Raw genomic sequence first — 144,179 nt, 5'->3', positions numbered from 1 at the left:
ATAAAATTAAATACACTGGCTTGTGGGCTAAGGAAGCTTCTGATGCTCTCTTCACCCACCTCTGAGAAGTATCCCAGGGGTTCTAACCAGTGTCCAGGATCCAGGGATATTTTTGAGTCATGTTTTCTAAGGTGCGGGGCATTGGAAATGGAGCTTAAATAAGACTTCTGTCTTAAGGATTTTTTTTTTTTTTCTGGAGGAAGAAGGAAGATGTTCTTGCTGCTTCATTTCAGTCTCTCTTTTTTCTTCACTCTCACTCTTTCCCATCTGCCTGGGTAGGGCAGAGGGCAGAGCTGAGGTCACCTGAGGTCCAGGGCTGGCTGCCCAGAGTGGCTCTGCCCTGGGCACTGATACACACTCAGGCTTTCCTTTTCTTGGTCTTTATTCCTGGCTGTCATTAGATTGGTCTTGCCTTACCATCAAGTGCTGAGATGAGCAAGGCCTGAGACTCTGGTGGTGCCTAGATAGGAGGGTCGTATATACTGTGTGACTGAACTTATTTCTAGACTTTGGGCCACTTTACCTGGCATAACCTTGCCTGATGTTGAAGTGCAATGGCACTGGAGGCCAAAGCCCAAGTTCCTATAGAGGTTGCCCTTGGCTCAACACTGTCTTCTGTGCATATGCGCCCTCCAGAGCTCTTCGGGTTAGGGACAAGTGAAGAAAGGGATGGAAGGGGTCCGATCATTTGGGAAAGTCATCTGTTTTTCTGTTCGCTACAATATATCACATTATTAAGAGTAGGATTTCAAGTAGAGAATGCACACTGTCCTTCCTGGTTTGATTTTATAAGAGAAGCTTTTAAAAAATAATAACAAGCTGTAAATTTAAAGTTCGAAGGCTGGGGTTTGGTATTTAGCCTCTGCTTTCTTGGAATTGTGTGTGTATGATAATATATATCTTATAGGAGAGTTAGGACTAAATGATCTACCATATATAAATTACACAAATGGGGCCACTGCTTGATAAATTGTGAAAATTCAAACACATTTTACAACATTAAAAACTGTTGATGATTGTTCCTGAGCATTTTCAAATACTGACTTGCTAAATGTGTGCCTTTGTTACATTTTCAAATGAGGGATTAAAATATTATATTTATCAACATGCAGTTTGCTTGGGAACTAGCAATTACTTCTTATATATCTGATTAAATATGTATGATTATGATACACGGCTATTGTAAACTATAACCTTTTCATTGAATAAGTCTCATTTAGTTTATTACAAACGTTGCTAGTTACATATATTTTACCTACAAGTATTTAAAACACTTCATGAAAAATATTTTACACATTTTATGCTTTTATTCTGCAAATATATATCAGTGATTTTGACCCAGGTTTTCTCTATTATTCCAGTTGAGGGAACTTTTGTAAAACAAAATCAGCTTGGCATGTAGTCAATATACATATCCTTTTATAAACAATTTGGAATTTAATGGGCTCTCGTAGTACTCCAGTGACAATATCACAGGCAAAATTAGCTATTTCGTCATGGCTTTTGGATGGTAAATGCCAGCTTTTTAAGTGTGCTCTATACAAAGGCAGTTGTAGTACTCATGTACTGTGATACAGTAAACCTCTGGATTTTTTTTTTTTTTTTTTTTTTAGTAAGTAGTCAATTAGTCTGTTTAATCCCTGTCAAACGGAGAAGCACAGGCCTGGTTTCTTGAGCTTGGAGAAAGCAGATCAGGGTCGCGAGCAGCGCCCTGCCTTCCTTGGAGGAGGTTGCACCAAAGGCCCACATGCTCCTCTTGGTGTAGGGGTGTTAACGGCAAATATGAGGCTGCCTCCATAAGCCCCTATTCTTGTTAAGCAGGGACTTCCAGAGGTGATCAGGTGATTCTAAGGAAGCATGAAGTTGCTGTGTCTTAGGAGAGGCCCTTTGCGGCATTTTCGAAAGGGTCCGTTTTCGGAACTCAGAGTCGAGGGCTGCTCCCGAGTGCCTCACGGAACCACGGGGAGGCCAAGGGCCCATGCAGCTCAGGCGCTTTTTTCCCTTGGCTCCCACTTCTAGGTTCAGGTTTAAGGTGTCTGAAAATGTATGGATTTCAGAGTGAAAATTGATATTTATGGCAAAGCCTCATTTTGCATTTTTGCAGCCCTGTTAGCAAGGGTCAAGTGGTCCAGGTGGCCTGTCGTCACAGAGCCTGATCCTTCATAAAACTAACATTTATTTGAACATACCATGAACCATGCTAAACACACTACATAGATGATCTCATTTAATCTTCAAAACACACTGAAGGGCTAGGTACTATTAATGTTTATTCCAATTTCACATATGAGAAAACTAAGCCTGAGATAGATTCAGTATAAATGCGTAAGATATCCTGATTTCTCGAGAAATACCTACTAATCTTTAAAAAATATCTATTCTGCTCTGTATAGAGATTTGTATTAACCATAGAAGAACAACATAGCAATTCTGCCATCTGTTGGTTGTGTGAGCATTTTGAAGAAACAGCTCTTGTGAGTAAGGTACTTGAAATCATTGATGTCTTTGACTCCAAAAATATATATATAAGCCTAATCTGTCAGGAACAGGAGGGGGTCTGTCCTATTTTAAAGGTCTTTTGAGAGAGACACTATAACTTTTGCTATACTTGTGCAATCCTAAATTAGACAACAAGTGGGAACATCTTAGTATTTAAGTTCCATTCTCTTTTGATCCCTATTGATAATATTAGCACCTAATCATATCCTGCTATTACAAGCCTAGTCATTATATACTTGACGATATGTGTGAATTAACACCTGTGATTTATTTCTAAAATTAGGTTAACCTCTAATTATTTAATAGTTCCTTTTAAGGAGATGGGATGAGGGAGCTTCCCTGAAATTTGTATATTTGTGACATGTTTCCTGAAACATGTCACAATGCCTAAGGGCTTCCATGCCTGTCAATGTGCTTAATAAAATTGAAATCCAAACTCCTTTACAAATTAACCTGCCTTTTTTAAAAAAGCTCTTCTCAATATTCAGTGAGCAAAACATAACATAAACAATAATAAATTCACATAGAGGATTCATTTTAGCTCTTGAGTACCATATATACTTGTCATACTTCTGTTAATGCGTTCTAGTATCTTGAAAACTTTTGAAATAACACATGTTACCAGATCATGGGTTTTTTTCCCCTTTAAGTTAGAAAGCCTTATTTTATTCCCCACTGTGCTTTTATTTTCCATCTTGTTTCAGGATGATTTGAGCAAAATATGCAATCTCATACTCCCATTATTACCGTATATGTATGTATCTCATCTTGTTTTCAATTGGCTGTTGCATAAAACTAATTTTGAATCATAGCCTAGTCTTCTGAGGTGTGAGAACCTTATCCAGTGTTACATACTCATCCCACCCACCCTGCAAGCCTCACACTTACGGTCGGGGGCCCATTATGTCCCCGCTCCATTGACACAGACTGATGATGACTGATTTCTAGCCAGCTGGGTCCTCATCCAGATGATTTCTAAAAATCTGATTTTTTTCAAAAACTGTGTATTAAGAGTTGTTTCCACATTTCAGATACTTTGCTGAGAAGTACAGAATGCCAACAAATTGCAGCCAAGTACTCTTACTTCTTGCCTTTTCAATTTCACATCTGAGTCTGTGTTAACATCACATATGCTTAAACTTACACTTGTGTTTTGAAAAATTTCTGCTTTACTGCACATTATCTTTTTCAATTGTTTCCTGCTATCTCAAGTATCTTAGCAACATCTGTGAGCCTAATTAAGGCCATCGTTTCCACTTACTGCAGCATTTAAAGCATCTCACTTGGTTGCTTGCTGAGTTTTTCCAGGCCACCTCCTTTTTTTTTTTTTTTTTTTTTTTTTAGGAATATTACAGGAATCTAGAAGCTAAGGATTTATTAGTCCTCAAGGAAGCTTCCTGTGCCAAGCACATTTCCAAGTGGCTATGACAGTCCTGAGGAGCTTCTATCTGCTGCTGATGTTTTATCAGCGATTGTTTTTAAACTGCCCAGAGAAGGCAGAGCATTTTGTAGGGATGGTTCAGACTATGTATCTCCTGATGGGAAAAACCACCAAGACCATGTACCAGCATGAACCCTGTGAACTTTACTGGTAACCATAGATTTAATTTTTTTAAACTTTATAGAAATATATTTAATATTTTTGTATAATATGTAAATAGTAAAACGCACAGATCTTGTGTAAACTTGATGAATTATATACCCACACCCATGTAGTCACCACCTAGATCGAAAGGCAGATTATTCCAGAAGGTTTCTTTGTCTCCTTCATGCCTCTTCCCAATTAATACCCCACTCTGGGCAACCATAAATCTGACTTCTATCACCATAGAATAGTCTTGTCTAACTTCATAATAAATGGAACCATACAGTGTGTGCACTTTTGTGTCCGGCCTCCTTCCTCATCAGTATTTCAGTGAGATCCATGTTCATATCTTTAGTAGAACTACATACTTTTTCTTTTTTTCTTATCCCCTTGTATCAATATTTCACAGTTTATTTATCCATGCTACTACTGATGGATATTTGGATTGTGTTTACAATTTTGGTCTATTGTCAATAAAACTACTTTGAGGTTTTCACAAGAGCACTTAGTGATGTACAAATTCTGCTATTTTGACAATTCTTTATATGATGATAAATGTAGAGTGGACAACTAAGTCAAGAAGCTTAGGATGCTTTTTGTGAGACTTTCAAACAGAATCTATCCATCCAGTGTGAGATCAACTATAAGAACACAGGGGATGAAAGAAAAAAATTTGACAAATTCTATCAACTTCATTGAATATTTGTGGATAAAATGATGCTGTCCAGAAAGCAAAAATACAATCTATTAAATGGGATAAAATATCTGCAAATCATTTGTGTGATAAGGGATTAATAGCCAGAATATATTAAGAACACCTAAATGTCAGATGGGCACTAGATTTATAGAGTTGATCACTTGGTAAGTTATATAAATGTCTAATTATTGTATTGTATACCTGAAATATAATATTATATGTCAACTGTAAATGAAAAATTAAAAAATTAAAAGAGCACCTAAAATTCAACAACAGCAAAGTAAAGAACTCACTTCAAAAAATGAGCAAAAGACTTGAACAGACTTTTCTCCAAAAAAGATATACAAAGGATGAATAGATCCATGATAAGATGCTCAATATTATTAGTCATTAGGGAGAGAAGAATCAAAAGCACAATGAGATACTACTTCAAACCTAGGAAGACTATAGTTTTATAAAAAAGAAAAGAAAAAAATAGAAGATAAATGTTGTCGACTGTGGGGAGAAATTGGAGGCATCGCTGGTGGGGAGGTCACGTGTTGCAGCTGCCGGGGCAAACACATGGGCAGTTCCTCAAAGGGGTCACCATGGAACTACCATATACCCTAGCAATTTTACTTCTAGGTATATACCCCAAATAAATGAAAGCAGGGACTTGAACAGATATTGACACACTAATGTTCACTACAGTATGGTTGACAATAGCCAAAAGGTGGAAACAAGCCAAGTGTCCATCAAAAAATGAATGAATAAACAGAATGTAATATATACATACAATAGAATATTATTCAGCCATAAAAAGGAATCAAATTTTGATATACACTACAACATGGATGAACCATGAAAGCATTATGTTTAATGAAATATGCCAGACACAGAAGGACATTTACTTTCTGATTCTAGTTATGAGCTACCTAGAACAGGAAAATGCATAGAGACAGAAAGTATAACAGAGGTTACCAGGGGCTATGGGTAGGCTAAAAGCGAAAGTTGTTTAGTGGGTAGAGATTTATGTGGGAAGGTTATGATTAGAAACTTCTGGTTATAGACAATGCTAATGATTATACAACATTGTGGATAAATTTAATACAGTACCACTAAACTGTACACTTACAATGGTGGAAATAATAAATATTATGTATATTTTACTACAATCAACTGTAGATGTAAAACTGTAGTCTTTGGTATTCGCTCATTGACACTTACTGAATACTTGCGGAAAGCCAAGTCCTGTGTTAACAAATTGCTGTGGTAACAAATTACCACAAATTTAGCAGCTTAGAGCAACACCAATGTATTATCTTACAGTTCTGTAGGTTAGAATTCAAAATGAGTCTCAGTGGATAAAAATCAAGGTATGGCAGGGCTACGTTCCTTCTGAAGGATTTAGGGGAGAACCTGCTACCTTGCCTTTTCCAGCTTTGGAGGGCTGCCCACATTCCTCCGCTCATGGCCACTTTCCATCTTGAAAAAAACAATTGCAACCCTTCAACCCTCCCTCCCTTGTTACCAGCTTCTCTAACTCTGTCTTGCCTTCATTCATTATGGAGGCCACTGTGATTACATTTGGCCCGCCTGCATGATCCAGGGTAATCTCCCCATCTCTACAGCCAACCAGCAACCCTAGTTCCATCTGCAACTTTAATTCCCTCTTTCCATGTAGCCTGTCATAGCCATAGATTCTAGGGATTAGAACACCGTCATCTTTAGGGGTCATTACCCTGCTTACTACACGTATTGTCCTGACTTTATAGATTAGCAGGGGAGCTACAATCCCAAAATTAGTCATGAATGGTGCTGCTGAAATCTTTGTGTTTGGGGTGAGAAAGTTTATTCCAGCTCAGAGAATCAAAAACTCTTTTTCAGAAGTTATACAGAAACCAGTCAAGAAATGCATACAAAGTTGCCCTGTAGTTCAGGGACTTTAATGTTCTCGGTGCTTTGTGGCATGTGTGAGCTGCATTCCACGTGTAGAATCGTAAGAGAGCAGCTGATCAGTTCATGCCAGCGGCACGATTCCAGTGGGTCAGCAGAGGGACGGGAAAGCTATGTTGCTACGGCTTGACAAGCAAGCCTGCGGGGAGAGTATGTCCCACTGTGATGCACAGGGGAGCCTTGTGCACCTGCTAGCAACCTGGAGACCCAGAGGAATGGGATTTCTGGCATTCATGTCAAGTAAGACCTAGGAACGGCAGCCTGGCCCTGAGAGTCACTTGCACGTAGTGTTGCTGCAATTTGGTTTGCTTTTCAGGGCTTGCATTTGTACTGCATTATCCAAGGAGTGACCTCGCCAGCATTTTCATATAAATGGTGGCTAATAAAAAACAGCTAGAACCACTCACTGTATCTTCTGTAAGGTTTAAAAATGATATTGTACCTTTAAATGCACCAAAAATGTCATTTAATTCCACAGGGGATCGGCTGGAAACACTGCTCTCTGGGTACAGGAGTGATGCGTTCTGTGCCTCCCACGCCTGGAATCGGGCAACAAATCTACTGAGCGCCCAGGACATTCAGTGGTGGCCACTACCGTATCCCTTTCCAACCAGTGAGATTTGGTTTTGCCCTCCACGTTTATTATTGAAAACATTAACCCACTGGAGGCATACTATGTGCTCAATAAACGTTGAATAAATGCATTACCTAGGAATAAACAAATGACTTCCAGTACCTGAAATTCTTTTTTCAAGTATATTTTATTGATTCTGATATTACACTTGCCCCATTTTTTTCTCCCCTTTATTCCCTTCCACCCTGCATTTCCCCCCCCCCCCACTAACATCCCTCCCCCTTAGTTCATGTCCATGGGTCGTACATATAAGTTCTTTGGCTTCTCCATTTCCTGTACTATTCTTAACCTTCCCCTGCCTATTTTGTACCTACTATTTATGCTTCTTATTCCCTGTACCTTTTCCCCCATTCTCCCCCTTCCCCTCCCAGCTAATAACCCTCCATGTGATCTCCATTTTAGTGATTCTCTTCCTATTCTAGTTGTTTGTTTAGTTTGTTTTTGTTTTTAGGTTCAGTTGTTGATAGTTGTGTGTTTGTTGTCATTTTACTGTTCATAGTTTTGATCTTCTTTTTCTTAGATAAAGTCCTTTTACATTTCATATAATAAGGGCTTGGTGATGATGAACTCCTTTAATTTGACCTTATCTGGGAAACACTTTATCTACCCTTCCATTCTAAATGACAGCCTTCCTGGATAGAGAAACCTTGGATGTAGGTCCTTGTCTTTCATGACTTTGAATATTTCTTGCCAGCCCCTTCTTGCCTGCAAGGTTTCTTTTGAGAAATCAGCTGTTGGCTTATGGGAAGCCCTTTGTAGGTAACTGTCTCCTTTTCTCCTGCTGCTTTTCAGATTGTCTCCTTTTCTTTAATCTTGGGTAATGTAATTATGATGCGCCTTGGTGTGTGCTTCCTTGGGTCCACCTTCTTTGGGACTGTCTGAGCTTCCTGGACTTCCTGGAAGTCTATTTCCTTGGCCAGATTGGGGAAGTTTTCCTTCATTATTTTTCAAACAAGTTTACAATTTCTTGTTTTTCCTATTCTTCTGGCACCCCTACAATTTGGATGTTGGAATGTTTAAAGTTGTCCTGAAGGCCCCTGAGCCTCTCCTCATTTTTTTGAATTCTTGTTTCTTCATTCTGTTCTGGTTAAATTTTTATTTCTTCCTTCTGCTCCGAATCGTTGACTTGAGTCTTGGTTCCCTGTATATTTTTCGTTATTTCACTTGGCACAGCCTTCACTTTTTCCTCTATTTTGTGACCATACTCAACCATTTCTGTGAGCATCCTGATTACCAGTGTTTTGAGCTCCGCATCTGATAGGTTGGCTTTCTCTTCATTGTTTAGCTGTATGTTTTCTGGAGTTTTGAACTGTTCTTTCATTTGGACCATATATCTTTGTCTCAGCACTTCTGTTATGTTCTAAGGGGCGGAGCCTTAGGTATTCACAAGGGTGGAGCAACTCAGGTTGCTGCATTTTGACACTATATGAGGGAGGGGTCAGAGAGGGAATTATGTTGCTTGCTCAGCTCTTGCCCCGCTTTCGGTCACTTCCCCTGCCACCCACAAGGAAATTGGGCCCTCCTGGTGCTGATTCTCTAGTGGGTGGGTTTGTGTACATTCTAGGACCTTGTGGATCTCTCCAATGAACTCTCCTGTGAGGCTGGGATTTTCTCCCACAGCCACAACCCCACAGGATTTTACAGCCAGAGGCTCTGAGGCTTTCTTTGCTCGCCCTGGAACCCTGGGTTGCACAACCTGTCTTGCTCCCCAGTTGTTCCTCCTGGTTTATTCACACTCAAGTGTGGGATTGCTTGATCCTCCAGCCACTGCCTTGCTACACGTCCTCTCTGCACCCCCTACCAGTCTGGATTAATGTTTCTTCTTTAACACCTTAGTTGTTGAACTTCCACACAGTTTGATTTTCTGGCAGTTCTGGTTGTTTTTTGTTTTTTAATTTGTTGTTGTCCTTCTTTTGGTTGTGCGAGGAGGCCAAGTATATCTACCCATGCCTCTATTTTGGCAGGAAGTCAAGAACCTGAAATTCTTAACACAGGTCTAGAACGTGGTTCTGAAGGATTGTATTGATCACTTGCATTTCCTTGCAATGCACCTCAGGTCTACACACATCCTTCCTGAGTCAATTTAACATGCTTGCTTTCCATTTATGTGAACTCTAACTAGAAAAAATATATTGAAATGTTGTCCTATAAAGTCAAGAAATATTTTCACTAGAATTTTTGCCTTAATTAAAGCAAAACCTTGTTGGAGCCATGCAAAGCTTGTGTCTTATCTCCAAGGACATATCTGCATCATCAGTACAGTTGGCTGCCCAGAGCCCAAGACATGTGCTCCTTTCTCTCCCCTATGCAGACATCAAAAAATATTAATTACCTCTTTCAGCTGTGTGGCTTAATGCATTTCGATGTTTACTCTGAGAGAATGTCCAGGAGAGTGGATCTCTAGGCACTGCTCAAAGATGCCACCTTAGACCCATGATCCCTTTATAAATAAAATGTATTCAGGGATATGTGAAGTCCTTTGGAAGTTAGGTGCTCCTATTTTTGTTTAGGTTTTGCATAACCTTTTCTGACTTCCTCCCTACTTCCCTACTTCCCTCCTTCCTTCCTTCTTTCCTTCCTTTTTATTTGTTAATTCCACAAATATTATTGAGAACCTAGAATCTGCAAGGGTCTGATTAAGAACTGAGGATTCAGCTGGGAACAAGAGTAAGTGGTCTTTGCTTTCATGGATACTATTCACAGGTGAGAGGTGAGGTAATAAACAAAGAAACAAATTAAGGAAATATTCTCTGAGTATAAGTATCAGAAAGACAGTAAACAGAAAGCTGCAATATGGGACTAACATGGGGAAGGCATGTTATTTCTTATGCACTGAAATATGTGTAATTGGGCAGCTGTCTGCTGGTGTAAATAACACTGAACTAGTCTTCTGGTGGCAGCTTCTAGAGAGAAAGCTTGGGTCAATCTTCCTGGTAAAACAGAGAAAAAACTTTAAATGCCAGGACACTTTTATCAGAGAGAAAGGGACATCCATTTTGTTTATCATAGTATGTCCAATGCCTAGCACTGGCATACAGAAAATGCTTCAAAAGTAGCAATTGATGGGAAAACCAATTGCCCTGCAAAGCATACATTTGAGGCCAGTACTTCTTCTCCTCCTCCTCTTCCTCCTCCTTCTCCTTCTTCCTTTTGTCTTAGACAGAAGAAAATCGAGCGATCTTGACTGATATCCAGATACCTATCCATATATGGCAGACTTTGATGACTTTGTTCAAGACCTCCTGGGAAGGCTGTTAGTAGTGAGTGACAACTGGTTCAGGGATGCAAGGAGGACTTTCTTCACAACCTCCACCTAGAGGTCAAGCCACATGAGGACACCTCTTAAAAGTACCAAGACATTCATGCTGGCTGATTGGATGTTTGGGAAAGAATTATCTCTTGCAGTCAAATAAATAGCTGTTTACTAGAAGGAAATGAACACATTTGGCCTACCCTGGGCAGGGTTCATTAGGAAAACACAGCAACTCATTATAGCATTTACCCTGTAATTCATTTAATTGTGCCCACACTGGTCTTTTAATAGATCACAACCTTCTCTTGCAACAGCTTTTAAAATCTGATTGGGGGAAAATAGGAAGATTTCACACAGACAGAAGAGAATGAGGCAATGGGAAAATGGAGGCAGATATTGAATTGATTCCAGCACAAGCCAAGGACTGCTGGCTGCCACCAGAAGCCGGCAGAGAAAAGGAGCAGGTTCTGTCCGAGAGCCTCATAGAAGAGTCAGGCCTGCTGACACCTCGGTTTCAGCCCAGGAACTAATATGATACTTCTGTTGTTGAATGCCAACAAAATAAAAAACAAAACAAAAACAAAACACAAAGTACAAACTTCCCTTAATTTATATGCATTTTCAGTCCCCCTAAATGTATAGTAAAGCCAAGTGCACCACTTGTACCAATAAACCCACCCACCAACCAACCAAAACAGGTTGTAGGTGCAAATAATTATAAACAGGTGTTTTACCTAAGTGAGAATCAGAGATGTGGGACAATTTCTTGTTGTGCATGACTGTCTTTTCTGTTGCAGGATGTCCACATCCTTGGCGTCTCACCCACTAAAAATGTGGCGTTCATTCATTGTGAGTGCAGTACTGAAAAATAAATGTTTCCACACATTTCCATAATCTCCCCTAGGAAGCACTACTGACCCCATTAAGAACTTCTGCCCTGGCTGTGCTGATAGCGGAGCCATAAGCCGCTGTGGCGACTTAGGTTTGGAGATGTGGCTAGTGTGGCTAAAAAACTAAACTTTTGATTTTGATTCACATATTCATTTTAAAACTGATGCTCCACTCAGTTACTGGAAACATTTTAAGTATGACTGGAAGAACTTGGGTACCTGAATCTACTTCATCAATGATAAATTTCATGAAATCTGAATGCAGGTCAAATATTTCTAGTAGAAAGTTTAGTGACCTAATTGAGATGCTTAAAGTGTAAAATACATATAGGAGTTTGAAGACTGAGTAGGCAAAATAGAATACAGAAAATCTTATGAATACCACTCTTATATTTGATTACATGTAGAAATGTTGGTTGGATCGGATTAAATGTTATTAAAGTGAAAAACATCTGATGGGAAGAAGAGACTAAACCTTGTATCAAAGACAGAAAATGCACATTTTCATAATAAGCATATGTGGTGGGGTTACAGGTTTTAGATCAGTGAAGACAGCACTTTCCCTCTTTTTATAAGGTTTCACACTTTTCCTTTACTATTGTCATCACCATGTCACCTGGGTGGCTTTGGGTCAGGCCGCCCACCACTCCTCCCCAGGGACTCTTTCTCGATTTTTTAAATCCTCGATGTTTAGCACATCTAATTGTTGCCCTGAGCATAACACTAAGAATAAAGAAGTCATTTTTAAAAGCATAGAATACAAGTTTTAATCTTATCTCCCAATACCTGTTTCCTGAATGTGTTTACCACCGGTAGTTATTCTTAGCATTTCCAAAGTAACATACAAGCTGCAATAGGATAATTGTACTTAATTCAAAAAATTCATTTTAATGTTATCCAAACACAGTGTACTGGAGACCACAGAGGCATGATGTTTTAGAAGAGTTCATATAAATGTATGAACCACAAAGATATCCTACAAGCTGGGGGCAGGTCAGACTTACTTATATAACTGCGACCACTGTGCTCTCTTTCTCAACCAAACTGGTTTGATCCCAGTGGCTTCCAAACCTTCTGTGAGGCCAGGTGCAGGAGGTGGACTAAAGAGCCCCTGGAGATCAATAACCTGCCGTGGAAGCCCCATAAGCTTCCCTTTCCCAGGATACAGCATTAAGGAAGCGACCTGAGCTTAGCTGAAACGATTAGTGCTGGGCCACTGCCAACAGAGACTATCATATTCCTAGCTTAATAAAAAAAAGAAAATGTAAGTTGATTCTAAATGAAATATAATCCTCTTTCCTTTTTATCCAAGTGATTTCAGTGAACAAAAGATAGGAGCTCTTCTGAGAGCAAATTAAATGAGTCCTTGGATTCATCGCAGTGGCTGTGAAGGCCGTAAGGAGGGTGCGGGAGGGGGAGCTAAGGACACTCCACCTCCCCAAAGGCTTGTCTCTGAGTGTGTAGAAAGGGGCGGAGGTGAGGGTGAATTAAAGCTCTACTCTACTCCTCAGGGGGGTGTTCATCCCCTGCAAAATTACTGCTGAGAGCAATGGGCAGTCACAGAAGGTTCTTGAGCAGAATGGCATGACTGAATTAGCATTTAGGAAGCTGAACTCATCAGGTCTCAATATTTGTTGAATAAATGAACAATTCATTACTAAGACCAAGACAGAGACACGAACTTGGCCACTTCTGAACAGGCATTTCAGTAAAGCTCTGTGAAAAAAGGATTAGAAAATGATATTGAATCAATACCATAAGTATAGCTTCAGGTTATTTATTGCTTTTTGTTTCCTTGTTCTGAAGTTAATGTGAAAAAAGTGTTGAACAGGTTTGACTTGTGGGATGTAATAAAACTCAATGTGCGATACTACTTTCTTGCCCTGGATAAATATGACTCACTCAGCTCTGGGATATGTGATCTGGGCTATGGTCATTTTAAGTCACAAGAACAGTCTAAGACACACATTGGTACACCCAACCCTGGAAAAAATGAAAACCCTGAATTTTATTGAAAGTCAGTTCTCCCTTTCTCAGGCCATACCACTGTGGGCTGTCGGCCCACATTTCTTTTTTATTTCTCTCTTCTTTTTAGGTAGGCTTACCCGTAGGGTTGGAACGGAGAAAGGGAAAGGGAAATGGGAACAGGAAAGGTTCTTACTTCTGCTCTTCCTACCCTAACTTGGCTGGGGCTGAGTTAGGCACTTGTTTAAAGATGATAGTCTCTTAAGGGCAATTTTGGGGGTCCCCCTGCTGAGACTTTGGAGACGTAGTGACCCCCCTTCAGCCGGGGCCTCCTCCGAGGCCCCGACCCACGTTGTTGCAGTCCCACTGCCCTTTCTAGTGATTCTCTCAGGGGACCCTAAACCAGGCTCAGGACAGCAGATCCTTGATCCTGTATGCTCTGCATCAGAAAAACACCTTTTGTCTTGCTCCTAGATGGGGAGCAGGGTGTGAAGTAATTTCCCAGACAAAGCAGCTACTTGCCTGGGCTCCACAGCTGCCAACACAGCCTAGTAGTTTCTCTCTTGCTCTGAATATTTTCTGGGGCAGAAGTTAGACCTCAGCTCACTGCACGTCCCAAACGCCAGGCAATAACATGTGGCTGTGTTGAAGACACCCCCAAAGCTTGAGGAGGGGTTCAGGCACCCTCTCATTCCTTATTTCTTTATGGGAAAGTAGGACTTGAAGGTGTAAGCACAGATTTCTCCAAAAAATATCCTCACCAGAATCTTTCCATCCTGCTTCTCGTTTTCCTAAAATCTTTTTTTACTCTTGAAGTGTAAAGGAAGTCTCCAGATAAATGTCCTCAAGTTGTGAAACCAAATCTCAGATTTTTTGATAAAAGGTTTTTTTTATTGGCTTTCTGTCCTATATACTTTGCTACCTCAGAGCTATAATACCAGTATCCCTGGAGAAACTGAGGTGAGAAGTGGTATATTTAATGCCAGGTTACAGTCATTCAATAAACTGTATGTAGGACATTCTATACAGTAGCTTCAGTTCTTCTCACTGAATTTTCTTCTCTTTTCCAATCCTGAAGTTAAAAGAACTTCCTCGGTACCCAGACAAACTGGTAAATGATACTACGGTCTTTATGGATTGTAATCGTTGCCTGACCAGCAGAAGCACTTGGTTGTGTAGAAGATTCTACAGTTTGGGGGTTACTCTTTAAGAAAAAGAATGCAAAATTAGGAATACAAAATTCGGTATGAAAGCAAATATTTACTACTATTGAAAAAAATTACAACAAATTGCAAATTTTTAAATGCTGACTAATACCACAAACATCAAAAATCCAGGAAAATTTCACAATGTTTTTATGAATGATTTGTCCTATCTAAATATACCTCTCTAATTTCTTTTGAATTTTGATGATTGACAATTCTGAAGAAGTATTTTTTGAAATTAAGGCATACACAGTAGTAATTAAAATGCATTTAACACGCCTCTACATTGCATCAAGCTACTTGATTATGTAATCACATTATTCTTATACTATATATTAATAAGTTGATTTGTTTATAAATGTGTACTGTGATTTTTGTCATTGGATTGTTCCCCTAGGTTGTGTTCCACTGATGGATAATCTTTCATCCCATTTTTGTCTAAATCTGCTGATTTTCTTCAGATGTTATGCGACCCAATATGTTGAAATTATAACAGTATACTCCTAAAGAAATATACATAGTGTGGAACTAGCGCTAGTTTGTGACCCAAACACAGAAATTCTGGTAATTCTATTTTGTGTGATTTGCCTTAAGAAAGAAAAACTAGCTCTGGCTGGTGGGGCTCAGTGGATTGAACGCTGGCCTACGAACCAAGGGGTCTTTTGTTCAATTCCCAGTCCCGGCACATGCTTGAGTTGCAGGCCAGGTCCCCAGCAGGGGGTGAACGAGAGACAACCACACATTGATGTTTCTCCCCATCTCTCATCCTCTCTAAAAATAAATAAATAAATAAAATCTTTTTTTAAAAAGGAAGAAAAACTATATTATGAATTTCTAATTGCATATATTGCTCATTGAGTTGCCAGGCAGAGCAGAACTTGTCTGTTTTGACAAGGCATCTATCAGAATCAAGTCCTGTGCTTATAATTTTACATATCTGAAGACTGACAGAGTTTTTGACAGACTACCTTCTGGCTTCACACCTTTGGAAACTTGTTTCTCCTTCAATACCCACATACTCTCAATGCCCAGTGCAATAGATCACGTTCATATGACCACTGGCATTGCCAAAACAGGCAGTGGGAATACTGCTAGAAGTCATTCCTGCACCAGAATAGCTAGCAATAACTTAACTAGATTTGAAAGTGACCACGTAAATACAACCTTCTTAAGCTAGACTCTATGCCATCTTCAAATCAACTTCCTCTTAGCCAATTCCCAAACAGCCCATGTTCTCACACTACCGTATAGAAGGGCAAGTGTAACACAGGGTAAGCAGAGAGGAAAGAGACAGAGGTCTTAACTGACTGTGGCTACCATATGTTGACAAGTTTTACAAAAGCATATGACCATGTGGTGACATTGCTTGGTCCCGAAACAGGGCCTTGTAAGGGACTTGTGCACGTGAGGAGCCTGGAATGTCATTAACTTCAAGGCAAATCAACCCTGTCAATGAGAGATGAGCTCTGTTTAGATGAGCCATCTGTACACAGCACATTTATATATATGGGGTTGGCACACGGGTGTGCTTATGAGCAAATGTAGGTTAGTATAATTTACCACCCGAGTTTAGAAGTTTGCTCACCTCCAACAAGAGTAGGAAACTGAATAGAATTTTCCTAAGTGTTAACTGTTATTCCTGAGCCTCAAGACCTGAGGGAAGTTACTAACCTCATTGCTGTGTTCAGGTACCTTAGAAAATGAAGGCGTTTTAGTAAACTAGAAGGAGGATACTTGGCCCTGGCCAGGTAGCTCCTTACACTAAGGTTGCAAGTTCAGTCCCTGGTCAGGGCACATACAAGAAGCAAACAATGAATGCGTAAATAAGTGGAACAACAACTCAATGTTTCTCTCTCTCACCATTTTTTTCTTTTATTTTTTATTTTTTGGATTTAATCTTTATTGTATTTTTTCCAATTCTATTTAGTCCCTTATAGTCCCCTCCCCCCAGCAATCACCACACTGTTGTCCATGTCCATGGGTCCTTTTTCCTTTTTGCTCAGTCCCTCCACCCCCTAACCTCCCATTCCCCCTGTCATCCTGCTTTTCATCTATGAGTCTCCCGAGTTTCCTTTTTAGTTCAGTTTGTTCATTAGATTCCAAGTATGAGTGAAATCCTATGGTATTTGCCTTTCTCTGACTGGCTTATTTCACTTAGCATAATGTTCCCTAGGTCCATCCATACTGTTACAAAGGGTAAAAATTTCTCCTTTTTTATAACAAGGAGGAGACTCATGAAAGAATCGTAAAGGGATGGGTTGTGCTCAGACACTGGGAAAATCAAAGGCGGCATGGTAAAATGCCTTAATTATCAATTTAAGGATTCTCTTTTGTACACTTGTATTCTATAAGGGAATAGTCACAGGAATAATTTCAGCCGGAGGTGACACAATACTCAACAAACAGTGACTTAAATAATAAAGATATACAATGAACCCTTAGGACAAAAAGTCCGAAGGTGGATGATTTGATAATGGTGCTATTTTGGGACTCGGAGTTTTTTCTCTGTGATTCTCATTGTCAAAAGATGATTGCCACGGCCCCGCGTATCACTTGTCCGCAGGCAGAGAACAGCGGGCAGTGAAAGAGTGTGTGTGCCTTTCTGCATTTAGCAAGGAGAGTAATATTTTCTAAACAATTTCCCATCCGAATTCCTCTTTTGGTCTCATTGGTCATACTAGGTGCATGGGTACCCTCGGTGCAAGGGGGAACTGGGAAAGTGGGTGCTGGCCAAGGGCGCTTGGGAGGAGCATGACAAAGCCAGTCATGCAACTGAAACTTTGGGGTTGCGTATCAGCAAAGCTGTTCTTTACTTATCAGTCATTAATAAACTAACATGTATTGAGTATATATTAATATAAACCATCATTTATTTAGCCAATACTCTGCCCTAGGAACTAGGGTAGGTGTGAATTACTATACATTATCTGCAATTCTCCCAGCCCTGCAAGATAGATATTATTATTATTTTCAGAGAGATTAAGTTTCCTTCCCATTAGAGAAATAAGTAGCTCTACTCTGACTTCTATTGTTAAAGCCTTTGCCTTTCTTGAACTTCAAATCAGTTAAATTATATAAAATGTTCTCTTTTGTCTCTGAATTATCTTGCTCAATATTGTCTGTGACTCATTCATGTTGTTAATGGTATCAGTAATTCTTTATTGTTGCTTTGCATTTTTCCATTGTTTGAAATACTGAGTTAAGTTTTTTGTTCAGTTTGGAGATATTATGAATAAAACTGCTACTTAACATTCTTCTACATGTCTTTTGTTGATTTACCTGCAGGAGTAGAATAGCATATTTAGCTTTAATAGATACTCCAAAATCCAAAAAAGATTTCCAAAGTGTTTGTACCAACTTACCCTCCCACCAACAATCGAGGAGAGAGCCATCTGCCAATGTTTGGTTTTGTTATACAGAAGGTGGTAAGAAGTAAGGAAAAGAAAGAGTGGGGCAAGACAGTGGGGATTATTGACACTGGGGGAAAGCGGAGCAGGTTTAAATTTTAAATACAGTGGTCAAGATTTAAGCTTCTTTTTCTCTATTTGAGCAGGCAATATTCTAGCTACGTCATGAAGAAGGTACAGGAATGAGCAGTGCAAGCAAACGAGGAAAATGGTCTAGGCAGAGGGACGAGCTAGTGCAAAGGCTGAAAAACCTTGCGTGATCAAGTCCAAGTAACCGGCCAATGTGGAAGAAGAGCAGGCAATGAGGTGGAAAGCAATAGAAAGTGATATGAGACAGGCTAGTAGAGCCAAAGCGTACAGGGCCATTTAGGACACGGGGAGGGCTTTTGCTTTTACTCTGAGTGAAACGAGGAGCCACAGAAGGTCTTTAAGCAGAAGAGGGACATAATCTGGCTTCCATTATAAAGAGATAATTCTGGTTGCTGGGTTGAGAATAGACTTTAGGGTGGGAGCAAGAAGGCCAGTGCGTACGCTATTGCAGGAGGTAACGGAGACTTGAACCACGATCGGGGCAGTGGGCTTGCCGAGCGTGGTTAAATTCTGGATAGTCATCATTATTACTGGCATCAGCAGATTTATTATTAGCCATTCTATGCTCATAAAAATAGCTGCCATTTTTGGCCTCCTACTATTTCGTACTTTGTGTTTTAATGTCCTCATAAACTAAAGCTCAGAGATGTTCAGCAACCTCCTAAAGGACACGCATCTCATTAGGGGAAAACCTATGGCTCAATTTTAGCTCTAGCAGGTGTCAAAATTAATGCTCCATCACTAGATCCTGTTTCCTTTTTGCCTAACCCCGTGCCATGTACATAATGGGAGAACAATATCTTTATTTGAATTAATGATATCACTTACTTGAACTTGCTAAGATTAAACTATGTGTTTGCTTCTGAGATTCTAAACATTTTATTGCTTTATTTTTATATTAACTTTCCTTTTTTGGTATACAGTTCTCTGAGTTTTAACGCATGCATAGGTTTGTGTAACCACTACCACAACCAGGATACAGAACATTGTCATCACCCTGTCCCCCTGCCCCAGCTTTGTTCTCTCATGTTGTACCTTTGTAGTAAACTTCCCCAAACCTTAATTCCTGGCAACCACTGATCTGATCTTTGTGAATGGGGAAGCTTGGAAGATTCTCAAACAGAGAACATAGACAATAAAACAATGAGTGTTCTCTCTCATGGCTGGTGGGGCTCAACAGGTTGGGTGTTTTCCCAAAAACCGAAAGGTCATGGGTTTAATTTCTAGTCGAGACTCTTGCCTGGGTTGTGAGTATGGTCCCCAGTCAGGGCGCGTGCAGGGGGCAACCAGTTGGTGTTTTTCTCTCACACCAATGTTTCTCTCTTTCTCTTTCTCCCTCCCTCTTGAGAATCAATAAAATAAAATTTTAAATTAAAGAGAAAAAAAACCAATGCATGTCTAGAGGACACATTTGGAGCAAGGTGCATAATGGATTAGACACAGAAGCTGGGGCAGAGGATCCAGGGAACAAACCACAGCAGCACAGCTAAGCTATGGGGTGACATGGTCAGCGCGAGGGTGGGAACAATGAAGAGATCTGTGTCTTCTGGGAGAGCCAGCCGAGCCTGCAGAGCCCTGGAGCCCTCGAAGCTTGTTAGCACCTCAGCCACGGCCACTAGAGGGCTTCCCCGCCTCGGCTGGAGCCCAGGCTGCCTCACACCCGGGGAGGGCAGTGCTGCTGTTTAAAATCCCATTCAGGCTGAAAATGCTAAGAACTGTATGATTTCACTCATATGTGGGATATAAAACTGAAAGTCATTGACACAGATAAGAGGATGGTGGTTACCAGAGAGAAGGGGGTGGAGGAGAGTAAAGGGTAAAGGGGATCAAATATGTGGTGATGGAAGCTGATTTGACTTTCTGTGGTTGGCCCACAATGCAGTATACAGACCATGCATCATAGACTTGTACACTTGAAACCTAGATGCTCTTATTAATCAGTGTCACTCCAATAAATTTAATTGAAAAATAAAAAAATACAATGTATGACTTAAAAAAATCCAAGTCAGGCTAGTGCCTGGAACGCTTCATGGGAGCTTCGGTTTAGAAGAGTTGATCTTCACTGGAAAGTTTCCCACTTTCTTGACAACAGCAAGAAACGTGGCCTAAGATATAAGGACGAATTACAGAGCAGGTACGCTGGCGGCCTGGGGAACAGGAGGGCAGGAGGAAGAAACAGCTGCCTACAAAATGCCAGCAGCAACCAGCAGCTGGCCCTGGCTCCAAGGGACTGAAGTTCCAGAGATTCCAAATGTCTTTCTCTGCTTGCGGTCGGTCATGCAATTGGACCAGCAGTTGTTTAAGTTTCTCTGCCAGTTCCAGGTCTGAATGGAAAGAGAAGTTACCCTAGGTGCCCTAGCCAGCCAAACCCCAACCTGACCTCTGGCTGGAGCAGGGTGTGTGTATGCACATAGGTGGTATGTGTGCCTGGGCGAGTACATGTGTGTGTACATGTGTGGATGAATGTGTGTGCGCGCATGAATTTGAACATTAAGTGAGCAAATACCTGCATACACATGTGGGTGCATATGTGTGCATATGTGCACATATGTGCATGCCTCTAAGAGTGTGGTGCATGTGAGCAGGCTTCCACGTGCTTGTGTGTGCCTGCTCTGCAGAGGGAATGTTAATGTTTGTTGCTTGGCTTCAACCCAAAATGGAAACAAATAATGAGGTGAACGGAAGTGAACTGGAGTCTCTGCTTCTATTACACTAATTAGCCCACATCAGTTGTGATGGAGAGGAGATACAATAGATACAAATGAGGAAAGGATGATAATCCCGGGGACCTGGGTTGTACAGGGAAACTGGGAAGCCACTCATGAGTCCTGTTGGGCAGAAAAGACCGTTTCAGAAGCCCAGGTGCCTGAATCAGGTGAGGTGAGTGAGTCACTCCTGCCCTTAGACAAAGACCTGTGCATCATCCCATCCAGGCCAGCATCTCTTTAGAGTCGTATCATACAAGACCACTTCACTCTTTGATGGGGCGACAGCTACCTACCTCACTCTCCCCAGGGCAGTTTTCTTGTTCTTTGTGTCAGGCTGGCCCCTGTCCATATTTCTCAGAGATGCGCTCAGAGCCCTCTTACTCACCAGCTGCTCAGACAGACCTGGCTTCCACCTGTGTCTGCACTGATTCATGTTGCTTTCTCCCCAGGCTATCCTTTTTCTGCCTGAAAATGGTTGGAAGCAAATGGTGAAGGCAGAAGCACAAACTATTTTCTGGCCTGGTGTGAAGGAGCTGCTCCTTCATCTCTAAACCTGTGTATAGATTTTGTATGAGTGGGAGGGAAAGATGGTAAAAGAAAGTGACTTTAGAGACCCCTGAGGCAGGCCTTCCCCACCAGTGATAGCAGGGGTCCCTGTCTGGGGGCTCCCCACAGGCCCAGCTCACATAGGCTCCAAAGATGCGGGTTCATTTGGGGAATGACTGTCCCTCAAATTGCCAAAGTCCATGACCTGGTCTCAGAAAACAAGGTCTCCCCTGACCTCTCACAGCCCCTTTTGAACATGCCTTGGAGGGCACCTTACCCTTTGAGCAGCATGGCTCTGAGAACTTTTTATGAATTTCTCCAAACATAGCAAGTGTTCCTCACATTGTATGCTTGAAAGTGTGTGTGTGTTGGGGTGGGGCGGGGGGAGTTTCATTCTATTCACATCCTAATGAATCTAGAGACTGACCGCTTCTTAGAAAACATTGTTCATTACACTTCTGGTTCATTGATAGTCCCTGTTCTTGTTTGTCCCTTCAGGACACAAGTGGCCCAGGCCTGGCTTTCTTTCTAATGCAGCTAATTCTTTTTTTCACCTTTAAAAGTTTTATTTTAAAAAGTGAGATATACTTGACATATAACATTATATTACAGTTGGCCTTTGAACAACACGGGTTTGAACTGTGCAGGTTCACTTACGTGTGGATTTTTAAAAATAAATACTGTGCATACATTTTCTCTTTATGATTTTCTTAACATTTCTTTTCCCTAGCTTGTGTTATTGGAAGAATGCTACATAAAAAATATGTGTTAAGCGACTATTTACGTTATTGGTGAGGCTTCCAGTAACAGTAGGTATTAGTGGACAAGTGTTTTAAAATTATATTTTATTGATGACACTATTACAGTTGTACCAATTTTTCCCTTTGCTCCCCTCTGCCAGGCACCCCCTACTTCATGGGCGATCACCACAGCATTGTTCATGTCCATGGGTCATGCATGTAAGTTCTTCGGCTACTCCATTTCCTATGCTGTACTTTACATCCCCACGGCTATTCTGTACCTACCAGTTTGTACTTCTTAATCCCCTCACCTCCTCACCCATTACCCCACACTGTCTTCCCACCTGGCAACCTTCAAAATGCTCTCCGTGTCCATCTGTCTCCTTTCCTCTTGTTTGCTTAGTTTGTTTTTAGATTAAGATGTTGATATGTGTATATTTATTGCCATTTTATTTTTCATAGTTTTGATCTTCTTTTTCTTAAATATGTCCCATTATAATTTCATATAATAATGGTTTGATGATGATGATGAACTCCTTTAGTTTTTTTGTCTGGGAAGCTCTTTACCTGTCTGCCCTTCGATTCTAAATGATAGCTTTGCTGGGTAGAGCAATCTTGGCTGTTGGTCCCTGTTTTTTATGACTTTGAATATTTCTTGCCAATCCCTTCTAGCCTGCAAAGTTTCTTTTGAGGAATCAGCTGACAGTCTTATGGGAACTCCCCTGTAGGTAACTATAGGGGGCTGCTTTGAGTGGTATCAGGAACTGTAGCCCTGAGCAAGCTGGGGCCTGGGAAAGGGCCCATAAGTCTTGGCCAGAACACCGGTAATGCCAGAGGCATTATCAAGACCTGATAATGACTCCAAGGACCCCCGGGGGAAATCAGACTTTGCAGTATCTTGCACTCCTTGAAGCATGCTTTGTTTCTCCCTCCAGCTCTGTTAATCTTATACCAGATAACCAGATCAAGGCTGGGAAAGAAATTTACAAAACTCCTGGATCTTGACTCAGAACCCACCTGGTGCCATAATGTTTGCTCAACTCTGACCCGAAGCATTTTGGTGTGTTTCTGTCATTGTCATCTTTAAACAATATCTATTCTCTGTAAACTGAAGCTGCTGATGTAGATAGACTACCTATACATTCCTGCTGCCTATCCCCCACCTGCAATCCTCTCAATAAAAGCCATTGAGCACAGGGGCTCAGGACATTCTGCACTAGAGGGAATCACCATCCCCTTTTCTTGACAGACAATTGGTGTCTGGAATGACTCATTATTTCATTCACAGTGAATCAGTGGACTCCGCAGGGTAGAGTCCCCTACAGGTAACTAACTCTTTTCCTCTTGCTGCTTTTAAGATACTCTCTTTATCTTTAAGCTTTGGCATTTTAATTATGATGTCCTTGGTGTGGGCCTCTTCGCATCCATCTTGTTTGGGGCTGTCTATGCTTCCTGGATTTGCATGTCTATTTCCTTCACCAAATTAGGGAAGTTTTCTTTCATTATTTTTCAAATAGATTTCCAATTTCTTGCTCTTTCTCTTCTTCTGGCACCTCTATGATGTGAATGTTGGAATGCTTTTAAGTTGTCCCAGAGGCTCCTTACGCTATCCTCATTTCTTTGAATTCTTTTTTATTCTTGTTGTTCTGATTGGTTGTTTTGTTCCAAATCATTCATTTGAGTCTCGGCTTTATCCACTCTACTGTTGTTTCCTGCCAATTGTTCTTTATTTCAATTAGTGTATCCTTCATTTCTGACTAGATGTGTTTTATGCTGCTGAGGTCTTCACTAAGTTCCTTGAGCATCCTTATAACCAGTGTTTTGAACTCTACATTTGATAGATTGCTGCTTATCTCCATTTTGTTTAGTCCTTTTCTGGAGTTTTGATCTGTTCTTTCATTTGGACCATGTTTCTTTATCTCCTCATTTTAGCAGCCTCCCTGTGTTTGGTTCTACGTGTTAGGTAGAGCTGCTATGACTCTCTCTCTTGGTTGTGTGACCTAATGCAGTAGGTGTCCTGTAGGGTCCAGTGGCACAGCCTTCCTTAGCACCCAAGCTGCATACTCAAAGAGTGCCTTCATGTGGGCTGAGTACACCCTCCTTTTGTAGTTGTGCCTTGATGCTATTGGCAGGTCAATGTGAGGGATTTACCCAGGACAGTCAGCTGCAAAGACTAGCTGTAACCTCTGACTCCAACCTCCACTCTCTGTGGAGGATCAGTTGTGCAGGGGCAGGGTGGTGGCGTTATGAAGTGGTGTGCAGCTGTCCACTAGATGCACAGGCCCTGGGGTTTCCCAGGTGGTGGAGGCCAAGGTCAGCCCCCACATGTGTTCTGCCCAGGGCCTCCCTACCTGAGCTATAAAGCAATCTGAGATGGCTGCTACTTGTGCTGGGCTTGGAGATTCCCAGGTGGAGCCAAGCTATGAATCTAGGTTGGATGCTGCTAGAGCTGGGCCTGGATTGCTGAGCAAGAGGTATGGGGGCTGGGGGTTTGCTGGGGCTGGCTGTTGCTTGTTCGATAGGATTTAGGAAGTTGTGAAATATGAACCAAGACTAGCCACTTATATGAAAAAGGCACAGTTAACAATTTGTATGGGCCCATGAGTTGGGTGTGATAGACTCTCAGGGGATTTCCAAGGTGGGGCAAATATGTTAGCCAGGTTGATGAAGTCTTGGATATGGCACTCGCTGCTAGCTCCGTGGCTCTGGGGCTGGGGGGAGGGCTCAGCAAAGGGACAATGGCCTCTGCCTACCTTTCTGTCTGAGAGAAAGCTGTTCGCCAGCTCCTGCTTCGATGCCAGACACTTCAGTTCCTCCTTGTGCGCCACTGGTGTCTTTCAAGCTGCTAACTTGGTGCTGGAGCTCAGAGGGAGTGAGTCTGAGTAAGTCCATGTGTGGGTTCTTTAAGGGAACTGCTTGAGACTCCAGAAATTTCTACCACCGACTCAATCCCCACAGGTTCTTGGAGCCAGAAGTTATAGGGACTTATCTTCCTGGCACTGGAACCCTTGGCTGGGGGCCTGTGGGGCTGGGTCTCTTTGCTCCTGAGCTATCCCTCCCGAATTTTTATCCACTGCACTTGGGTGTGGGACTAGTCCATCCCATATCTGTGCCCCTCCTACCAGTGTAGATGGGTGTGGGTTCTTTAATTTTGTAGTTGTCAGACTTACTTTCAACTCGATTACTTTTTTTTTTTAAGTATAAAATTTTTATATTTAGAATTAGCCAGCTGGCTGGCCTCAGTATAGATGAACCCAATTTTCTTGGTAATATCCAAAGCATTATAGCCTGGAGCAGTCAAATACATGTCTTCTTCCCTCCATCAGGCCTGATCAGGGTGTGGACCTTGGCCAGGTCAGTGTCATAGAGCTTCTTCACAGCCTGTTTGATCCGGTGCTTGCTGGCCTTGATATCACAATGAACACGAGTGTCTTATTGTCTCCTATCTTCTTCATGGCTCACTCGGTAGTCAGGAGGAACTTGATGACAGCATAGTGGTCAAGGTTTTTTCTCCTAGAGGTGCTTTTCCAAGAATATTTAGGCTGCCTTCAGAGCCACACTGTCTTAAATCTCTGGAAGGTGGGTGATGTGCTGATCTTTTTTGTGTCTGTGGCTATGGATGCCTTTTAACACTGTATTCTTTGCCTTGAAAGCTTTTGCTTTGGCTTTGGATTTGGCTTTGGGAGTGGCAAAGGTTTCCTTCTTTGCTATGGGTGCCATCTTTGTGAAAAGTCAACTCAATTTCTAACTGTTCTATATTTTAGTTTTTCTACATTTTAGTTGTAATTTTGATGTGGTTTGTGTGAGGAGGCCAGCCATGTTTACCTACGCCATGAGGGGAAGTCTGCAGCTATTTCTTATAGTTTGCTAGATTAAACAGCGTTAGGAGTTCTCAAACTTTAGTAAGAAAAAAAACCTGCCAAGGACTTGTTTTAAATGCAGATTTCCCAGGTCTCACTCAGATCACGATTTTTGAAGTGAAACACAGGTACTTGTATTTGCGAAGGCCTCCCCTGTCCCTCCTCTTTCCCTCCCCGCCCCAAGGTCTTGAGTCAGGCGGTCCACAGAGCATGTAAACATGGTTATGAAGGATGTCTGGGATCCATTTTTTTAAAATAGTGTTGAATTTTGAGAGTTCTTATGTATTCTAAACTTAGGCCTTTTTGGATATGTGATTTGTGAATATTTTCTCCCAATCCCTAATTTGCCTTATTAGTCTTTTTACAGAGTCTTTTATAGAGCAAAAGTTTAAATTTCAATGAGGTCCAATTTATAAATTTTTCTTATTATGGAGATCGTGCTTTTGATATCAAGTCCAAGAACTCTGCCTAGTCCTAGACCACGGAGATATTCTCCTATGTTCTCCTTGTTTTCTAGAATTTTTATAGTTATATGGTGAGTCTATGACCCATTTTGAGTTAATTTTTGTGTTAAGTGTAAGGTTTAGGTCCAGCACCATTGACAAGGCTATTTCTCCTTCACTGGGTTGCTTTTACTCCATTGTCAAAAATTGATTGACATATATGTGTGGCTCTGTGTTTGAGTTCTTATTCTGTTCCACTGGTCTGTGTGTCTCTTCCTCTTCCCTACATCAATACAACACTGTCTTGATACTGCAGTTATATATTAGACTTTAATATTGGGAAGAGTGTCTCCTCCCAAATCCTGTTTCTCACGATTGTTTTGGCTATCTTAGGGCCTCCGCCTTTCCATATAAATTTTAGAATAAGTTTGTCTAGGTCTGCAAAGAAACTTGCTGAGTTTTCAGTAAGAATTGCATTAATATGAATCATATTTAAGAAAAGAATATTTTTTTCTTGCCACAGAATTTCTGGGGAGCAAGTTTTAAACAAAGCAGCTCTAAAGTCTTACATTGTTGAAGGTTTCTTGTCCGGGATATATTTTTACTTTCCAGCCAACACAACTTCTTTTCTGGCAACAGAGAAAAACTCTGCATGGAAAAGTTAGGGTTCTGGAGTTGGTGCAAGATTCACTAATAAATTGTTCCATCTAGAATCCTGGAATCTAAGGAGACTCAACGCTCTAAATTGGCTCCTTTGGGGCCCGCAGTAGCTTTTTGGGATTTATGCACTTTGTTTTAGGAAAACAAAATCGAGATGTCTTAAGAGCAGTAAGCTGTTCTTTCTTGAGTCTGTGAGAACCAAGTGTTTTCTTCAGTAAAATTGATTCTACTTCACCAGAGAAGGAAGATTTAATGAACTTGAGGGATTATTAAAAATGTACTGCTCACCAGCATTGTCATGAGTCACTCAGAGGTGCAGGGAAAGAAGTGGCGGTGGCGTGACAAAGGCTGGTTTTGTAGGTCTCTGAGTGTCCCCCTCTGCTCTTCACTCCTCTTCTTTCTCTTCGTATTTTCTATCCATTAGAGAACAAACTGTCAGCAGTAGAGCCTCCTGTTTTTGTGTCCCTTTCTTCTGTGTACCACTTCCTCTTAGTCACGCCCTTTAGTTCTCTAATCTACTGTCTTATTTTTAGTCAGTGACCCGGATATTTGGCATGTTAATCTTTATTTTAGTTAACACCAGATGAAATAGATCCAATTCCACATCTGTCCTCATCCAAAGTTGGCCCCAAACTAACTTTTAAAAAAATCTCTGAATTCTTCCCTGGCCAGTCTAAATTATGTGTGTCCCTTTAGTAGACTGGTTTATACTGCCTTTTGTGATGGGTGTCTCATCCTGATGGCTTCAAGCATTGTTAAAGAAGCCTTTGATAAGAGGTACTACTTACCTGGAGTTTGCCCTCAGAACAGAGGATCTTGGCTACTGGTGACAGTTTTGTGTAACCCAGATGCCTTAAAGGTTATTTAACTCTGAATTTTTTAGAGGCGTTCAAAAGCTTTATGGAGATTGCAAACCTCATATGTGGAATGAGAACTCTATCCGGTTAACTAAACAGTAAACAGTTAGTTGTATCAGTTAATACTTAAATGTGGCATCTACACAATAAACTTCAAGTGGCATCCTGTGTGTTGTAACTAAAGACACTTCCACATTAGGGAATTAGTGATACTCTTAGTCAGAGCTGGCTAAAGAAATGACTTTATCCAAGCACAGAGAGAACCTCTTCCCCAACTCCTCCCCAGTTATTTTTATTTTAGATTAGAATGGTCCTTTCTAGAGGAGCAAACTGTAGCTCATGTGGTCATTGGGTCTGTTGCCCTCCAAGAGCTCACTCTGAATGGGAGGCACATCCAGGGTCTGAGGGCTAGAGCCCAAAGACAAAAAGGGTGGATTGCTCCTGGGGCCGAGTGAACCTAGAAGCAACTCATTCTCTCCGTATTCTCTCCTTGGACCATGTGAGCACCCAGCTGCCTTGCTTGGGACTTACAGAAGCTTGTCGGGCAGGACTCAGGGCTATGGAAATAATAACACCCAGGGGATTAAGGCATGTACTGTCCATTGTTCGCTAAATTCACACCCATTACCAAAGCAAAAATCACAGTCCTCCTCCTTCTCCTCCACCATTTCTGCCCCAATCAGTCACCTCCTCCAAGGCCCCCTGGACTCTCTCTTCATATTTGCAGGGAAGAAGGGCTCTCCTTTGGTGTGCGCAGAGGAGTGCTAAGCTTTCCTCTTACACTACTCTGCCATTCTTTGTCCTGAGCTCCACTACTAATTGCAGAGTTCCCAATTCATGGGTACTTACTCCTTTCACTGCTTGTTCTGTGCAGAAACTGGTCCAGCTGCTATTTGGGGGAATGAATGGAACCTCCCACTGAGATCTGCTTGGATGCCGTCCCTGTAGGCTGCTGGGAGGAGAGTGGTTTTTAAGTCCCTGGTTTTTCAGTAGAAAGCGAGAAGCTTTCAGTTTGAGTAAAACATAAAACAGGTTTTTGCTTCTGAACAGAAATCATTGACACTTCCTGTGTTGCAAGAACAAACACCTTCCCACCTGCTGCCGGATATGGGTTTGGCTGTTTAACACCTTCATGCTCTCTGGGAGGCGGGGCTAGCAGAGAGGGAGCAGAGAGCTACACTTTGATGTAGGCTCCGTCTACAAAACACTTCCTACAAATCTCTTTCTGCTCTGTAATCTTGGCCACACAGAGCTGCCACTATTCCTCTTTGTTGAGTCCTGTCTGTGCTCAGGACCTCCATTGCCCTCTCTAATTTCCCTCTTCCTTACAAAATCCAGCTGTCTGTTGAGGCTTCTCTCCCTATATTTACAGCTGTCTAATCAGCTGGTAATTTACTTTCAATCAGGGCCAGATTGTGTTCCTCAGGTTCATATCTCCTCTTTCATTTAGTGAAGAAATTATTGCCTTTCCTCTTTACCATTCATTTTACATATTATCAGCCATGTTGTGCTGATTAATAGTTCCTTGAATATGAAGATATAACCTAGCAGTTCAAGAGAGCATTTGTCCAAAGATCAGACTTACATCGCAGGCAAGTCAAAATGCCTAGGACTGGGGGACAGTCTATGCTCAGTCTTATGTCGTGTCTTAAGTTCTTCAGTTGTCGGTGTGAAATCTAGATTTCTAGGAGCCCTTTGTTGTTTAATTCCAGCCAGGAATTAATTTTCCTGCAGGCTGCCTGTAAGAACCATCAGCAATGTTTAGGGGAGAGGAAAGGGTGGTGCAGGGCCGTGCCTCTGTCCGTAAGACTTGAGGCTTCCTGTGAAGGTGGAGGTGTAGGTAAACACGCCTCTTCATGCAACCACATAAAAAATTGCAACTAAACCTCAAAACAAATAACACCTAGAACTGTCAGAAAATTGAGCTGTATGGAACAAACAACAGTTACACTAAGTAAAATAAAGAAAAATCTACAGGGAACCAACAATGGAGGGGATGAAGCTAAGATTCAAATCAACAATTTGAAACATAAGAAAAAATAAGCATTCAACCAGAACAGCAAGAAGAAAAAAGAATTAAAAAAAAAAACAAACCCACGAGGACAGTATGAGGTGCCTGTGGGACATAGCCAAACATGCCAACATCCAAATCACAGGGATGCCAGAAGGAGAAGAGGAAGACATTGAAAACTTATTTGAAAAAATAATGAAAGAAAATTTGGCAAAGGAAATACACCTACAAGTCCAGGAAGCACAGAGAGTCCCAAATAAGTTGGACCCAAAAGGACCACACTGAGACACATCATAATTAAAAGGCCAAATGTTAAAGATAAAGAGAAAATCTTAAAAGCAGCACGAGAAAAGCAGAGAGTTACCTACAAAGGAGTACCTATGAGACCATTAGCTGATTTCTTGAAAGAAATTTTGCAGGCAAGAAAGGACTGGCAAGAAGTATTCAAAGTGATGAAAAGTAAGGACCTACAACTTGGAACAGGCTGTTCGGCAAAGCTGGCACTTAGAATGGAAGGGCAGATAAAGTGCTTCCCAGACAAGGTAAGGCTAAAGGAGTTCATCATCACCAAGCCATTAATACATGAAATGTTAAAAGGACTTATTTAAGAAAAAGAAGATCAAAACTACAAACAGTAAAATGGCAATGAATTTACAACTATCAACAACTGAATCTAAAATAATAAACTAAGCAAACAACCAGAAAAGGAACATGATCATAGACACAGAGATCATTTGGAGGGTTATCAGTGGGGAGGGGGAAGGGGCAGAATGGGGGAAAAGGTACAGAGATTAAGAAGCATAATTGGTAGGTACATAATATAGACATGGGGTTGTTAAGAATCGTATAGGAAATGGAGAAGCCCAAGAACTTATATGCATGACCCGTAGACATGAACTAAGTGGGGGAATACTAGAGGGAATGAGGGTATCAGGTGGAGGGGGGCAAAAGGAGAAAAACTGGGGCAACTGTAATAGAATAGTCAATAAAATGTATTTAAAAAAAGACTTGAGCTACACCCATTTAAAGAGACTGCCTGATAAAATCTGAAAAACTGCAGGCAGTAATAAGTGTATACAGTGGTTTGTGAAGCTGGTTGAGTTGAGCAGAAGAGAAATTGGGGAGATGAAGAGAAAGCAGGAGAGGGTAGAAAGTCAGAGACTAACTGAGGAACAGATAGGCTGAAGGTCATTTGTGGCTCATCCACCCAGAATTTGCCCCCCCTCATGCCCATCTGGGGATGCCCCCCCGGACAGGGGGAGTGTTCTTACATATGGCTGATGTTAGTCATCTGTCAGCCATTCCTCTCTTCGGAGAAAGATTCTCCAAGTGTGGCAGGGTTGCGGCTGGGGAAGCGGCCGGGGAAGTGGCTGGGGAACCCTTGAGACTTACCAACCTCTCCAGCTACTTGTTCTTGCCAGAGGCCATCATGCTCACCCAGGCTTGTGGGCCTAAAGAGCTCCCCCTCCTCCCAGTCCCTAACACTTCCTGCCTTTGTTTGGCCCATCTCCAAGGGCACTCAAAAATTTCTCCAGAGCAAGGGTTCTAGGGTGGCAGTGAGTTGGAAGCAGGTGGGTAGACTGATGCAAGAGGACCTGTTTCAAAGCTACCTGGCACAATGCACAATGGGAAAACTCTGTGAGAAAGGCAGACAAAAACATGGATCCTGGAAGCAGATTGCCTGCGTTCAAGTCCCAGCAGCCCCACTTAGCTTTGTGATCCTGGACAAGGTTCTTAACCTCTATGTACTTCAGTTTCCCCACATATGAACCTAAGACAATAATAATACCTATCATACAGAGTTCACATAATGATTAAATGAGTAAATGACTATTAAGTGCTTAGAACTGCATTTGGTATTTGTTGAATATTAGTTAATGTTAGTTTTTTAAAAGGTTTTATTTATTTATTTTTAGAGAGAATAGAAGAGAGGGAGTAAGAGAGGGAGAGAAACATCGATGTGTGAGAGAAACATTGATGATCAGTTGCCTATTTCACACGCCCCAACTGGGGACCAGCCTGCAACCCAGGCATGTGCCCTGACTGGGAATTGAACTGGCAACCTTTCAGTTTCCAGGATGACGCCCAACCAACTGAGCCACACCAGCCAGAGCCTGAATTTTTTATTAGAAAGAATAAATTTTATATTGTAAAGGTTGATAAGAGGTTGAAAGGAGGAAAAGAAGCTACATACAGATGAGATGATAGAGAAAAACAATCAAGTGATTTCAAGTATTCATACTAGACCAGGGGTTGGCAAATTTTTTTCTGTAAAGGTGATATTTTAGGCTTTGTGGGCCATATGATTTTTGTCTCAACTGCTCAACTCTGCTTTTCTAGTGTGAAAGCAGACGTCAACAATTTGGAAATAAATAGGTGCAACCGTGTTCCAATAAAACTTTATAAATAGACAGCTAGCCAGCTTTGGTTTGGGCTGTAGTTTGTTGATCCCTGCATTAAAGCAATACCAATCTCAGAAAATGGGAAGAACTTGCTGTTGCAACAGAGATTCACTGTAGGTTGTCTCTGAGCAACCCTGCAGCAAAGAGGAAGTATATAGAATCTGCATAAGGGCAGAGGACTAAAAGGGAGATTCTAAAATCTGCAATCCACTTAGCTTCTCATTGTGTTCTGACACATGTTCAGAACGTTATTATTGAGCAATTCTATTCACTAAATATTATTTAAACACCCACTTCATGCTGTTCTAAGTTCTCAGTTCTCAGTGGAAAGCACAAAAGACACAGTTTTTGCCCTCAAGGAGTTTTTAAGCCTCGAAGGAAAGAGAAAGTGGTCTCATCAGAAGTGACTGCAGTGGTATTGAAAGCTCTGAAAGGGGCAGAGTACGGGCAAACGGTATTTAAGCAAGGGCATTTGACTTAGTTTAGGGGTTCAGGGGAGTCCTCCCTGAGAAAACTGAGATTTAATGTTTGAGGAATGAGCCTGGAGACAGAGACAGGGTGGGAAAGCATCCTAAACAGAAGAAAGAGCTGTGCAAAAGTCTAGCATCGGAGAGAACCCTCAAGGCGCTGAAGTAAACGGAAAAGCCAGTGGCTAGAGGAGAGAGGAAGGAGGCTGGGGCAGGGCGAGGCTGCGTGGCAGGCAGGGCTGGGGTCAGGAACACGGACCTCGTCGTTTCTCTGACTCACCAATCTGGCAACATTGACAAAAGTGGACGTGATGTGGATGTGACCGAAATGTGTTTGTTTGTTTTTTTTTAAAAAAAAAGCTCATCTGAGCTCCAATGATTATAATTACCTTTCCAGATGATCATGAACCAACCTCCCAACATGTCTCCCTGCCTCTATTCTTGGATCCCCGCAATTCACTCCTCACTCAGCTGCATCTCTCAAATCCAAATCTGCTTCTGTCACACTCAATGAGTTGTACTCATTGATTGGTTCTCATACGTGCCCTGGCTGGAGATGGAACTTGCAACCTTGACATGCCGGGATGATGTTCTAACCAAGTTAAGAACCTTCAGTGGATTACCATTGTCCTTGGGACTTAATATATTTGGATTTTGACAAGGCATTTGATTCAGTCTTTTATGATGTCTTTGTGTAATGAATGGAATACTCTTAACGGTCTTGAAAATGTTGCTCTGGCCCATGTAAGCACCCCCTGTAGCTATACATCTAAGGCACATGGCCTACAAGGTCTCTGTTTCAGGGGAATATAAGACTAAAAAAAATCACAGTAGCTCTTAAATGCCTTGGAGCAAAAGTCACATCTCCTTCATCCACGGTTTATTGGCAAGAGGAAATCACATGGCCCCAACCCAATAACAACAAATTCTGGGAAGAGGAGGAGAGTACAGGACAACTGTTTTTGCCACAGTGTGTTTGCTGAGTCTATGTATGTCATAAAACATGGATGGTTAGTTAATATGCCTGCTAAGAGAATTAACATTCAAAAACATCTCAGCCAGATGGAAGGATATATCTACACTAACAAAGAGATATTTAGGAGGACTCAATATGAAGTCCTATACCTAGGTTAAAGTAAAAACAAACCATTCTAGTACAAGGTGGAAAACACCTTGCTTGACACATTTCCAGTTCAAAACAACAATACAATGGGTTTCCTTAACTACACGCCCTATATGAATCATCAGGGCCTGTCTAAGAGATCTGAAGAAATCATAGCCGCATTAATAGATGTATAGAGTTTAGGATAGGGTAGACGACAATCGCCTTATTCTCTTGGCTGGCTAGACACATCTGCCAGTGGGTTCAATATCAGGGGTTATATTTAGAGAAGAGCTGAGAAGCTGGAATGAGTCCGGAGGAAGGTGAATGGGATGGTAAGGGCTATTGAAAGATATGGGTTAAACTCTGGGCTTGTAATGAGGACATACAACTTTAAGTTCTGGGTCTGCCACTTCCAGGTGACAAGGTGACAATGGGCAAGATCTATTCGCTACCCAGCTGCCTTTCATCTTTCTAAACCTTGTTTTCCTTCTGCGTAAAAGGGAGATTTGGACTTGAATTTCTAAAGTTCCTGAAAGTTTGGCACCTCTCACATTTTGCTGAGAACAGTTGAAGAGATCTGGGGAGGTGTAGCTCAGAGCAGAAAATAGTGAAAGGGGATATGGGAGTTGTTCTTAATTATTTGAAGAATTGTCATGAGGAAAATGAATTAGATTTGCATTACATGTGAGAACAGCCTATGGCCAGAGGGAGGAGGATACGGAGAATATTCTGAATCTCTGGCATTTCTGAATAATGAAAGGGGCGTTCATGTAAGGTAGTGACCTTACATTTAGCAGAAGTAGGAAATAAGTTCCCATCCAGCCCCCACCAAGTATGATAGTACTTGGCACAACCATACACATTTGTGTGAGAATTGTAAAAATTCCCTCGTGAGAACCTGCACCTACTCTTAGGAATTTCCCCAGGTTTGCTCACCTTTAATCCACCTACTCGTATTTGTCATTATCAGCATCCTGGGTGTCTTCTTGTTTAGCTCTGTATCCTTTATTCTGTATTCTTGCTCCTGAGATTGGAAAATTTATTTGGTGTTTCCTTTCCAGATTGTGACCTTGGCCCCTCTTTATTGTTTTATTTATTAAATTCTTTTTTATTTATTAATTTGAGAGAGAGAGAGAGAGAGAGAGAGAGAAGGACTGCTTTGCTGTTTCAATTATTTATGTGCTCATTGATTGGTTCTCGTATGTGCCCTGGCTGGAGATGGAACTTGCAACCTTGACATGCCGGGATGATGTTCTAGTCAACTGAGCTAGTCAGCCAGGGTTTTGCCTCTCTTTATGATGTTACCTTCTTACCTTCTCTTTGGCCCTCTGGACCACAACTTTGGGCAATAGGTACCACAGTAAAAGACTTTCCCCAGCCAACAGAACAATGTGCAATTAAATTGCCACTCATTGGACCCCCATATGGCACAAGACGGGTAAAGAACGCCGGAGGACTCCCTGTCAGGGCTGCATAGGAGAATGCTGAATGGGGTGGGATGTTGGGCTTGATGACCACTAACGCTCCCTTCTATTCTCAGATTCCATAACTTCTTACTTTATATCTGTCTCTGTTCACAAGGTGGGCAATAAATAGAGAGTTTTCTATTATTCTTTGCCAGTAGTAATGTGCTTTTAAGGATGCCACCACTCAGTAAATGCCACCGCTCAGTATATATGTATATACATACATATACATATATGTATAAAATACATCTGCTCGACTTTGCCACTGAACTACCTTCAGCAGAGCAAGGGCAACTGATGAAGCAGTGGAGATAAGCTAATGCTTCTTCATCTACCTTCTCTTGTCCGGTGTCCCATATTATCAAAGGGAGCCTATGAAGTACAACTAGGCTGAGGGGAAGAACGAGGTAGCATTTGCCACGCAGCAGTGCAATGCTGATGGCTCAGCTGGCCAAAGCATAACCTTGGGCTCCTTGGCTCACCGAGCTAACTAAGATTCAATGATCTTTGAAGGCTTGCAGGGAGGAAAGTATATCCGCAGTTGAGCTGACTCCAGAATGATTCAGTTTCAGTGAAAAATAGCAAAAAGTCAGAACCCTGGCCCACAGATGTCCTGTATACTGGCTCCACTTCTTCATGGTGATCCTAGAGGGAAAAAAATCATACCACTCCACCAGTACTCCCCAACTGTACTTATGATGATATCCAAACTCGACATCATGGCTTAAATGGTCTGAATCCTCCCTCTCTCCTTCTCCAGCCTCCTCCTCTGTACTTGTTCTTGAGGGCAGAAACCTTTTCTTGTGTCAGGCTGCACCTGCAATGTTGAGAACAGCACTTGGCGTATGTTTTAATAACTATTTGTTGAGTAGACGAATCCAGACTTGACTTCCAAAGAACTTTACTAAATTCATATCAAGGAACTTTTCATCACTAAATTCTTAAAAATAACCCCTTTTTAGAAATTCCATCCCTTTATCCCCACCATATTTTGTGGATGAAAAGCATTAGTTTGATTAAGAAGATAGTCGAACAAGTGAAGGATAATATCATGTCCAGTTCAAACTCCTTGGGGGAATTTGGTTGGGGGAATGGAATAACTCAGGTTGGACTCTGCCTCAGATACCAGGTTTAAGTTATTGGATAAGAAGAGTACAGTGGAAAAATGAATTTGGCAGCTGACAAAATGTTTGCTTTATGTGAAAGTAAGTGACCTTGGATTTTGCTTCTTTTAAAGGCTGGCTTTCTCTGGCAGGGGCAAGGGATGATACTTTGAAAAATCCAGGATTTTGGAATGACAGTGGCAGTTCTAGAAAACCTGTGGGTGATTATAGAGAGTTTGTTTCCCAGCATCTTTTAGAGTAGGCATGTGATGGACCAAATATGTTTTCTGTTCTGCCAGTGTTTGGCCTTTCATTTGGAGAATCATCCGTGATTGTGGCTGATTGTATTCCAAGATTTATGAGCTTTGGCACCTGAATCAGATACTTAACAAAAAAAGAAACCATTTGTTCATTCCTTTCTTCTTTCTCTTTTCATCATCCTCCCATTTCACTGTCTCAAACTGTTAACAAATGAGCCAAATGTTCAATATCTTTTCCACAGAAACTGACTTTGGAACAGCCAGAACAGTCCACACTGTTTCTTAGCTAGTTCTTCATGACATTCTGGGATTTTGAAAAGACATTTATTTTTTTCTGTGTCAAGATGTCCTAGGGTAGCTCATACCCTTGCCTTCATTTTTGAGAAGCTAGCTGGAGGACGGAGAGATAACACAGCAGGATGAAGGGAGAGCGTGGCACACACCCTGGCCTCGGGAGGGAGGGTGCAGGCCGAGCTGAGGGCCCGAAGCGGCGACCGGGTCTGAATAGCTGCATATTCCAGCACGTCCTTAAAGCTGTGTAAGAGTTTAAACAGTGAAAGTTTTCTTTCAGGTATTTGTATTCTCTGCCAATTGGGTAGTAAATAATCACCTTTATTGTGAATCTAAATAGAATACATGACGTCAGTTATGGTGGTATTTGGGGAAAAAACACTTCCCCCCAAATACTTCCCCACCAGTCTGGTGCCGATAAGCTCTACTCACACCTTTTTGGGGAAAAGCCCTCTCTCTCGAAGACCCTGAGAAAATGCCAGTACTTTACCTGGGAAGGGTGGGGGAGGGCAGACGGTGGAGAGCTCTGGGGAGGCAAGAACAATAAAAGACACCTGTTTGGGGGAGCCAGCAGAGTGGTGGCAACAGGTGTGGGCTACACAGCGGCTATGGTTTCACTTCTCCCCTTCACGTTTCCAGGATCTGTCTCATGGCAGTACTGATGGGAAATGGGCAGGGAGGGCAATTCTGGGAAACGCGGCTCCGTCTTGTCCAGCTGACACCTACTAAGCCACCAATCTAAGTCAGCTGATTCCGTTTCCTGAGGCCTTTCCATGACACCACCTTGTCCCTCTGCAAATGGCCTTTTAAGTTACTTATTTGACATTTAAACCCAAAAAAGGCATTCTTCCCAGTTTGACCAAATTTAAGTGTTAATACCACAGGTCTCCAGCAGGTCTGTCTGGCTGGAGGCTAGGGGTCCGCATGCAGGAGAAAAACTAGCGGGTAACATCTTCTAGAGGAAATCTTAAACTCCAGCTACAAAGGAAGAGGGTCTCATCCTCGGGATGAACACAGTAGGGGTCAGACACTTTGTTTTTTGTGTACTCCTAGATCTCCAATACCTACTCCCACATCCAGACACCGGCACGGTGATGCAGTTCCTGCCCTGCACAAAGATGTCCAGCCTCGGGAGAGGGATGAGAAGGCGCTGACACGCAGCCCTGCTTCTCGCGCCCGCCCGCTCGGAGATGCTTCAGCCTTGAGGAATGGAAACTATGCGTGTAGGAAGCCTGTCCCTATGTTCCGGGATCCTCACCAAATCTCTCTTTTCTGCTTGTCTTTCTCTCCTCTCTGGAACTTCACCATTCTTCCCTTTAAGAAGTTTGCAGCATGGAATAATACAAATAATAAAAGTTAATATGTATTACATGCTTGGCATGTACCAGCCGTGGTGCGGAGTGAGCACTTTAACATGAATTATTTACCCAATAAATATTAACTTTGACTGATTATATCTCAGAAAATGTTCCAGGTGCTAGGATATAGAATAAAGCAGGCAAAAATCCCTGCCTTCATAGAAGTTATATTCCAGAGGGAGATAAAGAGATTTACAAAGTAAAATATATGATGTGGAGGTAAATGATAAATGTGTTGTAGAAAAATAAAATGAGGAAGGGTGTCAGGACATAGCGGTGCAGCTTGAGGAAGGGAGGGCGCAGCTCTTTTTAAATAGGGTGGGTGGTGAAGATTTCACTGAAAACGGATCAATATGGCAGTTCCGTAAGACAAAGTTGTTATTTTCGCTTAACAGATGAAGAAACTGAGTCTTGGAATATAAAAACTTTTTCTCAAGAATAAATCGCTTAGCTACTCATGTGCCAGAACCTCTCTTTCCCAGGACTCTTTGCTATCACTTTCTTCTTAGCTGTAGAAGCAAAACAATTGTACACAGTAAGGGAATGGTAACGCCACGGGATAGGCCAAAGGCATGAAGAAAAGGTGACTTTGCTTGTGGCTGCTACAATCATAACGATTAAGTTGGCCTGCTTACCTTGAGCTAAAACAAGCATTTTCATGATTCTAAGCTAGGCTTAGTGGCCATAGAACAGACTATAAACAAAAAAACAACAACACCTCAATTAAAAAAAATAGACTATTTTTAGAGCAGTTTTAGGTTCATATGCGCTATTAACATCCCATTCAACATTTTATTTACAAGGTTAACTTCTTTCCGGTCCTGCTCCCTTCTCACGAATTCAACCGGGGCTGCAGATGCAACACTGCTCGCTGGGTGCTCAGTCCCCCTTGCACACCCGGGCGCCCGGCCTGTCAGGGACCCGCCACTCAGATGGGGGGCCGTGCCCGCAGAGGAGGTCAAAAGGACATGCAGGTAACCGGACAGACGGAAGGCCAGGCTTCTGAACGCTTGTAGGGTAGCGAGCTGCTGCGGGCCTGAGGCCATCCGGGCCTGGCAGCCCTGGCAGCTCAAGCAACCTTCTGCTCCCAGCCAAGGTTACAAATTCTCTTCTAGGAATTTCTCAGCCCTGAATTTCCCCTTTTGCTTTGTAGTTTGTCATCCTGTGTTGGCTCATCCTGTGCTCCAGGCTTGCCTAAAATCTCCTTATTTAATGTTGAGCCTTGAATAAATATGTCTGCCACAGCGCTGAGTCACAGTTTGTCACTCCTCGCAGACTCCGAGCGTCCTTTTAAGCCTAGAGGGCTTGCCCTGTGGGGAAGAGGAAGCAGCGCCAGCCAGACACCCACACCTATAGGCGGAGCTTCTTCTGAGCAGCAGTCCGGATGGAAATGTGTCATCGGCCAGGCGCCGAAGGGAGGCTTGGGGTGGGGGGTGACATCAAGCCCAATCTTGCCGGATTTGAGAGGAGGCCACGCTTGATCTTGGCTTTTGAGGGAAAAGGAAATGAGGTCATTAATGAGCCCTCTTTACTTGAGATTCAGGGGATGAAATCACACCTGGGTTTGTCTTATTTGGGAGAAGAAAGAGAGAGAACATGCTGCATTTCCCTTATTTTGGGTCCCTGAGTAAAGGGAGAGGGTATAAGTGTACTAGAATTTGCCTTTTTCGAGAGGCTGGGGAGGCTACGAAGCCCTTCTGCCTCCCGGCAGAGGTTTGCCTTCCTGCCTGCCCCGCTGGCTTTCTCCGGGAAGGTGCGGGGGTGGGGTGGGGGGTGGGGTGGGGGGCGGGGGGGCGGGGCGGGCAGCCACTCCCAGGGCTGCCGTGCGCTGGGCCCGCTTTGCTGCTCTCCTAGGGGGCCCGGCCCTTTTTTCCCTTCATGGGCCCCTTTCTCCATAAATAGATGAATAAGGATGATTGTTTATGATTGTGCTGATATAACGATAAATATCATCCAGGCTGGAGTTATTATTATGTAAGCATTATTATATATTCATTTTCCTTCTGATTGTAAAAGAAATTAAAATTAAACCATTGTCGTGGGCTTCTAAAAGTATCCTGAGCCTCCAGCCCTCTGTGCCTAATGGGTTCGTTGGCCCTGAGGCCAGGGATCTCCGGCCTTCAGGATGGAATTGGGCTGGAGGGAGCCCCAATGTCTCCTAAAAATCAAACGCAGAAGAATTTATGATTAGCTGAGGTTTCTGGTTGTTTGGTCTTTAGTTAAAGCCCTTCTTGCCACTCTCCTCTTTTCTCTTCCTGATTCCTCTGAGTTAAAATATTAGGAAGACTCTAACAAGGGGAAAATTCCTTCTTTTTCTATAAACCAGCTAAATATCTGGCTGCAAGATCTTCTTCATAGACATAATTATCTCTGGTTGAAAACACTTTATCTTGATTGTTAAAGCACTTCTGCTGCTACCGACTGCAGGGAAGAATTTCTGGAAAGGGCTCCAAAGTCACTTAGCCTCTTTCAGCTCAGACTGGCAAGTGCCTACCCCCACTTTGGTTATTTTAGGTAGTGTAGCAGAAGCGTGACAATTACATATGTCTATATACTTCCAATTTTGTTACAGTTGAACAGTGCCAACTTAATTAACAACCTCAACTTGAAAAGATGCTTTTCTAAGTGTCATAGATTGTCATTGTGAAAAATTATAAAATACAGAGAAATATAAAGAAGGAAATAAAGATTACCCATAGTCACAGTAATAAATGATAAACACCATTAATATTTTGGTGACTCTCTCTCAAGTATTTTTTTCTATTCCTCCATTTTTTATATTCAGCAGAAACTTTACATTCTAATAGCAATTTGCTTTTTTGCCACCAGAAATATATACAACACACATTTCCTCCATGCTGTTAAGGATTCATATGCAACATGACATTTTAGGGCTGTATAGTATTCGATTGTGTAGACATATCATAATTTTTTTTTTTAGTGAATCTATTGTGAACCACAGTTAGGTGGTTGTCATTTGAAGGGGTTCAGAACAGTCCTCCCCAGGATGTGCTACTTTGGCATGTGGGTTATTTTGAGTTGAAGACATTTGAGACCATGAAGTTTCAAGAGAAATTTCTGCCTATTCTCCACCAACTACCTAGAAGAATTTAAATTAGGGGTCTTGTCCACAATAAGAGTTATTACCAGAGAGAACTTAAAAAAAAAGATTTTATTTATTTATTTTTAGAGAGAGGAGAAGGGAAGGAGAAAGAGAGGGAGAGAAACATCAATGTGTGGTTACTGCTCACACACCCCGTACTGGGATGCTGAACCACAACCCAGACACATGCCCTGATTGGGAATTGAACCAGCAACCCCTTGGTTCACAGGACAGTGCTCAATCCACTGAACCACACCAACCAGGGCAGAGAGACAACTTTTTCTTACTTATCTATATGGCAGGGGGAACACCTAATTACTGAACAGCTAGCTGCTCCTCTCACCCTCCACAGAGGGCCTTGCCTCATTCCATGCCTCATCTAAGCTTTCTGTCTCTGAATCATGTGTATGGTGTTCCTGTACTTACTTCGGTTATTCTTCTCTTGTTACTGTCTCATGTTGATTTAATTATCAGGCCAGGTGAAAGAACCTAGAAGAAAGTTTCTTCCTCCTCCTTCTCTTTTTCCCCCCAACTCCATATTGTATGTAACATAGGCATGAACAGCCTTGTACATGAATCTTTGCAAGAATCCCCAATTACTCCTTTATGGCAAATTCCCAAAAATGGAATAGCTGGCTGACAGGGCTTAAGCATTTTCAAGACTTTTGCTAAAATTCTGCCAAACTGGCCACTAGAAGAGATAGACCAATTCATTTTCCTAAAGACACTTAAGAGAGTGACTTTATCTATATCCTCAACAATATACAGCCTTAAAAAGGAAATTAATTTGTTTGTTGCAAAGTGAGAGCCTCATTTTCATTGAAACTTGTTCTTCGAATGCTAGTGAGGTTTGACACCGTTTTCTGTATTTAATTGGCTGTTGGTGTGTGGCTCTAGGGAATGGCCCATCAGTGCCCTCCACTCAGTTTCCTTCTGTGATAGCTATCTTTTACTTCCTAGTTTGTCGTTGACTAATTGGTCATTTCCACCATCAGATTATTTCCGAAGGTGATTTTTATGGCAATGTTTGTTTTTTTAGGCTTCCTTTTTTTGTCACCTTTTCTAAGAAGGTCATGAAAAGTGAGCGCATGGTTCATGTTAAAAGCTGGTGGAATTACTTTGTTTCCAAATTTGTAAGTAATATTGCTTCTAAGTTTACCCATGTGGATACTTTGTTTTGAAATGTTTCAAGGACTTGTTTTCATTTTTACAATGAAAACGAAATTTACGAGCGAAAAACAATGCCTGCGATCTAGCGGTGGACCTCGCTAGCTAGAGCGGTGCTGCTCAGTGCAGCGGTCACAGGAGATCTTAGGCCAGGCGTTCTGACCACACACAAGACTGATTAATAAACAGCAGGAGCAGGAGGGAACTTTTGATAGAGATTTTTATAGCATAGATTGTGGTAATTATTTTACAGGTGAAATACTTATCTCAAACTCACCACATGTACACATCAATTATGCCCACTTTTTTGTAGGTCAATCATATCTCAATAGGCGGTTTTAAAAAATACAGTAGCTACTAGTAATATGTGGCTATTTAAATTTAAACTTAAAAGAGGAAATAAAATTAAAATTTCAGTTTCTCAATTGTTCAAGCGTTACTGTATTGGACAGCACAAACATAGAACTGTTTCATCATTGCAGATAGTTTCTGAGCAGCACTGATGAACACTTAACTTTTTCTTTTATATATATAAATATATATTATATATATAAAATTGATTTTGCTATTACAGTTGTCCCATTTTTTCCCTCCCCTTTATTTCCCTCCTCCCTGTACCCCCTGTCCCACCAGCATTCCCTCCACCCTTATTTCATGTCCATGGGTCATACATGTAAGCTCTTTGGCTTCTCCCTTTCCTATCCTATCCTTAACCTCCCCCTGCCTATTTTGTACCTACTATTTATGCTTCTTATTCCCTGTACCTTTTCCCCCATTCTCCCTACCCCCATCTCCATTTCTGCGATTCTGTTCCTGTTCTAGTTGTTTGCTTAGTTTGTTATTTTAAATGTTCAATTGTTGATAGTTGTGAGTTTAACATTTTACTGTTCATAGTTTTGCTCTTTTTCTTAGAAAGGGCCCTTTAACATTTCATATATTAAGGGCTTGGTGATGGTGAACTCCTTTCACTTGACCTTATCTGGGAAGCACTTCATCTGTCCTTCCATTCTAAATGATAGCTTTGCTGGATAGAGGAATCTTGGATGTAGGTTCTTGTCTTTCATGACTTTGAATACTTCTTTCCAGCCCCTTCTTGCCTATAAGGTTTCTTTTGAGAAATCAGCTGATAGTCTTATGGGAACTCCTTTGTAGGTAACTGTCTCCTTTTCTCCTGCTGCTTTTTAGATTGTCTCCTTTTCTTTAATCTTGGGTAATGTACTTACGATGTGCCTTGGTATGTGTTTCCTTGGGTCCAACTTCTTTGGGACTCTCTGAGCTTCCTGGATCTCCTAGAAGTCTATTTCCTTGTCCAGACTGGGGCAGTTCTCCATTATTTTTTCAATTTCTTGCTCTTACTCTTTTCCTTCCGGGATCCCTATGATTCAGATGTTAGAATGTTTAAAGTTGTCCCAGAGGTTCCTAAGCCTCTCCTCATTTTTTTTGAATTCTTGTTTCTTCATTCTGTTCTGGTCGAATGTTTATCCCTTTGTTCTGCTCCAAACTGTTGATTTGAGTCCCAGTTTCCTTCCCTTCACTGTTGGTTTCCTGTATATTTTTCTTTATTTCACTCTGCATAGCCTTCAATTTTTCCTCCATTTTGTGAACATACTCAACCATTTCTGTGAGCATGCTGATTACCAGTGTTTTGAACTATGCATCTGATAAGTTGGCTATCTGTTGTTCATGGCTTAGTTCTCTTTTTGGAGCTTTCATCTGTTCTTTCATTTGGGCAATATTTCTTTGTCTCAGTGCACTTGTTATGTTGTAAGGGATGGAGCCTTAGGTTTTCGCCAGGGTGGGGCAACCCAGGTGGCTGCATTTGATGCTGTATGTGGGGGAGGGGTCTGAGAGGGAATGATGCCATTTGCTTGGTTCTTGGCCAGCTTTCAGTCACTTCCCCCACTACCCACAAGCAAATTGGGCCCTTCTGGTGCTGATTCCTGGGTGGGTTAGTTTGTGTACGTTCTAGGACCCTATGGGTCTCTCCAACAAACTCCTGTGAGGCTGGGAGTTTCTCCTGCCACCTCAACACCCACAGGTTTTTACAGCCAGAGGTTTTGAGGCTCTCTTTCTCCCCACCGGAACCCTGTGTTGTGTGGTCTGTCTCACTCCCCAGCTGTTTCTGGTTTATCCACATACAAATGTAGGACCTCCTGGACCTCCAGCTGCTGCCTTGCCACACTTCCTCTCCACTCCAGCTGCCTGTCTCTGCTCCTGCTACTGGATGAGTGTTTCTTCTTTAGCTCCTTAGTTGTTGGACTTCCATATAGTTTGATTTTCTGGCAATCTGGTTATTTTTTGTTTTTAAATTTGCTTTTGTCCTTCTTTTGGTTGTGCGAGGATACAAAGTGTATCTACTTGTGCCTCCATCTTGGCTGGAAGTAGACTTAACTTTTTCTAATCCCTGGATCTGATTTTGTCTGCGTCTCCTAGCCTTGGCTTAGAAGGCCCTTCTCCTTTTCTTTAGCTAATCCCACACCTCCTTCAACATGGAGCTCAAATGTCACTCACCTGGGGAATACATAGGTATTTGCTTCTTGCAAAAATGAAATTATACTGTACTTAGTTTTATTTTTCAAATTAACACAATATTAACATGTTTATATCAATAAATACATCTATACCATTTTTAATGTCGATCTAGTGTTTTGTTGTAAAAACATATCACTTATTTTAAAATGCTCCATTTCTTTGGAAGCTTAGATTGTTCCCATCTTTTATTCTTTCTCTTTGTTAATAGTGCTGTGATGGCTCTCCTTTTGACTAAAAGTTTTCCACAGACTTGTAGATCTAAAACTATTCTTCAAGGCACAAACAAGGAATGAGCTTTCGGGGTTTGAAGGTGTGGGGGTAGGTGGTTACAATCCTGCCTAGGCCAACACAGAAACCAATCAATCACTTTACTAGATCCAGAGCATTATTCATAGGTCACTAGGTCACTGCCACTGGATTCCCTAGAAGATGGACTAAAGCAAAGCTTATCTGCTACTGCTTCTTTGGGAAATGCAATGGCAGGGTTGGAAAACTAAGACAAGGAAAATCAAGGCAGGGGAGAAGGAAAGTGAGTCATAGTGAGTCATTGTGAACACGTTGGTCATAGCTTCACGATAAAACACAGCTGGTTTCTCAGTGACATGGGACATCTCTGGCAGGGCATAACAAGCCAATGATCCACAGGAGGGAGGAAAAGAGGAGAATTTATTGGCCATCAGCCTTGGGTCTCTTTTCTCTCTTTGGTCCAAGTTCCCCCTCTGGGGCACAAAATTTCCTTCACTTCCAGGTTGTTTTACCTGCTCCCTCTAGACAGCCGATGTGGGGTAGCCTCCAAATCATAGGGCAGTGCTTGCTTTGTGTCTGAAAGTGGTTGGAAATGCGAGGGTGTCCCTGGATCTAGTCTGGGTGAACTTGGGTGACAGGGATGGTCCCACCATGGCAGGCTTACCGGGTCCTGCCAGAACCCGAGCCTCACCCTGGGGGAAGCAGAGAGTGCAAGATACATTAAGAAATGGCACCATCAGGGGCAGGGGTTGACCCTAGCTTTTCAACCTGTACTTTTCCCAGCAGGCCCGTCAAAACCCTTGGCTTTGAGGGGAAAAAAGGGATTCTGCAAAGTGCTGTTCATAGGGCATACCAAGTGCCATTCTCCCTAGAAGGCGGGACAGAAATACAGTGTTATAAAGAAAGGAAAAGGGGAATTGAGTTCTGTGGCAGGAAAGCTCCACCTTTCCTATGGGGACAGAAAAAGAGCAAGAGGTCAGACAGGGACACTTGGCTAAGCCGAGCCACATCCTCCTCCGCACCTTCTGGTCTGGGCCATGTAGCCCACATGACTCAAGCAGGCAGCCCCGGCTCCCCCAGGAGCGGGCTTCAGAGGGATGGGCAGATACAAACTGCGAGCATCCTCGTGTGCTGGGAGGCCAGCGGCCCCACCAAGTGAACACCCCAGCATCACAAGGGGCAGGGCCAGAGTGAGGAGGGGAGTTCTGCTCCGAGAATGACACTCAGAGTTCAGTTTAACTGAGTGGATTCCTTGCTGAATTTCCAGACTCTTAACACAGCAAACTTCCCGCAATCAGCGGGACTATTTAAAAAATTGGCAGCAAAGCAAAGAAAGAAAGTAGGGTGTGAAAAAAAAGGGTATGAGGCAGGGACAAAGGAGAATGAGACTGCTGGAAGGTTTCTCTGAGGTTTCCTAAGGCCAAGAACAAGTTAAAGCAACACATTCATGTCTGCCTATCTCATTACGCACGGCCAGGTTTGCTCTGGGCACTTTCAATCTGCCTACACTTGACTTCTCTCTGCAGCCTTTGGTTTTCTAGCAAGACCAGGTGGTTGTTTTTCACTTTTTACAAGGATTTGAAAACAGAGGAAAGTCTCAAACACACTCTTTAAGTTTATTCAGGCTTTGAACATAACTGAGGATGGGTTTAAACTCCTTCCTGTTTCCACTGCCCGAAGGATAAACCAGGAGCTCTCTGAGGTGGTTGGCACGCTCAGGACACCCTCCAGCTGACCTAACGGCCTTTTCATCTTCACTTCTCATTACAATGGCTCCCGGTCCTCTGCCCCCAAATCCTCCAATGATACCATGTGGTCTGTCAGGCCTCTGTGCTCATTCCCTGCGGTCCCCTCATTTCCGTTGGGTGTTCACCTGCATCAAGACTCAGCTCAGGTTTACCCCCTGAGACTCCCTATCATGAGGTGAATTTGACCAAAGCCTCCCTGTGCTCAAGCGTAATGTGAACAGACTTCTAGATGACCTCTTGGAACACATTGCAGCTATTCAATACAGGACTCTCCTTTCCTATTTAAGTATGAACTTTATAAAAACATGGATTGACCCTGGCTGGTGTGTCTCAGTGGACTGAGTGCCAACCTGTGAACCAAAAGATTGCTGGTTCAGTTCCCAGTCAGGGCACATGCCTGGGTTGTGGGCCAGGTCCCCAGTAGGGGGCATGCAAGAGGCAATCACACATTGAAATTTCTCTTTCTCCCTCCCTTCCCCTCTCTCTAAATATAAATAAATAAAATCTTTGAAAAAAACATGAGTCATATTCATTTTTGTATCTTCATCACCTAGAATAGTGTCTGGTACCTGGAATGTGCTCAGAAAATGCTGGTTGGTGGAGAAAGCACCTGTGTGTCTGGTGCACAGTATGTACACGCCTGCCTCACCATTCATCTCGCGTCCCAGCAGTGAGAGCTCCACTGTGACTCCCCTGGGATGCCCCACCTCCTGAGGGCAAAGGTACAGCTTACTGCCTCTAAAGCAGTGTCCAGCGCAGTCTCAGTGTTAAGAAAGTGTTGACTTTGGAAAAATGTGCAATATTTTAGGCTACTTTTTAGATTATCCAGAGGTCAGTCTATGGTCATCATGATAGTAATTTTAATTTTTAAATTACAATTGACATTCAATATGATGTTAGTTTCAGGTATACAGCATAGCGGTTAGACATTTATATAACTTACAAAGTGATCCCCTGGGTAAGTCTTGTACCCACCTGGCGCCATACTTCTTCATTACAATATTATTGCTGTATTCCCTAAGTCGTACTTTATATCCCCATGACTATTTTGTAACTGCCAATTTGTACTTCTTAAACCCTTTACATTCTTCACCCAGCACCCCCAGCCCCTCCAGACTGTCAACCATCAGTTTGTTCTCTGTATCCATGAGTTTATTAGTAAATTTCTTGAGTGCAAGCATTGACCTAGGCGTGTTGTATACCTCACACCACTATTCATCACAGCAGCCCTTTAGATGGGTCTTGCAGACATTTCATAGATGAGGGGACTACAACGGAAGGGGCTTAGTGATTGGCTCCACAACACACATCCAGACAGTGACAGAGACCGGGTATAGACTCTGGTTGGAATTCAGATGCTAACAGGTAGCCAGAGTTTTGGCTTTTGCCCTTAACCCCTGTATCTCCAGTTACCACTCAGCATTTGAACTTTGGAGAAGAGGGAACAAGCCGTCCTTCCTTAACTCCATTCCCTTCTCCTTACAGCCCCCACTAATGGCTTCACGATATAGCTAACCATCCGCGCGGCTGACTGTATAATCATTACATTGTCACTTTATTTTACTTTCTTGCTATCAAATTAAAGGTTACATTACAGAGACCTTGAAAATAACTATGACTGTGGCTAAGGACAGAGGTAAAAGTTTGAGTACAGCTGACCTTTACCTTGACTGGATCCAGGACTGGTGATAATCGAGAAATTTACAATTCAATAGGGACGGGGGTGGGAGGGGTGAGGGGTGGCGGGGGCCGTACCAGCAATGCAATACTTAGCATTTTAGTACTTCCTGGGAAGTTGCCAAAACAAGGATGTCTTTAACATAAGCAGAGGCCAGGAAGTTTCCAGTACCTTTCCCAAGTTCACACATCAGGTAAACCGGTAGTGAGGATCTGAATTCACTGTGGATGCCAGGGCCTGTGCCGGAAACACAGGTCAGGCCTGCATTGGGGTGGATCTTGAAAGGCAGGTTAAGGTCTGCAGACCATATTAAGAAGACAGTGGGGAGGTTTCTGAGCAGAGTGGCAATAAAATTGGAGTCACACTTTGGAGAACTGGTCTAGCAATGGAAACGAGGGGAGAGTCAAGGACGAGGGTCGAGAGGTTTGTGAGGAGATCATTTAGGATCGGAGGCTCTTACCTTTATAATAGTTATGCTTAGATGAGGTTTCCTCTTAGACACACGAAGTTTGAGATGATGGATAAGTGGAACCATACAGGAGACAGCTGGTAGTGAGAGGGAGAGGAGTGTAATTATAGAGACCGGGGAGTTGCTATAGAAAGGCTGCAGACAGAGCTCTGACAATAAATGAGGTCACTAAGGGGTGGTGTAGGGATGAAGGAGAACAGAGGGCCGGGGATTACACTTGGAGATTTGGCATATTCAGAGGGAAAAAGAAAGGCAGGAGATGTTGAAAAAGGCAGGATGAATAGTCAGAGAAATGAAAGTCACAGCAACAACTTGTAACCAATAGGCTAATGAAACAATTTAACAGCAGACACAAGAACTCCTCTTACGGGATAGAAGGGTGTTGAGAAAAACTTTAAAAGCTGCCCACGTGACAGGGGTGAGAGCGAGGAGGCAGAAGCAGGGACCAGGAGAGGAGAGGAAGTTAAACGGCCCTGTGCTGGGAGTGGGGAATCTGAGACTGCGGTGGCAGAGCAGAGAAATGACGAGAAAGCTGGGAGAGGCAAGCGGGGGTGGCTGAATAACTGGACAGGCTGAGGGGCTTGTGCCGCATGGGCTTTAGGATGGCTCACATGGCAACCATGGATGCTCTGCTGTCTCTCTGAACCTTCTTTAAAGTCTCTAAAATGCACAAAAATTTGGTGCGAGTGTTGGAGGCAGTCAAGAAACAGGGTGGCGTTGTCTTTTAGGTATAGAATAGGGACTGAATGTGAGGCGTTGTGTGGTGATGAGTAGAAGATAAGTTGTAGAAACAGAAGTTCATAGCCAATCCCCTGAAAGCATGAACACACCAGAAACTGAAAGCGTGGGGAGGGCCCTGCACTTCCAAAAGGCATGGAAAGGGCGCGATAGCCAATGTCATTTAAGTCTTTGGAGACATTCCGGCTCCAGCTGACATCTGTGGTAGAACCTTATAATGGGAGACGTGCTATTAAATCGTTATTCTTTCTGAAGGAGCTAAATATGTGGGTGGATTTTATAAGAGTGAACAGGAGGGCGGGGAGCCCTCAATGAATTGGTTTGAAGATTTATGAGGCTGGAGGGAGAACACAGACCCTAATGCCGCATTGCATAGATTCAGTTCACATGAGTCGTCACAGGGCAGGCTGCCCAGCTGCGAGTCATCTATTTAAATAGTTTGCTGGAGAACATCTCTGGGACCTTTCTGGTCCCTTTGCTTGTGAGTAATTGTTTCCTAGAAAACTTTTCCCAACCCCCAAAGGCTCCTCCTGAGCTAGAAGGACGGGACCTAGCGGAGAAGGCCACTGCAAAGCGCGGGGTTGGAGACTTCAGAGACCGGCTCTTGCTGCTTGTGCCCCAGCCGCTGCGAGGGTTTGTCAGGCTGAGGAGGGTGCAGGGACCTGGGGCGCTGGGCAGACTCCTGAGTCTGGATAAGAACGGAGGCTGAGGGACTTGGCTAAGGTGCCACCCCATGTCTCTTCACTTTTCACCACAGAACCTGATGAGACATTTTCTCTTATTAATTTGTGTAAGTCACAGACTTGGGTGCGTGCATGTGTGTGTACACTGGCAACCTGGAAAATTTTGGCTGACGTTGGGAGAAGCATAGGAGGGTCAAATAAAATTTGTGAAAGCACAGCTTTACACTTTGCCAGAAAGTTGATGATTTGAAAAATGTGATCAGTACAATGAAATTATGGCTTTCTTCCAGTTATTTAATAATAGAAGTTCTGCCAATTTCTTCAAGCTGGCCCAAAGAAATTAGAAATAAAGAAAAGGGGGGAAGAAAAACACGAGCTTTCTCAATTTTCTGGTTTTCCACAATAATCACTGGATATGCTAGAAGATTGTTTGAAATTTATGAGTGTTCCTTGGCCTCTATGGATCCTGCATTTCTTATCTACAATTGCTTGTAAATATTGAAGATTGGGGGAAGAGGCTGCCCCGTGGTTGAAGACGTTGGTGTGGATAATGCGACAGATTGTACATTTTCTGTTCCACATATTCTGTTTACAATGTAACATCGACACTCCTGTTGAAAGATGAGGTCTCTGTCCCCTCTCCTCTGCCCCTAAGCTGGGTGAGAGCTATGATTGCTTCAACAAAGGAGTATGGCAGAGGTGATGCATGTGACTGTTGAGGCTAGGTCAAAAGGTGACGCAGCGTCCTCTGTCTGCAGTGACAGTTGCTCTGAAGCCACAGATTGTCCTGTAAGGTCTCTGACTGTCCTGAATCACCATGCTGTCAGAAAGCCCAGGCTGTATGGGGATGCCCAGCAGAGGTTCCGGCCAGAATCAAAGGCCAGATGTAGGAGTAAAGATGCCTCTAGGTGATTCTAGCTTCCAGCCATTGAGTCGTCTAACACAGGTCCCAGACATTGTAGAGCAGAGATGATAAGCTATCTTTGCTCTGTCTTAAATTCCTTACCCACAGAATCTGAGAGGATAATAAAATTACTTCACTCTACTAAGCGTTGGGGTGGTTTGTTACAAGGCAATTATAATTGGAACAGATATGAAACCAGGAGACATGTTCAGTCCCTGAGTCCTCCTGAGATTCTTTGTTGGAGCGTTAGAGCTCCTGGGAACACTATTTGAAAGTCTCTGGACTAGCCAATAGTCCATGGCTAAAAATTCCATGTTTCTAATATACCGGGAAGGCAGTATCTTCATCAAAAAAAGTATCTTACCCAGTGTTATGAATTGAATTGTGTCCCTCAACAAAGATGTGACCTTATTTGGAAATAAGGTCTTTGCAGATTATCAAGTTAAAATGAGGTCATTATGTGGGCCCTAATTCAATATGCTTGTGTTACGTATCAAAAGTAAATTTGGACATATAGATAGGCACACACAGGGAGAGTGCCATATGAACATGAAGACAGAGATCTGAGGTGATGCATCTACAAGTCAAGGATCACCAAAAGTTGCCAACAAACCACCGAAAGGTAGGAGAGAGTCCTGATACAGACTCTCCCTCACAGCCCTCAGAAGGAACCGACCCTGCTGACACTTTGAGACAATAAATTTCTTTCCTTTTTTTTTAAAGTTAAAAAAATTATTTATTTATTTATTTTTAGAGGGGAAGAGAGGGAGAGAAACATCAGTGTGTGGTTGCTTTTCACACGCCTCCTACTGGGGACCTGTCGCGCAACCCAGACGTGTGCCCTGACTAGGAATCAAACCAGTGACCCTTTGCTTTGCAGGCTGGTGTTCAGTCCATTGAGCCACACCAACCAGCACGAGACAATAAATTTCTGCTTGTTCTGTTTGTAAGCCATCCGATGTGTAGTACATTGTTATAGAAGCCCTAGGAAAACAATATATCTAGAAACCAATTTGAGCAGGGGTGATGGCCCTTCACAGTTCCAAGACGCTCAGTTAATAGAGTTAGATCTCTTGATTGATTCAACAATACTTGTCAGGGCCCATTTTCTATAAGTCACACTAGGGAGCACTTTAAGGAAATACAAAGATAAATAAGTCTTGGTTTCTGCACTCACTGGGCCTCCAACTCTGGAAGGAGAGATATGTACTAAAGTAACCATAGTACAAGTGCTGTATGCGCTAAATACATAGGCAGGTGGAAAGTATTAGAGAAATTCTAAAGAAGTCTTAAAACTCTTTAAAATGTCTCAGGGATCTTAATATAAGAGCCAAAATTATATCTGGATAGGTAGAACTGAAAATAGAAGGGGCATTTCTATAAATATCTAATACCATCTGGGTTCCTGCCCAATCAATTCAAGTACCACAGATAAAGTATACCAGCTCTTTATTGCCCAGCCTATTGAAAGCATTTTAGAGTTCCAGATAAAAGTCTGTGTACTTTTTTCCCCTCTTTGTACATATAAGAAAAAATATTTAAAATCCTAAACATTTCTAAACAACCTGGAACGCATCTCTGCCTTATGATTGTTTGCTGTGGTATGGTCAGTGCTATGAAGAATGCCATTATCAGCATTTACCTAAGGTTTTGGCATCAACTTTCAGATATTTTTGATGGAAGTTCTTGATCAGATTTATAATGAAAGTGCTCAATAGTCACTAGAATCTTCTTTCTAAAAAAACTTTTACTTATTGATATCTATATTTTAGCAGTTTTATATTTAGTGAGTTAGGGAAATTTTTCTGAAAGTAATTGTCTAGCTGATTTGCTGTCCTGAGATTTGATTGTTTTTAGCATGAACATAAAGGGCAAATCAACCTGAATTTTAGAAAGTGCACTGAGCACTCTTTGTCAGGAGGCACCTTGACCAGTGTAGGGCTCTGGAACTAGTTTCCCCCAGAAAGTGCCACGTGGGGCATGTAGATTATTTCAAGCTGAAAACAAAGCCCAGAAAACTCTAGAAGAGTTTTTTTGTTTGTTTGTTTTACCTCCCCCTTACCTGCCTAAGAAATTGAAGTAGAAAAACCTGCTTTGGGAAGAGAGACTTGGCATATTCACCTTAGCAGGTATGAATTAATGTGGCCGGCAAGGAGAATTCAAGCAAAGACTGCTTCTTAGTTTCCACTCTATGTCCCATTATTTCTAGTTGGCTAAGTAAGAATTTGTTTACCACATTTGTTCTTTCTCCTCTACCTGTGAATTGCCTGTTTTCCCTTTGAAATTACAGACTCCTGCTTTCCCCTCCTTAGTCCAGAGTGGCATGTAAGCCTCAAATGCCCACTGTGTCCTCGTGGTGTCTTGTTGTCTTATGGAACCCCAGCATCTACATACATAATACATTTGATCATTGTCTTCTGTTAATCTGTCTCATGTTAATTTATTAGTCCCACCAGAAGAACTTAGAAGGGTAGAAGGAAAATTACTTTTCTGCCCCTATACTTCCATTTTCTCCTCCCCTCACTAAATAGAAGTTTTATATAATGTAAACCAGGTATATGCATATAATCCCTATGGCTCTTTTCATATTTTCCATTGGACACAAAATTCAGTTCCTTTAAGAAGTTATCTGGACTTAACAAAACATTTATGTAGCTAAATGGTTAAACTGAGTAATCTTGACTGAAGCTAAATCTCTATAGTTTTCAGTTTCATAATCATGAACTCATTTTAAATACCTTATAAAATAAAGGCTGTCAGCACCCTGTTGCTGTTTCTGGATGCATGTGACTGTAACAGGGCATAGCCAGGCCCCCTCAAAGGGGATTTGTAATGGGGTCCAGAAATTGGGGTGCCCAAGAAAAATATAAGATATCCGCCCCCCCCCGAAAAACGGGCCACCACAGGGGCTGGGAGACGTGGAGCAGGGCCATTGGGAGTTATTTTGTGTATCAGTAACAGGCCAGCTTCACACCTGAAGCAGAGCAGGGCCATTGAGAGTCATTTTGTATGTCAATAGCAGGATAGCTTCAGACCTTATATGCAAAGACAGTTGTTTTGCATCTCAACAAGGCTACCCAGGAAGGTCTGAAAAGCTTTAACACAGAATGTAACTGGGAGAGGAGGTACAGGGCAGACAGTGCCTGAGGGAGAGACAAAGGGACACAGACTCTGGGGAACAAATGGGAAGACCCCCACGCGCGAAAAGAAGGGAGAAAGGACTCTTGTTAGTGGGCCATGAGAAGGTGCCACTTGGTTCTGAATTAAGAACTGGAGATCGTGGCGATGCAAAGGATGATGCTGAGAATCGCGAGAGGCCTGCCTTCCCGAGCCCCGGACTTCGGTTCTTTTTTTTCTGAAGGACGGTCCCCCTGACTGGCCTGCCTGGCCTCACGGGGCCAAGGGGGGAAGGCAGGACTGAGTGTGTTGGTGGTTGTTTTAAAGGGATTTGAGATTTTAACGGTAGCATTTAGCCATTAATCAACACTGTATAACTTTGGAATAAATAGTGCCTTTCCTTTTCACCAGAGTCTGCCATTCAGAGCCATAATTTCAAGGGTGGTGGGCAAGGGACCCACAACCAAGGACCTGGGGAAAGGGGGGGGCATTGTTGTAATAGCATCTGGGCACCCTTCTCTGCACTTGGGTCCATTACTCAGTAACAGGACAACCAAATCTGTTGGTGCGCTGATCCTGTGAAGGCCCAGCAAGCCTGAGTCACCGCTGGAGGCTAGAACCCGGGGAGAGTTAAGGAAAAAACCCTGAGTAAATAGTAAGTCCTGAATTAAGTCTTCCTTACCATTTTAACACGTCAGAATCATTTTTTCCTTAACAGCACTTGGAGATCATTGATGTACATGACCTTTCAGGTTTTTGTTGAGATTGGCTACACTACAGGATATTTTTCATAAAGCAGTTTCAATCACAAAGAGTTATAATTTATACATACAACTCAATAGGCACAAATGGAACTCATCAACTATTTCATAAGTTTGTAGGTATTTATCCTTCGAACCTACAATGAGTATACCTTCATGTTTTTGCATTGGCTTTAACTATTCTTTGACTAAAGTAGCCTGAGATGGTCAAAGTTGCCAAATGTTACTTGAAGTATTACTGTGACAAAGTTACCCCACATAGTCTATGTGAATTAATAAGGAAACCCCAAGAACCTTTGGATATCAAATTTAAGAAATGTTATAATTTTTTTTTGTTATAAAAAATCATGGCTGGGAGGTTGATTTTTTTTTTTTAGAATTACGGAAGAGATAGACAATGCAAAGCTTACATGTTGCCTCTCTAGTGTCACTTTTCCCAAGATCTCTATTGCCTGAGACCACTACGAAGAACTTTTTAAACGGTGATGTCTAGATGTGAGTTGAAATAAAATTAATTTCTTAAAGGATTAAAAGAAATAAACTGAAGAGAAGGCCATTTTCTACTTATTCCCAAACTTTATTAACAAAAGAATCCATTAGTCAGAATAATCAGAATGGCCAGTTTGTTGAGATGTTTGAAAGAAGATCTTTGCCTAATGCTCTGTCTTTTGTGCAAAGCATTCAAACTCCGGAAGTACTCTGTTGTATCGGGATGCAAGCACGGATCCACTGAAAGTAGGGGAACAACCCCCACAGGCAGGATTCGGGGAAGGGGAGAGTGGAAGGTGCAGCATTTAGACACATTACATAACAAAAAGCAAGTTAATAGCCATGCCTTCCCGAAGGGAAGAGGGCTGCCGCCCAAGGCGAATGGCCTACGTGACTGTGAAAATGTGCAGGGACTCAGGACACACGCAGGAGCAGGGGTAGGGGGGTGCCCACCCTAAATGCCCATGCGTCGACGGGCACTCGTGCCCCGACTAAAGAGAGCAGCAGCAAGAGGGTCAAAGACACTGGGGAAGTGACAAAAATGGTAGACGCCAACGCGCCTGATAGGAAGAACCAGATGTGAGATCACAAAGGGAGTTCCAGACCAAGTATTTAAATTAGGGCGGGCTGAAGATCAGAGAGCGAGCGAGCACGAGATCCGCAGTGAAAGAGGAGGTCTGCCAGGAGATCATGGGGTCTGCAGGGAGAGCACAGGCCTGCCCGGAAGCGCGTCTGCAGAGGGGGCCGCGCGGCGGGTGGAGCCCCGCGGGACCTGCCTGGCCGCCCGGGTTTGCGGGAGAAGTTCGGAGCCCAGCTGTGACCTGCATGACTTCTGCTTTTCTGAAAGATGGTACCTCTGACTGGTGTATTTTGAAACTGGCCTAGTTTGGCAGAGGAAGGCAGAACTATGTGTTTTGGGGTGTTTTTAAAGGGAGTGGAATGTAATGGCAGAAATCTGCCATTACTCTAAATCTGTATAATCTTTAAATAAACAACCCCGTTCCTTTTTCACGAAACTCTTGCTTTGGGAGTCCGCTGCTTGGTGGCAGGCAGTCGAACCCCACAGCCGTTCTCGAACACCATTGGCTGGTTCTGTAACACTGTCACTAACCTCCTGATCATGGCAGCCCCTTGCTTGTTCAAATATGTTTAGGTCTGAAATCTAAAGTATAACCTGTATTTAAAAATTTACACAAAAAACAATGCAGCTTATAGACAGCTTTTCACTTTTTTCCTACTTGGATATTTAGGATGACATTCAAACATACCTTCAGAAATATGCAGGCCCTGTGCTATGGCCTCTGAGTCTAAAATTGGCTTTAGTGACTTGCCTCTTCATGTACTTTTCCACCCAAACCAAAATGCTCACCATATCTTGCTAGCCAACGTTAATAAATGAGTCAATTTATTTAATTTCAATGTTTCTATCAACAGTCTGCATAAATGATGGGCCTGAAAGATGTAACGGAAGGTGGCAGTGCATCGAACCTTGTGGAGGAAAAGGGGCCACATGCTAGACCTGGCAAGCTCAGGGGAGGGCTGCGCGGTGGCCTTACAAACCCAGAGACCTAAAGTAGCCACGTCGTGGTCTGAAGTGAAAAACTTTCTAACTAAAAGCAGGTCACAGAAGGCAGTCATGTCCTAGGCCAGTTATTTTTCCCTAGCAAAGGTCAGTCTTTACCTTAACTGAGCTTGTCGTCTTTTGCCCCTTTGATAATGTAACTTTAGAAAGTCAAATTTCCGTTTTCCAGACCCTTCAAAGAACAGACACTGCACGAGGTGGGGGTGGGGGAATCACAAAACCCCTCACTGTTATCATGTTAATTGTCAACTGTGAACGATCTTATAGCCGCCTGTGTAAAAATGCCTATCATTTACTTTTTATCCAATCCCAGAGGTCCCCCGTCCCCCCTCTCCCGCCGCTTTGCTTTCTCCCGCCTCCCTAATCACCAATGGACTTCACATAACCCCATTATGCCTTCTCCTGGGGTTGTAATGTATACAATAAGGTGCTAAATTGTGCTTCTCCGGAACATTTTTTCAACTCATTGAGGTTTTGCTTTCTGGCCATTGTCAGTTTGGCGCAAATAAATTCACAAAAATTCTCCAAAGGTTTGAATGTTTCTTAACATTGACAATCTTAGATGCAAATTGCACTGAAATGGCCAGATGTCCCTACCCACTGCATTTCTCAGTTCTTGTCCCCACAATTGCCCTGGAGCTTTCACACAATGCCTTCTAGGCGTCCGATACACCATTCGCACGGCCTCTTTCACCGCACTCAACCCTTCATCTCAGTAGTCCTTCAAAGGACTATCCGCTGATTATCAGTAAAATAGTGGAGCCATATATGACTATTGAAAAATGTGTAACGCCACAATTTAGCTTCAAAAGTTACCATTCATAAATTTTTATGCATAAGTGGTACAAATTATCTTATACAAGGCTCCCTTAAGCCTGGAGTGTATGTGGTTTACCAGGGGCGTCCTCATAGCTGTGCAGAAATGTTCTGATTTCTTTAACTAACCACAGTCTTTACCACCAAGTATTTACTGAAAGCTGGGCTGGCTGGACAGCACTTGCACAATCTGATCTGGCAAATGTACAGAAATTGCACTCCAGATTACCTATTAAGGCACTAATTACCCAAATTAAACTCCAGGGGCACCTTGTGTAGATGCAGTACAGTGAATTAAGGAAGGAAATAGTCACAACTGCAGAAAAGGGCTAAACACAAAGTAAAAGAATGCGTGCAGCCCATTTCCCGCCGAGTACAGGGGGCCTTAGTGACAGAATATGCAAAATAAACAGAAACAAGAAAGATAAACATGATTTCTCCAAATGAATAAGAAAGGGACAGATCTCAATTTTAAATTACAAAAGTGACTTTATTTATTTTCTGTTCCTATGTACTATGTAGCCAGATAACATTAAGACATTTTATCATGAATTTGCATGATGAAAAATCAACTTTCAAGCATTTTCTCGACAGTCTTAGAGGTTTTGCCAGCATTTGACACAATCTGAACACACACAGTGACGGAATACAAGAGGCAGAAGGAAAACTGAGTGAGGACATAAGGCATTGGATTTCATTAAAAATATTTCATTAAAGAGGCAGAATCAGGTGGGCGGGGGAATGGTATTTAGCAGAAAGCATATTTATACCACATTAAAAACCATGCATAGGAACTGTTATTTAATATGGCCAAGAAATTAAGTTCAAAGTTATATATCCCTTTTCAAGGTCTTCTGATTTAAAAACAAATTCCTTTGGGGGAGAGGACACCCTCTCTCCTCTTCCCAAATGAACTTCTAATGATGTTACCTGTAACAGAAAATAGCTTGGGAAAATGAAGTAAGAGTGGATCCCTAGTTTGGGAGGCTAGTATAAAATTGTATTAGAAGCATGTCACCGAGGCCTAAATCTGAAAAATCAATGGCAGATCTGACCAAGACTATCCAAATTTTTAACAATGTGTCTAAACAGGCGAGGAAAGATGAGAAAATCTTGCAGACCTTTGAGGCATCCCCCTCACGAATAACTGTTGTTTTGCTAACTTGAGGTTAGTATGGAACCCTACCCTGAGTTATTGAGATCCGACCCAAATGTGAACTGTTTGAATAACATACATATTCCGTATTAATAAGAGCATGTGAATTGAATCTTAATTTAGTCTCTAAACACAAATTGAAATCATATTGAAATTTATCTATTCACTACTAAGTACTGCTGGCTGTTTTCATAAAGATGTATCATGAATATTCACTGTTTAAGTAAGCATGTCATTACTGTTGATCAGGTATTTAGTATGATATTAGAGAGTAAAATAAACTACTTAAAAATGAACTTTTCTTACAGTAGAATTAGGAAAATGAGTAACAGCAAACTTCCCTTGGGGGACATGGCAACAAGAGATGTAGAGATCTTTTTCTTCTTTCTTAGTATCAGACATCACATTGCAAGATTGCAAAACTTGAGCTTCCCTTATCCGGAGTAACCCAAAGAAGATTCCATGTTGTTTAAGCTCCTCTCTACAAAGATGGCTTGAGAGACAGGTAAGGAGCCACCTCTAAATGAACAGAACACCCATAGCAGGCATATTTCCCATGCCTTTCTGAAAAAGCAGGATGCCACATAAATTGTTAGAGCCCATCACAATAGTTACGCGGGGAATGTGTGGCAGGAAAAATGGTGGGTGGACAATAAAAATTTTTTTACAATTGTAAATAAGAGATTTCACTGTATCAAGAAACTTTATATTAAAAGTGTTGTTAAAAACAAAACAAAATAAAAATTCAACACATAACTAGTTTTCAGAGGTGTGGTCTTTTGTGAGTTGTGTTGGGATATACTTATATGCTCTGTTTCAACCAGACCATCAGCCAGACTGTTTTACACTTAACCATTAAAACAGACCAAAAAGTGTACCCGCTGTGGGCTTCAGGCAGACACAGGAGTTGAGTGCACATGGTGCTTTAAAGCTACATGAGCAGTTTCCCATGAATCCTATAAGGGTTGGAGAAATAGAGCTAGCTGTTCTTTTTTAGCAATTGCACTTGTAAAATATGAAAAGAGATTAGGTAAACACCCCTTTTTTATGAAGTTTATCTGTTAAAGAACTTCAGAAAAGTCAGCAGTTTAGTTACCTGAGTTTCCCATTAAAGGCTAAATAGTAATTGAATGCTTTTTACTTAAGAATGTGAACAAAAATCTATAATATTAAAAAGGGCCAAAGTCAGAAAATTTCGACTCAAGGTAAAGTTTGAGAATTTCAAAATTTTATAAAATCTAATAGAAACATGTATGAATTTTCCTTTTCAGTTAAAACATACTATAAATCAGAACTATACTGATTTAATGGATGTTTAAAACTTAGATTAAGGGTCAGCCTTCAAAATCATTAAGAAAGCAAATCAAATTCTTTTGGAATTTTGAGCAAATTGTTATGATAAAATAATTATTAGTGACTTCAGTTATGAACCATGAGATTGTGAGTTAACACCAGATAAAGACTTTAGCATAAATATGATGTTTAACCCGAAGAGATCCCTTTTGAAGAGTGATATAGAAAATAACCATACATTTTATACAGAAAAATAGTGTACCCAGTGTTTTAACAGTAGTTATCAAAGTCTACTTCAACTGGGTATTTTTGTCCTGCTCAGCTATGGACAATCTTCCATGTGTTTTGTTTGTTTCTTTGTTTCAAACAGATAGGGCTATGTTTCTAAATACAGCACAACGTTCATAATCAGGATCCTAACAATATTCTGGAATTGAATGTTTTATCCTATAAGAAATATAACCATGTTATTCTTTTAAACGTACTGTTTCAATTACAGGCCGAAATAAATCAGTTATATAAAATGACCATTTTTACACTTTAACATACAGCAGAAATAGTGAAGCACTTTGGTCTACGTGATTAGAATATTAAATAAGTGAAAAGCATCTCTTTCCCAAATTCTTCCCCCCATGATGTACTGTAACATTAAACACACAATTGAGGTAACATGTGTCTGCTGAGTAGTTCCTGTAGCTGTGTTTCACATGACTCAAATTAGCACTGAGCAGTCACCAGGATCAAGGAGCAAATTTTAAAGATGGCATTTTGAAATCACCTTCCTACTTTCTCTCATTGTTGTCACAAAACTTTCTTAGAGAAGACTAGGGCTTGGAAAATGGTCAATGTGATTTGGTAAATAAAGCAAAATTCCATGATCAGTAGTACAGGTCCTGGCTTGAGGGCATGAATAGTGTTCTCATTTTCCTGCTCCACATAGCTTAACAGTCATGGAAAAATTTTGCCCAAGACCCATACTGTGTTGGATTTTTAAGAACAAAGATACATAAAAGCTCTACTGATCATTGGAAAAAATTATTGCTAAGTGATATCCACTTAGCAATTTATTCACATTTCAAAAAAAAAGTAACAGAACCATTCCACTCGAGATACTTCTTTTAAGCCACAGAGAGCAGAAAGCATTCCTGTGCTTGCATCACTAGCATTCACAGCAAGGTCAGGCTTGAGGGAAATTGATCACACACACACACACACACACACACACACACACACACGGATTTTTCTGTGCAACAGGCAGAATTTGAATAGATTGCACAGCCGCACTGCCTAGAGGAAATCAGTGGGCTGGACTGGCGTGCACCATCTCTTTAACAGAGCGCTTTAGTAGTGAATTTTTTTCATCTGATTTATCTACATATTAAGATATCAAAGATGATTAAATTACTCAAAAACCAGGCTTCTAATTCTATGATATTTAAATTTAATTACCTATCTTAATTAAAATAAATCTAGGTTCTCTAAGGTTGTTCACCAGTACTACATAGCTACATTGAGATTAAAGCAGGGAGCCTCTGTATTTAGTTTTTAAATATTTTTAAATGTTGGTAAAAATGGAAATCAATTAAATTATAAATGACCAATTCAAGCATGCCAACTATGGAAGATTATTGTCTTCACTCACTTAAAAAGTTCTTGTTTAAGGATAAGTTTACCTATCAGGTATATGAAATAACATAATTTAGAGTTCCCTTAGAGATGGGGGGGGAAATTTTAAAATAATAATCTGTGACAATGCACTTATGTGAATTTAAGCCAAAAAGAATGAACTATATACAATGAAAGGCTTGGCTAATGGAGAAGGCAGCTGGTATTAAAATAACTAGCACAGATTCCTTGGTATACAAACAATGACAACAAAAGCAAGGAACTGTACAGGTGTAAACAAGCTAAGAATGACCTTGGCAAGTAATCTTCATCTATTTAAAAAAAATACTAAAAAGAATGCAACTTAAAATTCTCTCCCCTTCACCAGAATGAACTGAAAACAACAACAAGAAAACAAAACAAAAAACAGATGGAACCATCTGTTTCTGCCAGTAGAAAACAGTAACAGGTACATTAGGTACCAGGACAAATAAAACTTTAAAATATTAATACTGAAAAAATACAATTAAATTTTTATTAAAAAATACATACTCCTTACTTAATCTTTTGTGTACATTTTGTTTCGTGTGAAAAGAAAAAAAAACATAAAATAGGAAAGGCATTAAGACTACCTAATTATTTATACTGTATTTGGTAGAAGCATGTTTCAGTCAAACTTCAAACAAAAATAAGTTATTCTGTTTTCATTTGCTCTCGGACATCAGAAGGCAGAGTTTCAAATAGAGCATCTTCCACAACTAAACCAGCCCTCTTCAGAGCTCGACAGTCACCGAGTTCGGGAGGGAGGATTTCAAAGTGATTGCCTTTAACATCTAAGTAGGAAAGAAACTGTAAATTTCCGATTTTTGGTGAAAGTACTGATAGGCTGTTTTTCCCAATCTTTAGAGTTTTAAGTTTCTTGCAGAAGTAGAGTTCGTCTGGAAGTATCTCCACTTTGTTACAAGTGATGGAAAAATACTGTAAACTTTGTAGAACTCCGATTTCAGGTGGGATAAAGCGAATGTCATTGTAGGATAAGTCTAAGTATCGGATTTTGTTGCATAGGAAGAGGTGGGAAGGCAGCACCTCTATTTTGTTGTGACTAAAGGACAGACGCTCCAGGCTGGTGAGTTTCTTTATATGCTCTGGGATATAGGTGATGCTGTTGTGCCACAGTTTTAACACTGTCAGCTTTCTCAAGTGCTGGAAGCTAACGATTTCTTCTATAGATTTCAGGTTATTTTCCTTGAGGTCCAATTCCTGGAGGCTGAGCAGGCTGAACACAGCGTGAGGAATGCGCTCCAGGTCACAGTGGACCAGCTCCAGCTCGGTCAGGTTGGTCATCTTCTTTAAATTGTTGAGCATCACCAGCTTGGTGCCGTCGTTGTGGATGCACATCTTCTGAAGATGGCTGGAAACATCTACCACTGCCTGAGGGATTTTGGACACGTTGCTTTTGATAGAGAGAATTTTAAGGCTTTTAAGATCCCGCAGAGACTCAAGGGTGACATTTTTGGAAATATCGTGACTTAGAGAGCCAACCAGGTAGAGCTCTTCCAGATTCCGGAGTCCATACATCCAGGGGGGCAGCTCTCTCATATCGTCAAACTTCACACTCAAGACCTTGAGGTTTTCCTTCAGGAAAGAGAGTGCCGCGCTGTGGATTTTGACGGAGCACTGGTGAAGCGAGAGCTCTTGGAGATTGTCTAGTTGCGCAATGGTGGCTGGTATCATTACGTTCTTAATGATCTCAAGCTTTAGAGACTGCAACTCTGTAATTTCAAAAACAGTGTCTGGAAGGCCAGAGAGCATGATGAGAGGCAATTCCAGCCGGTTATGGGCATTTGTCTGTAGCTTCTGCCTCAGTTTATCGGGAGTCCACTCGTTGTTTAAGTTTAGCTGCTTTAATTTGTTTTCGCTCACTTCAGAGAGGAACACTGCAAATCTCTTGGAATAGAGAGGGTCATACTGATCTATCATATGAAGCATAAAAGCAAAGTCATTTTTCACGTCTGGAATATCATCGATACCAGTCTCCTGCCGGACATACTCAAAAGAGTATTCCCTTAGAGAACGGTAGAACAGCCAGTATAAGGTATAAAGGCATGTCAGTCCGTAGATACTTACAAAGCACAGGTAGCAAAAGGAAAGTTTTGAGAACAAGTGTGCCATGGTGTGATTGCAAGAAAAGTTCTTATATCCAGTCATGTCCTGAATGTCAACATTACAGTCCACTGTGAATTGGACCTTGGAAACCAGGGCGCTATTATACGCAATGATGATTAGGAATTTTATAACTTTAAGCACGGTCTGGCGAACATACATAGCATATAGTATATCACCTTCTTCTACATGCAGCCTGAACTTCTTCACCTTCTCAAATAAGGCTTTTGCTTGTTCCCCTTCCTTCTTATCCAGAGCCCCTGCAGTACTTTTGTCCACTACAAACTTCTCAGGAATTGACTTTAAAGACTGAGAGTTGACCAGGTTGCCTTCTGGACCAGACTGGGTGGTGTTGGACCTGCTCATGTTGTTCTTCCTGTTGTCCTTCTCTTCTGAGTCTTCCCCGGACACTTCCGATAAAGCCCGTGTGGTCCAGGGGGAGTCAAAACACTTCCCCAGGATGGAAATAAAATGTTCTATTTTGGAGCTGGAGCCAGGAAATTTGAACCAAAAGTTGCTGCAGAGCATGAAGACCAGGGTATGGATGAGGACAAGGTAAGGGAAATATTTGGCATACCAGTGGAGGGCTCGCTCGTAGCACATCTGGTTTATAAAGCTGTACTGTTGGAGGTCCAGATCTGTCTTCAGTCCTTTCATTTCCACAGTGATGGGGTTAGTCGAAGATGGTTTAGGCGGAGGCAATGGGGTCGTTCCGGCAACTGCTTGAGAGACATTTGAAACGGAAGAGTGGTTCTGAGATGGCTGAACTCTTTTTGGAAGGCAAATGATCTTGTCTTGCATGACCTGAAACACAGAAATAATTTTTCTAAATTATGTTATTCAAAGAGCTTTCATAATGTCATTAGTGCAAAGAAAGCAGCAGTAACATCCAATAAATGTCCATTTCCTTTGTCTGGAGAATACAATGTTCAATTCCAGCACAAGGTTTTATCCTCAACCCACATGTTGGAAAAATAAAATATATGACTTGGTTAATCATGTTTAAGTTATGACATAAAACACAGCATTTTTGTTAAGACAAAACAATTCGCAACAAAATAAATCTTAAAGAAAGTCATGCATTTTTAAAAAAATTTGCCTTTTTACCCTGTCATCGGGCATGGGAAGTACATCCCATTATCAGTCTTGAATTAGATGGCTTCCAAGATTATATTAGCCTGTGAATGGGAAATAAAAGGATTGAAAAGGGGAAATGTGGAATAAATTCCTGCCTTTATCATTTCCCCTTTTATTTCTGCCCATATCCTGAACTATATGCATAAATGAATGTGAATGGCTTTAATATAATGGGAATTTCCTAAGCTTTTATAAAAACCATTTTTTTCATAGAGAGATGAAAGAACTTTTTCAGAGAAAGTGTTCAATAGTAAAATAATTATGTTTAAACTTGCTGGCTATTCACACAGAATATTACTTTGAGAATTTCTATTGCTCTACTAATACTTCAATTGGATGAGAAGAATATTAAGCCAGCTGTAAGACTGTCCAGCAACCTAATAAGACTGAAATTTGGGTAAGAGAGAATGTATCCTTTGTGAAGATTAGGCAGTATGATGCAGAATACACCTTGGATCAATCTGTAGGAATCACCCCCGGGAAGAAATACATGTAAGTGGAACTTTATGCGTAATAAGCTAACAGTTCAGAGGAAGAATAATCAAGGAATTGAAAGCAATAATACCATGTGGAATTAATATTGCAGGGAAAGTCTATTTGCATCTTAAAATATCAAATGGCTTCGAAATCCACAGTGTCTAGTAATTCTGCAAAGGCAAAAATGTTTAGTGATTTTATAACATCAAAGCCCTTTATTTTGCCTAGAGAAGTAGAAACTGAATCCTTTGCCAAGTGGACCACTATAGCCACAAGCTGGTGACACGGGAGATGCAGCTCACCAGACAGAGTACAAGGTTGGCAATGGAGTGGAGCATCCAACACTTGGTGGGGTGCCTGGTACACTGGAGACCACCAGTAGACATTTGCTGAGAGAGTGAGTGAATCTAGAACCGACACTGGTACTTCCAGGTCAGAGTTGCAGTAGGTCTGGGTGTGGACCGCGCCTCTCCTAGAGATGAAGGCAGGAATGGTGATGACGGTGACGACAGCAGCAAACCTCTGTTGTGTTTAACATACAACTGGCCTTATTCTAAAAATGTCACGGGTATTAATTCTTTTAATTGTCACCTTAACCTGATGAGGCAGGCCCTCTTATTCCCACTTCACAGATGAGAACGAAACACAGGAAGGCTAAGTCACTTGCTAAAAATGTCATCTAGCCCAGGCTGCTTGGACCCAAAGTCCACACTCTTATTTTATTTTACTGAATTTCTAGGATTAAACCATGAAGTTCCCAATCTGACTTTATCATAAATTACAAATTACCTTATAGGAAGTATTCCTGTTTTAGGGGGAAAGCTTACTTCTTCCCATATCCCAATGCAGATAACAATGAAAAAAAGAAAAAAAAGGAGATCAGGGGAAAATGGGCAAGTGTCATGACAAGATTTATAAAAGTTCTGTCCTGGAATATAAAGCAGGGGACTAATACTTACATATATTAAAAGAAGGCAGAGAAGAGTAAAAAAATGTGATTGCAGCCCTCACTGATGTGGCCCAGGGGTTGGACATCATCCCGAAAACCAAAAGGTTGCCGGTTTGATTCCTGGTCAGGGCACATGCTGGGTTTTGGGCCAGGTTCCCGGTTGAGTGTGTGATAGACAACTGATCAATGTTTCTCTCACACCTTGATGTTTCTCTCTTCTCTCTCTCTTCTTCCCCACTCTCTAAAAATATGTAATAAAAATCTTAAAAAATTTTTAAAAATGTGATTGCATTCAGAGGATTCAGTGGCTACAGAGGAGTGAGAATTGAGCACTGGTCTTGGAAGAGTTTTATTACTTACCTATGTCAGAGAAAAAGGTTGATCATGCCCATTCAGTATATATATGTGTATTCATAATTATATCCAGAAAATATTGTCAATTTGTATGTCAAATATTAGAAAAGCTTAATTTATTTCCATTTAAGATAAATATAAATAAAAGCATTTTGTTTTTATATCAGATCTCAGTTATCTTGGGGTCAAGCACACTACCACAGAAAGTAGTCAGAGAAGGCGTAGACAAACGCCAGGTTATCTTATGGGAAAATAAAAGTGAAATAAGAAAGAACTTCAGTGCTTCTGTCATGTTCTGGATGTTTTCCTCTTCATGGTCTCATTAAATGCTTCTACAATCTGTGAAGGGGGGGATGAGACTGGCAGGAAAGAGGGAGTGCTTCCCATGGCCCCTTCTCCAACAGTGACACCTTTGAGCTAATATGACATTGTTAGTGGTGTGAAGAAAATACAGGAGAACTGGTGTGAAAGCAAGATCAGCGAGAAAGTAAAAGGCAGGCTCCTTCTTAAGGTGCTAAATCCCTGACAAGCAACCAGGCAGACCCAGGACTGGGCCCCTCCCCAGCCCTTCCCCAGGCTTGCCCCTAACGACAGACGCTGACAGGCCTCTGCTCCGCGGGCGGGCAGGCTCCAGGCTCTGTGCTACACCAGGATGCCCAGCTAGGAGGCCCGCACCGGCTGAAGGGGCCCTGCTTGGCTCACCTCACTTGGCTGTGTGACCTTGGGGCTATGGCCACACAGTGGGGATGCTTGTGCATATTCTCTACAAAGGCACCTGATCCGTGCTGTCTGCCACGCTGGGGAGGTAGGTCATATTCTCCCTTTCCTACAGAACAAACTGACCAAGGATCAGAGAACTTAGGAAATATACTTATCCAAGTTCACACAGCGAGAAAATGAGAAAGCAGGAATTTAAACCTATCTTTTCTACCGCCTGCTGCCCTTCCACCACTCTACACGGTCTCCTCACTTCACCAAGCTTCTGCTAGAAGCCTCTAAACAGGAAAGCCCAGCGTAGCTCCTCTCGGTCTCTGCCACCATATTTCTCTCTCAATCTTCACAAAGATATAATTTTTAATATGTGCCTACTTAAATCCCAGAAAGGTAAAGGCAGTTAACCTATTTTCCAGAAGCTGTTAACTTCTGAAAACTGAGCACAGAGTAGAAAAAATACTAGAATTTAGTCACAAAGAATAATATCGCTTGTTCCTCAGAGAGAACACATCCCAAGACGACTGCCGCAGAGATGGAGCTCAGAGCAGAATTCCTGAGGAAGGTGAGCACGGCAAGCTGTCTGAAGCGAAACAATGGAGAGGAACAGGGCGGGTCATGGAGCTCAACAGTAAAGAGTGTGAAGATTTTAACAGTGAAACAGTCAAAAAAGAGAAAGTTGCCCTCCATGTTTAATGGGAACACTATTTCTGAACACTGCATCTTTGAGAAGAACTGGGAGAAGGATCAGTATTTTTCAAAGGTAAAGAGAAAGAGGACAAAAACATAACGCAGACAGGATTTGTAAAAAAAAAAAAAAAAGGGTAAAGGGTGATTTTATTGTATTTTTGTAAATAACAGCAGCTTGTAAGAACTGGAAAGTTCTTTTTTTTGCCTCTTCTGCTCTTTTGAAAAGTTTGCCTAACTATACGTACATAGTAGGTCTTCACATAAGGTTGTTCATTCAATGTCCTGTTTCTTTCTTTCTTTTTAAAAGTCTGTATTAGTTTCAAGTGTGCAGCACAGCAGTTAGACAATCAAATAATTTACAAAGGGATCCCCACATTATTTTAAGTATCCACCCAGCACTGTAGCTATTACTACATTATTGACTATATTTCCTATGCAGAACTTTACATCCTCATGACTATTTTGTAACTACCAGTTTGTACTTCTTAATCCCTTCATCTCTTTTCCACCCAGTCCCCCAGGCTCCCTCCCCTCTGGCAACCATCAGTTTGTTCTCTCTCTATACACACACATCCCTACATATATGCACACATATGTTTGTGTGTTTCTGTTTTGTCTTTAGATTGCACATGTAAGTAAAATTATATGGTATTTGTCTCTCTGACTTATTTCACTTAGGTCTACCCATGCTGTCTCCTATTGTAAGATTTCATTTTTTTATGGCTGAGTAGTATTTCATTGCATATATGTAGTACCACTTTTTTATCCACTCATCTATTGATGGGCACTTGGGTTGCTTCCATACATCTTAACTATTGTAAATAACACTGCAATGAACATAGGGGTGCATCTGTCTTTTTGAATTAGTGTTTTGGGTTCCTTTGGATTTATACCTGGAATTAATGGGTCATGAGGCAGTTCCATTTTTATTTTTTGAGGAACCTCCATACTGTTCTTGACAGTGGCTGCACCAATTTGCACTCCTACCAACAGCGCACAAGGGTTTCTTTACCTCCACATCCTTGCCAGCACTTGTTTGTTGAATTATTGATGACAGCCAAGCTACAGACTGAGACCGGCCGCCACCAGTACTGGGTCTGGGGTAGGTCAGCAAAAGGCGCAGGGCACTCCAAGACCCGCCTCCACTTGCTGGATGCCTGTGCAGCTCAGCCACTGAAAGAGCCTTGGGACGTCTGTGAGCTGTGTGAGGCAAGTTTCCAGGGGGCCATTGGGCAAGGAGGGCAAGTAGTGTTCACCAGGTTAATACAGATTCAAACTTGGTGACAGTGCTGGGTCTGAGGCTATTCAGGAAAGGTCTTGGTTACACTGAGGTTAGCCACCACCTGCTTGCGGCCTGGGGACTTTTGAGGTGGGGCGGGGGCTGGTCTCAGGGAGTCATCAGGGTGTATGGAGCTAGGAGAGTTCACCAAATTAAAGGAGGAGGGCTTAACACTGGAGAGGTGACACCTGCTGGGCATGCAGGAAGGTGACCCTCTCCCTAAAGCCACACAGCTCAGTTTCTTCCGGAGTATCTCTGGCATCCCTGAGCTTGCCTGGAATTCCTTGAGGAAGTCTGAAGAAAGACTGCAATGCAGGCCCAAGGTCGCAGAGCCTACAGCTGTGTATGAGTCGGGTAGGGTGAGGACTCAGGGTCAGCAGAATTGTTAGGGTAGAGCGCATGTAGCTCCCCAGGCTAAGGCCTCGTGGGGCAAGTGCTTATACAAGGAAAGATGGTGTCCTGGGGCCGTGCAGGAGAGGACTTGACATGGGAACACTGGCAGCTGTCCATGCAGCTTTCTACCAGAGGCCACACAACTCGGTCTTTCCCTGAATGACTTTGGCTCCCTCTGAGCCACCACCGGTCCTCTACCAGAGCCCAGGGTGAGTGCCTGCAATTGAGAGTTTGTGTGTGGGCCGTTTAAGAGAGTCCCTGGGTTTCCAGCAGCCTTTGGTCTCACCCCTGGGGACAGAATCCCTGTTGATTTTCACAGCCAGATGTCACGTAGGCTTCTCTCCTAGGCGCTGCTGCTCCAGGCTGGGGATCCTGGAGTGGGTGTCTGGTTGGGGACTGAGACTTTTTGGTCTTCATGCGGGACCTCTGCAGCTGAGCTATCTCTCTGGATTCTCAACTGCCACATGTGGGTGTGCAGCCAGGACTCTTCAGGTCTCTACTCCTCTTACCAGTCTCCACGTGGCTTCTTCTGCATATCCTTTGTTACAGGACTCCTGTTCAGCTAGTCTTCAGATGGGTCTCCAGATTAATTGTTCTATAACTTGGCTGTAATTTGATGTGCTGCACAGAAGCCATCTTGGACTGACTGAAACTCAATGTCCTGTTCAATGTCATTTCATTATAACATTGTTGAGATGCTGGAGGTGCTTAATTGTTGTTCGTATCAATTAGCCTATCATAATACGGGTTTCATTATACTTCATTTCACTTACAGTCACAGAACCCACGGACCACATTAAGTAAGAACTTACTATACCTCATTTCTTTTTACCTTTATCCAGTCATTTAAAGATTAAATTGTAAGATAAGTTTTAAAGAAAGGCTGCAAAACAAATTTTGAAGGAGTAATTGTAGGGTTTCAGACCACTGGTGGGGGACCAAGGGGGAGAGCTTGGGGAAGGAGCAGGGAGAAAGCCCCCATCCCCTTCTCATTCTACAGAACACCGAGGCTCAGACCATCACCAGCCCATACATACAAGTCACAATGTGGAGAAATGCCACCATTTTCTTCTAGGGGCAACCTTGAAGGTGAAAAAATGTTTGAGATTAGAGCTACACGGAGTGTTTGTGTAGTGGGAGGGAGAGAAAAAGGGAAAAGATATTGGGGAGGGGGAGAGAAAAAACATTAAACCAAGTAAGCTGAACCCTGGCCAGTGTGGCTCGGTTGGTCAGGGCATTGTCGCATACACAGAAGGACTGTGGGTTCGCCTCCAGGTCAGGACACATGCCTGGGTTGCGGGTTTGATCCCCTGTCGGGGCGTGTATGGGAAACAATCAATTAATGTTTTTCTCTTGCATTGACATTTCTCCCTCTCTCTGTTTCCCTTCCTCTCTCTGTAAAAGCAATGAAAAAATGTTCTTGGGCAAAGATAACAACATAAAAATAAAAAATAAAATAAAAAGTAAGCTGAAGAGAAGAATCTCATCCTAAATATAAGAAAGTGAGGAAGTTATTATCCTAAAAGTGGATATTAGAAAAATTCTTGAATGAAATCATCTATGTTAAGGAAAATATCTAAATTACTTTGGACATGAGGAAGAGAGGGGCACACAAAAGCTGAGTCACTGAGAGCAAAGATCACATGAAGCCAAAGCAACAAAGATGGCTAACTATGCAAGAGTTAGGATTGAAGAAAACAGGTCAAGCAACATGGTGGGAGGCTGAAGTATACACACTCATTACTTCTATTTTGAGATGTAAATAGCTTCCAATATTCCCCAAACCTTTAGCAAAATCTGCCCCCCCCCCACGCACATGTGCACATATCTACACCTTTTTAAAATAAATTTTCTAGAAATCATAACAAAAAGGGACTAAATTTCATGCTTGGATCAAACTGTACCAATAGGGGAAGTTTGCCTGGGATGGTAAAAATCTATAGTCTAAACTGTTTTCATGGAAGCAGAAACTGAGACCTACCAGGAGTCTTCCAAAGGCTGGAGTGGGCAGTAGACTGGAATTTGACCCAATATCCCTTAGATCCTAAGGAGCAGCTGACATCTACGTGATGAAGTATATAAAATGCTCTGTTAGTCTTTATGATTAAAATCCCTGGAGGAATAAAAATATATGTGTAAATTTGTTCCATGATTGTGATCATATCTGGGTGCTATTTCTGGAAAAGAAACCTAAGGGTTGCAGGGATTAGAGAAATGGGTTCATGAAAATTAGGATTTATGAATTCTCATTTTGCAAATTATCCTGAGATAACACAACAACTGTGCAAGGGTAAAGCCAGAGCCATTTGCTGAGCAGGTCTGTGATCTTGTTGAACACGACTCCCATTTACTCTTCTGAGCTTGTCCCCAGGACTGGAAATTACTGGAAAGTAGGAACAGAACTAACTGCTCCCGACAGCCACAGGCAGAAGGTAACACTGGGGCAAACTGCAGCCTTGTGTTACAAGGGCCCCAACAGCCCGGGGGCCACACAATAGCAACCCCCCCTTTTGATAAGAATTGTCTTCCGAAAATTTGCATTTTATAAGATGGCCTCGACCAGAGTTCTTGAAGAAGACCAGGTATTTGCATTTCAAAAATGTAGGGTAAGAAAATCGAGCATCTCTTACAAGAACTTTGGTTTTAGCAAGTGAAGGGCAGAAATCTTGAGTTTAAAATGCCACTTTTTTCTCTGCACTGAGATGCAGGCCCATTTTCCCCAGGATTCAGCAGCTCCCAGGTCTCTAGGGGGAGACTATACAGTGTTTTACAGTCTGGGAGGGGGGATGAGATTTTTCTCCCTCTTTGTACCCTTGTTTTTACTTAATGTGGGCACAGTGAAGCCAAGCTTAATTCCAAACAGAGCTGAATGCAGGACTTGCGTTAGGCAGGTAAGGAAGAGCGTCACCTCTACTGGGTAATACTGATTAAAAGAGCATGGCCTGGAAGGATTCCTGAGAGTTGCTCAGCTGGGAAACAAATACAGCAATTACTGTATTACTCTGTGGCAAGACAAGCCTGGGGGCGGGGGGGGGGGGCGCGGGAAGGGGTGGTAGAGTGAGGCAGATTTGAAGAAGAGGCATGGTTAGAAGAAAGAAGTCTGGAATCCCTGCTTGTCTCCTCCTCTGGAGAACTAAACCTAAAGAAGCAATTAAGACTGCTGACAGTAAAGGTCTAGTTGGAGGACAGTATTATAGTTTAAAGATCCATTCATGGGCCAGACTTCCTGGTCACACAGTTTGTGTCGAGGCCAGACCATGTTGCAATAAAAAATCAAGCACTTGGGCTTGAGGTCGGTAGGTCCCAGAGCCTTCAAGTTCTTAGGTACACAGCCCAATGGGGAGTCCTTGGGGCAGGTCGATTGAGTGTTGCCCATGGTGAGAACTACAGAAAAGGGAAGGATATCTCAGGGATGAGAACCACCGATGTGTGGGAAGGTTTGCAGAAGGTGCCCCCAACACAAATGACCTACAGGCCTTTGGCCAGAGCTGAGTGGTCCTCGAGCCTAAGGGCAGACCGAACATAAGGTTCTGCTTCACAGCCAGGTGTTCCTGGGTGCCAAGAGCAGACCGAACCAGCAGGGAGATGGTTGGAGGCGTCCCTCCCAGCCGAAACCCTGCAACAGTGACAGATCCAGTACCGGGGTTTGTGGCAAGAAGACAAGGGGATAAGCTATCACCTTCTATAGGATGTTTTCGTTCCGAGATTCAGAGAGACTTACTGATCGCTGGCCACGAAGATGGGAGAGGAGGAGGCTGTCCGCAGAGCCTGGAGAGGCAGGAGAGGATTAGAATCCTCTCTCCAAACCTCACGAGACAGGATTAGGGGGTTAGCCCAGGCCGAGCTTCCGCTGCCCACTGCTCCCCTAGTCGCAAGTCTCAGGAAGCTGGAGATGAGGAAGAAATGGAGAATGTCCCTGCACGGGCCACCAAAATGTTAGGGTGGTCAGTGACATGGGCTGTGAAAGAATTCACAAAGAAGAAAGTGTTGAGAATAAAGTTTTTACTCACTCTCCAAGAAAGGCGAGGGGCATCGTGTGGAAAGATACACCAGGACTGAGGGGTACAGGCTTTGAGCTTTTATTGGATTATGATTAGATTTAAAAAGGTGTGTATGTGTGTGTGTGTGTGGGGGGGTTGCTGTTGTGTGGCCCCTGGGCTGTTGGGGGCGTTGTAACACGACGCTGCAGTTCGTGCCAATGTTTTCTTCTGCCTGTGGCTGTAGGGAGTGGTTAATTCTGTTCTTGCTTTCCAGTAATTTCTACTCCTGAAGATAAGCTCAGAAGACCTAAATGGGAGTCATGTTTAATAAGGTTACAGGCCTGCTCAGCAAATGGTGCCACAAGAGCAAATGCCTCTGGCTTTACTCTTTTAAACTATTTCTGGGGGAAAGAAGGAACTCAGCTTCCTTAATTCTACTGTCAATTAAATAAACTGAATTTCTTGCATTTGTTTTCTACAGGGAGATGTTTTCAAGAAAAAAAGTGTGAAAGTTCAAGCTTCCTTAAAGAAACAATCCATTGAAACCAATCCCTAAAATGCTACTCAGATCTAAGAAAAAAAGTCAAATATTTAAAGTTGTAATTGTAAAATTTATACCAGCAAAGAGATGCATTTTTTAGTGGCGTATGTACAAACTTTGTCATATATTGCATTATCTTGCATTGTCTATGTGATATTAGGGCTTTTTAATAGTAATTTTCACTACTTTAAATCATTACTGTTCATATTTTTGTATATCATTTTTTTAAATCTTCACTCGAGGACAAGAGAGGGAGAGAGAAACATCAATTGGCCGCCTTCTTGTATGTGCCCCTGCTGGGGATTGAACCCATGATCTTTTGGCCCATGGGGCAATGCTCCAACCAAGTGAGTCACATCAGCCATGGCTGTATGATATATCTCTGATGACAGTTATTTGATTCTCAGTCCTTTCTTAGAACCATAGTATTACAGTGTAGAAAAATAAGATCTATTTAGGCAGTTTCCAGAAAAGCACTATAATGAAAAGCAGAACCCACCAAGGTTAACAAGTTGAAAAGTGTATTTGCATGAATGAAAAACCCAGAGGGCTAAGGTTAAAACAAAGAAAACAAAACCAAACCACTTAGCTTCAGTATAACTGCTTAAAATAACAAAGATAGAGCAAGATAAGGGGCAGCTCACCTATTACCTGCCAGAGATATAAATGGCACAAATGGGAGTGGCATAGGACATGTAGAACACACGGCCTATATTGAGGGGTTCTTAGTGTGCCCTCAGGAAAAGTTAACTGTTTTGGTCAGTTACTATGTTAGGGATACCAAGAAGGACAAGCCTTTCAAGGTCAAGCACAGGAGAAAGACAACTACATCTGTAATTAGTGTGGGAAGCACTCAAATTCAGGCTTGTCTATCATAATGAACTTCATAATCAACTTATCTAGATCCATTAAAAAAAAGAACAAAACACTGGTGTTATTTTTATTGGGATTACATTACATTTATATATTAATTTACAAAGAACTGACATCTTTATGGTGTGTGTTTCCATTTGTTCACATTTAAATTTGTGGGATTTATTTCAAGATTGTTTTATAACTTTCCTCACATAGATTCTGGATATTTATTGTTAAGTTATGCCTAAATTTTTTTTCCTGTTTTTCTTAAAAAACACTTTTAACACAAAAGGTAGAGTCCTCCCCTCACCTTTCCTTATGTGCATGCTGATTCTTAGTAAGCCTTGATGAGTCTGTTCTTCGCTCTTCCAGGTCTATACCTGTGCATTTACAGATATATATAAACACATGGGACCTTACTGTATGTACTATTCCTGCACCTGGAGCTTTTCGTCTTCATAACATGTCTTGGAGACCTTAACACATTGGCACATAGGGATCTACTTCATTTTAAGGACCACAGAATCACAGTGTGGATGTGCAATCACATTCCCATGATGATGTGCATTTAGGCAATTTTTCTATTAAAATCAGTGCCAGTCTCAAAAAATTACATGCTGTCTGATTTCACATGGAACTCTATAAAACAGAACAAAGAACAGATCAGTGGTTGCCATAGATTCACTGCAAAGGTTCAGCACCTAGAAATTCCTTAGGGTGTTGAGATTCTTTTGTACTGTAAGAATTTGTGCACGTTTCAAAACTTAAATAGTGTGTTCTTGAAGATGGGAGGGCTAAATGCTAATACCAAGAGCGATCTATCAACATTTCTTTTTTTTTTTTTATATTATTAGTTTTTTAGCTGTTACAATTTTTTAAAAAATCCAAACTAATCATCTCTTTTCACGAATGAATTTAATCTATTACATTATTTTGCCCACTCATATTTAGATTTCTGTATTTTAAAAATTTTTCTAAGTACCTTTCCTTCCTTTTTCCTGCCTTCTGTTGCATTAATAACACTTTGCATATAGAATTTCCCAACTTACCTCGGCTGGTTAGGAAGGTATAAATTGTGTTCTATAAGGAAGGCTGCACTTCTATAATAGAGGTTATCTGTTATTTTTTTCAAACATGCACACTTAAAGGTTTTCAGTATCTCTACCATGTTCCAAGCATGTTTTAACTATCCACTGAAACTACCCCATTTTACTGTTCCCAGAGTTTGTTTTAGCATTCTTTTGAAATGCACATTTTTGGATAATCTATAATTGATTGTGATTGTTTATATATTTATTAAATCATTTGCTCACCAGTTTTCTTAGATCGTAATATTTTCACCCTGGGTTCATTTTTCTTTTGGTTAAAGTATCTCTCTTAATAATTCTTTTAATAAGGGTTTGTGGGTAGAAAACTCATTTACCTGTATGTCTGAATGTGTCTATATTGCTTTCAATCTTGAATAACATTAAGTTATACAATTCTCCGTTGATGGTAATTTCCCTTTGGCACTTTAAAATAGTTATTATTCCATTTTCTTCTGGCCTATATTTTTGCCAATGAGAAGCCTGCTGTCAGCCTGAGTTTTTTCTTTAGTGGGCAATCTATTTTTCTTGATGGTAGCTTTAAAGATTTCAATACCAGATCTTCCACAGTTTCACTTTAATTTTGTATGTATGTGGATTAATACTGCTCAATATCCATAGCTAAGGACTTTCTTCAAGTTTCAGGAAAATTTGATTCAAAAATTGCTTCATCATTTCTTCCATTTTCCTGCAATTCCTGTTAGACACAGGTTAGAGCCTGCGATTGTCTTCAATGGTGCGTGTTTTTTAATCCCTTTCTATCTAAACTCTGGGTAAACTCAGAACTCTTATCTAATTCATTACTTCTTTCTGCAACTAACTGTAGTCTAGTTACTCTACCTGCTGCTATTTTTAAATTCAGTGACTTTTTTATTTCCAAGATTTCTCAATTTTTAATATTTATTTGTTTTTATGTCCTATCTACCCACTTGTTAATGTTTATGTATTTACGTGTTTGGCCACTATATATATATCTATTTTAACTTCATTGCTTTTTTTCAAAACTTAGTTTCATCTTTAGCAAATCAATGTTTCAACTGCTAATTTTGAGAGCCTTTCTTCAGGTGTTCTGGGTGTTAGGCTTGTTCTGAAAAGGACATTGTTTTCCACCACCTCTCCCACGCTCTTTTGTGGTTTCCTGCACACTCCTCCCTCCCAGCCCCCAAATCCACCATTAGGTCTTATCGTGGTATTCTGATGCTCCACTTTAGTGTCTCACAAATCCATGCAGGGAGATGCTGGGCAGGCTGACTCAGATCCTGGCTGGGAGGCACCCCAGATGCACAGTTTCCTCTAAGGCACCAGATCAGCATCCAGTTAATTGCCATTCTTTCCAGCTTCCTTTTGGGAATGGGGGCCTTCAGCTTCAAACAGTGTCCAGGCTCTAATCTCTTATCTCGCTCTGTGCATTTTCAGTTTGCTTTACTGGCAGGAGCTCAGCTCCTGGCTGCTACTGCCTACTTTTGGATGACAGCCCAGCAGTTCCTTAGCCCCACTCAGTACTTCATTCGTGTTCCACAGAAACATGTATCTTGTTTTTGAGTCCACATATGCATTTTTGCTACTTCTCTTTATACTTGATCTATCATGGCTATATTTGTTGAACAGAGGGAGTATTTTGAAGTGTGACACTTGCTTTACTATCTTTTCCAGAAGAGAAAGTATGGGTGTGTGTGTTTTAATATAAAAACTAGTGTCAAGACTAACATATGAAAAGTCAGGGGAGAGGGGAGGGGGTAATGGTGGAAAGAAGTGGAAGGGATGAGTCGAAGGACATGTATGAATGACGCACGGACAAGGACAACAGTGTTGGGACAGGCTGAGCGAGCAGGGGTGGGCTGGGCAGAGGAGGGCAAAGGGGGGATTTGGGGACAATTGTAATAGAATAAAAAATGTTTAAAAAAAGAGAAAAACCAGTACTTTGCATTCCTTGGGTAGTGCCAGACAAGGTCAACATGCAATGCCAAACTCCCCTCCTCGTGAAGAAAAGCCGGATGTCTTCACACATCTCCCACTAACAGCATGTGACAGTGCTTATTTTCCTTCCAACCTCAACAGTTAAGTTCATTATTCTTTTTCTATGAACTATAACCCAACAACTATTTTCTCAGTTTAAACTTTAAATTATAGTTATGACTATATTATCACTGAAAGAAGTTGCTATATCACTGAAACAATTTGCTATATACGATAAAACAACTGGTGTAATTCTAATACATTAACTTGTGACCCAGAGGTATTCTTTAGATGGTGGTTTGTTTAATCTTAAGATAGTGCTTTCATTTTGTTACTTCAAGTTTGATTAAAAAAACAAACAGACTGGAGCCATAAACAGGCATATTGGGCAACATAAAGGTGATTAACTTTATCCTTTACCCTCTATCCACTCCACAGATTCAAATGCAGCTGGTTCCTAGGTGGTTCTACCCTGAAGGTGATCATCCAGATTTGCCTGCAATCTGATAAGACAAAACAAGTTATTTCTGTTGACCTAAGAATAACCTGGCCAGAAACATATTGCAAAGACCAACTCCCTGGGGTTTGTTCATCAATACTAAGGACAGACTACACTTTATGAGCTAAAACTTATTGAATAGCTACTAAATGCTAAGAATCATAGGAAAATCAAGGAGGCATAACCAATGTTGCCTATTCTAAAAGCACTTACAATCTTGTTGGAGGAACATAAGTAGCCATGTGAAACTTAAACAGGAGTGTTAACAAGGCAATATGTATACCCAATGAAAAGTATGGTAAAAGTATAGCAAGAGGTCAAGCTTGCAAGAAGCTCACCCAAGCAGTTAACAGTGTCTTTTCCATATAAATGGCTGGTCGTGATTCATGCCTCACAACTTCCTAAACCTTCTCAAACAAGCAACAGCAGGCCTCAGTGAGCCCCCAACCCCTGCACTTCTTGCTAAGTGGCCCCATGTCCAGCACTAGTAGTTCACAGTTTGGCTTCGCCTGGGAACCTCCAAGCCTCCCACAAGTAGCAGCCATCTGCAGATTGTTTTATAGCTCATACAGGGAGGCCCCAAGAAGAATATACTGCCAGCGCCATCTGGGAAACCCCAGAACTTGCACACCCGATGGACACCTACAGATGATGTTGGAGCACCACCACCCTGCCCCTGCACAGCTGATCTTCCATGGAGGGTAGAGGTTGGTGGTCAGTGGTCACAGCCAGTCCTTGCAGCTGACTGACCCCTGGTTAGATCCTTCACATTGACCTGCCAACAGCAATCAAGACTCAACTACAACAGGAAAGTGTACTCAGCCCACACAAAGGGTGCACCTCGAGTGCCCAACTTGGGTGATAGGGGAGGCTGTGCCATTGGACCCTACAGGATACCTACTACATTAGGCCATGCTACCAAGACAGGGAATCATAGCAACTCTACCTAATACAAAGAAACAATCACATGGAGGCTGCCAAAATGAGGGGACAAAGAGACATGGCCCAAATGGAAAAAACAAAAACAAAAAAAACAGATCAAAATTCCAGAAAAATGGAGATAAGCAATCTATCAGATGTAGAGTTCAAAACACTGGTTTTAAGGATGCTCAAGGAACTTAGTGAGGACCTCAACAGCATATAAAAGATCCCGTCAGAAATGAAAGATATACTAATTGAAATAAGGAATAATTTACAGGGAAACAACAGTAGAGTGGATGAAGCTGGTACTCAAATGAATGATTTGGAGCAAAGGAAGGAAAAAACCATCAACCAGAACAACAAGAAGAAAAAGAGTCCAAAAAAATGAGGATTATGTAAGGAGCCTCTGGAACAACTGCAAGCATTTCAATCTTCACATCATAGGGGTGTCAGAAGGATAGGAGAAAGAACAAGAAATTGGAAATCTATTTGAAAAAATAATGAAAGAAAACTTCCTTAATTTGGTGAAGGAAATAGACATGCAAATCCAGAAAGCATAGAGTGTCCCAAACAATATGGGTGCAAAGTGGCCCACCTCCAGACATACTATAATTAAAATACCAAAGGTTAAAGATAAAAAGAGAATCTTAAAAGCAACAAGAGAAGAGCAGTTAGTTCTTACAGAGGAGTTCTATAAGACTGTCAGATGATTTCTCAAAAGAAACTTTCCTGGGTAAAAAGGATTGGCAAGAAATATTCAAAGTCACAGAAAGCAGGGATCTATAGCCAAGACTGCTCTACCCAGCAAAGCTATCATTTAGAATTGAAGGGCAAATAGAGAGCTTCCCAGACAAGAAAAATGTAAAGGAGTTCATCATCAACAAACCATTTTTAAATGAAACTTTAAAGGGACTTATTTAAGAAGATCAAAATTATGATTAATAAAATGGCAATAAATACATATCTATCAACATTTGTATTTAAAAAAACAAACTAATAAAGAAGAACAAAGACAAAATCATGGATATGTAGAGCATTTTGATGGTTTCCAGATGGCAGGGGGGAGTGGAGAGGGGATTAGGAAGTACAAATTGGTAGTTCCATAATAGCCATGGGGATGTAAAGTACAGTATAGGAAATGGAGTAGCCAAAGGACTTAGATGCATGACCTATGGACATGAACAGTGGAATGTGGACTGCCTGAGGGAATGGGGAACGCTGGGTGGAGGGAGGCAAAGGGGGAAAAACTGGGACAACTCTAATAGCATAATCAATAAAATATTATTTAAAAATAAAAAAATAAAATGTATAGGATAGACAGGAAGTAACACACTATGTATAGATGAATTTTAGACCCGGATGGTAAAGAATGATAGGAAAAAAAAAAGTCGAAAGGAATTTCCAAGTTTGAAAGTGTTTATTAATATACTCAATGGCTTCATACAGTCTGTTTTTATTGGTTTCTCATTTCCATAATAGCAACAGAAGATGGAGAAAATAAAACTCATACCCTGGCACCTCTGAGGCATGGAGCTGATGACCTTAGAAAAATATCTAAGGGTTAAGCCAGTTAAAACTTGAAGTTTTGAAGTTACACATTCTCTCTATGGTAAGGTACAGCAACAGTACACTTGCTATAGGGTTTATCTGTACGTGATTAAAAACACCAACAGACACCAAGCAAATCTTCTCAAGTTAAGCATCATGAGAAATTTCTATTCTTGAGGAAAATTAAATGCCATTGGTCTGGGAGAAGAATCAACACTGAAAAACTTAGATCTTAATTTCCTGAGTCATTACTATACAGAACAAGAATATACATTAAACACAACTGGAGCAGTTTTTTACATCCTGATTCTCCCCCCCACGATCACATCACCTAAGAAAACATAATGTAATTGCCTATTTACTTATCATTTTATCTCCTAGACCAGTAAGCTCCTTAAAGCCAGGCTCCAGCCTTTTTCATACTGCCTCGCACAAAGTAGGTATAGAATAAATAAACACTGTGTCCCCCTCCCCAAAGGAAAACAAAGCACAACAATGGCAAGTACACAAATTTATCAAATCATATGCCAGGGACCATCTGGAAATATTTAGCTTCCAGCTACTTTCCTCTGAGATGAAACAATTCATTTCACACATCCTCCCAATGGCCAAATGATGTCAGCCTGGAGATTCCTAAAGCCAGAGCTAAGTGCTGACTCATTTAAGATACACAAAGGATGCCAGACTTGGAAGGCGCTATCCATCTATTCCTAAGTAAAAAAGAAACCATCAAATCTACATTAGGATTATGTCTACATTTTGATATTTTAATAAAGGCAATTCTGTTGTACTGTCACTGTAAATATAGAAACACTAACTTTTCCATCACTTATATATACTATGGATGTTTTGTTTTGTTTTTTAACCCCGATGAGCCTGAGACTTCCCAGCCACTGAGGATGCTTTCACTTCCTGTATCTTACTTGCATTTTAGTTGTGCTTGCTTTCTTTTTTTGAGGAAAGGTGTTCCAAGACACAATAGGAATTAGAAAAAAAATTTCAAAACTGAGATTCAAAACTGTTTTCATTTTGCTTCATAATATTTTCCATTAGCCAAGTGAACTAGTGAACTATTTGACTTATGGTATTTTAAGATTTAAATGCAAAGCATACATCTCAAAGTCAAAACCAAGTGAGAAAATTCAGTGGATATAAAGAACTATGGATAAACATTAGCAACATACAACTTATGAGTCATACAAGAGGCAATTTGTTTGTTGTTTGAATATTTGGAAATATTTATCATTATTCTCTTGAAATAATGAGGGAAAAGCTCTTTTTGAGGTATTCCCCAGGAACTGCACACACTCTTAGTTCTGTACTCAACTGACCAATCTCTGGACACTCTGCAGCTCACTGATAGATCTGTGAGTGGACAAAGATGAAAACTATCTTTGGGAGAGTTCAAAGAGAAACCTAAATCCTCTGGAGTATCCACACACAATAAACAAACGGCATAAAGTTAAGGAATTCTAAATATGGAATTAATTGTGGAAAGAAGAACCCAAATAAACAAAAAAAAATTGTGGCAAAAAATGATCATTTATTTTAGAAATTTACTATAATAATCAAACAATGATTACAGTGCTCAGCAATAAATGATGTCAATTGCCAGTCTGTGGTCCAGTCTATGTGAAGGGAGAGATGGTATCATGTATGAGAGAGAGTAAGCTGTACCTTGTTGTGACATCATAAAAGGTGTGCAGCTAAGACAGGAGTTGTAGGAAGTCTTAGTCATCTAGATGTGTTGGATGGTAGGACAATTTAGTTTTTCAGTCACATGCTTTTGTGGAAGTTAAGCTATTTGGGCTCCTGAAATATCATTAATTTGGATAAGAAAGGTTCCACACATTCCAGGCAGATAGAGCTTCACCATATAAAGTGAATTTCAGTTATGGGTTTTTTCCTTTTTCCTGGCTCATCTAGATGATCGTTGGTTAGAACTCACCACTATTCTTTGTTCCTCCTTCTTTCTAGGACAAAGAGGGCTGGTAGAGAAGGCAACGGCAAAGGGAAAATATTCAATCTTTGTGCTCATGAGGGGTTAAGGTTCTGATTTCAGCGGTTGGTCCTCTCCATTAGACTCTCTTTAGAGCTCCTCTTGGGAGTCATCACTGTGAAGCCTCTCTTCTTCCTTGAAGCTGGTGTGATATGAGGGGTTTGAAGCTGCATGCCTCTTAGAAGTGAATCACACCCAATGAGAACAGCTCAGACAAGCTCTCCTCTTGGCTTTAAGGAGAATCAATAATCAACCTCCTCCCCTCTTCTCCCTTCCATCTCCCCTCTTCCCTCTGACTCGTCCTTGCCTGGGCTCCCCTTTTCTTGCTATCAGCAGGCAGAGATAAGTGCAAGGAAAAGGGATAAGAAGGCTTCTTGAGCTGCCTTTCTATCTTCTTCTGGTCCACGCCACAGAGGCCATCAGTGCTTAGCAAAGGAAGTCTTGTGACTTCCCCGAGGTCTGGCTGAGCTCACCGAAAGATTAATACTGAAGTTCGGGGCCAGAGTTTAGCTTTCATTAAATGTTCTTTTGCTTGGTCTTGTCCTCTGTTTATAAAGCTCCTACAGATTCTTCTGGGAGGGTAGCTATAGGAGGGAAGAACTGGGGCATTTGGTCTTTGATCTTAGACCTCTCACAATCTGTTTGCCAGAGATGCAACTAATCACACTTAGGACTATACTGGAAATGCCCCACATGAAGACAAGGTATTTGAAGTCTATATAGTTAAAGAGACTAAGAATAATTATTTTGCTACATATTTTTCACAGTTAATCTGTGAAACAGAAAGATGTTTATCCTGCTCATTTAAAAAAAAGATTTTATCTATTTATTTTTAGATGGAGGGAGAAAGAGAGGGACGTAAACACTGATATGAGAGTGAAACATCGATCAGTTGCCTCTCATATGTGCCCTGACTGGAGACCGAACATGCAATCCAGGCATGTGTCCTGACAGGGAATTGAACCAGTGACCTTTCACTCTGTGGGATTATGACCAACCAACTGAGCCACACTGGTCAGAACTACACTGCTCATTTGATAAAACTAAAGCTCAGGAAAAATTTATGTGTTTTACCGAAAATCATATGAGAGAGTCCATGTTTTCTGTTTGACGTTTTGGAGAAAGACTTGACTTTTCTCTTTAAATTTATTTGACTTAGCTGAAATTACAAAAATCAACCAAGGTTTTGTATTTCCAGTGAGCATATGAGGTCTCTCCCAAGGTAAAATGATGATGTAGTTGATGACCTGTTTGTTAGACACAAGATTTGCAGCTGGTAGTGCAGAATTTCTAAAAATATAAAATTAGGTAACAAATCAGTACAATCACAAAGTAATCCAGAAAGGAATATTCCTATAACATTTCCTGATCATGCATGAAGTATTTTCTGAGTCCAGTATCTAACACCTACATTTTAACAATTAACATCAACATCCCAAAGCATAAGCTTACATATTTGAACTTAAGGATTTATGCCCTTAGTTTTAGGTATCAATGCCAAGACTCTCACCAGCTCCAAAGGACTAATACGAGGATACCCTGAGTAGGGACAGGTCAGCTCTGTTTATAAAAGAGCTGACCCTAACACTGTCAGTTAACATAGTTTACTTCTCAGGAAAAATAATGTTTTGAATTTGCTATTATATGATAAAAAGTCGCTAGGTACATTTAAAAGTTTTTAGTCCTTTATTCTTAAAAGAGGAAGTGCTATTACATCAAAGAAGTTGAAAGTCTATATCTGCTAGAAAATTCCAAGTGGACATTTACCAAATTTTACTTTTCCTTACAAGTCTTATTCTTTGTAACATACCATACACTTTTTTTTGGTCAGGAATATAATTTAAACCACCCTGCGTAAAATAATGAGAAACTTGAATTCCCCAGGTAGACTTAACTGTTCTGTCTTTGCAGCCATTGCAGTAACTGGTTATTACAATGTGAACCCCCAATACCGAACACACACACATACACTCTGCAGCAATTATCTTACACCTTAGAAGGATATCTACATGAATGTCTATCTTTGCAACAGTTTAAATATCTTCAGGGAGAAGAGCAAATTTTGTGTTGTTGGAACTCAGCATAGTGCCTAGATCACAGCATACAGAATAAGTAGGTACAACGAATGAATGTGTTGTTTTTTCTCTCCAACTATTTCTTTAATTTTTTTTTTAATTTATTGATTTGAGAGAAAAAGAGAGAAACATCAATTTGTTGTTCCACTTATGCATTCATTGGTTGCTTCTTGTATGTGTCCTGACTGGGGATCGAACCTGCAACCTTGCTGTATTGGGATAACACTGTCTCCAACTGAGCTACCAGCCAGGGCCTCCTCAACCACTTCTTAAGCTTCTTTGGAACACAGATGAAACCTTAAGTTATTTTGTATTCACCACATTACCTAATACAATGCTGGGAATCTAGTCAAACTCAATAAATATGCACTGATTTATTTGCAGTAAAACAGAACACATCTCCCTAACCCAAATACACAAAAACAGAATTATTAATCCATCAAGAATGGTATAAAAGAGATTTTTACATTGAATGGGAACCTATACATAATCACCTCTAAATTCTCTTCCAATTTTGAAACTCTGTTATTTTTACATTTTTAAAGAAATTTAACTGGCATAGGACAACCACCTTCATAGATTAGAATAAACCAGTGTCATGAAAATATCAACATTACTCAAGAACCACTTGACTTCAAGTCAAGATGGAGGCGTAGGTAAACACAACCCACCTCCTCGCACAACCACATCAACATTACAACTAAACTATAGAAAAACCATCACTCAAAACTGTCAGAAATTGAGTTGAATGGAAGTCCGAAAACTATAGAATTAAAGAAACCACATCCATCCTGAATGGTAAGAGGGGTAGACATGTGGAATGGGCTGGTTTTACATCCATAGGCCTGGCCCTAGCAGCAGCCAGCCTAGGTTCACAGCTTGGCTTTGCCTGGGAACCTCCAAGCCCAGCACAAGTAGCAGCACAATCTGCAGTAAAACCTGCAGATTGTTTTATAGCTCATGTAGAGTGGCCCTGGACAGAACACAGGTGGGGGCTGACCTAGGCCTGCAACACCCAGGAAACCCCAGAGCTTGCATACCCAATGGACAGCTATGGACACTGTTGGAGCACCACCACCCTGCCCCTGCACAGCTGATCCTCCATGGAGGGCAGAGGTTGGTGGTCAGAGGTCACAGCTAGTCCTTGCAGCTGACTGGCCTGGGTAAATCCCTCACACTGACCTGCGAACAGCAATCAAGGGTCAACTAAAGAGAAGGTATACTTGAGATCCCACATGAAGGCTGGATCTCAAGTACCCAGCTTGGGTGATAGCGGGGGCTGCACCACTGGGTTCTATAGGACACTTACTACATTAGGCCTCACTACCAAGAGAGGGAGTCATTGCAGCTCTACCTAATACATAGAAACAAATGCAGGGAGGCTGCTGAAATGAGGATACAAAGAAACATGGTCCAAATGAAAAGAACAGATCAAAACTCCAGAAAAAGAACTAAACAAAATGAAGATAAGCAATCTATCAGATGCAGAGTTCAAAACACTGGTTTTAATGATGCTCAAGGAACTTAGTGAGGACCTCAACAGCATATACAAGATCCAGTCAGAAATGAAGGATATGCTAATTGAAATAAAGAACAATTTACGGGGAAACAACAGTAGAGTGGATGAAGCCGATAATCGAATGATTTGGAACAAAGGAAGGAAAAAACCACCAACCAGAACAACAAGAAGAAAAAAAGAGTCCAAAAAAATGAGGATAGTGTAAGGAGTCTCTGTAAGTGTTCCCACATTCTCATCACAGGGATGCCATAAGGAGAAGAGAAAGAGCAAGAAGTTGGAAATTATTTGAAAAAATAATGAAAGAAAACTTCCTTAATTTGGTCAAGGAAATAAACATGCAAGTCCAGAAAGCACAAAGATTCTCAAACAATATGGGTGCAAAGCACCCCACTCCAAGACCTATCATAATTAAAACGCCAAAGGTTAAAGATAAAGAGAGAATCTTAAAAGCAGAAAGACAAAAGCAGTTAGTTCCTACAGGGGAATTTCCATAAGACTGTCAGCTGATTTCTTAAAAGAAACTTTGCTGGGTAGAAGGGATTGGCAGGAAATACTCAGTCATGGAAAGCAGAGACCTACGGCCAAGATTACTCTACCCAACAAAGCTCTCATTTAGGATTGGAGGACAGATTAAGAGCTTCCCAGGCAAGAAAAAAGTAATGGGGTTCATTATCACCAAACCATGATTATATGAAACATTAAAAGGACTTATTTAAGAAGAAAATCAAAACTCTGAACAATGAAATGGCAATAAATAGAAATCTATCAACATTTGAATCTAAAAAACAAACTAAGCAAACTAGAAGAACAAAGACAAAATCATGGATATGTAGAGCGTTTTGATGTTTTCCACAAGGCAGGGCGGTATGGGAAAATGGGTGAAGAGGTGCGGGGATTAAGAAGTACAAATTGGTAGGTACAGAATGGCCATGGGGATGTAAAGTACAGTATAGGAAATGGAGTAGCCAAGGAACTAATATGTATGACCCTTGAACATGAACAATTTTGTGGTAATTGCCTGAGGGGGGTGCTGGGTGGAGGGGGGCAAAAGGGCAAAAAAGGGACAATTGTAATAGCATAATCAATGAAATATAATTTGAAAATCTTTGAAAGACTACAGTATATTAAATAGTTAATGTACTGTATCACATTATAAGAATAATATGATTCTTGATTTATGAAATCTTTTGAAACTATTTCCTTTTTTATGATCAAGAACCAATCATATAGCATGGGACACTTGTAAACATAAGCAAGTCCTCAATAATTCACTTGAAAATTGGTTGTTTACAATGAGGGAACCATTTTCCCACAAAACGACATGGAGGTTTTCAGACTCTCAGAGCAGCTCATAAAGTTCAATGCAGGAGATACGGTCAATTACTAATACTGTTATATAACTTCATCACCACTCATGAGGATCTACTTTAGGATCCTGGCAATATACTTCTCCACACCATGTCCGTATGAATGGGCAGTCATGAGGTAAGGAAAACCTACTTTTCACCATGACAGTCAACCAAAATTCTATTATAAAAGAACCACATATGGCTAAAAACATAAATCCTAGGCTCTGTAAAATACAGGCGGGGCAAAAATGTTTACAGTTGTAAGTATGCAAAATAGTTTATTCTTGTATTATTACTTATTGTATTATTTTCCATACAAACAACTGCAATCCTACTTTTGCCCCACACTATATACTTCATTGGTCTCACTGAAAAAACTCTGAGACTTGGTCTATGAAGTGCCGCATTTCTGTGGCTTCTTAAATTTCTTGGCCATAACAGTATGATTTCTTTTTCTACCCAACTTTTAGCTCCAGTTTTCCAACATATGGGGAGCACATAACCATGTATTTAGAAATCAGGATTTGTTGGTCTCTTTTTAGCGTACGATTGCAGTACATCCTCAAAGGACTTTTCCCCCAAGTTTATTGCACAAACTTAAGGCCCTGTCTTATTTCTTTGGCACTGGATTTATGCTAATTATTCTAAGGATGATGACTTGCAGAAGGCTGTTAATCTCTGATAATACCAAAGAAAAGTCATTTGCTACTGGCTGCTTTTCATACTTTTTTTCAAGAGATCTGATTTTTATTATCCTCTCATTAATTACCCCACAGAAAGCTTTACTACATTAGTTTATGATGCAATTTGTAAACTGCATTTATATAATAATTTTTATTAAGACAATGAATTCTTAGAGATGCTGGAGCACATTAATGCATTCATTCACTCAACATGTTTCTTGGGTGCATGTTAGGTCTGAGACAAGCAAATGGGTACAAACATGAACCAGACACAAATCTTGCCATTAGCAGCTTGAAGTCCTGTAGTGCTAATGATACATTCTTTTAACATTTTCTGCTACACTGTGGCCAATTAAGTGTCAACAATGAGATGCTCACTTTTGGTCCCAGGTTCTAAACACTGTAGGGTTAAATTCTTTGTCCTAACTCTGACAAGTGATATTTAAATCTGGAAGCTGAAATCTAAGACACCTGATGTTTGGGGAAGCCCAAGGGCTCCGAGGCATTAGTGGTGATGCTCACGTGTCATGTCAATAATGATGTCAAGCCTTACAAAGTGGATCCAAGCAAGAAAAAGCTGGAAGGGGCCAGTCTTCCCCATGGGGCCAGTCTCCCCCATGCTCCTTCTATACCTGCCTCTTCTGTTGCCTTTGCCTAGAATATTCTTCCTCAAGACACCCATAGACCTCCAGATCTCAGTTCCTTTAGTTCTGTTCAAACGCCACCTTTTCAGAGAGAACATCCTTGACCGCCCTATTTAAAGTACTCTGTCACTCTCTGTTCTTAAACTGTTGCGTTTTTTTTTTCCCCCTCAAAGCACTTATATCTGACATTGTGTTTTAAATGGATTTGTTTATTTTATTTTTTGGCAAGCTTGGCGTTTTAATCAGAGCTTAATCCACTGTGTAGAACTATCTATCATATGGTCCTCGTGACACAGGGATTCTCCTTGTAGCCGCCCCTCCACCAGGCCTGCAGCCTCTGAAAGGGTATCTCCAGTTACAGCCCCGCAGCTCTCTGCTGTCCGCTGTCCTGTTCCCTTCAGTCTTCTTAACTTGAGGCCAAGGATACCTTCACCCAGCCCTCATGTAAATGTCTGTGGTCTCTCTCGTCTACTGTTCACAATGTCTTAATTTCTGGTGTAAAATACTCAAAAACTCAAAAATGAACATATTATCTCTGTAATTCAAAGGTCTTAGGCCTCTTCCAAGGCCATTAGATAATCACTGTACGTTAGCACATGGCAAAAATGTCTCGCCTACACTTCCTTCTCACTCACCTCCTTCATTCCACAGAACAAATTCTGGTGGGTGCCTACATGTGCCTGCTACTGTTCTGGGTTCTGGGGATATGGGAGTAAACCCTACTGATAAGGCTTGGCCTTAGTGGAGTTTATACATTTTTGTTTTTGAAACAAAAGGTTGAAAAATCTTAGAGCTAATGATTCTCCACACTTTAGAAATTTAGAGCTCAATTTCCTGCTTATGAAATACAAAAGAAATATTTGCACAGAGATTTAGAAGTTTACAATTGAAGAAAGGGATGGAATTTAGATGGAACACCTAACTCAGAGTCTACAAATGAAATCTGAGGAAATTAGTTTACACAGTCACGGTGCTTTGTGTGTGTGTGTGTTGGGCAGGGATGCGGGGCGTCAGTGGGGAGAGGGAGACCGCAAGGGTGAAGGGTTGAACTATTCATGTTACTCAGTGCATAATATAATATCAGTTCCTGCAAAGCCCCGCCCTTCCCTTCTCCCTCTTCTTCCTCCCTTCCCTCCCTCCTTCCTCCATTCCTTCCCTTTCTTTTCCTACCCCCTTCCTCTCCTTCTTGCACTTGTTCTCTCTCTCTGTCCTTTCTTCCATCCATCGCCTTATGCCATTCTACTCCCCTCTACCACCACAAGGAAAGCTTTTCATATAAATTTTGATATGTTTCTCAAAAAATCAAATTAGAATTTTATAAATATTGCTTTTTATTCATAGTTTGTGGGGATTGGACATCTTTGCAATATCAAATCTGTGCCATCCAAGGGCATACAGTATCTTTTCACTTATTCAGATTGTCTTATATGTAATTTACTGGACATTTAAAAGTTTTCTAAGAAGTTTTTGTGTATTCTTGGTTAGCTTGATTCCTAGATACCTAATATTTTTTTTGTTGCTATTTTGATTGCATCTTATCTTTTGTCTCATCTTTCAGTTGGTATGTATCTCTCTTGTTGGGAGTGTTTTATTTCATATTTTTAAAAGTGGATGCAAACAATAATACTGAATTGATTGTTTTTTTAAAGTATTTTTTAAAAGATTTTATTTTATTTATTTTTAGAGAGAGGGGAAGGGAGCAAGAAAGAGAGGGAGCAAGAAACATTAATGTGTGGTTGTCTTTCGGGCGCTCCCTACTGGAGACCTGGCCCGCAACCCAGGCATGTGCCCTGACTGGGAATCAAACCGGTGACCCTTTGGTTTGCAGGCCAGCACTGAATCCACTGAGTGACACCAGCCAGGGCTGATTTTTTTTTGAATTACAAAACCTATGTATTCCAAAACAATAGGAATTATAAACATAAAAATGCAGGCGTTTATAAAGGAAAACAGTCGTACAGGGGAATAAGGAACAGCATTCTTTTTGTTAAAGAGAAAGCTCCAGAGGTAACCTAGAAACTTCCCAGCTTTGCAATTAAAATGTCCGAATGTTAACCTAATCCTTGCCACAGGGCCCTCTGTGTGGTGGCGGTAAGGATCCAAATGTTGTCAGTGTTCTCAGTGAAATGTGGAAAAAAGGACTTTGAAAGGAACCAAGTGAGGGCAGAGAAGGAAGGGTGAATCTGTTTGCCTGACAGGACTGGAGGAGTTGCGGAAGACCTCCAAGTCCAGAGCTCTGATTAGAAATACAAGATCATCTCCTCCATATCATAGCAAATCCGCTTAACAGATCTTTCGGCACAGGTTTTGGTGATCTGCAACCCCGGATCAACAACAGACAACAAATATATTGGTAAATCTTATTTGCTTCTTATAGAAAAAATCCAGTATTCTGTCAGTTCTTTGTTGAGGGAAAAGATCTATTATTAAACAATCAATAGGCAACGTGATCATAATCATCCATAATAGTGAGACCAAAGAAAATGCTCCTCACTCACTGACTGGCATCAGATTAATCTAAGAAAAGCATTTAGATTCATGCCCTGAGTTAAACCCAAGAGGGTGAGGCGAGAGGCATATTATTCTTGTGGCCAGGAATTCACTGCACATTAAATTGTCAAGATGATAGATAACAAAAAGTAAAGTTCTAAGGAAGATCAGAAGTATCAGTTTGAATAAACCACCGTAACAAGAAAATGCTAACTAAAGCGTATTTTTTGTTATTAGATATAAGAGATTTTGAAATGGTCTTTTTCTCTTATAACACCTACCACTATCCCTACAGAGGTGAGAAAGGCTGTTCTCTAAGACATCAAATGAACTTCATTTTACATTCCCCAAAGACCCAAGTAGAACGGTAGGTGACATGTGGGTACACTGACACTACAGAATAATACAGAGGCAGAGTCTTCATTTTAAACCTATCGATTAGTGCTATCATCAGTAGTCTGAGTTTCACCTTAAAGAATAGGCTAATCTAAGTAAGAACTTCTGAGCTTCAATCTCTAGGTTCATATTTGGCAAAGGAAAAAGATCTTAGAGAAATCCAGACAGTATTGGACAGACGATGTGGGAGGTAGAGAGATGGCAAAAATTCAGAGCACGCTATCAAAGTGAACTCTTCTGAAATCATTTTGGGGTCTCTAGTATTTACCAACTATACTTTCCAGTGAACTACTTGTGAACATTTTCTCCTGAAGGCTGTTGGCCATGGAGTTGACACTGATGGTTCTAGGTCAGAGAAGCAGAAGTTAACTTTATTATGTTCCAAAAATAGAAGGGGGGGGATCAATTCCAACCAACAAGGTCAGATGTCCCAGTGTGACTCTGCTGGCCAGTTTGCTCCTGGTGACTGGATTAGGTCTGCAAGGATTACTTGCTGGTGGTTTCAAGTCACTGAAATCGGTCTCTTGGCTCTTCCCGCCCTCACCCTAAACACCCCCAGTTCGGAAAGCAGGAAACGTCTTTCCTGTGTAACAGCCACAGAGCAGTCCACTAGGGCTTCCAGGGGGCTTCCAGTTCCTGTTTCTAGTTTCTAACAGCTAGCTCTATATTTGGTAATGGCCTGCCTGTGGGTTGTTTTGGATTTGGTCATAATAAGATAACCTGAAGTCACTGGGTAGAGATCAAAAGCAATCTTATTTTTTCCAGGAAGCAACATGTTGACCTTTCAGGATTTGGTCAATTTCACTGAGTGTGTTCAGTTTTGAATAGTGTTGTTTATAGCACAAAGTTGGGTGTTTACACTATTCGTCCTCAAGGGTGTATGACTGTACAGGAATAAGACACTTCATATACTTTCCTGCTTTAAAATGAGTTTATATTTATTTCTTACGTGGGCTGATGTAATTTAAGCAACGCTCTTCATAGTATATGCTTTTATTCCATGAAAACTTGAGAATAACTACTTGCTCAGAAATAAACAAATATTTGTCAGGTGAGTGAGACAAGAGTGTTGATTCTAACCCTTTCACATCAGGGCAAGAAAGAATCAACTCTCTGTTGACAAATAATAACTTCCTAGTTCCCCCAGTATTTTCAAAGCTATGCAGTGTTGAATCTTTATGAACACAGTCTTTTAGGAGTAAATAGATAATCAACTATTATTTGCGATTGGAAGAGGTAATTTAGAAAACTGTCAAAAAGCTACTGGATTACTATTTTATCACCAATATGTGCTCTTCTCATTCTGCCTTAGATTTTGACTTGTCCTGTTTTTGAATCCTAGGAGTTACCTTGTTTTGTAAATAAGAGCAGGAAGAATTATTGCATTTTCATTTTACAAAGGGAAAATCAAGTCATGAAAACATATATTAACCATTGGATTATCATCTTGGAAATGGGAAAGGAATTTGAGTTTTACAAAGAACCCTTACTTATGAAGCTGTCAGTCAGTAAGTCAATTTCAAAGGTATCATAGTAGGGCTAAAATAAGAAATTACATCTTCCTTTGGGAACATTAATTTGTTACATGGATACTGGGTGGTTTTACTTTAGTAATTTACACCATATTTTTATTTCCTGTTTCTTTAATGCTTACTGTAGATTGAAAAGTTATTCTTTTTATAGAAGGTAAATAATCTCTTAAAATATCTAAACTGTAACTCAGGAAATTCACTCTTTTTATAACTTTCTATTTTTCCTTCTTAGTCATTGGTATTTGTTTTTATATTTAAAATCCTGTTTATATGCCAATGCTCAGCCACACAATCTGTGCAACTGCAACTGTTCCGTAACATTCCACAGCAGCGTGCAGAGGGGTGAGGGGCACAGCACAAAATCACCCTGAGATCCGAACCCTCGCTGCACTGCATCCCTCTTGGCTTTGGGGCAAACTGAACCTATTATCCTTCAGAACTCTTTTCTGGGACTAATCTATATACTTCCACAGGTTTGTTCTGGGAGCTAGAGCCCTTGTGAGAGTCTAGCACGGGTTCCTTACCAGTGTCACTCAGCGGAAGTGCTGTTAGCGTTCCAGATAAGAGAGTTCTGTGCAAGGAAATGCCCCCAACACTGCCATCTGTGCCCATCAATGAGGGCTTTGTGACACGATCATACTACACCTTCTGCTGACACTGATTTTTTTCTATCCATTCTTCTTTCAAAAAATATTTTTTAAAGTATTATATTCTCATTCTTTGAGACTAGGCTCAATTTTTACCTCTTCCAGTCCTTAACTTCCAATAGTTGAGATAACATCATGTTTAACACTCTTAAGGCGCTTTCACACCGAATGACATTGCTTATGTAGTTCTATGGTCTTTGGACTACTAGCAACCTGATGACGCCAGGGGCCGTGCTGTGCTTCTCTTTCAGCACCTAGAGTCCCACACAATGCTTGAGGTACCGCTGGTGCTCAGGGACGTTTGTTGAATAAAATGGTCCACTCCATAAATCCTCTGAACCAGGTAGCCTTCATATTCTGACGCATGCCAGGGATGCCCTGTTTCAGGCCCATAACATCACCAGGGGCCTTTCTAGTTCATCTCCATACTCAGACTTACAAGATAACCATACACCTCAGTTGGCACCAGAATCACTTAGAAAGATACAGGACTGGAGTCACAGCTTGCCAGCAAGGCAGCATCAGGCTTCCCCCTTTGGGGAGATCTGCCTAACTCTCTGTGCAGTAGTCCGCACTGCTGCCCTGTAGCTAGGCTGTCCCTGAGCCTCTCCTCCCTGGATCACCTCGGGTGCAAGGAAAAGAGATCCGCTGTAGGTGGATTCTGGATTTACCCTGGCCTAAAAGCCTGAGGTTCCAAAGAAGCCCATATCTCTTGTAACTCTATAACAGATACCTCTTCCGTGTGTCGAAGGACATGCCTAATTACAAGTGTCACCACAATCACAGAAATGCTATGGTATGGCTTCCTATCAGTATTTATCATTCCTCAGCCCAGATGCAGTTGACCAATCAGCAGCCATTTACATCATAAGCAATATTGCCTAGTAACACTGTAACATTCTACTTTTAACAGGTCTCCAGAGAAACAGAGCTAAAAAGGTGAGAAAGTTAAATGTCAAATTCTCTTCCAGAAGGGTCCTGTGAACCCTTCGTCTGTGTCCTTTGCTCTTGCTCTGCCTGGAAGTCTCCACCCCAGACACCTACACGGCCAGCTCCTGTACCTCCTTCCATTTTTTCGTCAAAGTCACCTTCCCAACGAGGCCTTCTCAGGCCACCCTACTGGAGAATTGCAACTCCTGATCTCAGCTGCTGGGACCTCCTACCATCCTTGTATGTTTTATTTTCTTTTCCACTGCCCTTATTACCTTCTAACATGTATAATTTATTAATTGATTTTCTTTATTCTGCTTGTTTTTCCCATAGAATGTAAGTTCCATAAGGTTGGGATATTTGTCTTTTTTTCCCCCTTAGGTATCGATAATTCTTGGCTCCTAGAACAGTGCCTGGCACAAAGCAGGTTCTTCAACAACTGCTTGTTTTATGAATGAATGAATTTATGCCCTCTCTCTCTCTCTTTCAAGCTCTAGTTTTTCACTGCATCCTCTTTTGAGAAATGGGGAAGGACAAATTTTTTTCAGCCAACAACATAAAAGGCAGCATGGTGTCAGAGATTAAGAACAGGGAGTTTGGGCCCAAACTGCCTGGGTTTGAATAAGGGCTTTGCCACCCACCTCAGGAGGTCGCTCTAAATTCTCTGTACCTTAGTTGTCTCATCTGTAAATGGGGGTAATAATAGTGCATCTTAGGGTTGTCATGAGGATAAAATTATTTAAAATATATGTAACGTTTTCAGAATAATGTACTATGTGTTAACTAGTATTAAAATCAACTTTAAAATTGTCTTGATTTTTACTCTGTACCACATCTACTATATTTCTCTCTTCCAAGCTCCTCTTTCTCTGTTGTTTTACCTGAAAATCACATCTACACCACAGCCTTTTTTTTTCCAATTACAGTTTATATTCAATATTATTCTGTATTAATTTCAGGTGTACAGCATAGTGGTTAGACAATCACACATTTAACAAAGTGTTTCCCCTGATATTTCAAGTACCTACCTGGCTCCATACATATTGAATAATATTGTTATTACACTACTATCAACTATATTCCCTATGCCGTACTTTACATCCCTGTGACTATTCTCTAATTACCAATGTGTGCTTCTGGGCGAAGACGGTGAAGGAATTGAGAAGTACCCCCATGGCCTTTAACTTGCACCCACTTTTCTAACTACTGAAACTAAGATTTCAAAAGACCTCATTGCTACTTTTCTCTCATTCGTCCAATGAGTTAGCTGTACTGCCTGTCACTGTTAACAACACCTGCCTTTGACATCTGAGTCCCTCCTTTCCTGTGTCCATCCTTTCTCACAGCTGTCCCTTCTTAGTCCCCTTCAGAGGCACAGCTGCCTTTCCTCCATTCGCTCTCTAATGTTATTCCTAACAGTACTGCCCTCGCCAGTTTCCCCTCGGGTGATTCACTGATGACAGCAGTGAGAGACGGTCCTACTGAGTTTCCCAAAGATGCCACGTTCTTTCTCACATCCATGACATAGAACTTCCTTTCCTCTTCCTGGCACCTTCTCCCACCTCATCTCCTCCTCCCTAACTTCAGCTAGTTTTCCAAATTTTAATACAACCCATTCCCTTTTCTTTTGTTCCCAAGCCAAGCACCCCTCCTCCGCACCCCCTTATTGCTTATGGCTGCATCTATCATAGTATTACAGAGCCTTTTCTGATTGTTGGTTTATTTAGTTTTACTCCAGAAATAAACTGCTTATAGGTATATATTGTGTTGGCCAAAAACTCCATATGGATTTTTTCCGTAAAATAAAAGACACATTTTTCATTTTTGCCAATAACTTTATTGATTTGGACATTTTATGTCAGCTGTCTCCTGCTATTATTGGCTTCTAGTGGGTAGAGGCCAGGGGTGCTGCTAAACATTTTTCAATCCATAAGACAGCCTCACGGGGAAGAATTATTTGGCAAAAATGTCAATAGTACCAAGAAACTTCGCAAACCACTTTGACAATTTCGGTCAGTCACAGCATCTTCTCTATATACTGCACACATCTTTTTTTGCATTTTAGTTGTGTTTTTACTTTTCTTGAAATAATAAAGCATAGTATGCTGAAAATATTGTGTATTTTCTTCCATCTTCAATGTTAAAATGGCTGCACAAAAATTCACCAATTTTGGTAAGTTTTTCTTAACTCCACACTGACATGACAGATGTCGCAATACAGTCTAACAAAATTGTTTTGAATGAAGTTAAAGGCAACTAAGTGCTACTAGAGTCATCTTACAGGAAAAATGTTAATGGACTTTTTGGCCAACGCACTATGTCCTCAAAGTACTGTGCCTGATAGTAGGTATGTAAAAATAATCTGGATTCAATATATGAATATATAGCTTCTACATAGAATATATTTTGATTGGGCTACATTTTAATTGAGAATGAACAATGGGTAAAATTAATAATGATATCACATCAAAATATCCTTCCAGAAAATCTTCTCAGAGGTAAAGAAAAAAAAGCTCCGCTTTGGCGATATAAATGGCACTGTGGATACACATGCTATATTTTACTATAAAGCCAGCTTTAAAAGAGAAGGGACATCTTTTAGTGTTAGTGACATCAAATATTATTTGACTCCTGTCAACTGCTGTTTGAGCTCAATGAAACCTTACAAGTACCATATTTACCTTATTAGGAAAATTTAGTAAATCGGTGCTTCATGCTTTCTGCTATGATTTTAAACACCATCCGCAAGATTTTTACTTGGTTAAAAAATCACACAGCCAGCTCTTTTAAGAGGGTTCAATGGCTGTCTTGCTCTGGCTTCCATATGACATGAGTCTACTAGGCACCTACCTGTAAAGTACATCCAAACACACCGATCATCAGCATGGCCACTGAAAGGTAATCAGTGAACACATCCCACCACGGCTTCAGCACCCGGAAGGCAGGCTGCTGCTCAGAGAACTGCCGGAACTCTGTCACTGGAATCATGTTTCTGAGAAAGGAGAGATTACTAGTGAATTTACTGATCTTCATGCACCACATACTCCATTGTTAACCACATTTGAAATGCTGCTTCCACCCTCCAGAAATAGTGGTCTGGGTTAGACTAGTAGCTCTCATGGCATCTTGGTGTTTTCAGAAACCATCGACTAAAATAATGAACCTCATGTGAAAAAGACAAGCACCTTTGCTGTTGTCCATGAAACTGGTTCCCTTTGGCTCCATGTGGACCAGGGAGACATGGCCAGAGCAGTCTCGGAGTCTATTATTTCCTGGATTCTCTCTTTCCTTAAGCAGAATTAAGAGGATGCCAGGAAAGGCAGAATCCAGCCTTTGAGATGTTTTTGCTACTTATCTATCTTGGGTTGCTGCTTTAAACTGTTTTTTAAGTGCAATCTCAGCATTGGTCTATGTTAATTATCTACTGCTATGTGTATTTTGTTTGCTCCTAGGAGAAGGCCAACAACTTTGCCATATAGTCCTTGTCTTGTAAGATGTAAGATCTCACTGATGTTTAAGGGGAGGGGTTGGGGAGATCTTCATTTTGTCTTGCACCTCCCTCCTTCTATGGTCCCTGTTCTTTTGACTTGATCTCTTTTCTTGAATTCCTGTACTTCTCCTATTTCACTGCGAGCCTCAAACTTATCCCTTATCTCTTCTGAGAAAACAGTTGGTCCTGAAAACACCTATCCCTATCTAAATGACAGAATATAAATGAATAGGGTGCACCAGTGGGTCTCGGAAAAGGGGAAATGACGGCATCCTTTTCTTGGTCTGTACTCCCCTTTCTCACCGCTCAGTCCCGCTGTCTTTATTACGATCTGGGACCTGAAGTTATTCATCCTGCTAATGTGAGAAGGAATATTCTTCCTTATCTTATGACAATAAGTAAGAGTAGCCAAAGAGGACTACAAAGACTTCTCTCCGTTTTGCCATCTTTGAGTCCAATAATCTAGCTCACTACATTAGTTGTTGTTATTGAGTCTAATTAAAGAAAAGGGGAAAGGCTATATTTAGTGCTTATTCTCCAAAGCCTTGTTTATTTCCTGGGTCTTCCTTCCCTAATACTGAATTAAAGACTGTACAATAAACAGCCTAAAGAAAAGCCAAGATTCTTCTTTGCATTTGCTGGTGGTTCTCTTTGGAAACCATTATGTTATCCATTCTCTTTCGTTTTATGTGTTTTTCTTAAGAAGTAATGACCTATGTACTTCGCATCTGTGCATTTGATACGATTTTCTTCCTTCCTCCCTCCCTCCTTCCCTCCCTCCCTCCCTTCCTTTCTTTCTTTCCCAAAACACAACTTCCTTAACTCTATTCTATTACTACTAGGCTGCAAACTTCTTGAATGTAGTACCTATGTTATGTGCATGTATTCTCAGAACATGTTATAGGCACGCCACACAAGCTAAATAAATGTGTATACTTAGTGCCATTAAAATTTCATCATAGTTCAGCTCTGATGGTGCAGCTCAGTGGACTGAGTATCAGCCTGTGAACCAAAGGATCACTGGTTTGATTCCCAGTCAGAGCACACACCTGGGTTATGGGCCAGGTCCCCAGCTGGGGGTGCGCAAGAGGCAACTACACATTGATATTCCTCTCCCTTTCTTTCTCCCTCCCTTATTCTCTCTCTAAAAATAAATAAATAAAATCTTTAAAAAAAAGTCATACTAGTTCAAAGTTTGATTTTTTTTTCCTGACACTTCATGACCTCTTTTCTTCTCAATGCATCATTACAATCTCACTGCCCCAATTTTTTCCCTAGTAACAGTTGTTCTAGCAGCAGTCACAGACAGGCACTGACTCATCTTAATTTTCAAGTTTGCTTCAGGAGCTATTGTCTTATTCGATTTTACATTCCCATCACTCACTACAACATCTGGCAAACAAGAGGCCTTAACCAACTGCCTGTTGAATAATTAAATGAGTGAGTTCAAATGCTCGTTCATGGAACAATGCTTGTCCAAATCAGATTTGGGTGACACCAGTCAGCTGCAGGGACAAGTTCAGTACCTGTGCTCTCGTCTACTTTCTTTGACAGACCCGGTTGCTGTATCCTTCACGATGAGTTTCTGACTACCTTGGAAGGACTTGGGCTTGTTCTTTGAACTGGGGAAGAACTTCAGGGATAAAATGGACCAAGGGAGAGGAGCGGTTCTCAAACTTTTTGATCTCAGGATTCTTTCACACTCTAAAATAGAGGAAGTCCCCAAAGACCACTTTTTATGTGGGCTACACCTATCAATATTTACCTTACTAGAAATTAAAACCAAGAAACTTAAAAAAATATAACTTATTAAAAAATAAGCCCATCTTGTTAACGTAAATTATATTATAAAAATAACTATATTCTATAAAACAAAAAATGAGAATAATGGCACTTTTTTTTTTACAATATTGCAAGTCTCTTTAACATCTGGCTTAAAAGAAGGTAACTAGGTCCTCGTATCCGCTTCTGCATTCAATCTGTTGAGGCATGTTGTCTTGATTAAAATTTATGAATCAGATATGTGTTTGGAAAAGAGAAGTATTTTCACATCCTTTTCATCAAATTGTAGATATGAATTTTTGACAATATATCAAATTGACTTGGTTAGCTGCAATATGGAATCTGAAAATTAGCAACTTTTCAAACTCCTAAAATTAAAACTCATGTCTATCTTGCACTTTGAGTGAATCTTTTCCCCACACATGACTTTGCAACATCATGTACTGCTTTTCCAAATGTTGACGAAATATATTAAAAGTCACATTCATTAACATCACCACTGCTTTCATCAGAAAAGCTTTTAAATAAAGGGAAACTGTCAAACTCCTGGTGGTGAATATATGATTTCCCAAATTCTAATCATCACTTGAAAGTTAGGATTTCATTTCTGGCAGCAAATGCTATCAGTTATTCTTCTTAAAGTATCACTTCGCTGATTTTGAAAAAATATCCTTCACACACTCAAGTCTAAACACTCAGTTGTTTCATTCAAGTAAAAATGGTGTAATATTATAAAGGAGCTACTTCAACTTTCAACTTAAATAAGGACTTTCTCTTGAGATACACATTGTACTTTAAAAGGTAGCAGAAGTACTTTATATGTTTTCCCCCCTCATCAAAGTGTATTAATACAATATGCAGTCAAGAGTTGAGAGTTATTAAAGTATTAATTTTACTGCTTCAATGAAGACAATAAATGAAACTGGCAATTTTTAAAAAGTAGTGTGTGCTGATGAAGAATACAATCTCTACAGTTAAGTCTAGTGCCTCTGTCTTGATTCCTGCCAAAACACCTTACACGTCATTGCCTTTGTACCATCAGTGAGAAAGGCAAAAAACATCTTAGCATTAAAAATTAATTTTGACCTTGTGGACTCCCTAATGAGGTTTAGGCTCCGAGGGTTCCATGAATCACACTGAAAACCACTAAGGAAGAGGCTCATATTCCTTTATCTATGGCTCTCCTTGACAAAGCAAAGTCCTGGACACTCATTGTGGGTGAGGGGCTCCCAGTCTTTGGCTCAGCTGCCTTCACAGGCACCTTTCCTTAACATGGGAAAAAGACTAGGAATTTAAGAAACTTAAGTATTCTCCACTGCTTCCTAATACTGGCACAGCCTAGTTAAGATAAATCACAAGATCTGTTAGAGAAACAGCTGGTCAACATTACATAACCTTTATAGCTCATATATGTATGTACATACACACTACATATAAATGCATGTAATAAGATGTATATTATACAGAGATATAAATACATATACACACAGATTTTACTGTTTAAACGTATCACAAGGCTCAAAGCCAGTATCAGCACTGAATTAATCTTTGGAATTAGTTTTGATGCAAAAAAAGGGGCAGGAGGTTAAAGGAGTTGATTAAAAATCTCTAAAACTGAAAAGAGAGTGGATGAAACTTTTGCTTTCTTAACTGAAATTTAACATTCTTATTTTTTAATTTATTTTTTCCATCACCATTTCTCCCCCCCACCCTCTTTCACCTCCACCCCCCCATCACCACACTGCTGTCCGCGTTTGTGAGCTTTCTTTTTTGCTCAATCCCTCCCCCCGAAGCCCCTCCCCCACAGCCCTTCCTCCGAACTGCCAGACTGCTGTTTATGAGTCTATCTCTATTTTGCTTGCTAGCAACAAATTTCAGGGCCTCTGAAAGTCATACATTACAGTGACAAGTACATTTGATTTATGTTTCATTATTATGAGTTTCCAAGTGATTTGTGACCATTTCAAGAATTATCATTTTAAGCTGAAGGAGCCTCTTCTGAATAAACTTCTGGGTTTAAATAGTTTCTCTCCCCCTGAAGCTCAAGTCAGAATAATTTTATTTTTATTAATCTTTTGTTTTAGAAATGCAAATGATTGTCTTTATACTTCTTCTAACTCCAATGTCTAACTTGTTATATAAGGTTTTAGTTTGCCTAATTAAATGTCTTTGGAAATATGGCATTTCAACTTCAATCAAGAGATCCTAGTATATTAATTTAAAAATATACAGTTTTCCATTATCTCTGCTGTGTCCTTTTCCAGAAATCAATGTGCACTTCCTTTATTAAAAATACTTATTCTCAAAAGTCATTTTAATGGCTTCATTAGCCACAAACCTTTACCACTCAAATTTATCATATCACCTAATCTTTGAGTAAAGAATATTGGTAAAGTTAGTTGCAAACAAGGAATTTCTTATTTCTTTCATTTATTTGGCTCTTCCTGAAACAATCTGTCTTCACTCCTTCTCAGGAGAATTTTAATATCCTATTTTCCAGAATTAATTACACAGAACAAATTCTACTCTATTAACCCGTGACTTTCAGACTATGAAACTTACTCTATTTTGATTCAAAACTGATTGTTAATTAACACTGCTCTTCTATGGCTACCAGGTGGGTACAGCTAATGTTTGCTTTGTGCAGTACTTTTTTTCTGGCATCACCTTTAGAAAGTACAATCACACACCGTCTGAGGAAAAAAGGGCCAATTCTAAATGATAATAAGTATTGTATTAGTAACATGGCTCCTTAAAAGATGAATAAAAAATTCAGTAATACCTGAGCACATAAAATATGAATTCTGCAGACCCGCCCCCCCACCCCCGCCCCGTACAGTATTCATCTATGTGGTTAAATCTAAGAGTCAGTTCTCAGCCTGCACCGTTTTGCTGTAACGGCAGCACTGGCATCAATGACCATTCTTTACTTGACCTTCAGGTCACCACAGCCAGGACATTTTCCTCCTCCTTCTCTGGCCGTTACTTTTTGAACTCCTTTGCTGTTTCCTCTTTTTCTCCCTGAGCTCTGTCTTTGCAGGGCCCAGTTCTTAGTCTTTGGTGCTTTCTTTTCCCTACCGCATTCATTCTCCTGGAGATCACATCTAGTCACACTGTTTTAAATAGTATTTATACAAAACACAGATTTGCATCAGAGTTCAGACTCACAGAATCAACTGCCTACCTGACATCTCCGTCTGGATATCCACTAGACACAGCGTGTCCCAAACCAGCTCCACTTCTGTTTCCTTTTCCCCACTGCCCTCATTCCTAGCAAAGTCCTTCTCTTGCAACTTTCCTATCTCAGTTGATGGCAGCTCCATCTTTCCAGTTGCTTAGGCCAAATATCTTGAAGTTATCCCTGATGCTGCTTTGTCTCTTGCACCCCCAATGTCAACAAATACTTATTATAAACTCCTTAATATGAGGTCTGTCCAGAAAGTATTCAGCCATACACTATGAAAATTAGAGACATGTATTAAAGATACAAGAAACATTGTACACAGGACAATGATGCCTTAGTCCCCTTCGAAGTAGGCACCTTAGGACCTCACACAGTTCTCCCCATTGCCATCTGCTACTCTTATATTCCTGAATCTCATAGTCTGAAATCTCTTCCCTTTCAGAGGTGATTTTGGTTTGGGGAAAAGCCAGAAGTAACAGGGTGCCAAATCTGGGCTGTATGGGGCTGAGTCACCTGGGTGATATGATGTTTCACCAAAAAACTGCATGAGATGTGATGCATGAGAAGACATGTTGTGATGAAGCTGCCAATCACCATTTGCCTGTAGCTGTGGCCTTCTGAATCATCTAAATAGTTTCCGTGAAGGAAAGTTCAATGTTAACACAAAATTCGATGCAGATTCGTCGCTCTATGCACTCAGTCATTTTGAATACCACAGCCACACAGTACACATGCACCCTCAATGGTATCTACCACCCCCACAGACTAGTACAGTGAAGTTGTCATTGTTTGCCCATGCGCATTCCAGTCCACTCTCCTTGGCTGCCAGGTTACAGCAATGTCGGCAAACCATTCTCTTTATATTAACAATGGCTGGACTTTTCCCTGACAGACTTCATACATTGTCTGTCTCCTCCTACAAGATTATGTCACAAAGGCAGGGGACTTTCTTTTCAGTTCCATCTTATACAGTGATGTATCCCAACTACCTAGAAAATAATTGCATGGTATATAGTAGGCACTCAATATTTGCTGAATAAATTAGTGAAGATATAGTAATGATAATGACCAAAGGGGGTAAAATTGCCTTTAGTTTTAGAAATAATAATCGTGCAAAGTGTGTGTCCGAGTAATATTGTGGGAGGACAAGCCCACAGTGCAGGGCCAGGCCATTTGCACATCTGAGGCAAGGATGGAGAAAGAATGCAGAAGAGTAAGAGCCCAGAAATGCCATGACTTATTTATGGGTCCTTCCCAGTTGTACCAAAGTCTCCACAAACCAAAATAAGGTCATGAGGATATGTTCCAAACAGAAATTATGAAACAACTGTTTTTCCTTTAGCTGTGCAAATATGGAAATAAAAAAACAGGAGAAAAAGCTACATTTTCCAATTACATAAAAAGTGATTATCTTTCTTTCTTGGGAGAACATGACTTTATTTTGTGCTTTACTCTGTAGTTGTGGTACATGTGACAAACTAGTTCTAGAAAAATCCACTGAAGAAGACTGTAATTATATGGCTTTATAGGAATATACTTAATTAAACAATTATAATTGGATTATAAATGCAAAGTGTGAAAGCCACCTCAGAGGCCATCCAGTCCATAACTCTCATTTTAGGAGTAATATACTTGAGTCAAGAGATTAGGTGACTTGCTCAAAGGACACAGATAATGGTGAGCCAGCACATCTAACCAAATCTTTCTCCTCACTCTACTGCTCTGAGTTATACTACATCATGCTGACTCAAACGTAAAGAATCTAACATATACTGAGAGATAGTTTAAGTGAAATATCTCCTATACTCAGTTCCTTTTTTTCATGTTCCTATAAAATTAAAAAAATAAAATATTAATACATTTTAAATGATTCTTAAGCTATAGTGTTCTTATATCCCCATAAATGAGAACTTTAGACTCAGAAGGAATAGCAAGAGGCAGGTTGAACTTGCAACCTAGTTGACTTTTGTATTATCATCTTCTTAGATATTCCTATGATGTGATACATTAAATTAATGGCACCATCACATTATTTGGAAAATATTCAAATTGAGTGTAACCTGTTTTTCTAATGGTAGTGGTGGTAGGGTTCAAGTGTTACTCTTCCCTAGCAATTCTCATTCTCTCGTAACCAAGGAAAAATATTATACCTCTCCCTCATTATACTTTGTACACATTTAAAGAAAAATCCCCTTAATCACTCTATTTCAAGCCATAGATTGCAAGGGCTCTGCTTTACATGCTAGTTTCCACAGTTATGTTTATCATATTCATAAGCCTTTGAATCCACTAAAAATGTGTTACATCTAATCAGCAGCCGATTTTCCTCTCACATGCAAAGATAACTTTCATTTACTTGTGCATGCGTTATATAAATAATTATGACTGTAGGATATGTCAGGTACTGTGCTAGATCCTGGGGAAAAGAAAGTGAACAAAACAGACAAAGTACTACCCTCACTTACGTGTACTCTCATGGGAGAATGTGTATTAAAGAAATCCCTGTAAAAGCATGAATTGTAACTGATCTTCTTTGTACATGTGATTGGTTATTGTTTCCTGTGCCAATGGTGCATTTAAAGAGGTTGTTTTTATTTCACTAAAAACAGGGTTTATATCTTGTTTATATCTTCTAGAATATGGCACAATGCCTTAGAATAGACTCTCAATAAATATTTACTAAATTGAATTAGACCTAAGCATGTGCATGTGTGCGCACGCACACATGCTCATATACACGCAATCAAGCATTTTGTGGTACAGACCAAATTCTTCTATTATGCCAGTATCCTGTTAAAAAAATTGACACTACAGTAAATAAGTGACTATTGCTGCATAGCTTCACATTGTAAATAATGATTATTCAAAGAACTCTCACAACTAAAGAGAATGTTTTAGAAGAGGAAAAGAGTCAGAAATAATTTATAATTTAAAAGTTAAGATTCACTGAAATTTTAATGCACGAAGTTCTGTCCCTACTTATAAAGAGGATGTGTTGATCAATAATGACTTATTGGGTCTCAGATTGTACCTAATGGCTGAATATTGTGACTCCCTTATCAAAACATTACCCTGTTAAGAAATAAGTGACAGAAAACAAATCCAAACATAAAAGTCTTATTTATAATATAATGGTTTGGAATACTGCATTTATAAATCTTGGTGAGGTTTCGATTTCTTTGGGATTTCTGTCAAAGAGCTTCGGCTACATCTGCATAACAATAATAATTATTTAATGCTTATTCTGGATATTTTAAGTAAATTTAAATTCATAAATGTTTTCTGATGAGGCTGAAGTGTGATCTAAGAGTCTTTAAAAAACTGGCCAGCAAAGATTATCGCCAGATGTTACTCATTCCCTCCCTCAACTGTTATTCTGAATATACTTAAAGTCTCTCTGTGAAATAAGGCTTCAGCTCTCTGCATCCTGATGGTCTTCTTGGTCACCTCTTCATTCCCTGTGGTTCCTATCGCCTTTAAATCAGGTACAATTTTCCAGAAGGCAGAGTGTATACTTATCCGCCCCTCCCTGCTAGAGGATCCTAAGTTCTTGAAAACTGTCGATATCATTCAAATGTTATTCAGACAAGGTGTCAGTTCTTTTCACTCTCAACATCCAAAAGCTAAGCCCAGAATGAGGATACCTGTATTGATTGATTTTTGAGGACCTGTCTTCCTCTAATTGACAAAGGACTGATGTGTATCTCCAATTCTCTTTCTCCTTCGAGCAAAGAAAACCCAGCAGTTTTAAGAAGCACAGACATAACATGAATATATAGTACAGGCCAAAAAATCCAAACCAAAAAATCTGGAAAGTCTAAGTGGAAGGTGCCTTTCTTCCTGATGAAGGGGATCCAAGGAGAGGAAGGTGGAAAAGACAGGAAGATTCCTGCCCTTCAAAACATTCAAACTAATGTTTCTTGTTTTTCGCCTTCTGGACTTCCGAGTAGTCTGAAAAGGCAGGGGCTGTCTTTTATTTCATATTGTTAGCTCCATGGCCTAAAATGCGCAGGGGTTTGTTGAGTTAAATTCCAAACGATTCTATGTGGGAACAGTTGCCTTTTTGTTTCAACAGGAAGTTTGGTGTGTTTTACAATTTCACAAACATAGATAGATTGACTGGTACTTACCTAAACATAGTCAACCAAACGTGTGTCGGGGAAGCTAAAGCAATTTATTATCAAAACTTTTCCACTAAGCTTTTTATTTTTAATGGGGTAAAAATTTTACATTTCCTGCTATGTTAAATACAACAAGTAGGAAACAAAGTTACACTGCTCAGGAAACAAGAGATTGGTGTTTAAAGAGAGAGATTAGAAGACTAATGGATTTATAGTGAGGTAATTTTTATTGTCCCTTCTATTAAACTCATCTTTACAGGAACCTACCATTTACAATTTCCCTTTTAATACCAGGGACCATGGAAGGGTTCCTAACAGCAGAAAAAATGTTAATTCTCTTTGGGACTTTTCAAGAAGGTTCTTGAGAAGTCAGCCCTTTGTTTGTCTTTCTTGTGGGCTGTGCTCAATAAAATGATGGAAGAAAGAAGTTCTGGTCTTCAAGCCTCTAGGAAAAAAACACAACTCTGTGGGAAGAAATCAACAACTACCAGACTTTCATTGTCAGAATAATTAAAACTGACGTGAACGCATCTGAAAATTAAAATATTTGGGTTTTGCCCCTCCAACCAATAAAGATTTAGCTCAAGTTTTTGTGCTTACAAGTCAAATATTTTGAGGGTTTGGCTCCAAATTTAACATACTGATTTAATGGCCATCTTTTCCAAGTCTGACGTTATATGAGTTCCCTCTTCCAAATCTTATTTCTCACAGCAAAGCTAAATAAAATCTAAGGTGATGATATTCAATTCTCCTAGAGTCTCAGGTTCTAGAATCTGAGGGCGGGCATAAAAGGTTTCTTTATAGGAAGGCTACTTGCCTCTCAGACCTTAGGCTGTGCCAAAAATCTAAATGAAAGAAATGCTTGGGAAATATGAATCATTCATTAAAATATATGTTTCTGATTTGTTATTTACTTAAAAAATAAAAAACAAGAGCAACAAAAACTATAGCAAAGGAAATTGTAAAAGTAGGTGATATACACTATATAATTGCAAAAGTCAAGTGATAGGTGTGACTCTCAAAAAGTCACTGCAGAGGAGATATAAGCAATAGTAGCAGGGTCTTGTGGTACTAATACTGTAACTGGAATGTTCTTGCCATCCGCCTCTCCTTTGCAGACTGCTATACATCCTGCAGAGCTCAGCTCTAACTCCACTTGCTCACAGAAGCCCTCCCAGATCTCCCTGAGCAGGTCAAACCCAGTCCGGAGGCCCCCCCAGCACTGTGCATCCCAGGACGGCCACGGACACCATTTTCCACTGATCTGTGTGGTTCTTGGGTCGATGTTGCCCTCCACTGTTTTCCCAGCACCTAACAGTCTTTGGCACATAATGGGTGTTAAACATGTATTCATGAAATAAATGAATAATTAATTAAAAACAAAGTAATAAAAACAGTGTAAGTATGAGGTCTCAGACTGATTCATTTCAATACTTTGTCAGCCAAAAAAAAAAAAAAGGAAAAAATTTGAAGTCCATGAGTTAATTTGAATAAGACCCTTCTCAGTGCCATCTTTATAGACAAACTGTATAGTATTTTGAAATTGTTTACTTGCAGTTGCATTTATTAGTAAGAAAGATGGCTTGGCGTCAGATAAAGTCTTTTTGAGAAAACCATCTCAAAAATATTTAGAGACCTGCCAAACTTACTTTTAAAATGGTTAAGAGACCGAGAAAACAAGATACTGAAGCTGAGCAACACATCAACTTGCATGGGGACACCTAGTTATCTGGGGATGGTTTCAGAAGAGGTTTTGTTCGGTGACTTCGGCAGCGGGGAATGCAAAGGTGGACTATGAATGCTTGAGAGGAGCAAAACGAGTTCAAGAGTTGCTAAACTGGGAGGCTCTAAGTACTCATCACAACTATTAAGAAATCAAAAATTGTGTATAAAGGCCATGGAAATTTATTTAAAATTTTAGCTTTAGGAGGAAAGACTACGGAAGAAACAAGAAAAAACTTACTTTTAAAAGTCAAACATTTCACGACAGCTCTGTTGGAAGTTCTGAAGTAAAGTGGAATGTAGGCATGGTGGCTGATCTCTGGGGTGGCTGAAGGTCAAGGGAAAAGAGGCAGTTTATGGAGCAACTGTGGAGATTTGTTTGTTTTTATTTGTTGTTTAATGTTGATACTATTTTCAGATGATCTATGTTAAAAGCTTAACAGACCAATGTTAAAGGGATCTAAAAAAAGAGTTACACAGGCATAAATTAAAATTGTTTCTGTAACAACAAAAAATACATGTCCATTCAACAAAGAAAGAGAAATTGGTGGAGAGACACATTGGTTCACTTCTACTCAGTGTCCTTAGTTACAAAGAGTGTTGAGATTCGTGTGGTGGGAAAGAAGTGGGATTTGGAAAATGAGGTGGAGGAAGCCATAAAATCTTAATTCATCCTGGGTTCCTTCTGGACACTGAGAGAGGGGTAAATGATCACTGGAGATTGCTACTCCAGGAGCACAAATTTTCTCAAGGATAAATGCAGTGTCTTTGAAAATCCTTATATCCCCGGCACCTACCGCAGTGCATGGAAACATCATTCATTCTTTAACAAGTACCAGAGTAGCTTTCATCTGCATGATATTGAGCTCAGTCATGTAGATATACCAATGACTAAGAGAGATATAACCTCGATCCTTAAGAACCTTACATTATGGTGGAAAGGCAGACAGTAAATAGTTACACAAAACCATTTAATCCTAAATGTGATAGGTATGATGAAGTGGAAGTTTAGGATACTCGGATAGTATACTGAGGCGCCTGAGCTGCTGGGGTTTTGTAACTGCTGCCTGCATGGAAATACAAAGTACAGGAAGGAGGAGTTATCTAGGTAAAGTTGGAGGCCAGGGCCAGCAGAACATTCGGGGCAGAATGAAAGGTATGATGGCTTTTTGTTCCCCCTCGGATATGCAGCACGTTGCCCTCCATCACTCATTATAAAAATTTGGTTTTGTTTATTTTAAATAAGTTTGGACCTTATATTTTTTTTTGTCTCTCAAGACACAGGGTAGGGTTAGCCCAAGCTGGTCCAGACTCTGAGACTAAGAGGACAAGTTACGCGTTCTCAGACTGAAATGGCAAAAAGCCACCAAGACTTACCAAGAGTCTTTAATATATTTACGACAATTTACCCAAACCACCTTTTTGTAGAAGCCTGTAGACCTCAGCAGTTTTACTTTGTACCATGTGGCTAAACTGCCTTCTAACAATGTGAACTCAACTCCATCATCCACATGATGCCTCAACTCTTTTGTTAATTCCGTGTAAAGACTCCCTATGTTCTGGTTGAGTAGTCCATGTTTTGTCCTGAATTTACAAAATTTTCAATATGTTGCGAATGCTGTTCTGGAATAAGTCCGTCTTTACCAGTGAGGGGGCTGCTTAGTAATTTCTTATAACTGAACACAAACAGCAATTATAAGGGCCACAGGCTGTTGTTCCCCCATTGTATCTCTCCAAACATGGTTGAGCCTGCAGTGTAGACACTTGACTCAAAACCCAGACAGAATACCTCCTTAGGAATTGACTTTTGAGTTACACACAGGAAATTCAGTCTTTGGTCAGAGGATAGTCGTCTTTGGTCTGTTTTTTAAAATTTCCTTTGTTCACTTTGATATATCCTTCTTTCTTCCTCCTTCCCTCCCTTTTATTTTTCCCTTCCTCTTCCAACATTTGTCATCCGGCTACTATGTGTCAAGTATTGGGGATAAAAGATAAATAAGAAGCTAGTCGAACATGTGGGCAATACATCTGTAAACAAGGAAACTCACAATGTGTCATGCCTTCTCGTTGCTCCTCAGCTCTTTGGATGGATTCAAACCCCAACAGTTTGTGTGAGCCAGACCAACAAGAAGAAAGATAGATGCATGACAACTAGCCATTTAACTCCTGCAAGTAGTTTGCCAAGAGAAGAACAGAGATTTAAAACCTAACATGAGATTGTCCTGGGATGAAGTAAAAATGAAATGGAAATAAACAGGTATCTTAATTTTCACAATCTGAACTTAGAACAGTTTGAGATAGGTTTTTTTGGATAAATCCCTTGCTATACAAACTCTTGCAACTTGCTTTTCAAAACTCAAGAGCAAAGTGGATTTGGATAATATGCGGTACGAGTACAAATACTACTTACTCAACATCTCCATCCGTTCCTTTTTTAACTTACATGCAACATTGCATTAGTTTTAGGTATATAATAACATGATTTGATATGTGTATATATTGTCAATGATTACCAGAATAAATTTAGTTAATATCCATCACCAGACATAGATACAACTTGTTTCTCTTGTAATGAGAACTTTTAAGATCTACTCTCTTACCAACTTTTATATATATTACAACACAGTATTCCAAATGATAGTTATCATGCTATACATTATATCTCTGGGATTTATTTATCTTATTACTGGAAGTTTGTACCTTTTGACCCCCATACCCATTTCACACCTCCTCCCTGTCTCTGGTAACCACCAATCTGTTCTCTGTATCTATGAGTTCAGTTTTTAGAGTCCACATTTAAGTGAGATCACATAGTATTTGTCTTTCTTTGTCTCACTTATTTCATTCGCCATAATGTTGCATAAGGTCCATCCATGTTGGTACAAATGGCAGGATTTTTGTCTTTTTATGGCTGAATTGTATGTGTGTGTGTATGTGTATGTGTGTATATATAAGTACACGTGTTTATATAAATATACATATATAGGTATATGTGTGTGTATATATATACATATATAGGTATATATATATATATATATATATATATATATATATATATATAAAATTTGCTTTATCTTAGTTTCTTTCCATGTTTTGGCCATTGTAATAATGCTGCAATGAACATGAGGGTGCCAGTATCTTTTCTAGTTAGTGTTTTCATTTCCTTTGGATAAATACCCAGAGCTAGAATTTCTGGATCATATGGTAGTTCTACTTTTGGTTTCTTGAGGAAACTCCATGTTGTTTTCCATAGTGGCTGCACCTACATACTTTCCCACCAACAGCGCCCAGTTCCTTTTTGTCCACACCCTTCCCAGCACTTGCTATTTCTTGTCTTTTTGATAATAACGATTCTAACAGGTATGAGATGATATCTCCTTGTGGTTTTGATTTGTATTTATCTGATTAGCAATGTTCAGCTCCTTTTCATGTAGTTGTTGGCCATTTGTATCTCTTCCTTGGAAAAATATCTATTTATATCCTATGTTCTTTTAAAAAGTCAGGTTGTTTTTTCCTACTGAGTTGTATGAGATCTTTATATATTTTGAATATTAACCCCTTATCAGATGTATGATTTACAGTTTCTCCCATTTATTCTCTCCCATTCTGTAGCTTGCCTTTTCATCTTGATGGCTTCTTTGCTGTACAGGAGCTTTTTAGTTTGATGTATTCCCACTTGTTTATTTTCGCTTTTGTTGCCTTTGCCAAGGTGACAAATCCAAAAAATCATTGCCAAGACTGATGTCAAGAATCTGACCCCCTCTGTTTTCTTCTATGAGTTTTATGGCTTCTGGTCTTAAGTTCAAGTCTTTACTCTGTTTTGAGTTGATTTTTGTGTATAGTGTAAGACAGCAGTCCCATTTCATTCTTTTGCCTATGGCTGTCCAGTTTTCCCAACACCATTTATTGAAGAAACAATCCCTTCCCTATTGTATATTCACCCACTAGTTCTTAAACTGGTATTTTTCCCCCTGGTGAGAAGGTCCATAGTGCTCTTCTAATTCCCAGTGGGATTTGGAACCCCCCCCCAAAATACTTAAACACTCCACCAACAGTATGTCAGTTATTATGACTATAGAAAAGCAGAAAACACCTGTGTAAAGAAAGTAGTTACAGAAACTAAACCAGAAAAAAATCGTAAGAACACGAGTGAGTCAGCATGAGGGCATAACAGCTTAAAGTATCAACTTCAAAGAGAAAACGAAATTATACGGGTTGCCTTGGCAACAGCAAGATAAAATGTGGAAGTGAAAATGTGGGACTTGACATTAAAAAAACTTTCTTCAGCATAAGGTCTCTCACATCATGAAATGAGCTTTACCATGGCAACAGGAAAAAACATGTAAATGGAGTAAAGAATGAAAATATCCAAGGGAGCAAAAGCATAGTCATAAGGACTAAGCTGAACTAATAAATATTCTGCACATTCTTTAACTCATGAAATTAAACAGGGGGAAGCAAAATCTACAGTGACCAAATAAAACTTTCTTCAGTGACATATGATCTTAAATGATTTTAAACGTTCACCTTTTACATTATTTCCACCCACACACTTTTCCCCAAATGGCACAGACCTTCCATTCATTCTAAAAAGAACAGACAAAAAAAAAAAAACAACAACAAAACAAGCATAAGGAATAAGTTACATTTTCCATGCCCAATCTCTACTTTTTTTGAAGGCAATATATCTCTCATAATTAAAGCAAGAACAGACATTCATATTAATTTAGTATCACTCTATTATTATAGTGGTTGGCGGCACAGCATTGACGTGAAAGTGCCTCAGTCCGAATCCTGGCTCTGCCACTTGTAAGCTGGGTGACCATGAACAGGTTACTAAATCCTTTTGTTTCCTCATCTTTAAAATGAGGGAAAAGTCCTGGCTGGTGTGGCTCAGTGGACTGAGTACCCGCCTGCAAACCAAAACGCTGCTGGTTCAATTCCCGGTCAGGGCACATACCCGGGTTGTGGGCCAGATGCCCAGTAGGGGGCACTCGAGAGGCAACCACACATTGATGTTTCCCTTTCTTTCTCCCTCTCTTCCCCTCTCTAAAAATAAATAAATAAAATCTTCAAAATGGGGAAAAGGATGTATCTTCTTTCACAGAGTTGGAAAGTGTGTAAGAGATAATTGTGGTAAACACTAACTGCAGTACTGGGTAGGAAATCAGCACTCGATATACTGTCAATAAAGCTAATAGTCAAACATAATCAGTGTGAAATGGAGTTTACTCTGAAGAGTAAGAATTCCTTGGTGGTTTCCAGTCTCTAGTTTTAGCTTGAGGTATCCCACTAAAGAATAATTCTGTATAAAAACACAAGAAGCAAACTTGAAAAGAATCATTTTTGTTAAATGGGAAAGGAAGGAGATAACTATGAACATATAATATTATTGTGCCTATTAATGGCCAGGCACTAAATGTTGAGTTTTTTTTTTAAACTTCCACATTAAATTCATGAGGTAGGTATTACTTGGCTCCATAGTAGAGGAAATATGCAAAGACAGATTAAATAATTTCTCCAAGGTTACAAAGCCTGGGAGTGGTGTAGCAAAACTTCCCACTCAGTCTGTCAGATTCCAATGCCCAAGCTCATTTACTTCATGAGAAAAATTATTTTTGTCTCTAACAATCTCCTTTATTGGAAATTCAGCCTTGTCATCCATTGGCAAAAACATCTATTTGGGGAGTTAGCTATCTGAGGACTGAATTCACGGCATATTCGCAATTTGCACACTCTAGCCTAAAATCTGGCACTGAGAGAGAAGCCCAGTCTGAGGAAAGATTTTTTTTTTTTTAACAGTTAGAAAGGACTCAGCTTTTCTCTATAAAGCAATTACCAGTGTGGGGCTTACTTTTCTCCTGTAAGTAGCTAGAGAAATAGAATTTTACCACAGTCACAGGAGGCCTTTATGCTATACTCTTGGTTATACCTATTTTTTGCTTGATGCTAAACCCCAAATTTTAAACTGTTTCAGTCTCCTTTGGGGGGGGATATGCCTGTGATTTCCAGGAACCCAGTGGACCAAAACAGCAAGAACCTTTTGTACTGGGAATATGAATACTGGGAAATGTATTCCAAATTAAAATAGAAGGACAGTGACTACTTACTTCCTTTTCATTGTTCTTATTCAAATTAATACGGTCAAGACAATTACTAACCATTTCTTGCCCCTAGAAAATGGTCAGAATCTCCCTTCCCTGATGTTTCAGCAAAGTGGTTTATTTTTTTGCTTTATTGCAGACATGCCCACAAAGAGGATTAGTTTTTCTTTAAAAAAAAAATGGTTCAAACATTCAATGCTTATTAAAAATTATGACTCTGCATTTTCAGCTTCCCCATCCAGGTCCCCCAATGTTTGCAGAGGCAGGGCAGAGAAAATGCTCTAGGTGAACTTTATGGCAAAAACTCCCAAGGGTATCTAAAGTCTCTGTCCAATCTACGGTGCAACAGCCTTAGTTCTGCCATCTGCCAACTAATTCTTGATGTTAAGACATAGCCAAACATATTGGACGACTCGAAGTTGTAGCTCTTTTAGGGGAACCTGACTTATCATAGGATTTCACATCAACCTGATTTCCACAGCTCACATTCCTTTAGCTTCAGTTTTCTTCATATCATCAAATACCACTCTGCAGGTATTTCTATTACTGTTCTGCTTTCTATTTTACCTCAATTTCTTCATACCATCTTCCCAAGTTCCTCCTTTTCTAATTTTCCCCATTTTAAGTAACACATGATCTACCTAATGGATGGATGTGGGTTTGAGAGAGTGGGAGATGACACCAAGATTTAAGTCTTTGAAAATCAGAGAGGATGGAGTTGCCATTTACTAAGGGGGAGTGAAGCTACAGAAAGAGCGGGTTTGGGGAGGGGGTGGTGCGTTGTTTGGTTAGAGACACGTTAAATCTGAGATGCCTGTTAGATGTTCAAGTGGAGGGGTTCCATAAACAGCTGGATATATTATGCTAGAGTTGCGGAAAATATCTGACCTGAAGATTAAATTTGGTGATCACTAGGGTAGAGGAAGTAGTTAAAGCCATGGACAGAAAAAAGTCACTTAGGAAGTATTTAGAGAGAAAAAAACTACCTAAAGACTTCCAGCAGTAAAGGGCATTTTCCATCCAGATGTGGGATTGGATCACTCTCACTTCCTATAGGTTTCTGCACAAATATCAGAGACCCCTTCTCTGATCACTGTACTTAAAATATCAATGCTAACTTGCCACCACCAGTAGCACACTATCCCAGAATTCCCTGTTCATTCTGCTAACTTTTCTCAACAGCAATATCTTAATCAGATGTGTTCCTTATGTGCTTGTGTTTTGTTGTGTCTCCCACCTTACAAGGTAAATTCCTTAATTTACAGGGACTTTGGTTTGTGCCTATCTCCAGTATGCGGAATAGCTTGGCTGGCTCAAACCAAGTACTCAATAGTCGCTGAATGAAATGAATGAAAAGTGAGTACACACTTACTGTGAAATTCTCCCAGTTGTGAAACATATGTGACAAATATTTCTGTGAATACCGGAATTTAGAGGTAGATGCACTTGGCTTAGGGAAAAAGAACCACCAGATTTCTTCTGTAACTCAGTATTTTCTCATGATACCTTGCATTATGCTTAGGAGTATAGGGAAGGCAGGGAAGGCATAAAAGGCCTCCTGGGAGGTTAACGTGTAGGTTGAAAAGGAAACTCTCCATTCTTTGCCTTGTTCAGGGAGTTGGAAGAGGGGAGATAAGAGTGAGAAGAGGGGGTGTTCTCATCCTGATTTATTTTGAATCTTGGGCTCCTTTATAATATTAGCAGTATCATGCTCTTTACTCTATTGACTGCCTCAGTGTTGTTCCCCTGGCCACAGAATGAGGTAAAGACCACAGGAAGAGAAGGACAGGTGTTTTCTAAGCAACAGCAGTGCAGTAGTGATCACTGATGGTTTGGGTCAAGATACTCAATGACAAAGACCAGCAATGCAAAAGTGCAGAAAAATGGGAAAGTGAGGACTGTGGGAAGTTATTGTGAACCCCAAGTGAAATTAACGATACTTCCATTCTTTTAAAAAAGACAATAAGCTACTAAATGTGTGGCGTTCAAGAGCTAGAAAGTTAATCGCTTGCTAAAACTAGGATTTTTGGGGTCCCTTACTAGATTTTGAGGTTCTATCTTTTAAGAACAATAGTGGAAATATTAGATAGACACTTACTTAAAAGCAAAAAATTCTACCTTTAAAAATATAACCAGATTGTAACCATTTCTGACTTACTGTTACCACCCTCATCATCTTTCAGCTAGGCTATAGCAATAGCCTCATAACTGGTCTCCTTGCTTCTACCATTGATCCATACTGAGTAGCCTCAACTGAGTAGCCAGGATAATCCTATTAAATTGAGTTTCTCCTCTGCTCACAATCATTTCTCATTCAGAGAAAAAGTGAAAATCTGTACAAAGATCCCACAAGGCCCTATGTACTCTGCACTTCCTCCAACCTCCATCCATGTGGCATTTCCCTCTCCACCTCCCTTGCTTGGCTCCAACCGCATTGGTCCTTCTAACAGTTTCTTGAACATCTGGGTTCACTCCTGCCTCAGGGCCTTTGCATTTCCAGTACACTATGCCTAGAATTCTCCTCCTCTTGATGTCTGGGTGGCCCAGTCCCTGGCCTACTTCAGGACTTGCTGAAACTTACACAGATTCCAACCCCATTTCCCCATCTCTGTCACTGTAGCTGTGGTCCAAGCCTTCACCAGCCCTTGCTTGCATAATGTGGCAAAGCTGATCATGTAATATTACAACCCCACCCATGGACCCAGTACTCCCTTTCCTCCTGCCCTGCCTTACTTTTCTCCATAGCAATTAGAACCTTTGAACATAAGTATTTCCCTTCTGTCTCCTCCCACTTGAAAGTAAGTCCCAGGAAGGAAAGAATTTAGCCTGATCTGTCTCCAATGTCCAGGAAAGGCCTGGCACATGTTTATCATTCAATAGGTATGTTTTGAAAGAAAGAATAAAGTGGTAGAAACGGACTCGATGCAGAAATGTTATGTAAATTGAGATAAGCAAAGGAAATATGTAAGTGTAACTGATGAGTCAAGAGCAAGGAAGGATATGGGCAGACTGACATACCAAATACAAAATATTTCAACTTCATACATAAAAACAGCCTTCAAACAGCTGCATGAGCAATTCAGCATATACAGGAAGAACCTGGTAAATGACTGAATAGAAGGTTCTAGAACAAAACCTGTCAGTTGGTCATACCACAGCAATGTGGAAAAAACAGGAGAGTAAATTGTGGTTTGGGGCTGAGACTCAATCTCTGAAGGCACAGTGCTATAGGAGAAAGCCTCCCCCCGCCCTGCTGCTCTGCTCAGAGCCCAAGATGAGTATTTCTCCAGCAGCTGACATCACTTCCTGTAACAGCAGAAAGTGCCCTGTGTTTCCAAAGGGAGAACACATGGACTGATAATAAATTAAGAATAGCCGATCGGGAAACCTGTCAACAGAACATGGGCTGAGCCAGTCTCCTGAAATTTATTAGAAAATCTTGGAGGAAATAAAACCCAGTGTAGGTAAATTGGTGACTCTCAACACTGGCTGCACATGAGAATCAGCAGGAAACCTTTAAAAATACCAGTGCTTGGTTCCAGTTCAATCAGAGAGCCTGGGGCGGGACCAAGCCTGAGGTTTCTTTTTAAAGATCCCCAGGTAATTTCCAAAAGGCAGGTGGGGTTGAGGGGTTGAGACCGTTTCCCTGGAAACATCTTCTTTCCTCTTTTTGTGATAAAAAGTCAACCTAAGCACCAGATGAGGTCTTATTAAGGAAAAAAAAAAACCCAGAGCTTTAGCTGGACCTCCCAAAGAGCTCACTTACCTAAAATGATCTCAGTATTCTGAATTTATAGTTTAATAAATATAAGGAATTGGTTGATCATATCTTTAGCTAATACGTACCTCACACCCACCTCTCCCCAGATTCCCACATCAAGACAGGCCGGCTCCCCCAGGCAGCCCACTTTCCCGTGCGAAGAGCATGCTGCTAGGATAACGTTTGAAAGGGTCTTAGACCATATCTGCAATGTTCTATTTTGGAAGCCTGCGCCTGGGTATTTTCAAATGCAGTCCAGGACCAACACTTTCCCTACCTGCTCTGTTCACTCGGTCCCTCTCCTGGATTATGTATTAACTCATCTGTCTCCCCTCCCCCACTCTAAATTCTCTAAGGGCAGAGGCTGCCTTGCTTTTGGCACCCCCAGCCTCTGACCAGTTGTCTGAGCAGTAATGGTTTTACATGACAAGGAGCTCCACATATATAGCAATGACTTACCCCTGCAGAACATCGTCTGAATGTAAAAAATGCTCTGAACATTATAGGATTTCTTAAAAACTGGTAGTGATACCACTTAAAATTTCCTACTAACTTGCATAATATCAGTGATGCTTTCTTTTAAATTTATATTATACCCAGAGTATAAGATATATCAGAGATGTTTTAAGTTTCTGTTTGCTTTTCCATTGGCAGCATCTCCTAACTCCTTGGCTTTAAATCACTTAGCTTTTCAGTCTCTTGGTCAAGCAGTTAATGACCAAAAAGTTTAATGGGTAAAATATATTTCATCTGAGAGCTAAGTGAGAGTACAGATAGTCCATTTTCTGGTTGGAAATGTGTCCATTTTTGGCATACTGTACATTCATATTTTTAATAAATATTTTATAGTTTATCACTCAGTAATACACAGTTTCAATTTTTATACCAGCAGCTTAGTTTTAAAAAGATAATGAGGATTTCTTGTTCATAGGTGATTACAATAGAAAAACAGTGAGTGGTGCTTTGGTATAATCTTTCTAAAAATGAGGGCATTGGTGTGTCTATTTTTAAAATATTGTGTTTCTGCAACCTTCCCCACTTCCATTAAGTAAATGCCTTAGTTGGAGTATAAGATGTTAAGAGATGGGGAATGACCATTTAAAAATGTCATGGGGATTAAATATTTTCTAACTCATTTTCAGATTATATTGTAAAAACAACTATATTCTAAAACAGGCTTCATTTCAGGTTTCCAAGCAAATGTACCCAAAACAGATTAATTAATATATCAGAGCCTTAAGACTGTTTTCAAATGCTATGCTTATACTGCTTATGATGTCACACAAGTAATTTTGATTCAGTATGAATATGTCAACAGGAAGAGGCCTGGCAGAAACATAAAAATTCTAAGCAAACTAATTCTGAGACTCAAGCAATTCCATTACCAGAAATGTTAGTTAAACCAGGCAGGAGTGTGGCCAGAGAACATCAAGGAACACCACTGTTTTCAAGATCTGCGGTTTCCTCTTATAAGGGACCTATTCTGCTCTTACTTGGATGCGACACAAGAGGGCTTTTTGAAAGCTTGGTGTATTTCAATTAAAATAAAAATCTCATTCCATCTGAGTAAATGTAAAGACGCTCTCGGTCATAAACTTACCTTCCTGAGATTGCCTATTAATACGTCTGCTGCTTAACATTAATAACACGCTTTACTGCCTCACCTAAAACACTTCTGTTTTTGTGTATAAAATTCTCTAATGCGACATGGTCCTAGGGGTACAGCTCCAGTTTGGGTCTAGAATTTTTTTTCACTTTTGAAAAAAATTTTATTGAAGAACAGGTCCCCTGAAAATTTTGCAGACTGTCTCATACTAAACGCCTTTCTTCTAAACCACAATGGTCACTGCCTACTGAGCCCATTGTCACTCGTAGGCGGACCATTGTAATGATGGGATGTGCTCCTACTTAGGGCATGGACATCATATTAATTGCATTTTAATACAAAATTCAAAAGTAATTTGGTGCAAATTCTCTTCTCGATGAAGTAATTACATTTCGATGAGCCATGTTTTTCATTGTTTCCTTTCCAGATAATTAAACACTTACAAATATCCCCCCCTTCTCTTTGCCACCTGTGTGTCTGTTTACACTAACCCTTCTGTCGCAGAGTTAAGTCCCAGAGACAGTGGCTGGTTTCTAATGTAGTTCGATGAAGTAGTTGTTTTGTATATTCAGGGTGATATGAAGTCCTTAGCCCAAAAAACTATATGGCAAGAGTAAAACTAATAAAAACACTCCTGTTATGCCCTATATATATATGTATTACCTCACTGAACATCTGCGTTCCCTTTAGCAGCCAGGTTAATCAAATAAATAAAAATAAAAGTCACCTCTACTTACCATTTTGTTCAACATAATGTGGTGGTTACAATGAATATTTTACAGCCAGAAAGATCGAAGTTTGCAGCCTAGCTCTGTGCCAACCTCTCTAAATGATGCACACTTAGAAAAATACCTGGCAGTAAATGACAATTTTCAATGTCATTATTTAATTAAGAAAATATTAGCTAGGTTTCTCTCCTGGGAAGCTTCTGGATTCTGAAACATCCCATTTACCCTATGTTTCGCTATATCTACTATTCGTGGAAAGTGCCTAAAAGTACCCCACAAAAAGCTTTTTGGGGGTCTTCAATAATTTTTAAGAGTTCAAAGGCCCTGGAACCACAAAACTGGCTGATGGCTCCTCTACACTGCAGCCACGGTGATCCTTTGAAAACTCCAGTCAGATTGTGAATCTCACTGGCTCAGAACCCTCTAATGGCTCATTTCACTCAGAATGGAGGTGGACAAGGCACTTCATGGGCCTCTAACACCTTCCGTAAATAACTACTCTTCCCCTTGTTCACGGCCCTCCACCCACACTGGCCTTCTTGCTGTTCCTCCACCATGCCAGGGATATGTCTTTTTATTTGCTGTTCCCTCTGCATGGATTGCTCTTTCCTCACATATAAATGGCCCCTTCCCATCCTTCAGGTTTTTGCCTTATGAGCTATAGTTTTCATTCTTTCCCTTTCCAGATAATTAAATACTTAAAAAAATTTCCCCCTTCTCTTTGCCACTTGTGTATCTGTTTACCCTAACCCTTCTGTCACCGAGTTAAGTGCCAGGGACACTGGTTGGTTTCTAATGTCAAAGGACAGCAGATCTGGTGGTGCTTTGCACCCTGTAGAGTCTTGAATTAAAAAATACATGGCTGATCTCAAGGGGTTGTCTGGCTAAACCTTTAAGCAAGGTCATACTCAACCCACGGCAGAGAACACCAACTCTATTCTAGTTTTAAAATCTCCCAGCCTCTGTGAAAATTTGTGGAAAGGCTGTACTTGATGTCAGAAAATTCTTCTTTTTAAATCCTTACACTTCAGGTTAAACTTTATCTCTTTTCAGAAGAGATGTACAATCACTCTTAAATTTCGTTGGAGATGCTTTCATGGACCTGGAAGTAATTATTAAATTTCTCCTTGCCCTCATCTTAGCTGAAACATGCTAATTCTTTTCACTTGTCCCACACAGATTCAATTTTTCAATGCTCTGATCCTCTTTGTGATGGTCCTTCCTCTGTTTCCCAAGTTTTTAATCTTCCTAGTAGTTTATGCAGCCTTAAATTACTGTTAACATTAACCATCAAAAGAGCTCTACAGTCTGCTTTTCTTTTACCACATTCCAGTATATGCTTTCATTCTTTTGTTTCTTTTAAATTATTTTATTGATTATGTTATTACAGTTGTCCCTATTATTCTCTTGGCACCCCTCCAACCAGCAACCCCAACTCCCTCAGACAAACCCCACACCACTGTTCATGTCCACGAGTCATGCGTATAAGTTTTTGGCTACTCCATTTCCCATACTGTACTTTACATCCTCTGGCTATTATGCAACTACCAATTTGTATTTCCTAAACACCTCACCTCTTTACCCTTGACTCCATACCCCGTCCCATCTGAAAACATCAAAGTGCTCTCCATATCCATGATTCTGTCTTTGTTCTTCTTGTTTGATTAATGTGTTTTTTAGATTCAATTGTTGATAGATATATATTTATTGCCATTTTATTGTTCATAGTTCTGATCTTTTTCTTAAATAAGTCCTTTTAACGTTTCATATAATAATGGTTTGGTGATGATGAACTCCTTTAGTTTTTTTCTTGTCTGGGAAGCTCTTTATCTGTCCTTCAATTCTAAATGGTACCATTGCTGAGTACAGCAATCTTGGTTGTAGATCCTTGCTTCTCAAGACTTTGAATATTTCTTGCCAATCCCTTCTAGCCTGCAAAATTTCTTTTGAGAAATCAGCTGACAGTCTTATGGGAACTCCCCTGTTGGTAACTAACTGAACTTCTTGTGCTGCTTTTAAGATTCTCTCTTTAACTTTTGGCATTTTAATTATGATGTGCCTTGGTGTGAGCCTCTTTGCACCCATCTTGTTTGGGACTTTCTGTGCTTCCTGGACTTGCATGTCTGTTTCTTTCACCAAATTAGGGAAGTTTTCTTTCATTATTTTTTCAAATAGATCTCCAATTTTTCGCTCTTTCTCATCTCCCTCTGGCACCCCTGTGATGTGAATGCTAGAACGCTTGAGGTTATCCCAGAGGCTCCTTATACTATCCTCATTTTTTTGGATTCTTTTTTCTTCTTGTTGTTCTGGTTGGTTGATTTTTGCTTCCTTATGTTCCAAAACATTGATTTGATTCTCAGCTTCATCCACTCCACTGTTGTTTCCCTGTATATTGTTCTATATTTCAATTAGTGTATCCCTTGTTTCTGACCAGATCGGTTTTATGCTGTTGAGGTCCTAAGTTCCTCAAGCATCCTTATAACCAGTGTTTTGAACTCTGCATCTGATAGATTGCTTATCTCTATTTTGTTTAGTTCTTTTTCTGGAGTTTTGATCTGTGCTTTCATTTGGGCCATCTTTCTTTGTCTCCTCATTTTAGCAGGCTCCCTGTGTTTGTTTCTAAGTATCAGGTAGAGCTGCAGTGACTCACTGTTTTGGTAGCATGCGCTAATATAGTAGGTGTCCTATAGGGTCCAGTGGCACAGCTTCCCCTATCACCCAGTTTGGGTCCTCGAGGAGTGCTATTCATGTGGACCAAGTCCACCCTCCTCTTTAGTTAAGCCTTGATTGCTGTTGGCAGGTCACTGTGAGGGATTTACCCAGGCCAGTCAGCTGCAAGGAATGGCTGTGATCTCTGACTACCAACTTCTGCCCTCTGTGAAGGATCTGATGTACCGGGACAGGGTGGTGATGCTCCAATATGCCCTGTAGCTGTTCATTGGGTGTGCCAACTCTGGGGTTTCCCAAGTGGTGCAGGCCAAAGTAAGTCTCCACCTGCATTTTGCCTGGGGGCATGCTGCATGTACTATAAAGTAATTTGGCTGCTACTTGTGCAGGGCTTCGAGATTCCCAGGCAAAGCCAAACTGTGATCCAAAACTGGCTCCTGTTAGTGCCAGGCTGGGGCCACCTAGCAAGAGGTATGGGGGCTGCGGGCTTGCTGAGGCTGGCTGTTGCTTTTTTGAAAGGGTTTAAGAAGTTGTGAAGCATGAGCCAAGACCTGCCATTCATATGGGAAAGCCACTGTTAACAGCTGGGGTGGGTCCATAAGATGGGTGGGACAGAATCTCAGGGCATCTCCAGGGTGGGGCACACAATGTTAGCGAGGCAATGGAGTCTCAGATATGGCACCTGCTTTCCAACTCTGTGGCTCTGTGGGTGGGAGAGTTCAAAAAATGAATAGTGGCCTCTTCCCGCCCTTCTGTCTGGGAGAAAGCTGTCCCCCAGCTCCCTCGATGATATAAGACACTTTAATTCCTCTTTATGGCACTAGTTCCTTTCAAGCTGCTACCCAAGTGCTAGAGCTCAAGAGAGAGTGAGTCTGAGTAAGTCCATGTGTGGGTTCTTTAAGAGGAACTAACTGAGACTCCAGAAGTTTCTTCTACCAACTCAATCCCTTTGGTTTTTGCAGCCAGAAATTATGGGGGTTTATCTTCCTAGCACTGGATTCCTGGGTGTGGGGGCCTGGTGTGGGACTCCTTGCTCCCAAGATATCCCTCCTGAATTTTCATCCATCACACATGGATGCGTGACCAGCTCGTTCTGCATCTCTGCCCCGCCTACCTGTCTGGATAGATGTGGTTTCTTTAATTCTGTAGTTCTGAACTTCCATTCAACTTGACTTCTGAAGGTTCTGAGTGATGGTTGTTCTATAGTTAGTTGTAATTTTGATATGGTTGTACCAGGATGTGAGCCGTGTTTACCTATGCCTCCATCTTGACCGGTAGTCTCCCCAGTGTATGCTTTTAAAATATACTAACGCAAAACGTTATAAAAGGAAAATGATCTCAGATCTGTTTGTATAACCTGCAACCTCCTACCAGAAAGAAGTTAGTGTTCCTGATACAATGCTTTAATCAATTCTCATGAACTTTATCACATTAAGAAACTAGGAAATTAGTTACCACCCTTGCAGTTGACCAGCTGTCAATCAAGGGTTCAAAGGCCTTTAACCAAATAGTATTTTCTTTTGATATAGAATCTAACATTTTGAACCATTCTCTTTTCCTCTAAAATGCTCTTACCCAGAGCAAATCTTTGAATTAGCTGACTAGAAAACTTTTACTTTAGAGGAAATATTTTGTAAAAGTTTTTGATACAGGCTAACAATGAAGTTGTCAATATTTGGTTTTAAAATGCAGTATCAGCCCTGGCTGGTGTGGCTCTGGGTTGAACACTGGTCTGCGAACTGCAAGGTCACCGGTTTGCTTTCCAGTCAGAGCACATATCTGCATTGCTGGCTGGGTCCCTTGCTGGGGCCATGCAAGAGGCAATTGATCTCTGTGTCTCTTGCACATCAATGTTTCTGTCCCTCTCTTTCTCCCTGCCTCTAAAAAATAAATTAAAAATCTTCAAATAAAAAAAATTAAATGCAGGATCAGTGAACTTGTTCTATAAAGGTAGAAATAATAAATAACTTAGGTCTCACAGGTCACATCTGGTCTATGTTGAATATTCTTTTTAAAATATATTTTAAACCTTTCAAAAATTTAAAAACCAATCTCAGCAGGTGGACCACACAAAAACAGGTTGCAGGCCCAAACTACCTGGGCCACAGTTGGCGAATTCCTGTTGTAGTGGTTCTTGGAGGACCCATGGACACTGAGTCATCTCAAAAGGAAAATAGCTGTTGGCAGCCTCTGGATCAAGGAACTTCATGGTGTTTATGCTACTGAGCTTCTCTGTGTATCCGTCTGATCTTGGGGTTTTTGCTGATCTACGGTCATTTGAGCCTATGAATGTCAGGCTAATGGCCATCAGAAAGGGCTCTTGTTCTGCTGGTTTAAGATGATTTACCGTCTAACTTGAGAGCTTGGAGAGCAGTCTGGGCCCTAAAATTGAATAAACTTGGGGATGGAGTTAAAACAGAACTCCTTCCCACAATGAGATTAAGGAGGTATTTTGATAACTGAGTGACATAAAGGACGCCAAGAAAGGAAAGTCAAGCGCAGAACCCAAAGTTTCTGTTCCATGTCTTAAGTTTGAGAACTTCCATGGCTACTGTTTTGTATTTGACAGATTCCATGGCCAAATGTATGTTATGTTTCTAAGAAACAACAAGAACCCTTACAAGGAAAGTTTAGGATGAGCAAGTATGTGTTGTTAACAAAAAAAGTATCTAAAACTTGGAAATGAGGCAAAGAGAGGGCAGGCTATCCTTTCATTGTCATATTGAAGAACTGTTTTATGGGCCCCTCCAAGGATAATTTAGGGAAACTTAACTTCCTCTGACTTGCTAGTTACCACTGATTAAACTCTGCGGACTTGTAGATTTTTGTCCAGTTAAGAAAACCCAAAACATTATGTTTTTTATTGCCCTGAAGGACACTGCCTAGTTTTGTACCTAACCTAGCAATGTTAGCTAACAGTCTTTTTTCAAATAATTCCTGAATGCACTTTGATCCCACTTTGCCATCCTGACAACTCCTTCACTGAGGAGTTGAATAAATCTTTGACATATTCATTAAATCTTTGAAAATTATCCTTTGACAATGTTCATGCACCAAAGTTTCAAGTTATTTTGTGTTTTGCTTGCAGTGTTTGTGCATATATTTGCATTTGTATTTGCATTTGCCTAACAGTTAAAACTGTATGAAGAAATTGGTTCAGAGATTTTCTACTTGTCTGTATCTGTGAGTAGTTATTTATAAGGTTGTCCTTTTGTGGTCAGTGAATTCTTGGGGCACTTACTAGACGTATAGCTTCCCATATGCTGAGAAAAACTCTAAGAATGATAGCTAAGTGGTCACAGGAGTTTGTCCTTTTTATGCTAGAATACTTCCTTAAACAAACAGATTCACACTGAAATGAAAAAATAAGGCAAAAATCTGCCTGGGTGATTCCATAAGGATGTGAAGAGAAAGAGTTATGGGAAGTTTCTGCCAGGTCTTAGTCTGACAGTGAATTAAAACAATAATTCTAAATAGATTAAAACAGATAGAAATCTACGATTTATCAAGAGAGCCCTTCCATCACCATCCCAGGCAACAGAGCAGTGAAAGACTCTATTAACCAATGAACAGTATTTTACTTAAAAAAAAAAAAAAGTAAAGAAAACTATCTTTGCCTCTCTCTGGAGGGAAATTAACAAGACTCTAAAGATTCAAATGAATGGAGTTTATATATTTTAGGTAGAAGTTAAAAAATACATATATCTAGAATAAGGGAATATAAAAAATATTTCCTGCCCCAGTGCCCCACAACAAAAAGAGGGGAAAAAATACACAAAAGGGAATTTTGGAATGAATGGGTAGTAGTCAGGTCACTAAGGATAAGGAACAAAAAAACATGCAAATAGCTGTCAGGTCAGCCTTCATTGGCCCTTAGAGAAAAACTACCATTTAGTCCCCTTATACCCCCTCCCTCCCAGCAATCACCACACTGCTGTCCATGTCCAGGAGTCCTTTTTCTTTTTGCTCAATCCCTACATCCCCTTACCTCCCCACCCCAACTAGCTGCCATCCTGCTCTCCGTCTATGAGTCGGTCCCCATTGTCCTTGTTCAGTTTGTTAATTAGATTCCACATATGAGTGAAATGATATGGTATTTTGTCTTTCTCTGGGTGGCTTATTTCACTTAGCATAATGTTCTCCAGGTCCATCCATACTGTTGCAAAGGGTAAAATTTTCTTCTCTTTTATGGCCAAATAGTATTCCATTTTGTAAGTAAGTGTACCATAGTTGTTTTATCCACTCATCTGATGGACACAATCCACTAAAAGGGAGAACATATTCACCGATACATCTGATAAGGGGCTGATATCCAAAATTTATTAAGAACTTACAAAACTCAACACCAAGAAAACAAACAACCCAATTAAAAAATGGGCAAAAGACCTGGATACTTCTCCAAAGAGGACATACAGATGTCCAATAGACATATGAAAAGATGCTCAACATCACTAATTATCAGAGGAATGCAAATTAAAACCACAATGTGATACCATCTCACACCTGCCAGAATTACTATCATCAATAAATGAACAAACAACAGGTGCTGGCGAGGATGTGGAGAAAGGGGAACCCTTTTGCACTGTTGGTGGGAATGCAGACTGGTGCAGCCACTGTGGAAAGCAGTATGAAGATACCTCAAAAAATTAAAAATGGATCTGCCTTTTGACCCAGCAATCCCACTTTTGGGAATATATCCAAAGGAACCCAAAGCATGAACTCAAAAGAACATAAATGCTCCTATATTCTTGCAGCACTATTTACAATTGCCAAGATATAAAAACAGCCTATCTACATTTCTTAACCAGAACTTTAAATCCAAAGTAAATTAGTAGTGCTTTAATAGTGCTTTGCAAACTATGATTGAATTACATAAAATTTAATGTTCAGTTGATATTCCTGATAACAATGAATACTTGAGCAAGTTAAACTATTCTGTTTAATGACTTAGCCTTGACTTTATTCTGGGGAGATGAGGAAAAAATTATGCCTCACTGACATCAAAATGGTAAATGCAGAGATACCATATGATCCAGCAATTCCACTTCTACATATATTTATTCCAAAGAAATGAAAACATATGTCCACACAAAAACTTGTATCTGAATGTTATCGGGGGCACTATCCTTCATAGCACCAAAGTGGAAACAACTTAAGTGTCTACCAAATGTTGAATGGATAAAGAAAACTTGGTATATCAGTACAATAGAGTATTACCTGGCAATGAAAAGGAATAGCACATTGATACATGGTAAGAACCTTGAATATGTGCTAAGTGAAAGAAATGAGTTACAAAAGATTGCATTTTGTATGCTGCCATTTACATGAATGTTGAGGACAGACAAATCTATAAATTCAGAATATAGATTAGGGGCTGTCTAGAGCTTGGGCAAACAGGAGGTATGGTGGGGAGTGACAGCTAATGGGTGCAGACTTCTTTTTAGGGCAACGAAATATTTCAAAGTTAGATTATGGTAATGAATGCATAATTCTGTAATTATACTAACAACATTTAATTGTATAGTTTAAACACATTAATGTTACAGTATGTGACATATCTCAATAAATTTGTTAAAATGTATGTTAGTACATGTATGACAATTCTGTTTTCTAATAGGATGCCTTTTTAATTGGAAGTTACTAAATTCCCTATATTTGTCTCATAAGTCAGATCATTATTTACACTAAAAATTTAAGTCTTTGTAGATATGTTCACCAACACTGAATTATACCTAGTTATAACTGGGCTGTTTCTTTAATGGTTGTTGTAAATTCAAGCACTGCTGAAGGAGTGTGAAACCATGAATGTCACGGTCCTCTAATAGGTTTTTGATATGAACTGTGAATTGTGGCAATGTAAATTATAATTCAAGATAATTAATTTTAAGACCTGGAACTGATATTTAAATTAAGCAATTATGACTACTGCTTGGCAAAATACTATCATATGACAGTTTAAAACTATGTATCATATCTTTATACACAAATATAACTATTCTTCATAACACTCAATTAGACTACAATCATTGTTCTATGACATACTTTATAAAATTAATTTTATCTTAAAAACTAAAGTTTAGCACTACTGTCACCACCATTGGTTACTTATGTTATTAATATGATAAGTAACACATATTAAGATAAATTAATTTTTAAAGCGGTTTAATAGGATGACTCATAACTCAGAAAGAAAAATTATTTTTTAGATGGCGTTTACTCAATATGAGGCTATAAAATTATTTACTTACTTTATATTCTACCCAGATGACAAAAGTTATTTTTTACCTCACCCAATCCAAATGTGTTCTTACAGAAGGGGCAATTAGCTTCTTTGTTTCTGTGCTGATTTTTGACATTTCAAAATTATAAATAACCAAAAGCAAAATGCAGAATAATAAGAGATTTGTGGGCTCTAGAGAAAGTAAAATTCTGAGATTATTTATGCACCATCTGACTTAGTTGTTACTAAGGCAGGCACCAATATGACCTTTTCTTATCACCAGGCATCTATATTGTTATCCAACAACAGTTTAAAATGTTGCCTCAAGAGTACATTCTAAATTTGGAGCAATAAAAAAGAAGCAGTATTTTATTCTCAACAAAATGTTTAATACACACTAGACAGCCTCTACGTAGCACCATAGGTCTGCTCCCTCTACTATAATCCTGGATGTGGCACTAACAAGTAAACAGGGAGGCTAGAAATAATTAGTTTTAACTGAACAGCTCCTAATTTGTTAATTAGGTCAACAGTAGGCTGTTCTGTTTATTGCAATCACATTTATGGGGAAAGCTGTCAAGTTAAAAAAATGTTAACAGGTAAAATGTTATTAATGTGATTTTATTATTAGCTACCCTTTCAGGGTAAGTAAAATTATTATCTTCACATTCATGTGCAATAGTGAACTGAAACAGAATTACTTCTAAGATTTTGTTTATAAATTTTAAATAGTGGCATGTCAATCAAAGATGAGTGTGGCACTTATTTTTAGTCATTGCTTTGTAGATTCCTTAGGATGTGCATTATGTATCATTAACTTGGCTCCGACACCTGGTGACTTAATCAATGAGCGGTGTCCACCGTGTCCTGTGCTCAACAGCCCTGCTCAGCTCCTGTAGACTCACGCCTGTGGCTGCTTTTATGGAGTAAATCCATCTTACAGTTGGTCCTCCTCTTTATCTGTTGCCTTATATTGTTACCAGCATTATTGCTTTTTCTAAAGAGTTCTGCCTTCTCACAATGTGCCCGAAGTAGGAGAGCTTCCGTTTTGGACTCCAGCGAAGTTTCAGGCTTAATTTGCTCTGGGACCCACTTGTTTGTCTTTCTGGTGGTACAGGGTAGAGCTCTCTTTCAACATCCTGTTTCAAATGAATCAATTATTTTTTTCTGTCAGCCTTCTTCACTGTCCTTAGGTTGTGGAATCCTAACTTCTAATCAAAAGTTTGTGAATCCTAACTTCTAATCAAAAGGTTATAAGAAGAGATATTTTTACTTCTTCCTTTCCAATAGTTATGTCTTCGTTTTTTTTTTCATCCCTACTGACTGGTTAGCCTCTTGTCTAATGTTTGAATGGGGATAAGACTTGTCCATGGAAACCAGATAAAAAGCCACCCAGTTCACTGTCAACTGTAAAGAGCCTAGTGTCTTTGAACCTACATTTTTTATCTAGTCAAACAATGATATCTATTCGCTATTGTTATAAAATGCCCCTAGTAAAAACGAATTTTTGAACTGATGTATCAGAAACTTTTCCTCTTTTATGTAAGACTGGAATAAAACTTCAACATACACCCATAAATGATTTGTTCCAAAAGTTTTTTCTAATAGTCAATTCAGTGTACTAGTTATTTATCCCCATCTCCTTAGGAATAATTTATTTTGCCCTCATAGCATATAGTTAGCCTTTCTCTATCTTGCATTTCATTCATTCACTCATTAAACAAATATTCACTCATTCTTTGCTACATATTAGGTATTATCCTATATATTAGTAATACAGAAATGAACATAACAAACAAAAATCTAGCACATTTATATGGTTGATCTATTTGTTTTTCTTCAAGGTACAACTCTGTTTTCCTTAAATGAACTTCATTGCTTAGTTTTAACTATTTCCTTTCTTTATCTTTATTTTATTTCATTTCATTTGCCAACCTCATTTCCAGTCCTTGCTTCAACACCATGCTGCTCTATCTACCATGGAGCCACTTACAGAAATATCAGATCAATGTTTTCTATTATGCCACCAGATCCTTAGATAAAATGCTAAACACTCAGATCCAAATGCCACACATACCTCCAGTTGCTAGCTCAGCTTTAACTACTTTCCGGTTATAGGGATCCACATAATAGTGCATGAACCAAAAGATAGGTGTGCAAGACAGTATTTCCTAACTTTGCTGATAAGAACATTAAAGATAATGACCTTGCTAATGTCAAGGGAGATAATACAAATTAGCCAGACAGCATTTTCCTAATGAAGCTAACCTTATATTTAATTTTAAAATACAAGGTGTTATTAGCTAAATACTTTTCTAGTTCCTAATTTCCGATCATATATAGAAATATTTCTGTGTCCATATTTCATGACTCTATTAAGAAAGATACCTTCTAATTACACTATTAAATTTCATTACCCAAATTTATAATAATAGAAAAGGAAATGGATACAATCCAAGATGGTAGGTTAGAAGCATTACTGTAAAATGTATCTTTAATATTTAATCCAGGACGATTTCTTGAGTAGCTTCGTCCTAGGCACTGTGCAGATGCTGTGGAGACAGAAGTGAGTAAGACAGATATGGCCTATATAGCCTGTGCCTTCAAACAAAGAGAAAAGATGCTGGGAAAAAAAAGGAAAAAACATCAATTTGGTTAAGATAAAACAGAGCGAAAAGATCAATATGGTTAAGATAATACCTGGAGGATTAAGAAGATGAGTTGTTTTGGGGGAAGGGAGGAAGCATGAACCTACGAACTCCCAAAGCTGAAGGAAGCCAACACACTATAAAGAAACCAGGCTCCTCTAACCCTTGCGGCACCCAAGATTGACCATCAGAAGCCCAGGCTTATGCTCCCCAGGGAACTGAAGCATGGAACGGAAAATCAAAGGGCTAAGAATGACTTCAGAAGCCTCGCCCCTCCCAAATATTTACTTGTTACGAGCCAAAAATCCTTTTGATAGAAAACGTAGTGTTCATATTTATAAATATGTGGCTTAAAATACAAATGCTCTAGTAAGGACAAACTCATTTATACTTATATAATTGACCAGTCACATGAATGGCTAATATCAGAGTCTTCCCAACATAACAGAAATAAATAAAGGATGTCGAGCACTGAAAGTCTGGGGAAGGGTTCCCATCCTGGAAAAATAAGCATGCAGGTAGAGGAGACTTGGACAGATAACTTTATGAATTTAATAATTTTGCCAAGGTGCAACTGGGATAAGAAGCCTTATATAATTTACTTATGTATTTCAGTTTTAAGAGTCAATAAAGTATGTTTTTTATAAGGCAATAAAAGCAATCTAAGTCCAGAGAATCTGTTGATTAATCTATCATATGCATTCATACATACATATATACACATGCGTGCACACACACTGTTCTTCATTTCTTTTAGTGCCATATGGTTCTTTTGTGAGTTTCTCATTTAATACAGAATCATGCTACACCATGTATTCTCAACAGAGGGCTGATCTTGCCTCTGCTGAAAGTTGGTTCCGTGGAGCAGGGTAAGCAAAGTCTTAAATAATGACTTGTAGCCTGCCAAAAGGCCACATTACATAAACAGATACACAGTGTATCTATGATGTTATAATTTATCTAAAGTAGGCTTGGGAGGGTAGAGTAATAATGAAAGAAAAGTGGAGAAACACTTTTCTATGAGCTGCATTATATTCTCTCCAGCATTGCAGATTTTTGGGGTAGTTTTTGGGTTTAGCCAAACAAACTTTCCTCTTGCTCTACCTTTCTACCCTTCTCCAGTACGGGGAACAGCTTTGCTTCTTCTGAGTCCTTAGAGGGCTTCTTTAAAGAACATATAGTTCTCATGGATTCCTTGGCCTCAAAATACCTCAGTCATCTGAAACCCTTTCAGTTACTTCCCTAAGCTTTAAAACATTTTGCTTAAAATTGATTTTTGAATTTTGTCAATTCTCTCTTCTTTTCTTGAACTCTATTCAGTTTCTGACCCCATATTATTATTTCTCTACCAACTGCCCAGTTAGATACACTGTAGACTTCACAACCATATTTTAAAAGGACACTCATCCAACACCAGAAAATGATCCTAAATTCACTCCCAGAATTGGGTATACTTCTATGTAGATGGCCAGGGCTATTTTTCTTTTCTTTTCTTTTTTGTGCATGATAGTGGAAGAGTTCGATTATTCTCTACCTTTCAATACTTTGACAATTTTCAGTATGTTTTTGCCAAACTATCTACTTTAAGCAAAGCTCTGAAATTACCCTCTTGCTCTCTGTACCAGCGCTGGAGTCAAATGGGAGTATATTAATGTACTAGATGTTCAAGGTCACACTAGTTTCTCTTGCCCACCTTAACCCCACAGTTTCTTTCCTATTTGTATAGTCCAGGAATGAGCAACATCTAGCAGGCCTCAGTCATATAGTACTACAGTCGTGCTTCATTGCTTTTATCTGTTCCTTTTTATTTTTTCCAACTCTCATATTTGTGGTGAGATTGTCTGGGTCTTTTCTCTGTGCTAATTCTCCCCTGAAGATCACTTCTCATTGCAGTCAGCGCACTGCGCTACGATTAGGTTTACTTCCAATCAAAAGGGGTTTGAAGTCCTCCTAGTTTATTATCTCAAACTTCTCTCAAAGGTAAGTATTCCTTTCCCTCAGGTAAATGTTATTCCTAATTAAAGAAATCCACATGGACTGTTACCCCATGTTAAAATACCAAACTAAACTACTCATTGTCGATGTGCTCAATATACGTGCAGCTAAGAAAGTTATCATATCTCCTTAGGAGGTTTCATTATTAATGAAAATGTGCTCCGACATGGTGCCCAATGGCCAAGGTTTTGTTTAAGAATTATCCCCTCCCAGTAATGTAATGCCAGTTAAACTGGTGAACAGCTGGGATGAATAAGTTTCAAAATAAAGAGGAAGGTGCTACTAACAATCACATAACAGAGACAAATAATTTGGTGTCTTTCCTAATTACTGTAAGAATCTCAGAATATCTGACTCATCTTTCATTCAGGAAACAGAACCCATCTGTGCTTTATACAAAGCGAAGTTGTAAAGAAATAGAAAAACATTTCTGTCCTCAAAGAGTTTACAGTCTTTCAACAGGATATTACTTGGAAAAATAACTAAAAAAGCAAAAGTAATCTTTTAAAGCACTAGGGGTACATGTTGTCTGAATTATAAGCGAACGGACAAAGGATTTAAAATGCAAGGTACATGAGCTGAGACAGGATGTAGCATTTAGGCTGGGCATTCGGGGAGATGCAGAATTTCAGCGGGCAGAGGCTCCCTTAAGGGTGAGGCACGGGGTGGGGAGATCCTGGGTTTGTCATGGTGCCTTCCAGGAGTGATAGCAAGGCTGAGAAATCGATTTCCAACCAACTAAAACATGGCTAATAACATTCTAAAAAATGTGCAGAGTGGAACAAAGGAAAAACTACCTAAGGCGATGAAATGTGTGTAAGTCAGGACTACAAAAAAAAAAGGGGGGGACGTGATTCAAAAGTTAAAGATGCTAACAACTGGATTAGACCTTTGTGTAACCGTATGAAAAGTGAATCACTGACAGCACTGACTAATCACTAGATGCATGTAAAATATGCAAAAAGTGAAATACAGCAGAAATCCTTAGCACTAGTTAGGACACAGGGGTATTCATCTGTCCCATTTAGTAGCACCTACTAGGTGACAGTAGCTGCCCTTTGTATGTATTGCTGCATTTAATCGAAACAATGATCCCCCCAGGTAGGCTTTATGAACCCCATTACGTATGAGGAAACTGGGGCTCAGAGAAATTGAATAAGGTGAGTTGAGTTTGCTGGCACTCCTACTGTGCAGAATTTGATACCAGCTTTTCCCAGCTTGAGGCTATGTTCTTTACCCCATGCCAATCTAGAATGATTTGTACTTTAAGATAAATTAAGTGGATTCAAGGATGCCTCTACAGTAATTTCACCCTTGTTGGTTGCAATATGCTTTCATAAGCGACCCAGGGCAGGAGATACAGCCAGTCTTTGGCAGTGCGATGTATGTAGCCTGTGAGGCCATCGACGTCATGTGGATGAGAATAGCTGATGAGCAGAAGTGAAATGTCCATTAGGTTAAGCTCTTAATCAGTCCTTTTATAGAGATCAGTGGTAAGAACAGGGGTTTGGGAAACAGATAGCTCTGATTCCAAATTTGAATTCTGCTACATATTAATTACAAGAAAAACCCTGGACAGATGACTTTATTTCCTTGAACTCAGTTTTTTCATAGAGTCATAATAGTAAGTTAACAGTATATATGTAAGAAAAAGGGGGGGGCTTTGGTTAATGGAGAAGTACATCATTGAAGCTAAAAAGGCTTTGTCTCATTTAGGCATTAATTTAGCTGAATGGTTTTGGGCAAGTCACAAACTCTGAGCCTCTTTCTTCTGTGAAATGTGGGTAGCATCATCTACCTTAAGGGTTTGAGTGTGAGACAATGTGTGTCAGGTCCTAGAGCAACTAAGACTGTATTATACCACCACATTAAATCATTAACACAATGCTTGGCAGAATACTCACGTGTTTCCACCCCACTTTTTAAAAACTAGGGTTTCATTATAATGCTATGGGTGACTATAACTTAAAAATACCACAGACTGTTAATAATCATAACAGCTTGATGAAAACTGGACACCTTACAAGTTACATATTGCTAACTTTGTATTCTTTTTAAAAGATAAACTGATAAGCTTCATCTAAGTGGAAAATCATTCATTCTTTTCTCTTACAGTCCCTATACATTTTTTTCACTAAAAGCATTTCCCTCTAAAAAACACTTTTCACTGAGTGCTTAATGAAACTGAGAAATAAGAAATTAGTGTCATTCACAGAGGCTTTGATAATTCTATTCGCATTGTTAAACATGCTATGGGATAATGACTGCTGCATTAGTGGGCCCTATCCATGGTCAATATTTCTTATACGGACCATGAAAAATATTCATCCTTGCAGTTACTCTCCATCTTCCTCTCAAAAGCAAACAAACAACCTAACCTAGAATGTTTACATAAATGACTCCAAAGTAAAGTGAATCAGGATTACACCCCTGTCTTCCCTATTTAAACAAGTCACCAGAAAGGCAAACATCACAGATTATAGTTGTAATCTGTTATCTATGTTGACACAGCCAACACATAGTTTATCGATCGGAGCAAATCTTGCGAAGTTCAGGTTTCATTTTGGGTTTACACAAATCGTTTAAAATATCTAGAGAAGGCGCACACACCTATATAGGTGACTAGTCCTGGAGGTTTTTCAGTGTTGTGACCACCAAAAGGTTGCCACCACTTTTCCTCCTCTCTCATTTAGATGGCATTATTAATGCCCTGTCTCTGACGAAGTCGCATGCCTGCCTGAGGAAACTACCACAGAGCAACCCCAAATGTGACCTGTGCTTAAGGCTACATTTCCTACGGTGCCGAGCGCTTGTGAGAAGTGAGAGACTAAAGTAGGGCTGCCATTTTCTTTACCTATTCCTCTCCCTTAAGGCTGCGTTCAATAGGGTCCTCCGAGCCTCCCCTCGGTCCAAAGCCAGCACTCCCGCAGATTGATTGATCCTTACTTTTTACTTTAAGGAAGATGGGGACTTGAAAATGTTTCTTAACTGGTGTTCTGGCAGTTTAAAATGCTTTAAAGGAATTTGAAACCCAGAGAAGTTTGGCGCTAACACTGAAATATCCATTCTAGGATGTGGGCTAGGTGTCTATGTTCTGAAGGCACTGGAATCCGATGCACACCGGCCGGGGTGGGGTGGGGGAGGGAAGAATTGGCTGAGAGAGGAAAAAAAAAAGGAATGGGTGTCCGCAGAGCACATCCTAAGGTTCCTGAGTTGTTCACATCATCACTAAACCACCTCGTTTCTGGGAACCAGCAGGAAAGGAAAAGACGAGCGAGCCTGAGTTTGGGTTCAAGGCAGCGGTCCTGGCCTAGACACCTAGCTGGCCGGGCCCGCGCGATCCGGCTCGACCCTCTCTCCCCTCCGGTCCTGCAAGGGAGCGGCATCACTCTCTCGATCCCTTCAGAGTCCTCCAAATTCCTCTGCCCCCAAAGTGTTAACTTCAGGGGCTCGGGGATGGCAAGGAGTCAGCAGACCAGAAGGGGCAGAACCTAGGGTCTAGGGGCATTTTTAAGGTCGTAAAGAACCACGACCACCGGTCGGCCTCGTTTTCTCCTAGTCCCCCCACTCCCGTCCCCCCACTCCCATCCCCCAAGTCCGCAGAACCTGCCGCGGCGGCGCTGCGCTTGGCGCCAGGCTGGGGACCCGCGTCCGGAAGCTTGGCATGGGTGGAGTAGGGGTTGGCGGGTCTCTGAGCCCGAGCCGCGCAGGGCTCAGGGATCACACACAGAGCAGGCGACCCCGTTCTGCCGAACCGAGAGCCGGGAGAAGGCAGGGCGAGCGAGGCGGGGCGAGCCCTGGCCGCAGGCACCTAGCGGTCCGAGCCCGCGGTCCTCCGCGGGCCGCCCCTCTCCATCCCTCCGCGGTCCCCGCCCTTACCTCTGGGCGCGAGGGTGCCGACTGCAGAGGATACTGGGGAGCCTCGAGGTGTCTCCCGGCCGGGTTCAGCGGCGGCCAGCGACAGCAGGGTCGCCCGCGGGGCCGCTTCTCATGGCTTGTCGCGCCCGCAGCACTGCACCCGCGGCCACAGCGGCGCCTCCCTCCGGTCCTCTTCGCGGGCTCGGAGCCGGGACTCAGCTAACGCCCCGGCCCCGCAGCCCTCCCCCTCCGCCTCCCCCGGGCGACGGTGCCGCCCCCAGCACCGCCCCGCGCGCAGCGGGGCCAGGCGCAGCCAGCGCCGCCCAGCGTCCGGCCCCGGGGTCGCCGCCGCCCGCCCGCCCGCCCGCCCGCCCGTCCCGCGGTCCCAGCCCCGCTGTGACGCAGGGCGCCGTGCCTGGCACTTCCTCCCCTGCAGAGACCACCCCGCGCCGACCGGCCGGTGAGGGCTGCCGCCCGACGCCGGAGACTTTTTTCAGGATGTGGGGTGGGGGTGGGGGAAATCGCTGCGCAGCTTCCCGGCGGGGTCCCTCAGGCCTCCGATCCGCCCACCTGGCGGCTCTGCCCTGGTAATTGGCTAGGTCTGGTGACTGACCCCCACTCCCCATCCCTAACAATGCGCAGAATACCCCAGGCTTCTCGGCGCGCAGCGTCGGCTCTACTACCGCAGCTCCCCGCCCGGGGTAAGTTAGAGGGGGCAGCTACCACTAAAAATAGCCCTTTGGGGAACTCCTAGAAAGGACCTGGGTCAGAGTAGAGGTAATCCCGTCTCCTCATTTCCCTCCCCTCGTAGGAACGGAAGGGTGGGAACGATCGTGGGACGCCTTGAGGTCGACGCAGAAGGAGGAAGGCAAAAGCTAATGTCCTTGGACCATGAAGCCCATCAGCCTACTGACACCCCAGTCTCCTCTCCGGCAGGAACGCCCAAGTTCCGGGACACTGACAGCCGGGCTCCCTGATCTCTTGGCAGCAGGTTCCGGGACGCTGATACTGAACGCGCTGCCGATAAGTTCAGGGATATGCACAAAGGTGTTGACCGTACAAGTCAAAACCACCTGTGGTTTAAGAGTGTGCCCGAGAGGTTCTTTCTTATTGCTCTGAACGACGCTTTTCTTCTCCACACTTCCCCACGCAATTTCAGGATGCAAAAGCAAACTCTGCCTTCGTGAAAGCTGACAACAATCTACATGGAAAATCTACCCAGGGAAGAAATGTACAGAAAAGATTACTAAGTAATATACACTCTTCCGGGATGCCTTATCAATACCAGCTATTCTAAAAGCACCAAAAATGAGTAATTGCCCTGTCCTGGCAGCCAGGAAAAGACCAATGTACATGAATAGAGCAATTAATAGACAACTAATCGTCTTTCACTGGTTAGTTTGTTCTTACACAGCAAGCCTGGAATGTGCAGGCACCTCCTCTTACCCATTTCTATTTCTAAGCCAAAAAGAAAATTTGTCCAAAGTTGTTCTCTTGGGCTTTAACTGCTTCACCCAGCTCACCTGGCAAACCCCTACGCTTTTGCAATTCCAGCACAGGTTTGTTTGTTTTTTTTTGCCACCCCCGCAGAAGACTACTGACAATCCTTCTAGCCCTTGGGCGATAGCTCCAACACCAGCCTTAATTAACCTAGATCGAGACAAAAATCTAGAGTGGGGCCTGCCTCCTAGACATCAGGTGGAAAAATTGTTGGAGTGTTTCTAGGGGAAAGGCAGAGACTGACATTAAAAATCTGCTAAAAATTTTGAGTACCTTGCAAGCCACCAGGTACTCTATGAGGTATGTTCAGCTCTTAAATGTATTTAAAGACTCCATGAGACAAGGAAGAAGAGCACAGACCTGCTGTGGTGAACCTTACCCTGCCAGCGCTCTCTGAGCACACCTCTGTCCCTCTTGCACCTTTAGAACCCTGCCCTTAAGCTTAGGCATCCCTGAAATGCTCCCTCACTACCCAGTGTCAAGCAGGAACATTCAGCCCTAGACTTTGGATTCAGAAGAACCAGGAATACTAACCTTCCTGTGTCAATGCAAAGAAGTAATTGCTACTTTTTAAAAAAATCGTCAGTGATCTCACTGCTATAGGGTACTGCGAGAATTAGACAACATGCTTAAAGCAGTGAGAACAGTGCCAAGCACTTTGTAAGCACTCAATAAATATAGGTGTTATGTACACTTACTACTACTCTTCGTTGCCCTGAAAGCAAAAGGACTGAGAACAACAAGGTCTGCGAATGGGATATGAACCCCACAAGTTGAGTCTCCCCACTCTGTCCCTCCATTTGCTTAATTGTAATAGTTTTTGTCTATTCTGTGCCTGTTTTCTAATAGGATGAACTGAATAGTTCTATGTGTAGTCAGGCAATTCATATATACACTAAAGTCTGAGGGGCACTAGTCTGAAAACCACTATGTAATACTGCTTAAGTCACTATTTTTTAAACTTTATTTTACAGCATACAAATCATAAGTCTAGTCGCCTCACCTCAGTCAACCTAAGTCAACTCAATATTCACACTTAGTCCTCAGGAAAGCACCAGGTGAATTAGCCTTCAGTCAGCCCACTTGTGTGAATGCTGGACCCTGAGTGTCTCAAAAAAATATAAGGCTTATTTTCTAGCTCGAAGGTGTTCACAGGGCATGGGAAAGGGAACCTGCCATGCACATGAATCATATTAAACAATTTCAAACTAAATATAATTGAAGTTCAGAGAAAAGAGAGGGCACTGTGTATCTATACAGAGCCACCATCTTGACCTTTCACTGAATACCCAATTCTTTAGGCCAAAGTTTGACATTCTAGATGGCCTTCTAGGATGACTTCCACACTTAGACTCTACATAGTTACAAGTTAACCATGTGCTGGCTGGCAACAACAAGCAAAGGAGATGTTCCTGGGCAGTGCAGGGCCACGATGATACAGAGAGATCTGGGCTCAAATCTCAAATCCTGGGTCCACTATTCACCAGCTATGTGACTGTGAGCTTCTTAATTTGAACCCCAGTTCCCCATCTGTCTATTGGAGCATTGATCCCTATTCTTTAAGGTTCTAGAAAAAAAATCTGCAACCCCTGCAGTGGGCCTATGGAAATGGTAATTATATTACATTGTTTGCTGTTAGCTACAGTGTTGCTAGCTTGCATGCAGGCTGGGTTATATCATTCCTTGAAGGCATACTTCAAAAGCCACCTTCTCTGTGAAGCCTCTGCAGCCTTCGGACAACTATAACTCTTCCTTCCTTGTGCTCTCACAGCACTCGCTATTTATCTCTACATTTTTGCTTGGCTACTGTAGATCTTTGTTTGTCTCTGTGTCAACACTTAGCATAGAACCTAGTATTACATGTTGAAAGAATGAGTTTTAAAGTGTTTCTATTTGTTGTACTGGTTCAGACTTTCAGTATAGCCTGTAATAAACTAAAGACTCTACAATGCACATGGATCCTCTAGCTCAAAGAGTTTACACACTAAAATGAACAATTATGTACATGTATCTGTTTAAACCTTGATTTTTCAGCACTGGCCTTGTTCGTTAAGGCCATTCTTGCTTTCTTTTGTATTTGATGTCAGTTGATCCTGCCTAGTAATAGTGAAAGCAAAATCTAAATTCTAAACCAATACTACCAGCTCTTGTCCACCCTGTGCACATCTGCTCCCCAGACTACTTCAGAGATTTGTGGAAAGGATCCTGTGCTAACAGAAAACATTGTTTTAAGTTTCAGTTCTTAACATTGTTGCAAACATTAGCACTTTCTGAATTAAGAGCTGCAAGATAAAGCCCACTTTCAGCAACAATTTTGAAATCTTTGATTCTATGCCATTAAAAATGCTATGATAGGGAGAATTAAGCCACCCCTAGAAAACGTCCTGTGAGACATTTGCCCAAGAGGTGATGTGGTCAAATGTGATCCTGACACTAAAATAGCTGGGGAATTTGTGCCAGAGGCCAAG

The 144,179-nt window shown here is 40.7% G+C and overlaps 1 protein-coding gene and 1 pseudogene across 1 annotated transcript; both read right to left on the bottom strand.

Moving 5' to 3' along the window:
- Positions 1-19,593: 19,593 nt before the first annotated feature.
- LOC129085753 (60S ribosomal protein L23a-like) lies at positions 19,594-25,874 on the bottom strand (annotated as a pseudogene).
- Positions 25,875-62,130: 36,256 nt separating this feature from the next.
- Positions 62,131-140,404, bottom strand: LRRC8C (leucine rich repeat containing 8 VRAC subunit C). Its single transcript, XM_054592103.1, has 3 exons — positions 140,233-140,404; positions 99,177-99,318; positions 62,131-65,491 (listed from the first exon to the last, which is right to left on the bottom strand). The coding sequence occupies exons 2-3, from the start codon at positions 99,312-99,314 to the stop codon at positions 63,218-63,220; spliced, it is 2,412 nt and encodes an 803-aa protein (XP_054448078.1). The 5' UTR covers positions 99,315-99,318; positions 140,233-140,404; the 3' UTR covers positions 62,131-63,217.
- Positions 140,405-144,179: the final 3,775 nt, after the last annotated feature.

The sequence above is a fragment of the Pteronotus mesoamericanus genome, unplaced genomic scaffold (assembly GCF_021234165.1).
Source record: "Pteronotus mesoamericanus isolate MK-2021 breed Mesoamerican mustached bat unplaced genomic scaffold, CSHL_Meso_final scaffold_31, whole genome shotgun sequence".
Taxonomy (NCBI): Eukaryota; Metazoa; Chordata; class Mammalia; order Chiroptera; family Mormoopidae; genus Pteronotus; species Pteronotus mesoamericanus.
Note: the sequence above shows the minus strand (reverse complement) of the source record. Positions and strands in the feature narration are given on the sequence as shown.

Coding starts and splice junctions, on each gene's coding strand:
- LRRC8C (XM_054592103.1), bottom strand. CDS start 99,314: ATGATTCCAGTGACAGAGTTCCGGCAGTTCTCTGAGCAGCAGCCTGCC. Junction 65,492..99,176: donor TGTTTGGATGTACTTTACAG/GTAGGTGCCTAG, acceptor TCTGTGTTTCAG/GTCATGCAAGACAAGATCAT.